We start from the raw sequence: 140,643 nt of genomic DNA on the forward strand, positions 1-140,643 counted from the left end.
GTCGCAAAATTTTCTGACGAGGGTTTTAGCAACGAAAACTTATCCGTCGTAAATCAGTCGTTAAAATCTTTTGCGACGGAAACTTGCCCATCTTCCTTCGCAGATGGCCTATTTTTTTGTGGTGTTATATATTTAATAGATGGATTCTATCATATTTTTTAATCAATGATAGACAAGATCTATGCAAGAAAAATCTATATAATATATACTTCATAGAAAGGAATTTTACATATTAATTAATATATGAAATACTAAATGTGATAATTAATTTATAAATATTCTATATTCACTTGATTATAAAGATAATATGAAGGCTTATTGACTAAAAAAAATCAAACTTTATTGCATTTTGATAATTTTATTAAATCTTTTTAATTTTGACATAATCGGATAAAATTTCTAAAGTCGTTAAAATTTTATTCAAGTTTCGTCAATTGAATCTTAAAATTCATTTTTCTACTTTTAATAGTTACTGTTAAAAATCAAACATTATCACATTTATCAAGTTTGTAACACCCCTATTTGTGCGCCTGATATATTTCACTATTCCGGTGACCGGTGTCGGTCCGGACAATTAAGAGGATTAGAACCACACTTAAGTCAACTAGATAAGCCCTGAAAACAAATAATTAGTAATTGTCAATTAGTTAAGTATAAATAAGAAAAACAGAACATAAGAAGCTAAACGAGCCGAGAGTCATAGCGATGGGTGACTTTATCGGGAAGGATTGCGAAGTCGATTTAAACTCAAATTTCGAACCGTAAAATGTGACATTGCGGTCCTTAGGACTATTGCGAACACAATGGAAAAGAGAAAATCACGAAAAAGAATTGTTAAACCAGTCAAATAATTAGGTCAGAGATCCAGAAGAAATATTGAATTATTTGCAAACCGGGTCGAACAGGCGAGGGGCAATTTGGTCAATTGACCCCGAGAGCTGACTCCTGACCTAACTGTCAAATAAAATCAGAGAAAAAAAATTTCAGAATCGGGAATTAAATTAAAGAACTAATAGAAAAGTAAAGGAAAAAGAAAAGAAAATAAATTAGGAGTATGACATCATGCATGACCTAATTACTTTAAATTTGTAAATTATGAAAATTAGAGATAATTGTGACATAAATAAAGTTAAAATTAAAAAGAAAAATAATTTTTTTATCCTCTCATCTTCTCCTTGCCGTCCCTCCCTTTCTCTCTCAATTCTCTCATTCCTTTCCACCATTAACACCCATCTCAAGCTTTCAAAAGCTTGATTTTATTTTATAAATTCCCTAACTCCTTTAAGTAAATCTTATTCTTGGATCTTGACAAGCATCTTGTGAACAAAAAGGAAGAGGAAAGTGGAGAATTGAAGAACTAATGAATTCACAAATTGAGGTAAGTGTAACTTCAAGCTTAGATTTTTATCAAATGGATGAATTTCAGTTTAAATGTGATGAAATTTCATTAGAAATGAAGAAAACTATGCTTGAATAATGGGAGTGAGAATTTGGCAGCCATGGGGTTAGGAGATGATGAAGTGTTTTAACTCAATTAATTATGTTAGGAAGCTTAATTGAGTGATGGAGTGATGTTAGTATGCTTAGAATTAATTAAATGTAACAATTAGTGTAGTTAGGGTTTTGGCACCTAGGGTTTGGAAGGCAAAAATGTGAAAATTTATTAAATGATGTGTTTGACCTTGTTGGAGTTGAGAAATGGTCATTTGTGACCAATTGATGTATGTTGGAAATGTTAGAATTAGGTTTAGATTCGGATTGGATGTGGGCAGTATGCCGGCAGAATGACCAAGGTCCCTTTTAGGGACTAAAATTGAAAATTTACAAGCCCAATTGGTGTGAGGCCAATTGGGAATGAAACTAGACACAAAATGATACATTTTTCATTTAGGAATCATGCCTAAAAAGTGAATAAACCTAGTGAACAAATTGACCAAATCTGGATTAGGTAATCTGACCTGTACAAAAATGACCAAATGAACAGCATTTGGCCATAACTTGGGCTAGGCAGGTCTAAATGACCTGAAATTTTACCAGTGGAAAGCTGAGATATAGACCTAAAACTTTTATGAAGAACACAAACCCAAATTATGCCCTTAACCAAGTCATTTAGTCACCCAAAATTGGTGACCTAAAACTATTAGAATCAGAAATTTGCCGAGAAATCTGGGTAAGTCCAATCCGGCAGTCATGATTCAAATGACTATAACTTAAACTAAAAAACTCCAAATGGAGTGATTCAAAAAGGAGAATAAAGTTAAGACAATAAGGAACAATTTCTATGAAGAAAACTTAGCCAAATTCTAACAGCAACATGATCAATGGAGCAGTGCAACATAAGACACCAAAAATAAAAATTTGTAAATTTGCCTAAAAGATTTAGGATTTGAGTAAACAACCAAAACCAAAAAATTTAGTAACCAAAATGTGGTATGTAGGTGAAGTTGGAATTCCCATACCTATTAAGCCTTAGAAAGTCAACAAATTGACTTGAATAGTATCGTGAATAGTAACCCCAAAATTCAAAATTTAAAGAACGCCAAGTTTAGCATATTAAAGCTAGGTATAAGTGAATTTGAATTTATTTTTGGATTTATAATGAGTTATGCTACTGAAACACTGTAAAACTGTGTCTTTCAGTGGAAAAGAATATCGAAAAAGAACCCGAGGGATTGAGTCAAGGCCAAGAGGCAACTAGCTTAAGATTTGTGCACAACATCAATATGCTTTAAAATTCATTTACAAAGTGCATGAAATGTGTATTATGCTTTTGCTTTAAATTGTTGAAATTTTATTTGTGTATGTTTGAAATGGCAATAAATGTTTAGTAAATTATTAAGATAAGTTTTGAAACCACAGTGTCATGAACATATATTTGAACACCTCACTAGCATGACCAGTGGGGGAAATCAGTTTCGAATTTTGATTCATTCTCTGGCTGAAGTGTTGAGGTGTGTGCCAGTAGAAGAAGAAAAAGAATGGCTTCCCATAAATTTGAGCTAGCTAGCCTTGTGATGTGACTTCTCCTTAGCCTCTGGCTATTGAGATTATATTTGTTTCGAATGGCATGATATAACTGTGTATTTTTATGAAATTTGTTTTGAGACTTTTGCAATGAAATTGTTTGGATTAAAATCTTATAAATCATATTTTGAATTTATATTTCATGGTCAATTTAATTTTTGAATAAATATGATTTAAATTCCGCATAAAGATTATTTTAGTATGTTGTGCACTACTGAGTCCTAGTACTCAGTGATAGCTGTTATTGCTGTCGCAGATATAGAGATTAGAGGAGCAGCAGAGTGAGCTGTTGAGGATTGAGCTACCTTCTTTGAAGTCTATCAAGTATATTTTATACCCTGAATGTAAAAACTATTTTGATGTATGTAAATGTATGTAACTGTATGGATATGTAAAATTGGTTATGAGCAGTTGTATAAAGTGGTATAAAGTTGTATAGAGTTGTATAAAGCTTGTAATAAATTTTGGTTTGAATTTCTCTTAATGTAAATTTTTGTAATAATGTGTATAAATTATTTTATCTTTAATGAAATATGAATGGAAGTATTTTGTTTTAATTTGAATGAAATTAATTGATAGTATTTTGATGATTGTTGAATTTTGAAAATTGAGAAATGATATTGAAATTGGTTGGGATGGTTGTGAAATTGATGAAGTTGTTGAGATAAATCTTTAGAAGTACTTTTTACAGGTATTTGAAGAACTGTTTTCTCAAAATACAGATGACAATCTGCCAAAATTTTTATAAAATTTACGGAAAAATAAAATGGGACAAAAATTTTTACTAGTTTTAAATCTTCGAATAAATGATTTTAATACCTATTAGAAAATGCTTACCACTTATAAAAGTAAGAAAATTGTTTTAAAATCTCTTGTAGGGTACTTAATGAGTTATCGGTAGGTGAAGTTTGGTAGTTCATTAGGTATTCTACGGGATCATGTTATGCCTTACAGAGGGGTAAGGTGTGACATGTTTTAGTGGTATTAGAGAATTTTTTTGAAGTATGTTTTACTTATGAATTTGTGTCTTTTCTTTACTAAGTACAACTACTCAATGTCCTTATTTGTTACATACAGCGCATTACATCATAAATATGAACTAACGGAGGGAAATCTCCTTATGTTATATGTTCAGAAGATACCCTAACTTCAGACTGAAATGGAAGAAGGGGATCACTTTGTTGAGTAATCTGTTGAAGTTGAGACACAAGGGGAAGCCCCAGCTCTACAAAATGTCAGTGGGTCAGTGGCACCAGCCCCACAAATGCTGCAATTTTCTGCACAGTTCATACAGTAGATGGCTACGATGTTCCAACAAATGGCTGGGGGTATACCTGCTCAAGCTCCACCCCAGACTTCTGTGGTGCAACCTTAAGCCCTAGTCGGACAGTATGACAAACTATTGAAGTATGGAGCTATGAAATTAAGGGTACAGTAGACCCCTTAGAGGCAGAGCAGTGGCTGGAAAGAATGGATAGAGTGTTCAAGAAGTTGCACTGCCAAGATAAACTAAAATTTGAATATTCTGTGTCACTACTGCAAGGGTATGCGTATGATTGGTGGAAAACCATTCCCCACAGCTTGACTGAACCACCAGTACTGACCTGGGATGACTTCATCAGAGAGTTCAGACAGAAGTACATCCCAGATGCATATGTGGATCAGAAGTTACAAGAGTTTTTGAGTTTGAAACAAGGCAACAGAACAGTGGCTGAATATGAGAGAGAGTTCTCCCGCTTAAGCCACTATGCTGGGAGTCTCCTTTCTACTAGCAAGAAAAGGTGTAAGAGATTTGAGACGGGTTTGAAGCCCAGCCTACGGATGCAAGTAGTGGGATTTAGGCACAGTAATTTTTCAGAACTCATTTCTCAAGCACTTGAGTTGGAAAGAATTGAATCAGAAGCGACCCCAGTAAAAAAAAAAATTAGAAAAAGCTGAGAAATAAGATAAAGATAAGGGGAAAAAGTCAGTAGAGCAAAGTCCTAGTGGTACCTCTGGAAAGAAGAAGAAATTTGGTGGACCTAGCAAAGGTCGAGGTGGAAGGTTTGGAAGGAACAGATTTTCTAGACAAAGACCCCTAAGTTCTGGTCAGCAGTCGAGCAGGGGTTCATAGCCTCCCCGCCCCTGTGAGACTTGTGGCAAGGTTCATGGGGGAGAGTGCTATTGGGCCACAGGAGCCTGTTTTAACTATAGAGGCAAGGGTCATGTTGCTAAAGACTGCACTAGTGCTCCTAGATTCGGTCCAGCTCCTACGACTGCAGAAGGATCTATTCAGAGTCCTGCTCCCAGAGGTTCACAACCGGATGGCAGAGGAAGAGGCAGAGGTAGAGGCACTACTTCTGGCAGTCAGGGTACTATTCGTCAGTCAGTGTAAGGAAGTGCTTCAGCCAGAGTTTATACGATGAGACAGCGAGAAGAGGCTGAGACTTCCGATGTGGTAGTCGGTACATTCTCTATCTCTAATCAAGAAGTATTTGTGTTGTTTGATCCGGGTTCAACCCACTCATATGTTAGTGTTAGCATAGTCAGTTCACTTGTTGTTCCATGTGTCAAAATGGATTTTGAAGTGCTAGTAACTAGTCCGTTAGAACAAGAGGTTCGGGTTAACAGAATCTATAGAGACTGTCATTTGGTGATCCAAGGACATGTTTTTCTGTAAGATTGATTGAAATGCCCTTCAGAGATTATGATATTATATTGGGCATGGATTGGTTAGCCAGGCATCACGCCATGATTGATCAGAGATCAAGATCACTTTTGGTCTCCCTCTGTACGGTGATGTGGTAATACATGGGGAGAGGCATTTACTGCCATCAAATATCATTTCGGCTGCACTAGCCAGAAGGATGATCAGAAAGGGGTGTGAAACATACTTGGCACATGTGATAGACACCCAAGTAGGGAGTCCAGCACTGAGGGACATCCCTACAGTATGTGACTTTCCAGATGTGTTTCCTGATGAATTGCCAAGATTACCTCCAGAAAGAGAAGTGCAGTTTGAGATTGATGTTATGCCTGGTGTGGACCCAATCTCCATAACACCATATAGAATGGCACCAACAGAACTAAAAGAGTTGAAAGTGCAGTTGCAAGAGCTGCTTGACAAGGGCTTTATCCACCCTAGTGTGTCACCTTGGGGAGCGCTAGTGTTGTTTGTAAAGAAGAAAGATGGCACTCTTCGGTTATGCATTGACTATCACCAATTAAATAAGGTGACAATAAAGAATAGATATCTATTGCCCCGCATTGATGACTTGTTTGATCAGTTGAGGGGTGCAGCTGTGTTCTCCAAAATTGACCTGAGATCAGGTTATTATCAGCTGAAAGTACAAGAGCAGAGTATTCCTAAAACTGCCTTTATAACCCGCTGCTATGACCATTATGAGTTCTTGGTCATGCCATTCAGGTTAACTAATACTCCGGCTGCTTTTATGGATCTTTAGATCATACCTCGATCAGTTTGTTATGGTATTCATAGATAATATATTGGTCTATTAGAGAAGTGCAGAAGAGCATGATAGACATCTGTGGATTGTAGTGCAGACTTTGAGGGATAAACAACTATACGCCAAATTGTCGAAGTATGAATTTTGGCTGAAAGAAATATCTTTCTTGGGGCATGTATTATCAGTAGAGGGCAACAAGGTAGATCCAGGTAAGATAGAAGCTGTCCTTAATTGGAGGCCATCCAGAAATATCACGGAGATTCGCAGTTTTCTGGGTTTAGTTGGATACTACCGTCGATTTATGAAGGGATTTTCCATGTTGGTATCTCCATTGACCAAGCTGCTTAGGACAGAGTGGACGGATAAATGCCAGTAGAGTTTTGATGAATTGAAGAGGTGTTTGACTAAGGCTTCAGTCCTGACTTTATTTACACCGGGTAAAGAATATACATTTTATAGTGATGCTTCTCACAGTGGGTTAGGCTGTTTATTGATGCAAGATTGAAATGTCATTGCCTATGCATCACGCCAGCTGAAAATCGCATGAGAGAAATTATCTGACACATGATTTGGAGTTTACAGCTATAGTGTTTGCTCTTAAGATTTGGAAATACTCTTTGTATGGGGAGAAGTGCTACATCTACACAGATCATAAGAGTTTGAAGTATTTGGGCATCCAGAAAGGGTTGAATTTGAGACAGAGGAGATTGTTAGAGTTGATAAAAGACTATGATTGTCTGATAGACTATCAGCCAGGAAAAGCTAATATTGTGGCTGACGCCTTAAGTCGTAAGACTATGGCAAGTCTACGGGTTACTCCTTTGTCTATGGTACATGAGTTGAGATCATTACATGCCAGCTTAGAAATTAATGATGAGGGGTAGACAGCAGTTGCATGGCATGTACAGCCAGTGTTGATTGATCAGATCAGAATGGCTACCCAGAATGATAAAACGTATCAGAAGCTGTTGGAAGAAGTTAGACATGACAAGAAACCAGAATTCTCAATAAGAGATGATGGTCTACTGCTACACCAGGGCAGAATGTGTGTTCCTAATAATGTTGATTTGAGGCAGATCATTTTGAAGAAAGCACATGAGTTTCCTTTTGCCATGCACCCTGGTGGCACAAAAATGTATAGAGGGCTAAAGGAGCATTACTGGTGGATGGGTATGAAAAGAGATGTGGCAGAATTGGTTTCCAAATGCCTAACTTGTCAGCAAGTGAAGGCAGAGCATCAAGTATCCGTTGGGTTGTTACATCCACTACCAGTACCAGAATGGAAATGGGAGAGAATAACTATGGATTTTGTGATGGGACTTTCAAGGACACAGAAGAGTCATGATGCAGTTTGGGTCATTGTTGACAAACTAACCAAGTTTGCTCATTTTCTGCCAGTTCGGATGGACTACAGTTTAGAAAGATTGGCCAAGTTGTACATTGATGAGATAGTAAGACTGCATGGAGTGCCAGTATCCATCGTATCTGACAGAGATCCTAGGTTCACTTCTAAATTCTGGGGTAGTCTTCAGAGAGCCCTAGGAACTAGATTGAACTTCAGTATTGCATTCCACCCACAGACCGATGGCCAGTCTAAGAGGGTAATTCAGATTTTGGAGGACATGCTACGGGCTTGTGTGATTGAGTTTGAGGGCAGTTGGGGCACACACTTGCCTTTGATTGAGTTTGCTTATAATAACAGCTATCAATCAAGCATTGGAATGCCTCCATATGAAGCTTTGTATGGTAGAAAATGTAGAACTCCCTTATGTTGGGATGAAATAGGTGAAAGGAAGATGATTGGGCCCGAAATTGTTCAGTAGACTGAGGAGAAGATCAGGGTGATCAGAGATGGACTTAAGACTGCATCAGACCGTCAGAAGTCCTATATTGATCTGAAGAGAAGGGATGTTGAGTATGCAGTGGGTGACAAAGTATTCCTCAAGATTTCCCCTTAGAAGAAAATTATGAGATTCGGTAGAAAGAGGAAACTGAGTCCTCGTTTTATTGGGCCATATGAGGTGCTGGAAAGAGTGGGTCCCTTGGCATATCGTTTGGCACTACCTCCAGAGTTGGAGAAGATACATAATGTCTTCCATGTGTCTATGTTGAGGAGGTATCGATCAGACCCATCTCATATACTACCAGTGGAAGAAATTGAAGTGGATCCAAACCTCACATACGAGGAAGAACCCATAGAGATTCTAGCTTATGAAGTGAAGCAGCTACGGAATAAGCAGATACTGTTAGTGAAAGTGCTGTGGAACCATAATTCGGGCCAAGAAGCTACTTGGAAACGAGAGGAGGACACGATGAGACAACACCCACAGCTGTTTAGAGACTGATGCCAGGTAAAATTTCGAGACGAAATTTATTTTAAGGGGAAGAGAATTGTAACACCCCTATTTGCATAGCCTAGTATATTTCACTATTCCGGTGATCGGTGTCGGTCAGGATAATAAAGAGGATTAGAACCACACTTAAGACAACTAGATAAGCCCTGAATACAAATAATTAGTAATTATCAATTAGTTAAGTATAAATAAGAAAAACAGAACATAAGAATTTAAACGAGCCGAGAGTCACAGTGATGGGTTACCTTCTCGGGAAGGATTGCGAAGTCGATTTAAACTCAAATTTCGAACCGTAAAATGTGACGCTGCGGTCCTTAGGACTATTGCGAACACAGTGGAAAAGAGAAAATCACGAAAAAGAATTGTTAAGTCAGTCAAACAATTAGGTTAGAGATCCGGAAGAAATATTGAATTATTTGCAAACCGGGTCTAACCGGCGAGGGGCAATTTGGTCAATTAACCCCGAGAGCTGACTACTGACCTAACTGTCAAATAAAATCAAAAAAAAGAAAATTTCGGAATCGGAAATTAAATTAAAGAACTAATAAAAAAGTAAAGGAAAAAGAAAAAAAAAATAAAATAGGAGTATGACATCATGCATGACCTAATTACTTTAAATTTGTAAATTATGAAAATTAGAGATAATTGTGACATAAATAAAGTTAAAATTAAAAAGAAAAATAAATTTTTTGTCCTCTCATCTTCTCCTTGTCGTCCCTCCCTTTCTCTCTCAATTCTCTCATTTCTTTCCACCATTAACACCCATCTCAAGCTTTCAAAAATAAATTCTCTAACTCCTTTAAGTAAATCTTATTCTTGAATCTTGACAAGCATCTAGTGAACAAAAAAGAAGAGGAAAGTGGAGAATTGAAGAACTAGTGAATTCACAAATTGAGGTAAGTGTAACTTCAAGCTTAGATTTTTATCAAATGCATGAATTTAAGTTTAAATGTGATGAAATTTCATTAGAAATAAAGAAAACTATGCTTGAATAATGGGAGTGAGAATTTGGCAGCCATGGGGTTAGGAGTTTTTGAAGTGTTTTAGCTCAATTAATTATGTTAGGAAGCTTAATTGAGTGATGGAGTGATGTTAGTATGCTTAGAATTAATTAAATGTAATAATTAGTATAGTTAGGATTTTGGCACCTAGGGTTTAGAAGACAAAAATATAAAAATTTGTTAAATGATGTGTTTGACCTTGTTGGAGTTGAGAAATGGTCATTTGTGACCAATTGATGTATGTTGGAAGTGTTAGAATTAGGTTTAGATTCGGATTGGATGTGGGCAGTATGCAAGCAGAATGACCAAGGTCCCTTTTAGGGACCAAAACTAAAAATTTACAAGCCCAATTGGTGTGAGGCCAATTGGGAATGAAACTAGACACAAAATGACACATTTTTCATTTAGGAATCATGCCCAAAAAGTGACTAAAACCTAGTGAACAAATTAATCAAATCCAGATTAACCTGTACAAAAATGACCATTCTGTTCATTTAGCCATAACTTAGGCTAGGCAGGTTTAAATAACTTGAAATTTTACCAGTGGAAAGCTGAGATATAGACCTAAAACTTTCATGAAGAACACAAACACAAATTATGCCCTTAACCAAGTCATTTAGTCACCCAAAGTTGGTGACCTAAAACTTAGAACCAGAAATTTGCCCAGAAATCTGGGTAAGTCCAATCCGGCAGCCATGATTCAAATGGCTATAACTTAAGCTACAAAACTCCAAATGAAGTGATTCAAATTGGAGAATAAAGTTAAGAGAATAAGAAACAATTTCTATGAAGAAAACTTAGCCAAATTCTAACAGCAACATGATCAATGGAGCAGTGCAACATAAGATACCAAAAATAAAAATTTGTAAATTTGTCTAAAAGACTTAGAATTTGAGTAAACAACTGAAACAAAAAAATTTAGTAACCAAAATGTGGTATGTGAGTGAAGTTGGAATTCCCATACCTATTAAGCCTTAGAAAGTCAACAAATTGACTTGAATAGTGTCGTGAATAGTAACCCCGAAATTCAAAATTTAAAGAATGCCAAGTTTAGCATATTAAAGCTAGGTATAAGTGAATTTGAATTTATTTTTGGATTTATAATGAGTTATGCTACTGAAACACTGTAAAACTGTGTGTTTCAGTGGAAAAGAATACCGAAAAAGAACCCGAGGGATTGAGTCAAGGCCAAGAGGCAACTAGCTTAAGATTTGTGCATAACATCAATATGCTTTAAAATTCATTTACAAAGTGCATGAAATGTGTATTATGCTTTTGCTTTGAATTGTTGAAAGTTTATTTGTATATGTTTGAAATGGCAATAAATGTTTAGTAAATTGTTAAAATAAGTTTTGAAATCACAGTGTCATGACCATATATTTGAACACGTCACTAGCATGACTAGTGGGGGAAATTAGTTTCGAATTTTGATTCATTCTCTGGCTGAAGTGTTGAGGTGTGTGCTAGTAGAAGAAGAAAAAGAATGGGTTCCCATATATTTGAGCTAGCTAGCCTTGTGATGTGACTTCTCCTTAGCCTCTGGCTATTGAGATTATATTTGTTTCGAATGGCATGATATAACTGTGTGTTTTTATGAAATTTGTTTTGAGACTTTTGCAATGAAATTATTTGGATTAAAATATTATAAATCATGTTTTGAATTTATATTTCATGTTCAGTTTAATTTTTGAATAAATATGATTTAAATTCCGCATAAAGATTATTTTAGTATGTTGTGCATCACTGAGTCCTAGTACTCAGCGATAGCTGTTATTGCTGTCGCAGATATAGAGATTAGAGGAGTAGCAGAGTGAGCTGCTGAGGATTGAGGAGCTACCTTCTCTGAAGTCTATCAGGTATATTTTATACCCTGAATGTAAAAACTATTTTGATGTATGTAAATGTATGTAACTGTATGGACATGTAAAATTGGTTATAAGCAGTTGTATAAAGTGGTACAAAGTTGTATAGAGTTGTATAAAGCTTGTAATAAATTTTAGTTTGAATTTCTCTTAATGTAAATTTTTGTAATGATGTATATAAATTATTTTATCTTTAATGAAATATGAATGGAAGTATTTTGTTTTAATTTGAATGAAATTAATTGGTAGTATTTTGATGATTATTGAATTTTGAAAATTGAGAAATGATATTGAAATTGTTTAGGATAGTTGTGAAATTGATGAAGTTGTTGAGATAAATTTTTGGAAGTGTTTTTTACAGGTATTTGAAGAACTATTTTCTCAAAATATAGATGGTACTCTGCTGAAATTTTTATAAAATTTATGGAAAAATAAAATGGGATAAAAATTTTTACTAGTTTTAAATCTTCGAATAAATGATTTTAATACCTATTAGAAAATGCTCACCACTTATAAAACTAAGAAAATTGTTTTAAAATCCCTTGTAAGTTACTTAATGAGTTATCGGTAGGTGAAGTTCGGTAATTCATTAGGTATTTTACGGGATCATATTATGCCTTACAAAGGAGTAAAGTGTGACAAGTCTTCTATAATTTCATTTAGTAATACAGAGTATGTGACTAAAAACATCTAATTTAATCAAATGATTAAAAATTTTGATGAACCATGAATGTCTAAATGAAGTTTGGAAATTTTTAATGGTATTAATAAATTTACCAAATGAAGTTGTTGAACAGGTGGGCTCTACAGGATTTTAAGAAGACTTCACCGGCGATGAATTGCTAAAAGCTTCCAATTAAGCAAAACTCGTGGACCTTTGAAGAACTCTTATCCCCAGCTAATCTTTCTAGTTTCACTGATCCCATGAGAAGAATCCAACTGGTTATGATTTGATTTCCATGTATTGAAAGGATCAATTTGTATTCACCACTCAAGCCTTGAACACTTGATTAATCAACATTGCCAAAAATGGTAACCAACAGAAATACACATGTTTATCATATGAAAATTGTCTTATTTTTTTTTACCTAACTTCAAAATCCATTTAAAATCTATTTAATTGGTTATTAAGTAAATAATCAAATATTTGTCTCCAATCTATATAATTAAAGATATAAACCTAATAATGACATCATTTTTTTCCTTTTAAAAAATTATAATTAATATTAAGTTAATAATCAAATGTTTATCTCGCAATATATATAATTAAAAAAAATAAATTTTAACCAATAAGTTTTAACTTAGAGATTTAAAAAATTATAATTAATATTAAGTTAATAATTGAATGTTTATCTCGCAATACATATAATTAAAAAAATAAAATTTAATCAATAAGTTTTAACTTAGAGATATACAAAAATGACAACTGATCAAATATTTTTGAATATCCAATTTGATTAAACTCCTAATAATATTATGCTTAATTCGAGATAATTTTTGTGAGTATTATATCTATTATTATCTCTAATGGTAGTGGAATCATTTCCAAAAATATGAGGTTTTAAATTTGAACTCTAGTAGAAGCCAATGTATATATATATATATATATATATATATATATAAAAGAAATTTATAAAAATTAAAAATAATACAGAAAAACACTTGAAGAATCTTGCCATGTAGACTCCTGAATGCATTAATCGTGTTAACAATCAAGCATATTAATGCAGGAATAAGGATGCACAATAATCAATTACAATGTTAAACTCAATCATGGATATTGGTTTTAGAGAGTAGATGAACATAAATAATTGAGAGAAAAAAAGGAGGGACCCAATCATTCCATAATCCTGCTTCTCCTTTACCTAAAATTAACCACGAAGCCACTTGTTCAATATCCCTTTTTTTATTTCTTTCTTTTTTTTCTTTTTCTTTTTCTTTTTTTCTTTCATTTATAGATTTGTGAGCTTGTGCATGGGTCTTCTATGTCTCCATACACTGCAGAAGATATATATATATATTTGAGAAAACTTTTGCGGTTATATCCATAAATGGTGTCCACTGTCCAGCACTACTTCTTGGTTAGTTCTTATTACTTCCCTCAACGTGAACCGTCTTTTGATCACAAGTATCGATAATGCATTGTTAGGTGCAAAATTTGTGGATGATGAGTAAGCACCTGCTTCAAGAAACCAAGAAAGAGTTCTCATATATATATATATATATATATATATATATATATATATATTATAGACTATTTTAAAATTGTGGCTAAGGTTCTATTTTTCAATTCCCTCAAGAAATAACCTAAATGTGCATTAAAAAAAGATATATATTTAAACAATTGTACTTAGTTGTATTGGCTTTTGCCTGTAACATGCACGATTAATGGATAAGAGCTAATGCTCATCTTGTCGTTTCGTGGATAGGCTCCATCATGTTTGTTTTTACTTGTAACCATTAATTATGTACACACTTTCCAAACTCATTGATACGGTTAATGGAGAATTTTCTTAGATTTGAAGACGGAGTGGATTCACTAGATTTATGGGGTTCAATCTCTATTTAATTATATCAATAAAAAATTAAAAAATATAAATATAATAATATTTATGAAATTCTATAAAAGATACACGATTCATAGCTACGCTAATATCTTTGCATCATCTGGGAGTGAATGACATTCTCTCTGATTATTGCAAGCTTTTAATGAAAATATTGGCAAGCTAAGACCAACAGGAAGCATGATGAACAAAAATTTTCGTCCCATTACACCCCCTCATGAACAACAACATAAAGATCAATTTTCAAATGCTTTGTTTAGATTGAGATTTCAAATCTTATTAATTATCTCTCTTATAGTAAACTGATATATAAATTTTATTGTAATTTTTTAAAAAATTTAATAATATATTTTAATTCTGAATTAGAGAAGTTTTCCCTCACTTAAATTTTTTTTAACAAAAAAAATCAAATTAAAAGGAAAATAGGAAAAAAAAAGTTCATATTAAGATATTTACTTGTTATTTCATTCAAGTAAATAAAAATCAGTTTTGTTATATATATTCAATAACCAAAAGTGACAAGGACGGCTCTTTAAAAGAAATCCATTCAAGATGTGCACGTATGCATATTTAAACTCTTGATATTTTAAGCATTTTAATTTTTAATTTAAAAAAAGAAACTTATTTTTTTAGAAAAGGTATATGTACTATGCATGCCTCCTTTTCTCAGAAAAATCTAAAGCATCTTCGTCATTATGCTGCTCTCGAATTTTCATGCACTGCTTATATTCTTGGTATCCATCTCTCCTTTAAGCTTCTTAACTAGAGATCCTATTGGAAGTACGAGATTCATCAAAACATTAACTAGGACAACTTGAAAAGGTAAGCACGGCTGAATGGCTGATTGAATAAATGTATAAGAAAATATTTATTATTTTCATACTCTTATTTTATTTAATTTTTTCTATTATAAATTTAATATATAAAATATATAACAAAATTTACTCATATTTACGTCTTAAATTTATAATTAATCAAATTTAATCAAGAATTTTCTGCTTTATCCACGCTTAACGTTATTGTTTTTATTTGAGAAAAACTTCTGTACTTTAATCCATAAATGGTGTCCAGCATTTCTTGCTTAGTCGTGGCGTATGAATAATATATATATTCATCGAGACCCGAGAGATTTCTTTTAATCTCAATCACTAATCATGCGGGGTTAGGCGCAAAATCTCTGTGGATGATGAGTAAGAACCCCTATAATAATATCATTAAACTAATTATACGAATGCTTAAACACAGACAATTTTAAAATGGTGGATAAAGTTCGGATTTTTCGTCAGTTCGCTTTAGAAATCTTTTGTTTGTTAAATATGAAGTTGCTTCATAATTTTCTCAGTTCTGAAATCCGAACTATGCTTACCCATTTTTTTAATTACTGAAGTACAAAGAGAAGATCGATCTTGCATTACAAGGATCCTGAAAGAGCTTCACATTAGAAATTAAATAAGAACATTACAAAAAGGAATTTTAGATAGCCAATCTGCTGAATCGTTGTCAGTTCTATACTAATTAATCCACTTTACATCAGATTCTACAAATAAGCTGATGATCAGGCTTTTCTTTTCTTAGTTTATATATATATAGCTTCTGAGAGGAAAATTACTGCACTGCATGTAATTTCAGAATCTGAACAACATATATGCTTGCCTTTATAAATGAATTTTCATGGCCTCTGATGCAATCAGGTTCTATGTATCTTTTCTTTTACACAGATATATTACACTTTGATGTGCCCTAAATCCTTGGCTATGGTGAGTAAGCCTAATAATATTCATGGGAATTAATGATGAATCAGGTTCTATGTATATTTAATTAATTTCTTCTAATTATATTCTTTGATATATTTACTTTAAGTGCTTGTGTTATGTGAGCCTAATATTCTTAGTTAGGTGCTTTATTTCAACCTCTCTTATTCCATGTTATATAAATCACGAAGCAGATTCAGTTTCTTGGTACAGCATATGCAATGTTAAAATCCCATATTAGAGGAAAAGAACCTAATAAAAGTCAGAAGTTTGCTTGGATTCCAATGCAGAAAGAGAAAGGTTTCTTTTAAAATAAATCATTTACAACTACAGAAGTTAATTAAAATTTCATGTAATTATATTTAATTATTATTTATTTTAAAATATTTTTTTATTTTAAATATAAAAATTGATTAAAATAGATTAATTAAATTAATTTCTTATAAAATTTTAATTATTAAATTTAATTATTTGTCTTAGTTATAATTAATAAATAAAATTATAAATTAGTTTTTAAATTATTAAATTAAACGATCCTTTTAAATAAAATTTTTTAATATATTATGCATGGGAAAGAAAAACTTTAAGTGACTTTTGTTAAAGCATATTATTAAAAGGCGTTCTCACATTATGTTCAACAACAAATATAGCAGGTTTTTGTTTGACACATCTTGAGTTGCGTAATAGCTTTAACCCTTTTTATCATCAAATCAAGTTCTCCACAAAACCAAAAGAATAAAATTTTAATTATCTTCTTTTGGTTTCCTTTAATTCAAAGCTGATAAACACAATGATTGCCCATAAATATATACGTATCATAAAATGTCCATTGATGACCTTCAAAAGCTATTTTCAATTCCTTTATATCCTTGGAGTTTTAATTACTCAAAAAATATATATATATTTTTTTTCATATTTTTTAGGTGAGAAACAAAAGATTATATATTTTTTTAATTATTTGAATTTATTTATCAGGTAAAATAAATCCATTTGGTTTAACATTTAAATATTTAGAAGACAATTTTCAAACCATGAAAATTGATAAATAATACATTAAGGTCTTTATAGACTCAATTTTGTTAAATTTAGAAGGCGTGCTGAGTAAATTACGTATTAATTTACTTTATTCTGAGCTTATATAAATGATTAGATTAACTCTTTAAAAAAAAGTTTGTTGATAAGATAAAATAATGTTATTATTATTATTATTATTATTATTATTATTATTATTATGCTTTATTTTTTTTTTTAAAATTTTTACAATAAATGAATTTTATAATTAATATGAGATTATAATCTACGCATTGTGCTGCCAAGATTCCATCTTTGCCTTTCCGGCTCCACTAATCCTTGCTAATGGAAAATTTTCAAAGAAACGAAACCGACCCATTCAGTCTTGCATGTCTTCTTCGTCATGACTGTTACCTTTTTCTTTTCCATCAATTTCTCATAACATCCAAACACCTCATACTAATTAAAATAATAACTCCCAATCCCAAAACCCTTAATTATATCTATTTTTTTTTTTTTTTTTTTTTTTTTTTTTTTTTTTTTTATGAGTTGGATGTGGGAGAATTGTACAAGCTTAGACCTAAAAACACATGAAATTAAAGTAGGCCCAAGTCATCAAAAACATGGTAAAAGCATGATGCCCATACAATTTTGCTTTGCATAAGACAAGTCCCAAGGCGCATAACCAAAAAACCCTAGCCATGTAGAATGAAAAAGGAGAATCATCCCCACAGCAGCACCATTGGTTGCTATCTTCAACCACCTCAGCGTTCTACTATTTGGAAGAAGAAGGCTTCCATTGATGTAAACAAACCCATTTAGGCAACAAAAACCCCAAGCTATTCAATGAACCTTATCTTTAAGAATAGTAAAGAGGACCCCAAGAACCTTCAAAATTAGTACCATTTCATTGACCAGTGGAGAAGACTAAGATCGACGATATAACCCCACAGATGCCCTTCCTAAAGCTACCATGAGCACCTTCCTGCTACAAGGAAACCTAGAAAAAAGCAATTGCATGCAATAACCCAAAGTAGACCAAGCTCTTGCATGCAATATTACAACAAGGTAGATCGAAAGAATCCCTCTCCAAAATGTCACTGTATTTTACTGCAAAACTTGCTCATTTTATTTATTCACAATTCCACCTAGAGGTGGAGAGGAAAAACCCATTACTAAGACATGGGTTAGAGATGCCTAAATGGGGTACAGGAGGTTGCAAAACGATAAGGGGAGATTGAACCTTAGAAAAAGAGACAACGAAACTATAGAGAAAGTTCTCTCTCAAAGGAAAAATTTTATTTCTATTTGAATTCAATAATTATATTTAGATTTACTTCTTTAAAACCATTATTCTTGGATGACATATGAGAAAGAGTGAATTTTGCCATCTCATCCCTGTCTCATTGATATATAATAAATAGATTTTATTGTCAATTATGGTAGATATATTATAGTTAATAAAATTAAATAATAAAATATATTTTTAAAATAAAATAATATTTTTATATTCAAATAATTTAAAATTACAATACAAAAATAAATTTTTATATTAATATAAAAGTCGATGTAAAAAATCGAGACGAAAAGGCAGGGATTCCTGTCAAATTTAGAGCAAGGACCGATTTTTCATACGGATGCAGTTCTGTAATCTCTATTTCTAAGGCCTATGATTTTCCAGGATTTGCACTTTACAATAAAAAGTAAGCACCGCATAATTCTTTGAGAGAGAGAGAGAAAAAAAAAAAAAAAGGCACTGCAGAATTGAACAGAATGGAATTTATACTTTATTAAGCCAAAGTTAAAGGATTCAGGAATTACTGTCTGATATTATTATCGTTGTTATTTTTTTATCTGAAAAATGAGTTCATTAAGGGATTAAGCAGACTGGATAGTTCACGTTAGGGTTTAATGTCTGTTTGGCATTGAGATAAAAAAAATTGAAACTGTTTTTAAGAAAATAAATATTAATTTATTGTGTGTTTTACACTAAATTCAGAGGCTAAAAACTGCAGCTCCAATTATAACGTTAAATATATACTTCGATGTCATTAAAAAAATAATTTAAAAATTTATTTTGTTATTTTAATATTTTTAGAATTAAAATTTTTTAAATTTAATTTTAAATTAATTTTTTAATATTTTTTAAGTAATATATTTAAAAAAATATATTTTTTCATTAGTAATTCTAACAGTAATTACAAACAAATTCTTAAGAAATTTATGCCCTGTGATCCCATAAAGGAAAGTGGGCAAATTAAACAATCACAAGTGACCCTCAAAATGCATCCACCTTTGGTACCTGGGTTCAGTCACAGTACCATATTGTCTTTGCTTCATATGTGTCCAAACTTTGTATTACTTCTACAACATTCTACAATGTAAAAGATGATGCTTTTGGAAATTTATAGAATGAAAAAGAGAAGGCTAAGGTGGGTTGTGGGGACTCTGTCTCTCTTTCTCTCTCACTTTTCTTTACTGCCACAGGAAAAAGAAAAACAAACCATATCTATCTGTGTATCTGCATATCCTATTTCTCTGCATCTTTTCAGGGTCTACTTGCCAAAAAAAATCTCCCTTCTTTTTCTGTGTCAACTTTAGCTTACTTTTTCAACCTATGCAACCATATCAAAAAAATCAACAACATCAACGCAAAACCCAACCCCAAATCCATAAGCAAATTTCTATTGGAGCCAAGAATTTTGTGCAGTTCCAACAATTCAAGCTTTCGAGCAGAGAATTGGAAAAAAAAAAATTACACATGCTCAGCCTCGCTCTTCTGCTGCATTCACTATGCAATTGTTCTGTAACATTTTGTTGCCGTCTTTCGGCATGCAACGTTTTACTTGGCAAGTCGGCCTGGCCATATATACATTTAGGATCCTTAAACGCTTTAAATGATCAATGGACTTTTGCGGACGAAACCCAATTCAACATTTGACGGGTCGAAATCCCAAAAACATCCTAGTAGCCTGGCCATGTTACTGCCATTAGGCTGGACCGGTATAAACAGTAACACTATCCCAGCCCGGCCCATTGAAACATCTATATTCTATAGTATAGGCCCAATAATTTTATCTCAAAAAATGCGTGGCTTGATATGCACGCAGGGCTAACGTGCGCCTGTATGTACGCTAATTTTAATTCCACTCAAAGCTCCCTGTTAAGAACAGAAGGTTTATAGATCGATACAAACCCTCAGTCATCTTCTTCGTCTTCTACTTCTTCACTTCCAAAATGTTCAAAAAGTAAGTCATCTCTGAACAATTTAGACATTTGATTTAGGGATTTTGCTTTCGATTTTGTGTTGCTGGGCATGCTTTTAACTATATAGTGCCTGTTAGGTTTTCGTATGAAGATGTATCCTCACAGAACCAAGTTAAGGCGTCTGTGCAGCGAAAAATTCGACAGAGTATTGCAGATGAGGTTAGGATTTCTTACTCTAATTTCTTTCTTCTCTTACGTACATTTGAATTGATGCAAAAATTTTCACTTCTAGTGCAGTACCCAGGACTTGAACCTGTTTTGGAAGATTTGCTTCCAAAGAAGTCCCCTTTAATTGTCGCCAAATGGTTTGATTAATTCTCTGTCTCTCTCTATCTTTCTCATTTTTTTTGTAATTGATTTGTTAGTCTCCTGCTTTTTTATTCATTATTTCGGTTCTTTGCAGTCAGAATCATCTGAATCTGGTGATGGTGAACAATGTCCCCCTGTTTTTTAATGTCCGTGATGGGCCTTACATGCCTACCCTACGACTTCTTCATCAATGTAATGCGCTTCTTTGCCAAAATGATTACTTTATCTCATGTATTTAGATAACAGTTCCGGTTGGATGACAAGGAGAAACCATTATGCAATTGTCCTGTAGTATATGGTCTTATATTATGTTCTGGCATTGGGAAGAAAAAAAATTTTCTTAGTAGTCATGGTGATGTATGCTTTCTCAATTAGGCTTCCACGTATCACCGTTTCTCAGTAGTCATGGATTTTATTTAATGCATTTAACTACCATTTTTTACTTGGAGCCTTCTGCATCAGTAGGAATTTGGTGCTATGAACTTCTACGCTATTGTCTAGGATGAGCAACGTAGAAGAGTAAACTTATGGTGGCGACTTATTCTTGAGGAGTTGAAGTTATACATTTCTTCTTGATTTGAGTGTCAGACTACAACATTTGTCTCTGGACTTAGGGCATATGGGATGTTTAAGATACAAAGCCCTTAAAAGTTCATCACTTTTTGTTCATCAATTTATTATTGTTTAACGTAAAGATCTCTTTAATATTGTTCTCTTTTTTTTTTTTTTTTGGTAGTTATACTCTTTAATGTAAATTTTTGCCCCCACGATATCTATTGTTATAAATTAATAGTTTTGCAGATCCAAACATAATGAAAAAGTTACAAGTAGACAGGGGTGCAATAAAATTTGTCCTTGCTGGTGCAAACATAATGTGTCCTGGACTTACATCTCCAGGTGGTGCTTTGAATGAAGAAGTGGAAGCAGAAACTCCTGTGGTATGAATTGTATTCTGTTTTGCTTCGAATATTTCTTGATTGTTAAATTGTTTTCATATTTTAAGGGGGTTTCATTTTTCCTTTTGATATGCTGCCTGAGTAGTTAATGCTGTTCTCTCTTTTTTTTAACCATAAATATTTATATTTATTTCTGATTTGTAGTTTTGAACACTCTCAGGCTATAATGGCTGAAGGAAAACAGCATGCTCTTGCGATTGGCTTTACAAAAATGTCAGCAAAAGACATGTAAGTTATTGTCTAACATATTGTATCATGATATTTTAAATTAAACGTGGTGCCAAACTTTTGGATGTACTTAACTGTGGAAAAGCTGTTTTTCCACTTACCCCGAGAAGAGTGTTGAAACAATTCACGAGCATGACATAATTGTGAAGCAAAGACCTAAAATTATGAATGGGTGGGGATTATTGTCTTTCTAGTCCTTCCTATCCTATATAATTCCGAATGCCATTCAGTATTGAACTGCAATTTTCTAATATATTTCTTCTTGTCACTAGACATGGCCAATGACATTTGGCTTTAAGCACATTCTCCTCTCACACTTGCCTTCATTATTGGGCTAAATATATGGTTAAAAGTTTCTACTATGATGGTAAAATTGAATTCAAAATGTATTTAGCCAGTATATATCAAATATGCTATCACGTGCCATTCAGTCTTGAAGTACTAATATAATATTTCAGGTTGTTGCAAGGCAGTAGAAATGCCATTTGGTTTTAAGGCCATTGTCCTCTTACACTTGCCTTGTTCACTTGCTAACTATATGGCTAAATGGTTCTGTGAAGTCAGCAAAAACAGATAACTGTAAGAGTGGCATTTCACCAAAATGTCTCTCTAATGCCCTTTAAACCTTGTTGAACATTACTTATTGTAAGTAAAATCCAACTGGCGACCATGTTGATCATGCTGTGAACAATTGCAATGCAGTTGGTCACCATTGCATTGCATATGATGTGAACATTAGGAGGGGAATGTTATGAAGCAGGTTTTTAATTCCAGAGAAGAGCAGAAATTAGAGAGAGATAGAGAAAGAAAGGGGAAGGAAAATAGGAGAAGAAGGTAGAAATAGAGAAATAGAACTTAGAGAGAAGAGAATCGAGAGAATTAGAGAGAAGAATTGACTGTAATATTGATATTTCTTGGATAGTCCTCTGTTACAACTCTTTAGTTATTTATACAACATCTCTTCTACTAACTATTCTAGCCAAATATTACAGTTACTTCAACAACTATAACAACAACTATAACAGCTATCACTCATCTCAACTACATCTTCTTATTCTACTCTCTTCACCATATAATTACAGCCCCTTAATCTCCTTATTAGTATTCATAACAGAGAAGATTTGTTTTGAGCATTATGGTCTTTATATGTCAGAACTGCACATTGAGGTTCTTGTTGCTGATGTTTGCAAAATAGACAAGTAGCAATGAGTTTTCTCTCTCATCCCTCTCCTCAACCCCCACCCCTCTTCCTCCTTTTTCTTTTTATGTATTGATTGGCAAAGCAATGAATTAGAATATTTTTTTGTTTACAGAAAGGCAATCAACAAAGGAATTGGGGTAGACAACATGCATTATCTGAATGATGGTCTGTGGAAGGTAGTTCCTTGTGAAATCTTGTGCTTCTAGTTCATCCATGAGCCTTAAAATGTTACCAACTTCCATTTTTATGTTATTCAATTCAATAGTGATAGTTGCTACTAAGATAGGCATTCTTTTATGGAACATTTTATCCTTCAGAATTTAAATTAGTAAAATAGTTTGGCATGAGGAAGCACATTAAATGCCTGTATCCTGTAGTACTTGTTATGCTTGTATTGATGTGTTCCAGATTTTCATGTCACACTTTAGTTCTTTTTCTGATGTAGCTGCGCTTTATATGTTTACTTTTGATTTGACACGATGTGACTGGTAATAGTGGGAAATATGAATTATTAATTAACTAGCTGCATCTTGCAGATGGAGCGTCTAGATTGAAGATTTGCCAAGAGCAACTGCAGTAACATCTAAATTCAAGACAAAGAAAGTTAAGTTTATTGGCATCATGCTTGCACTGCAGCTGTGTCTTGTAGATGTTGCAAAAAGGAGTTGTGTAAATTTTTGTTCGGTTATCTTTATTTGTTTCCCTATAAACATTACAGATATTGTTTTTACCTCAAAGATTTTTCCCTTAATCAGGTTATTATGCCTTTTCCTGTACTTCAGTTTAACTCCCCTTCCAGTGGGTGTTCTGAAATCCAGGATGTTTGCCCAGTTAACTTACTTATGTGATTGGTTTCGATTGATGAGGAGATTGTTTTGATTTAACATTATTTGAAGTAGTGATTATTCTTCGTGCTGCCAAAGCAAAGAGGCTTTTTTTTTTTTTTTTTTTTTTTTTTCAACTGAAATTTTAACTAAAAGTTAAAGCTAATTGGGAGGGGCAATTATTTTTTTGGGCCCTTGTTAGAGATGGCTCTAATAATTTCCTTCCAGAATTTAAGGGGATGGTTTTGTGTTGGCTTCCAAGTTTAGTTGGCCCTAAGTGTATCTCATTCACACATATTATAAAATCCTGAATGATTGATCTATGTCTCGGTTATGAGAAATTATATAGTTTATTTGTGATGGTAAACCAATCATAAAAGGATAAAGAGATGACAAATCAATCATGAAAGGTAGTTATATTTTAAAAATAAAAATTGTTTTTAGGACATAAATAAAATTAAATTTAATAAAATTAAAAATAATTTAATTATTACTCTATAATTTTTTGTCATTTCATGTATGCTTCTAATACATGGAATAGCCTATACATAATATAATTTCTCCAATCCTGACAAGCATGGTTAAGAGGCGGCTGCACCATACAAGAAGAAGGTAAGGCCTATCTGTTTAATAATAAGATCCATCCTTTCAATTGGTGGCTAAAGTTTGGGTTGGAAGCCCATGTTCGGCCCCCAATCAGCCCAAAGATCCAATTGGAATTTCTGGAGGACTCTAACACCGCATTCACAATTCCACCTATAAAAGCCCCTCAAAACCCTAGGCTCATTTTTGTTCCTTCTCCAAACCTCACAGCAGCAGCGACGTGCAGAGCTCTCTTAAAGCAGCAATGGTCCCTCTTCTCCTCTATGCCAACCTATGTATATTATTTGTTGCTTTCTCGGGCTCTGCCTTGTAATTTGATGTGAATTGTTGTTCTCATTTCTCAGGGGATCGATCTGAAAGCAGGAGGTAAGAGCAAGAAGACCAAGCGGACAGCCCCCAAATCCGATGATATCTACCTCAAGCTTCTCGTCAAGGTACACATTTTGAGTCTCCGTATATGTGAATGGCCATTTTATGCTTTCTATGATTGATTGATTGCACGTTTGTTGATCAGCTCTACCGCTTTCTAGTAAGGAGAACCGGAAGTAAGTTCAACGCAGTGATCTTGAAGAGGCTGTTCATGAGCAAGGTGAACAAGCCTCCTCTTTCTCTGTCTAGGCTCATCACCTTCATGAAAGGAAAGGTTAGCTTCTCTTCTTTGTGCAATCTTAATCTATCCATCCATGTACGGTTCACTTTTAGATCTGATCTTGTTTAAATGTTAGACTTATTTGTGTGGTTTTCTTTTTCTAATATACAGGAGAATAAGATTGCAGTGGTTGTGGGGACAGTGACTGATGATATCAGGGTTTATGATGTTCCAGCATTGAAGGTTACTGCATTGAGGTTCACAGAGACAGCAAGAGCCAGGATTGAGAAGGCTGGGGGAGAGTGTCTGACATTTGACCAGCTTGCTTTGAGAGCTCCTTTGGGACAGAACACGGTATATACTCCTTTTCCTTGTTTTTATATGTTTTTGGAAACGTAAGTATTCGATAAATTGTTAGATTTAGTTTTGTTTGTTGGGTTTGATTAAGATCTTTGAATGCTATTTGAATTTTTGTTGTTGTTTTTGGCATTGCCTTGAAACACCCATATTACATTACCTCTCTATAATGTTCTTTGAAAAAAAAAAAAAACTGAAAATTGGGTGTTAATCTAGATGGAAGACTATTGAGCAATGATGAACCTACAGACCTGTAATGATTTGCGGTGATGATCGCAAATTTTTATGAACATCTAAGGGACTGAGTTCTCAATATTACTTCTACGGTCAATGTTCATGTGTGTTACTGTATTGGTAATGTGAGTTTTGATCTGGTGTCAAGTTGATCATGTTGTATGATACTGTTATACATGATTGTTAGTAATTTTTGCTTCCTGACTGGGAATCTGTTAACAGTTTTTTTCAATTTTTCTTCTTGTGACCTATGATGATTTATGAGTGATACAGGTTGGATAATTACTGTTCATTCTCAAGTCCTGAAATTGAAGTTTCCTTGAAATTTGTATTGGTTATTGAGCATCCTATAATAAATTGTGGATTGCAAATTCTCTCATTTGTTTACTGAATAAATAATAGGAAGTTCTGCATGACAATGAATTTTGCTTTTATTTTTCTATTTATCATCATCCTTTGTTGTGAATAATTACAGCATCTTGTGGCAACTATTGTGTCTACTTGTGTACTCGTGCTGAATGAATTATGAGTTTCTTTTTATTGTTTGATAGCTTAGTGTTTCTATATCTTATTATTTTTACGTAGGTTCTCCTAAGAGGTCCAAAGAATGCTCGTGAAGCTGTGAAACATTTTGGCCCAGCTCCTGGTGTGCCACACAGCCATACCAAACCATATGTGAGATCAAAGGGAAGGAAGTTTGAGAGAGCTAGAGGAAGGAGGAACAGCAGGGGATTTAGGGTCTGAGTTGTTTTTACTTATATATTGTGAGGCAGTTGTTTTAAATCTGACTATTGTGTCCCAAATTTTGCTGGACTTTAGGTGCCTTTGGAACTTGTTTATGTTATTTCCCCTTGGGTTAGCAATTACCAGCATGAATTGTTTTACATTTGGCAATCATACTTCATTTTGACACCCTGGTATGCTATGTGTTTTTAGATCTACACTTTTCTGACTTTTTTAAAGTGTGATGGGTAGCTGTTTTCTATGGAATTCAGTCATAAGATCTGTTGAAAATTCTTGCTTTGTTTAACACCTGGAATCAATAGACTTGTATCTCTGCTAAGTTGTGAGATTTAGTTTGTATTTTGGCATTAGTAGTGAATCTCTGCTCAGTTTTGAGAACGTGTTGCTTAACAAAGATTTTTCATCGGGATTCTCAGCAGCTGTCGATAATGAATTTGTTTCTTAGCCAATCGCCTATTTTGTAGAGTGCTATATCTATTGCCTTAGTCTGTGGAAATCCGAGCCTTAAAAGAAATGGTGAATTAGGGTTTCTTTGGTGAATCGATAAATTATGGCAAAATTTCGCCTAAAGCATACATCATATACTCTATGGTGATCGGAAAAATGGGGCCAAGTTGCTGAAGATGGTGGATATGTTGGAGTAACAAGGTGGAAAATAGATGGTAAATTTCACTGGAACTTTCACTGTCACCTCAGTCCATGAGGCTGTGAGTTCCCGGTTCCTGCAATAGCCAGATTGTAACTTTTAACACAAGGTTAATGGAGACATGATTTTTGTAGGTAACAGGATCTCGGGTAGAACATACAATTCCAAAGCTCTGTAGCAGTTCAACCCTCTAGTGAAGCCTTTCTAATTAAAATTTTCCACAGTAAGCAAGGTAGCCGGATTCTCTTGAGAGATTTCAATTGCATTTTCTTTAGGCAAATAATAGGCAACTGGTATTTGAATTTTCCAGAGTTTCTTCAGCAGCTCTGCAGTAGCAACACTTGCTATTTCAGCTTCAATTTCCCCTGGTTCCTGCTGCCAAATTAATTGTTAACTTTTGCAATAGTTGAACACAAAACATTTATTACAACTTCATCTTCAACACACCAAATGCATTAAAAGAATTTCTGAAGTAGCAAACAAAGTTCACTTCTTGGTTAAGTGCTAAAATCTTGTCAAGTTGGGTAATGTAGGAATCATCTGCAAAAGTTCGATTTGGACCTATAAACAGTTGATGGATTACAATTTAACTAGAGCGATTCCAGTCTGGCTCTGGAACCAACTCACCGTGGCCATGTCTACACTGACCATCCAACAGCGGCACTCCACTCATCTGCCACAAGGAACACTTGCGCTACTCCAAGATCAATAAGAGCTACAAGGTGGAGACAGTTATAGCTAATGCTTTAAGCTGAAGCATCACTGTCACTATAGCCCCTAAGATTGGGCAACAGTCCAGGCGAGCTTAAATAAAGAATCTGATGGTGCCAGGAAGAGTTCTGGGAATCGATGGAGCAATGGTATCAGTGGACCTTCCCCTTTCTCAGCTAGGTGCATGTTTTTGTCATTCACATTCACCATTCTATGCAATATACCTTCCATTTCTCTAGCTTCTTGAGAAATAAAAACAAATTAATATATTTTTTAATATTCTTATTTTATTTACTTATAATGCTTCTTCTTGGTCATGATTGCACTTAAACAAGCATTGCAGTTAAATTGTTAGGCTAAATGTTGGGAATTGTTAGAGGTTGCACTTGGAGCCGTCCTTTGCCAACTTTAAAAAATCATGTTTTCCACACAGACCGTTTAAGCAAGTTCGATTCGATGGTCAAGCTTTTCTCTCGTGGATGAGAGGTTAACAAATAACAATATAATCCATTTCTTTTTAACACCAAAACCTAAGACCACAAACCATCTTAAACTTCTGATAACCACTATTTCTTTCTCAATCTTCTTTTTGTTAAACCTTGTTCTTGCATATCCTATTCACCAAGCCTCAGATTTGGTGGCCAGAACTTGTGATCAAACCTTGTACAAAGAACTATGCAATTCTGCTCTAGGATAAGCCCCTGAAACTGATGTACACGATGTGCAGAGCCTAGCCAAATTTGCATTAAAGACGACATGATTAAATGGAGGTGAAATATACAATCGCATTTCCCAATTGTTTACTACAAAATCAGATGAATTCATCCAGCAATGCCTCTCAGATTGCTCTGAGATCTACCAAGATGCAATTGACCAGCTCGAGGACTCCATTGTAGGTTTGGATTCTAAAGCTTTCAACGATGTTAATACATGGGTCACTGCTGCCATGACAGATGTAGAGTCATGTGAAGATGGATTCAAGGCAAAGCCAGAGATTGCACCTCCATTAACGGATATGAACAAAAGGTTTAGCCAGCTTTGCAGTGTGTCTTTAGCAATAACCAATCTCTTGGCTAAAAATTAGCCCCTTATCTATGTATATTACCCTGCCTGCCCTCTTATCTAATCTATGTATATCAAGACCTTTATGTAAGAGGAGGATGGCATCTATGAGAGAAAATGAAATTGCAATTTCTTTACTCTTAGTTTGGATGGAAAGAAATTTAATAGTATTCTTTTCTACCTCTTGACCAGGATCTAAGGCAAGTTCTTGCAAATCTTATTTTATGAAAAGAGTTATCAATGATTATCCTCTCTTTCTTCCTGAAGAAATGCATGCCTAGCAAATTTTTTGAAGTACTTTTGCAGAAATTCTGTGAATTTCATTTTGTTTTGGCCCCTCTGCAAATTGCCCAATTTCCAGTTTATTATTGAGGTCACCACTCAATTGATATTAATCGAAAAGATTTCATATGCTACCACTTGCACATCTAATAAAGATTTATCCCTCAAGAAATTGTATAATTTAATGCTTAAATACTCAATAATCTCTATTTGACATATTAAAACAATACTACTATAATTTTTTTTATTATTATTTTTAAAAATTTTTGCTGCTCGGGTCCATATACATAACCCTTTCATTTTGTAAGTTAAAAAAATGGCATGCACTAATTTTTATTTATATTCAATTTAATTTAACAATATATAATATTTAAAATTAATAAAATTAATTCAATTATTATATTACAATTTTTTTTTATCTCTAATTTTAAAGAGATTTTTTTTCAATTAAAAAAAAATTCTAGCCGATTCAGCACGGAACCGAAACCGGCTAGAGCCACTTCGCAGTGGAACCAGCTGAAATCGCCCAAGACTAATCCCGTTCTGATTCCATCCCTTAATATTCAACCCTAAACCACCGACCTAGATCAGTGGCCAGCTCTATTTCTAGCTCAAGCAAAACTACAGAGGCAATAGCCGTGCATGCCAGTGCCAAATCAAGGTCACAACTCGCACTGTTGCCACACAAATTTGGGTCTCAAACAAGGGCGCAAAATCACAAACACAGAATATTCAAGCAAAATGTGAAAACAAGGAAATTAAAATTTTCATATAAAAAACATGTGTGCATGCCAAGACTCACAATTGACACTTCAAACTCGAATAATCAAAGTCATGTAATTTATCGGAGAGTAATGTTTAAATAAGCATCAAATTGATACAATGTCATACCAATAGTGAGTCTTGCTAATTCTCACATGTCACAACGGCTCACGACTCTAATTTAACAGTGTTTATATTTTTCATGATAAATAGGACTCCATACAGGATAAACTTGTGATATGAATCTTCTAGAAAATCTTCTCTCACAACACACATTGGATCTTTTAGCTAAGAAGCACAAGATGATTCTGATGATTCACACAGTTGATCTTAGAATCTTGTTGTAGAGCTCCCCTAAATCAATCAAAACTAGCATTCAAGAATTTCAGCAATTCATTCCTTTTACTTTCTGCCTCCTTGTCCTCCTTTGATTTTTCAAGTTTCAATAAGATCTACAAAGTAAAAAAAAACATTGATAATGAACTGCTGGCTACAAGTACCTAAACCGTTTATGAAGATAAGTCTAAGTTCTACGCAGCGCATAAAAGAACAAACTCACCTTTTTTCCTGAAACTGCGCTGCGACGCACACCATCGTCCTTGTCACGCCCTAAAAACTGTAAAAAGCAAATAATAAACGTTATTCAAATGTAAAAATATAAAAGTAGAAAGTGCAGATGAAAATTACAGACTAGATATACCTTAGAAAGCTGTACAGGGCTACTACTTCTCTCATCCTGCTGCTTCTATATATGGCTCCCATTGCCAGGACAAACCCGAGCCAGAAACAAAATCCAGGCAAGTCAACCAAGCAACCACCCAGACATCATGTCACAGACCCCAGCTCCAATTTTCGAAGAGCCAACCATAAGATAGGCAGATTGTATTATAAGTACCTCAGATATTAATAAATCGTTTATGCATTTATTTTCAAACCATTTAAAATCAAATCTAGACTACAAAATGCCTGAGTAACTCAAAATATTCACTACTTTCAAGTACATGTAAAATAAAAGCAATTTGTGAACATAAAGTTACCATTCAATAGTTGAGAGGAAATAAAATGAAGTCAGATGGTCTGAGTGTTGTAAAAATACAGAAAAATGACACCAGGAGATACTGAGGACATTTTAATCAAACAATCATGTGCAAACAAGGCTATATGGAAAAACAGTGGCCTACCTCCTTAACTTTGTGCTTCTGACGTTTATGGCGATGACTCTTACTTCGGTCCTTTTCCTTGGTCTAGAAAGCAAATGAACAATGACATGAGACCAATAAGCAAGCAGAGAAGAGATTAAAACCCTACAATTAAACAACCACCTTCTTATGTCTGTCCTTTTTCTTGTGCCTCCTTGAATGATTTGATGTTTCATGCTCACAGTCAGATGAACTGTCACTCCTACAAACAAAATGTTAAGAAGGAAGTCATCACCAATTTCAAATTAGAATTAAGTGGGGAAAAGACATCCTTAAAAACTGTTGATGCTTATAATAATTTTGCATCTTCATGACATTTCCTACCAAGCCTCTACACCACATTCCATTACGAGAACACAGCACATGTCAGTAAATGCATAATATGCACATAAAACTAAACTTTGGCAAAAATTTTGATGACATTTTTCTGCCTCATAAATTTTGAAAAATCCTAGCTACAGGAAGCACCATTCTATGTTTACTCCAGAAGTATGTTCAGACAAGAATGAGGCCAGTTTACGCTGTTACACTCAAAGACTAAATAAAAAGGGTATTATTCCTACGGTATGCAGTAATTAAAGGGAAAATATATGGCTGTGAAAAATATAGTATTTAGTTGAAAAATCCAAGAAAATAGACAAATACATCATAAAAATGAAAACTCGGAGAAAGGGGTTGGCAGAGAGAATTAGCTTCAACTAAAAATTTGTAAAATTTCTTTAAAAATCCAACCCAAGGGATCATTTAACTCAAAGAAACACAATTATTATCTCAAAAAATTGCATAAATTTGTAGCTAATAAAAAAAAATAGAATTAACCAGAGGATGCCGAAATTATATCAAGAAGAAAATTTGGTATTGCAAAAATCGATAACTCCCGTGAAACATAAAATATCTAAATGGTAAGAATATGCAAAAAGAAAAAATAAGAGTGCTAATAGATTTAGGGTTTGCCAAGAGGAACCTTGAGTAGTAAGAATCAGAGGAGGAATCATAAGAATCCGAGGAGTGGTGGCGTTTACGGCGCCGTTTGGAGTTGGACTTACTACTCTTCTTCCGGATCTTAAGAGCCTCTTTATTTCTGTCCCTGTCTCGGCGGTTGCGGTGACGGCGACGGTACGGAGACGAGGATGAGTCCGACGATGAGGCCGAATCGGATGTGTGGGAGGAAATAGAAGACGATGAGACGGCCATTAATCAGAGAAGGAGAGAGAAGGACGACGAAAGGGTTTTGCTTAAGATTTGTGAGATTTGACAAACCAAATAATCTCGGTCTCCTCCCCTTTTCTTTTTCTTTTCCTTAAATTATTTTTATTATTTAAAATAAATTTATTAAAATTTATCTTTTAATTAAAATATATTTTTAATTAAAAAAAAAAGAGGTGTTTAGAAAACTAAATTATCGAAGAGATCCGAATTTGTTGAGTTTAAATATTTAAACTCAAAATCGTGGCTCAAGGACTCGTTTGCCGTTGACAAACAAGTCGTGTTTATGAAGTGTAACATTAAATCGCGACTGTGAACCGCGACTTGTGAGCTCAAATTCTTTTAAATAATTTATTTTTTATAATATAATTTCAATAAAATATTATATCATAAAATTCATTTTTTTTTTTATTTTTATAAAAAGTCCTATTTTCTATTTAATTGATAAATATTATTTTTTAGAAATATTATTTTTTAGAAATATTTGATGAATATTTTCATGAATAATATAATAATATTTAGTCAAATATATTATTTAACCATTCACTTTTATTTACCTCAACAATGGGAGGAGAACACTCAGCTGATATCAGTGACCGTACTAAAGACATTTTTTCCTTCTCAGTGATGCACAATGAGACATGATCTACATTATGTTCTTATTAGTCATTTCCAGTAACCAGCAAGGGCGAGGCATGCACTGATCAACTCTTTTTGATCCTGGCTTTATTTTCTTACCAATGATGTTTAATTTGGTGAAGTTTTTTTTGACAAAAAGAGAAGAAGAAAGAGAACTAAAGTGGTTACTATAATTTATTTAATTTTATAATTATATAAATTTTAATAATAACATTTTATATCTTGATTGCCCAATTGAACGTGTGTATTTAGTTTTTTTGCTAACTAGGATTTTAGAAGTTTGATAATTATAATTTTATAAATTTCAGATGTAACCAAAATCGATCAAAAGATGATTTCGGCCATAATATTTTAGAGCACAAACATGCATTTTATTGACGGATAAAATCATATGTAAACAATTAGGAATTCTTTTAAAGAAAGAAAGGCTCTATGATACATAATTCTAAAAAGAATTAATTAACAGATCTGATGAAAATGCTGTTCGCTAAGAGAAAAACTGGAGGAAAGAGTAATTTTATGTTTTTTTTTTTTCTCTGGATATTACAATGATGGTAAAAGCTAGTTGTGGGCGAAGATAATCAATCGGTATAGTACATATTAAAAAAAAAAAAAAAGGAGAAATGGAGAATTCTTCTTTCAAGGTCTTGTCAAGTAGGGCGCATAAGGTACTCCTGTGGGCTTGATCCAGGTATCACCTCGGAGGAACCTCCCTGGTGTGAAATCTATGGCGTGTTGACGGGTAATGGTCTTGATTCCATTCCATGTCACACGAGCTTTCTTGTCAGAACCAGGGCCATAGTTGTTGAATTCTGTGTACCAACAAGTCTTGAGTCCAAAATTTCCAAACCATGGCAACCATCCTTCTGCTTCGATCAAATCATCAATGAAGGATTCCATGATGATGGTTCTCGAAAACTCCTTCCATGGACGGCCAAGATATGACTTGAACTGCTTCCTTACAGGGAGCATTTCAGGATGAGCAGTGATAGTACTGTTTTGGATGATAATACCAGATGGTTGTCGCCTTTGCTTCCTTCCTTGAGCAGTCACGATGCACTGCTGGTTTTCCAAGGGCTTGCGGACCAAGAATTTGCAGTTCTGGAAAACCACGGGGGCATCACCAAAGACGAAATCAATGGTGCCTGAGATGGAGCAGTCGCGATAGAACTGGCGCTTGGCGTGTGTGTAAAGCGTATCTTGGTATCCATCCATTGAGCAGTTGTAAAAGATAGCAAAATCAGCAGAAACCCTCAATGCCACAGCCTGATGTTTAATGGCACCAGCGCTGTTCTCAAAGCCAATATTCCTGGCCACAAAGTTGTCTCCAAGAACAACTGCATCAAAAATGTCAGAATTTATCAATTCTTTGTAATTGCAGGAGAAATTTTATTTAAGAAGTTGGAAAAAAAAAACAATGATAATAAAAATGAAGCCTACGTACCAACTGTTGCGGTGTGGTAGGTGTTGATTCCATCGATGAAGTTCTTATTCCCAGTGATGCGAGTCTTATCAGGGCCATCTCCCATAACCATCAAATTGTCCAGAGTCTTATTGAACTCAACGTACTCGTTGTAAATTCCCTGCTTGATGTACAGTACAAAGGTCTCGTTTGTCTCCCTCTTGGGGATACTTCGCAATGCGGCGCGGATAGTTTTGAAATCTCCACTTCCGTCCTTAGCAACAACAAGATCGGGTTTAATCTTGGAAGCAGGCACGCTAAGGAGTCTGCGAGTTCCAGGTTCGACCCAGCTAGGGAATTCAGCGAATTGATCACCATTGCCTACAACAAGAATTTCATCCTCCAGAAGGCGGCGGCTGATGCCTGGAATTTGCAGCTCTGTGAGCACACTAGAGAATCCATCAATAATGTCAAGACCATTGCTGCTCATCTCCATTGCAGTGTTTAATGCCTTCTTCATTCTCTCTCCTGCATCGGATGTTGAATTTTCGAAACCATCCAGGCAAGTCTCTTGGTAAGTTATGGAAGCGCTAAGCCAAGTCCTCAAATCTGCCATTAGCTCATCCAACTGGCTGATATCGAAGTCGGCAACTTTCTCAAAAGAGGACTGGAGCTCACTAATAGACATGTTCATGAGTTCTTTGCAGCTACTAAGAGCACCCTGGGCTCTGGGATCCTTTTCGAGTTCTTGCAAGGTAACAGATTTCTTGGCAGCTTCATTAATCTCTTTCTGTGCAACTTTAAATGCGATCTTGATGAGTTCTTTGGGATCTGTAGTGTTTCCTGCCGATTTTTCTAGGCTTTTCTCACATGTTTGTTTGTAGTTTGCAGGTTGGCAAAGAGCTTTGATGGCTTTCATGGAGGCAGATATCTCACTGCTACTTTTATGGCTTTTGCCATTGATGTCTTCTTCGTTGTGGCTGTCATTGTTGAAGTTGACGCCAACGGTGACAGCAATCACCATAGCTACCAGGAGGAAAGAAGAGACGCCAATAATGGCTAATCTCCTTTTGCTACCTGAATCGTCTCCTGACATCTTCAGTCGAAGCAGCTCTTCAATATATCAAACAAAGGAAGGGAAAAAGAAAAATGGGATTAAATTCAAAAAGCATAAAATTAATTAAACACCACTTTTCTTTCCCCCTATGTTTCTTTAATGTTCTTGAAAAATTTTGTTTTTTTTTTTTTTAATTGTCTCTATTCTCCCTAGAACGCAAGAGGCTGCTGCGGTTCAAGGGAGAGGATCCGATGAAGAGCCAGTTTGCGTCCCACTTGGGAAATATAAGCCTGAAACACCTCCCTGAGTTGTGAGTCATGAGACATGGATAGTTTTTATAATAAGAATTCAACAGATGAATAGTTTCTAAACTTAGTTAAATTCGGTTAGCAAATAAATATGAGGTATTGAGCGAGGAGAGGAGAAGACAGAACAGGACAGGTAAAGCCATTGTTGTCATTGCTTTCCTGGAATGAAGCTACCACCTTATGTTTTCAGGATATCTTTCATTTTTTTTAACTGCTACTAATTTAAGGCCATTGAAGGGAAACCAATAATCTACTAATTTTGCACATTACATATTGTCTCTAAATTAATTATTTTAGGCAAAAATTTTATGGGAACCTTTTCTTTTTATAATTTTGCCACTGAATAATATTATAACAACTTTGAAAATTTTGGCATAGTCAAAAAGAAGGAGAAGATGATGATCATCAGTTTGGAAGAATAAAAAGACACTACTATCTGAACTGATGATGAAGGTCCCCAATAAAATGTCCATAATATATTTGATAATAAAATTCATTTTTATCTTTTCTTAGCTCCCTTAAATATAAAAACAGTGGATGTGGGTTTGAATGTGTGCATAAGCTAATATAATTAATTAATTCCATAATATATTCTTTTTATGAAATTAATTATTAAAAAAATCAGAAAATTTTTATAGGCACTTAGTGTACCAAATTAATAGAAAGTCAATAAACTATAAATTTAAGTAGGTCCAACCATAATTTTATATAATATAACATAAATAAATTGATTGAGTGTATATATGTGGATATAGTAAGACTCATTTCTCATGTTTCTCTCATGACAACGGATAAGCAATTGATCAATATTTAAAAAACAAAACATAACATAACATAAGAACCAGTAAAATTGTCAATCATTTTGGAAGTCAAGTAATTCACAGCAAACCACCAAAATAAGGCACACCGGTCGCCGGCAACCAGAAATCTCCCAGTGTGAAGTTGGATACAGTGAAGTTCGCCGCATCGGTAGCATTAATCAAATGATAACCAGGCCATGTAACCCTATTAGTAGGATCTGATCCTGGACCAGTGTTATCAAATTCTGCATAATAAAGTGTAGCAAGTGCAAAATCTCCTGACCATGGAGCCCAACCAGAAGGATCAATTAGACTATCTATGAAAGATTGCATCACAACTGTTCTTGAATACTCCTTCCATGGCCTCCCTAAGTAAGACTTTGTAGTGCCATTGCTTGAGGCCAAGTCCTCAGCTGCCAATATACTACAATTTTGTATTGAAGTGCCCGTGTTTTGGTTAGGGTCAGTTCTGCCATGTGCAGTTACGGTGTTGAACTGGCCATTCAAGGGTAGTCTTGTATAAATCTTGCAGTTCTGGAAAACAACAACGGCGTTACCGAATATGTAATCTATGGTGCCATATATTTCACAGTTCCTGTAGAATTGCCTGAGAGAATGAGTATATAAGGTGTCTTGGTACCCTTCAAAGCTGCAGTTATAGAATGCAGATAAATCAGCTCCATTTCTAACTGCCACCGCTTGCTGCTTAATTGCTCCTGCTGTGTTCTGAAATGTTATGTTCACTGCAACAAAACCTTGCCCAACTGCAGCTGCACCAGAAAATTTTCAGGGCCCACAACATGTTAAAAGAAGGAAAAACAGGAGAAAATAGGAAATACCAAATTCACTGGCATGTATATATGGTAGTAATAATAAATATCAAATTTTTTTTATCTGTTTATTGAACTTTTGTTTTCAATATGAGAAGGGAAATGTCATGGTTCGAATCCTGGTTCTGCAGTATTATACAGGATAAGAATTCGATTACTAGGCTATTCTCTTAACAGCAGAGGAAAAAAAAAAGGAGATTAATTTATAGCAAGATCATGCGACTCTAAACTTAAGATTGTTTTAATGTTAGGACATAGTCATGTTCTTATTAGTTAGGGTTATTCCATGTCAGCATTTAACATAAAATAATAACCTAATGGTAGTTATACATTTGTATAAATATAGTTATATATATTTTTGGTTGTCATTCCAATTAGGAAATCTTACATAGAATAACATGTAGATTTATTAATTTTTTATTTTTAATATTTAAATTGTTAATATATTTATATTTATAATTATTATTAATCAATTTTAATATAATAAATATAAATTTAATATTATATAAATTATTAAAAGATATATCTCAAAAATGCATTAAAAATATATAAAATGTTAAAAAATAATTATTAATATAAACTTACATTAATATCCCAAATAATTAAAAAAATATAAATAAAAAGTAACATAAAACATAAAAAATATACTTCCATCTAAAAAATTGCAATCAATTTATTTTAAATATAATATTATCAATTAATATATTTTATTATTTTATAATTTATAATATTAAAAGTTGATTGTTATTTTTGATAAATTAAAAAAATAATATAATAAACTTTTAAATAATGAATTTGATTATGAAAGTTTTGAGATTTTCCAATCCATCGTTAAAGGAAATAATAATTTATTTATGAAAATTTAGGTAACGCTGGTAATGATAAAAGTAATAAAGATATTTTTAGAAAATTAAATAAAAAGGAGATTAATTAATTAATATAAAAGACGATAATTATTATAATCATAAATAATAATCATTTTTACATGCTAAGTAACAATTGCCGACACTAATAAAAAATCTATACACATGTTAATATCAAAGAAAAATTGTCACTTTATGCATATAAAAAAAATAAATATATTATATATGGATTCTATTTAGGTAGACTCAGTGTAAATCAAAGATATAAGATATATAATAAAACTCATTTATTAAATCCATAGGTTTCATGGACTAAATCTAAATCTAAACAAGAATTTCAATATATAGATTACTCAAGAGGCATGTCACACGATGAATATGAAGTTTTAGCTTACCAAACGTGGCAGAGTTAAATGTAGTCCACCCATCAACGACACTCCGGTTTCCAGCGATGATGGTCTGGTTAATACCATCACCGATCATCATCAAGTATTTCTTGTACTTTGGAATGGAAACATACTCGTTATAAACCCCTGCAACCACGTAAATCACAAAATATCCGTCGCTGCTAGCTGTGTTATTAGGTGCAGCATTCACAGCGTCGGTAATAGTAGCAAAATCCCCAGTTCCATATGGATTCACGACCGCCATTTTTCTCACTGAAACACCATCTGTAAATGCTTGAAGGAGTTTTCTTCCAATTATAGACTTGTGCGTCTGTAAAGGCAAGCTTTTTCTTGCACCAACCTCCATATTGGGGAATGTGTCGTTTCTTTCTGTTAGCAATCTACCTTCCTTTGTGTTAGGAGCCCAAGCATGTAGAAAAAGAGCGAGGGAGACACTACAATACTGGGTTCCATTAGAAAGAGGTGCAGATAGGCTATTCAAGATATTTGAAGCTGATGCTGAGGATTGAAGGCCTTCCAGGCAAGTTTCTAGGTTGGTCAAAGTGGCACTAAACAACGTTAGTAGATCAAAGGTAATCGAGCCTGGAAGATTGTTATCATTAGAAATATTTGTAGTTTCGAATGCATATGACAAGAAGTCTATGTTTAGCTGAGCTAAAAACAGGCAATCTTCAAGGGCGAGAACGGTGGATTCATAGGATGTAGAGGGTAGGTTCAAGTAATGTAGGACGAGTGAAAGAAAGCTTCTTGCATTCGTCAAGGAATTGGAAATAGAAATCTTGGCATAGTCGTGGATGGTTCCACGCTTGTTATATGGCAAAGAGGATTTGCAAAAGGATGGATGAGGAGTGGAGTTACAAAGAGTTTCTGGAGTATTGAAGATTGGTATAGAGTCTGCAAGGGAAAGGGAGAAGAAAAGCATGAGAAAAAGGGAAATGGTGCTTAGAGAAGAAAACTTAGAAGCCATGGTAATGGGAGTAGCTAATGAGAATGATTTGGATAATGAGAATTGTGGATTATTTAGGTTTGTATTTATAGATATGAACCGCGTTTGATCTTGATATACCTTCACCAGTAAGCTGTGTCTTCTTTCTTTTTGGTGCACCAATATGTGAGGAAGGAATAAAAAACTATGGATATGGAAGATTATATAATATTTCTTGTGCACATAAAAGTAGTATTCCCTCTCTCGTAGAAAAGTAGATTCTTCTTGTAATGTATAGAGTAGGTCCTATATGATTGTAAGAGATAACGCATGTGCACCGGGTGCACCGAATAATCTTTCGATATGGATATATAATTCTAAGCTATTATTGGTTAGGTTGCAGGTATAATTAATATTATAAAGAATATTAAAAACCTACCATCACTATCTATTAAATAAATAGGTTTATCTACCTCTTCTAATATTATTCACAGAGACTATCTCATATTTTGTAGTCCATTAATTGTAAAAGGCCAATAATTATGTATATATTAAGGAAAAAAAAAGGTTAATTTCAGTACCCCAACAAAAATAAGTCGATCTCATCAGAGAGATATATATACATCATTGTTTATTATATTTTGCTTTCAAATTAAACCCACCACAGTTGCTTAATCATCTAATAATCGAATGTATATATCATATATAAAATTAAAAATTCAAAACCTGATGACTCAAAAATTTTAAGGCAGCTTGCTGAGCTAATATATTTGATTTCATAATAATTAATTAGTATTTATCTATATATTTACACTGCCATTTAAAATAAATAGATATTATAAAAATATCAAAATGCATGTATAGGAAAAATAAAATAGATAATTTATTCAATTTAATGATATATACAAGTGTTGGGAAGGTTTTTGCTTAAAATGAAGGAATTGTAAACCATATTATAATAATAATAGTAGTAAAAAAAGAACGTGAGTAGCATTAAGAGCATATTGAATAATTATTATGTACATAATAGCAACGTGCAGACATTACTTGTCTTCCAAATCTCAATAGCTTGGAGACTTGGACAGTATTCTGTTATTTGACCTTGCAATTTGTATATATTCAACAACCCAAACAAGGTGGCTTTAAGTTCAAACCTGGAGAAAGTTTTGCAACTTGAAAAGTAAACAGCCTTCGTGGGGTCGAAGCAATCGAAGATTCTTGCGTTTTTGGTTTTTTTTTTTTTTTTTCTGTGTAAAATTTCCATGAAAGTAAAAACTTCATTTGTGTGTTTTCTTGAAGCACTATTTCCAACAAACGAAGTTAGCTCAACTGTGGAGTAACCCGCTCACGGTTTTGGTTTGGAATCCCCGGTTTTGAGTTGGTTATTTTTTAAATTTTAAATTGAATTATATGAAGTCAGGTCAAGCCAGTTTTAATTGCAGTTTGATTAATCCATTGGTTAGTTTTTTTAAATCGGATATTGAATCTCAAAGTTTAATTGAATTCAATTCGAGACTTAAAAAAGGGATTGAATATGGTTTTTAGAGTTATAATTATGTCTAAAACTTTTAATTTTGTGTGAAATATTCATATTTATCATAATATTAGTCAAAGATGAAATTAAATTTAAAAAATTAATAAAAATTACAATATAACACCTCAAGCTTTCAATTAATTAAAATTCGAGAGCTTTACTCACTTCAATTATATAGCCAATGTATTGACCCATTTAAATGATAATATAAAATAATAATGACATATTAATGTAATTATTGATGATAATTAATAATAGATAAAATATATTTTTTAAAATATAAAGTTTAACTAATCAATTATTTTATTAATAATATATATATATATATATATATATAGAGAGAGAGAGAGAGAGAGAGAGAGAGAGAGATTTTTTTTCCTTTTCCAGTAATGTATTTCCAGCGCGTTTATAGATAAATTGAATATTAGCAAACAATCAACATTGTGAGCTACTCATATAATCGAGTCGCAATTAGAGTCTAGGCTGATAATAACATAATAGAATGCCTACACTATGAATGACAATGATTGTGAGGGACAAATTAAAAATATGAAAATTATTTGTTATATATATATATATATATATATGAGAGTAGGTTTTCATGTATATATGAATAGATTTCAGCAATTTATAATTATCTTGTAGGTTTTTTTTAAATAATAATTATATTTATATATATATATATATATGTATAACTACTATTGGATTATCATTTCATGTCAATGTTAATTTTTTTTTTTTTTTGGCAAGAGATAGATACACACATGTTTCAGTGACGAAAATGAACGCTTGTTAAAACCATGACAATTTTAATAAGGTCTTTATTCCCATATAAGCCATATGAGAATTTAGGAGAATTTCAGAACTTTTATTGAATTCTTGAAAAGAGAAGGATTGTAATTTGTTTGTATCAGCTCAGGTATATATATATAAGTGAAAGAAAGTTACTGCTATACTGAGCTGGAGAACTAACTCTACAACTAATCAAAACAATTAATTAACTAACTATTCTCAGCCACATGTTGTGAACTGATTAAGTACTTCAGCTAACTAATTTTCCCTCCAATTTTGGCTTTAGCTTCTTCAACGGATTTGCTCTTTGCTGAGGCGTCTAATTCAACTTGATCATCTAATACCTCCTCGCAAGCTGAGGAATAGATATTGATCATTCTCAGCTTGTACATAATTGCATGAAATGGAACAGACGCTAAAGGCTTGGTACACATAACTGCAAGCTAATCAGTTGAAGAAATAGGCATTAATTTGATGAGCCCTTGATGAAGCTTCTCCCAAACTACATGGCAATTAATTTCAATGTGTTTCGTGCGCTCATGGAATGTTGGATTAGCTACTATTTACAAGGCAGATTTATTGTCACAAAATAATAAAGCTGGAGCTGAATGATTAACGTGCATATCTTTGAGCAGATAATGAAGCCATTGTATTTCACAAGTGGTAGCAGCTAAGGCACGATATTCAGCTTCTGAAGATGATCGAGACACGGTTGATTGCTTTTTTAGCCTTCCAACAGATAAGTGCCAATCCATAAAAGATGCAAAAACTAGTGACAGATTTTCTAGAATTAACGCAGCTAGCCCAATCAGAGTCACTGAATGCTTTGAGTTGCTAATCAGATTTAGAAGGGAAAAAAATTCATGCACCAGGTGAAGCTTTGATATACTGCAATATGCGATGAGCTACTTAAAGATGAAGTTAGGTAGGTTGAGCAACAAATTGACTCAACTACTATACAACGAAAGCTATGTCTGGCCGTGTAGAAGTCAAATACAACAATCGTCCTATCAACCTTCGATACATTTGGATATCTGCTAGCGGCTCTCCTTCAGTGCTACTTAATTTGAGGTTCGAATCCATAGGTGTAGTAGCTGGTTTGCTATCAAGAAAGCCAGCATCTGAAAGTATGTCAAGAGCATATTTGCGTTGGCTCAAAGAAATACCACTAGATTTTCTTACTACTTCAAGACCAAGGAAAAATTTTAGATTTCCAAGGTCTTTGATTTTAAATTGATCATCAAGAAACTGTTTTACTAGCTGAATTTCATCCATGCTAGTTCTTGCAAGGATTACATCATCAACGTATACTAACATGATGGTTAGTGACTCAGATGTATGCTTCACAAACAAAGAGTAATCAGCCTGAGATTGAACATATTGAAGGCTGAGTAAAGCAGTTGACAGTTTAGAAAACCATTGGTGACTAGCCTGCTTAAGCCCATAAAGAGATTTTTGCAAGCGACAAACTTTGTTAAGACCAGCATTGAATCCAAGAGGAAGTGGCATATAAACCTCCTCATGAAGCTCTCCATGTAGAAAGGCATTATTAACATTTAATTGATGTAAATGCCATCCATTAGCAGCTGCTAGAGCAAGAAGAAGTCTCATAGTAGTAATCTTAGCAACAGGGGAAAATGTATCAAAGTAATCCAAACCTTCTGTTTGTGTGTAGCCCTTAGCCACTAGGCAGGCTTTATACCTCTCAACAGTGCCATCAGCCTTGTATTTAACTCTAAAAAACCATTTGCATCTGATAGCACTCTTTCCTAGAGGGAGATCAGTGATTGTCCATGTTTTATTAAGTTCAAGAGCTTCAATCTCATTCTGCATTGCCTTTTTCCAACTGTCATGCTTAATGTCTTCAGCATAGTTTTTAGGTTCCGAATGAGTAGAAATGGACATAGTATAATGAAATTGTGATGGAGAGAGATAAGTGTATGAAAGCACAGAAGATATAGGATATAGTGTACCTTGAAAGATGGAGGGATTGGTACCAGCTGAAGTAGATGCCAATTGACAGTGATAGTCTTTAAGATATGAAGGTGGCCTGCTGATTCTTGTTGAATGTCGAATAGGGATTTGAGAAGGAGTAGGAGAAGAATTATTAGGTGTTAAAGGAGAGAAAACAGGAAGAGATAGATCAAAAAAGGAAGAGTTAGGTATAGTGTTATCTTGTGGTAGAGAAGGTTAAAAAGATGAATCATAAGTGAAAGGAAAGATGTCTTCGTTAAATGTGACATGTCTTGAGATGAAAATATCTCTAGCTGAAGGTCTCAAAGAAGAAACCCTTTTGTACTAGGTTTATACCCAAGGAAAATACATTTCTTGGCTCAAGGAGAAAATTTAGAGCGTTGCACACTACTAGTAGAGGCAAAACATAGGGAGCCAAATACTTTAAGATTTGTAAAATCAGGTAGTTTATTGTACAGTAGTTTAAAGGGAGTTTTGTTGTGTAATAAAGGAGAAGGCAACCTATTTATCAAGTACACAGCATGCACTACTGTAAAAGACCAGTATGGGAGTTTGGCTTGAAAGAACAGAGATCGAGCAACATTGAGTATGTACTGGTGCTTGCGTTCCACTATGGCATTTTGTTGTGGAGTTTCTACACATGATGTTTGGTGTATGATGTCTTTGGAAGCATAGAAATCGTGCATTTTAAACTCAACGCCATTATCACTTCTTATAAGTTTAACCTTGACGGCAAATTGATTCTCAATCATTAGAATAAAAGATTGCAAAGAAGCTCTTGTTTAAGATTTGGATTGCATTAAAAACACCCATGTGTGTCTGGTACAATCATTAACAACCGTAAGAAAGTATCTATGATTATTAACAGAAGGTACAATAAAGGGACCCCATATGTCAACATGAATGAGATCAAAAAATTTATTAGAATGAGAAGTACTCTTGGGAAATGAGAGCTTTTTGTGTTTAGCAAAGTGACAGACTTCACAAGCACTATTATTATTGAAGCTAAAATTAGGAATGTAAGACTTAAGAAGTTGGATTCTTAAATCAGAGGGATGCCCAGAATGATAGTGCCAAAGATCAAGAGAGAGGTTGTGACACTCTTTACCCGTCTACAGTATAGTCGAGCAAGATATGCCACACAGTATACCGGAACACCATATTTTATCTCAATTATTTTTATCCTTCCTTAATTTATTTTTTTATGATGATGAAATGCAATTTGGGAGATTTGAGTCATTTAAGTCATTTATTGAAATTATAAATTCATTTGAGGTTCCAAAAATTTTATAGAAAATCCGGCAGAGTATCGGCTAAAAATGGAGAAAACAATTCTTCAGAACCTATGAAAAACACTTCCTATAAATTTTCAATCATTCTCAAACTCTAATAACCATCAACATGGTCTCAACAATTCTCAACATTCACAACCATCTAAAGTTTTCAACATGAATCCACAATTTCATTCAAATTCAAAATTAAATTTAATTTCATGAAGATATTCTCAAATTATTTTAAATAACGAAATTTTACAAAATATGTGCATCAACATATGATTACATAAATTTATTATTTACATGAGTTCATAATGTACAAACCACAAACTACTACTACCCATTACAAAATACAAAAATAAAATTTCAAAAGGAACCTAAAGGTCCTACCACTGATGCACTGCAAATAAGAGGTGACTCTGACTCTATGCAGATCTGTGACCTCACCCAGTCTGTGGTTTGCTAGGCTCTCTATCTGTCTCTCCAGAACCTACGCGTGGCAAAAAGCGACGTGCTAGCAATAATGCTTAGTGATGCTAATAATAAAATAAAAAGAACGAAAATAAATATGCAGTGTGTATATTGATGTCTCATGCAAATAAATTTTTTGTAATTATTTGTAGTCTATTTATTTGGCACTTGTTATATCAATGATTTTATTAAATTTATCAACTTCCATTTTTGATTGCCCAAGTAACCTATACTAGATGACTGGATTGGATGAACGGGTAAACTGGCACTGGATACCAAGTACCTCGGGCCGTCACATCATCGGTCACGTATGTATCTCCCGGTGTGCAACAGAACAGCTGATAAGCTGTAATAAACATTAGACACAAGACCAAGTATCATCATAATATCAGAATGGCTAAAAGCCATACAATTACAGAATGACATAATGCCATGTGCAGTACTGCTAACTGAACCCTATTGGCATGCCAACCTATCCAAACCAATCTTACTAGGTGTACTAGGGCACATTACAAAATTATTAATTGAATTTTCATGTTTAACATGTAAGTTTACTATTCATTTTACTATTTAGGCCAAATTATTGACTTTCCAATGCATAATAGCTATGTGAGTCATAATCACATAAATTTACCATATTTTGGTTCCCAAAAGTATTGGCATTAGTTGTCAATCCTTACTTCTAACCAATGGAGAATAAATCAGAAATTTCAGTTTTGGATGCCAAAGTTCACTATTTCATTAAGCCATTCTACAGTGAGAATTTGGCCAAATGTTCTTCATCAAAGTTGTTCCTTATTGTATCTAGTTATATTTCTTTTTTTGAATCACTCCATTTGGAGTTTTTTAGCTCAAGTTATAGGCTAAAAATCATAACTAGCCAGATTGCAATTTTTCCATAATTTTTAGGCAAAATCAATTCTGCAGTTTTTGTATACTGACTGCAGGTTAGTTTTTGGACATGTTATGGTTAAAATTTTGATTTGTTTTCTTCATAAAAGTTGTAGGGCTATGTCTCAGCTTTCTACTGGTAAAACTTCAGGTCAATTAGACCTTTCTACACTGAATTATGACTAAATGAATGAATACTGTTCATTTGGTTATTTTTCAGGGACTGCATATTGGTCACCCGGATTAGGTCAATTTTTAGAGCCACTTGGGTTAGTTTTCTGCGCAGGGTTCCTTTACTAAAATTGTAGCATTATGTATCTAGTTTCACCTCCAACTGGCCTTGCACCAATTGGAGCTACACAAGTTTAGTTAAGGCTCTCCAGACACATTGGACTCTAAGAGTCCAGACTGCAGCACACAAGGCAACCTACCATTTCCAATGTTTAATGACTCAATTCACTTCATATTCAGTTTAAAGCTTACCAAATGGTCACTATTTGACCATTAAAATGTTCCCACACCATTATAAGAGCAAAACCTCAATTTGCTCAAAACCCTTACTTATCAATTTCTCTATTCTTCCATTAACTTATAATTTAATGTACTAAATGTTAAGTTCATATCAAGGGCAGCTTATATACTCATTTAATAAAAAAAAAATCATCAAGACCCATAAGTCCATGGCTGCTGAAATATTTTAAAATTCAACCATGCAAAATTTATTTAAATTAGCTAAATTTCACTCTCAATTCATGTTCTCCATGATGTATACACAAAATAATTAAGATTAATTGACACTAACCTTGATTTAGCTAATTTCCAAAACTTAAGAACTCCTCTTTTTCTCTTTCTTTTTACTGCCCAAGACTTGCTCTAGGTGAAAGGATAAATATTTGTGAAGGAAAGCTAGGATTTTAGGGTGATTTGGGTGGTAAACTCAAGCTTGATCAAAGCACCCATGGAGGTTTTCCTTCCTCTCTCACTTTCTCTCTCTTTGGTGCGGCTGTTTTAGATGAAGATGGGGCTGCTGACTTTTTTTTTTATCTCATTTTTTTGTTTCATTTTTATCCCTTTAGTTAATTTATTAAATTGTGATTGGGTGGAGATTTTAGTTACATCATGCTTATGTCATAAATATGACTTTTATTTCATTTTTCTTTTCTTTTCTTTTCTTTTCTTTTCTTTTTTACTCATTTTTAATTAATTTTTTAGTAATATTTATTCATATTTTAGATCATAATAATTATTTACTTAACTAGACAAGTCGGCCAAAAATCATCTCTGAAGACGAAATGACCAAAATGCCCTCCGTTTGGCTTATTGAGCCAAAATCGTCTGTATCGATCTAAAAATTTTTCTAAGCATTTTCTTGGTATTTTGATACCATAGAAATCTCAATGACTCTTCTCTGGAGTCCCAAAAATTATTTTATGAATTTTCTCCAGGGTTTTGGGCTCCTTGTTGGGAGGACCGCAACTTCCCATTGGGTTACCCATCGTTAGGGCACCGGCTCATTTAACGTTGTATTTTATTTTCAAAATCTTTTCTAAATTTTTCTTATTAATATTTGAGTTAATTATGGTTCCTCACTTTAGTTTAAATATTTTTCCAAACATTCTAGCTGTCCGAACCGACACCGGTCACTATGTAGAAGTGAGGGTGTTACAGAGGTAGAAGTGGTGTTTAGAGTTTTGGAAGAAGATTTTGATGAAGCAGGTACTGTCATGGCATAGAGACCTTGAAATTTGTTAGCTGTGCCAATCGTCCTCCATGTGGGAAGTTCCTGAATGAGACAAAAATTTTTGTGAAAAATAAGACAGCAATGAATATTTGAAGCGAGTTTGATGACAGATAAAAGATTGAAAGAAAATTCAGGTATGTAAAGAACATAATGAAGGATTAGAGTGGATGATAGAGGAACAATACTAGAAATTTTAGCAAGAATTTTGGAACCATTAGGCAAAGTAACCGAAATTGGTGTAATACTTTTATAGGAGCTAAAAGAATTAAGAGGATGAGTTTTGTGATCTGTAGCACCTGTGTCAATGATCCACAGGTTTAAAGAGAAAGTAAGACATGACAAAGAAGTGTGAATACCTGATGGTGATGAGAAGGAAGATACAAGATTAGAAGTAGATACATGTTGGTTAATGGAATGAGACTTTAGATCCAATTGTGCCAATTGAAACGATGCTAATAACCCCTTAATCTGATCTTGTGATAAAGCAATGCTGGAATTTTCATAATTCTTTTGGATTAAACCTGGATCTTCTTGACCTGTGCATGTACCAGACTGAGGTTGAGAGGAAATTAGGTCAGATTGATACTACTGTTGTGATTCATCTGCCATTATATTGTTGGCAGAAGCATTGTAGCCACGCCTGTAACTAGGAGGGAACCCATGCTTCTTCTAACACATCTCTACACAGTAGGTGCAAAATCTAGTGTCAACAGTAACTGAATTATAAGCATTTCATGCACCAAGCTTTTGATAATAAGGAGGCCTATTACCCATCGGTCCATTAACGGCCTTGCTAAGCCTATTACCCATCGGTCCATTAACGGCCTTGCTAAGCCTATTACCCATCGGTCCATTAACGGCCTTGCTAACAAAAACTTTAGACTCCATCGCATTAATAGTGAAAGGATTAACAGAATTGACTGGATTTAACTGCCTTTCTTATTGTATAACAAGAGAAAAAACTTTATTAATGGATGGAATGGCTCGATCATCATTATCTATGATCTGACAGCAGAGTATTGATCATTTAACCCTTTTAGAAATCTAATCACATAAACAGCCTCTAGATATCCCTTCATCTTTGTAATAGCATCACAAGTACACGGATTCGGGCAAATGCAAACTGGTAAAGGCCTGAAATTAAGTAACTCATCCCAAAGGATTTTTAGCTCATTAAAGTAATCTGTAACAGACCAATCCCCTTGCTCCAAAGAAAAAATTTCTTCCTGTAAATATGATATTCTAAACATATCTCCTTTAGAAAATCGATATTTCAAGTCATTCCAAACATTAACAGCTTTGTCAATCCAAAGAATACTCTGAATAATTGAAGAAGAAAGTGAATGAACATTCCAAGAAAGTACCATTGTGTTGCATCTCTCCCATGCAGAATACAAAGGATCTGTTTTTGTAGGAACTGTCAAAGAGACATCAACGAACTTGAGTTTATTCTTTGACATCAATGCCATCTTCATAGATCTGGACCAAGTGTGATAGTTTGATCTTGTAAGAACTTGAGAGACCAACACCAAGTCTGGATTTTAATTAGGATGCAAATAGTAGTGGTTAGAAGGATCTTGCAAAGTATTCATAGAAGAATTTGCCATGAAAAAAAAAATTCTTTGTTGAAGTGAAAGAAAGAAAAATAATTGTTTTTCAGGAAACAAAGAAAGAAGAAAGCTCTGATACCATATGAGAATTTGGGAAAAAGTTTCAGAACTTTTATTGAATTCTTGAAAAGAGAAGGATTACAACTTGTTTGTATCAGCTCAGGTACATATATGTAAGTGAGAGAAAGTTACTGCTATGCTGAGCTGGAGAACTAACTCTACAACTAATCAAAACAATTAATTAACTAACTATTCTCAGCCACCTGTTGTGAACTTGATTAATTACTTCAGCTAACTAATTTTCCCTCCAATTTTCGCTTTACCTTATTCAATAGATTTGCTCTCTGCTGAGGCGTCTAATTCAACTTGATCATCTAAGAAGCTACACACGCACATTGTCAACAACTGATATGAAATTCTAAAGGATCCAAATGCTAATATAGAATAACCGCTTTATTGTATAATATCTCATTTCATTATGGGTTTTTTAATTTCACAACGTAGAGTTGTGCTAAGGCTGTTTAAAGTTTAAACCCAATCACAGCCACATAAAAGCAAAAGGAAAAAAAAAAAAAAAGAAAGAAAAAGCTTGGAAGCAATGTTATTCCCAAAGATTGAACAACTACAGAAAAATTACAACTGATGAAGGAAAAGAATAACAAGGTTAATTATGTCAAAATAATTGCTAACCAAACAAATAATCAAGACAGTGTTCACATCAAACCACCAGTGTAAGGCACTCCGGTTGCCGGCAACCAAAAGTCTCCTTGTGTGAAATTGGACACAGTGAAGTTAGCGGCATCGGTTGCATTTATCAAATGATAGCCCGGCCATGTAACCCTGTTACTAGTTTTTGATCCTGCACCAGTGTTATTGAATTCTGCATAATACAATGTAGCAAGTGCAAAATCTCCATTCCAAGGAGCCCAACCAGCAGGATCAATTAGGCTAGCAATATAAGATTGCATGAAAATAGTTCTTGAATACTCCTTCCATGGTCTGCCCAGATAAGTTTGGACAGTGATATTACTAGAGGCTAAGTCTTTAGCTGCTTTTATACTGCAATTTTGTATTGAAGTGCCCGTGTTTTGATTAGGGTCAGTTCTACCTTGTGCAGTTATGGTATTGAACTGGCCAACCAGTGGAAGTCTTGAAGCAATTTTGCAGTTCTGGAAAACAGCTGCGGCATTGCCAAATATGTAATCTATGGTGCCATATATTTCACAATCTCTGTAAAATTGCCTTAGAGAGTGAGCATATAAGGTGTCTTGATACCCTTCAAAACTGCAGCTATAAAATGCAGACATGTCTGCTCCATTTCTAACAGCTACTGCTTGTTGCTTAATGGCTCCAGCTGTATTGCGAAAGGTAATGTTCACGGCAACAAATCCTCGGCCAACAACAGCTACAAAAGAAATTAATGCTTATGAATTGGAGGAGAAATGGAAAAAAAGGCCCAAATAAGACATCGTCAAACATATATAATTAGTGTCAAATTTATAATCTAAAGGACTTACCAAATGTTGCTGAACTAAATGTAGTCCACCCATCAACTACGCTGCGATTACCAGTAATCACAGTGTTGCCAATGCCATCTCCAATCATCATTATATTCTGCTTGTTCTTTGGAATGGAAACATACTCGTGGTAGAGTCCCTTCATCACATAAATCACAAAATACCCACTGCCAATGGCAGTATTGTTTGGTGCTGCAGCAACTGCATCATTAATGGTTGTGAAATTCCCAGTTCCTTTCTTGTTTACAACCACTATTTGGCTGACTATAACACTAGCATTCACAGTTGTTTGAAGAAGCTTTCTTTTGTTCAATGACTCGTAAATTTGTTGATCCTGGTTTGACATCTTCAAAGGCAGACCACCACTGATGCCATTTCTCAAGTGAGAAAATATGTGCTTTCTTTCTGATAGAAGTCTTCCTTTCTTTTTGGCAGGAACCCAACCATGAGTGAAAAATGCGAGAGAGACACTACATTGTTTGGTTCCATTAGAGAGAGGAGCCAGAAGGGTATTCATAATTCTTGAGGCTGGTGTTGAAACTAAAAGTCCATCTAAACAAGTCTGTAAGTTAGTCAAAGCGGCACTAAGCAGAGTTTGCAAATCACTGGCTTCCAAGCTTGGAATACTATCGGTACAATTGATGGATTTTAAAGTGTATGACAAATAGTCAATGTTTAGTTGAGTTAGGAACTGGCAATCTTCAACAGCACGAATAGTAGTGGATGGAAAAAGAGTTGAGGGGAGCCTTAGCAAATATTGGACTAAGGACAGAACTTCTCTAGCATGTGACAATGTCTGGGAAATGGCAATCCTGCCATAGTCGTGTATATTAGCAGGCTTGTTAAAGGGTATGGAGGATCTACAAAAGTATGGATAAGGTGTGGAGTTGCAAAATGACGCTGGTGTGCCAGAGACTGAGTTGAAGAAGCTTGCGAAAGATGGAGAGAAGAGCATGAAAAGGAGAGAAATGGTGAGTAGAGTAGACAGATTGGAAGCCATGGTAATTAATTAGCGTAATGCAACTGGGTTTGTAGAGATTAAGCTAATAAGCTACCTATATATAGCAAAAAAATATATTAGAATTAATGCTCGAAAGCGCGTTGATTTTGTAATACACATGCATCGTAAGGGAGGAAACAGTTGCCTACTTAATATATATGCAATAGGAAGATGGATATTATCATATATTAATTACTGATGGAAGCTTAATTACACATATTTTAGGTGCTAGTAGCTGTATCCTCAAGGATTCTTATACCAAAGTATCCCTTAGTCTTGTTACACTATTATTTTAGATGTGCTGATGGGGTTTGTCAATACTCAATCAAGATTAAGTAATGCTTTACTTCAATTTGCAAAAGGTTATGTTGAATAAGGGATGCAGATCGAGCTTAGCTATCAAAGTCAAAATGGCATGTGATTTGGAGAAATTTTTGGTTCTAAACCGAGGAAGGTTTGTAAAGAAATGTCAAATGAAAATCTAGAGTTGCCATTCAAGATTTTCATAAATATATGGCAACAAGCATAGCAGAAATGGCTATGAAGCTGCAGGGCTAGCCAGGTGGTATGTGCATCTGTCAAATTATTAGCAAAATTCCAAGTTCCTTCCTTCTCCTTTGTAAAATAAATAAATAATTCTTAAACATAAATTATTGTCTTGTATGAGAGCGGATATGAGGACGCTCACATGTATTGATATTCATAGTCTGACTTGTATTGATTTTAAGGTTATAATCATGAGAGACAATGGAGAAATCTAAGTTACACTTCTCAACCGACAATATAATTTTCATATTTGCATGTCCTAACCTGTGTTGTCTAATTGCGAGAGAAATTTTAATAATAACAAAATTTGTGGGTGAATATATATCAGATAAAGCATGAGGTGGAATTCCAAAAAATTCCTCAATAAAATCCATGTGCACTGTATATTTTTTATATGTATCTCGTGTGACCCACTGAGTACAAAATCCAAAAGACCAAGTAAAGAAATTGTAAATAATAAATTCGTAAAGCTTATTATTAATTGTAATGTTGATGTGCAGAAAATAAAGAAAGATTTGATAGAAACAAAGTTAAACTTGTACCGAAAACTCACGGGACTGCAACCTTCACATTTGGTGAAGGTGAAGACTGATAACTTTGTCAAAACTGAAAAATTGGTCAAAATGGGAATTTTAAAGTGTGGAATATGAATTTAAAGTTTTTTTTTTTTTACCAGTTAAATTTCTAATTCGGAGAATGAAAAATTAGAGTTAAAATAAATGCGTTAATGCCCATTGGGTCAACCGGGGATGAAATGGTTGAGGATCTCTCAAGGGTTTATTTGATTCTGCTGTTTAATGCTTGCTTCTGCTTTGTGTGTATAGTTTGCGTTTCTATTTGGCTGGGTTTCTTGTTTATTATGTTTTGTGGGCGTGTACGGTTTGGTCCTGAGTGAAGAAGTTTGGCTTTGGCTGCATTTGTGTTTGGAAAATCGGAGGCGAATTCTGTTTTTCTGCTCATTGATGGCTGGAAGGGTATAGAGCGAGTGGAATGCTTATGAATCGAAGTTATCGTCGTTCTCTATACTCCAACGGAGCGGATTGCTTCTTCTTGATTCTGACGACCTCTGGTTTCTCACCTCTTTGTTCTAAAGCCATGGATCTCTGTTCTTGTTGGTTTTTGGATTCTTTCCTAGCTCCTCATCGTGGATGGTCTCTATGGGTCTCTCTATCCAGTTACAGTTTATTTGGCCATGTCCTCTTCTCGTCGTTCAGCAGTTCCAGTGATAGTGGCTGTGGAGGCGATGACGATGCTAAATCTCAGTCCTAGATAGATTTGAGCTTGGGCCTGTAGAAGCTGGGTTTAGAATCTCTTTATTAGATTTTTGGGTGGGCTTTTTATGGGTTGAGTTTCAGTTTGGAAGGCCTGTTATATCAAGCTTGTTATTTCAGTCATTTGTATTTAGGCCTTAGCCTATGTTTTGTTTCAGTGCTAATGAATACAATATCTTTCAATTTTTTTTTTAAAAAAAAAATCTTTTTAGAATTCCACTATTGTTTTCAATAAGCAGATTTCATTACACTAGACACAAGAGATATCTTACCAAAGTTCAAACAAATATCAACTAGCTCTCTTTGTTATATTACAGTAAAATTATACATATGAATCAAGGCCCAAATTGCATCCTCCAGTTGCTGGGTTTGGCTTATAACACTATACAATTAGTACATATAATTAATTGCTCAAACCAGCCGTGAACTTTACGCCGGTTGATGGAAGCCACGACATACCGTCGATGAATTCACCTGCAGTAAAGAACTTGGCCGTGGCAGCATCGCGGATAATGTGGTATCCCGGCCATTTGATCCGGCCTGATAGGGATGCCCCAGGCCCATAGTTCCTATATTCACCGTACCACAATGTGCTCAAGGCAAAGTTACCATACCATTCAAGCCACCCTCTAGGCTGAACCAACCCACCCACATACGTATTCATGAAAACTGTCCTAGAAAATTGCTTCCAGGGCCTTCCTAAATAGGTAGGTTGTGTGGCAAAAATGTAGCTATCTTGGATTGAAAATCCAGTGCTTTGATGTGGGTTTTTCCTGCCTTGGGCTGTTATTGTGACCTTTTGCAAGGGCAGTGGGACTCTTGTGTATATCTTGCATTTTTGGAACACTGCTGCACCATTGCCAAATATGTAATCTATGGTTCCATAAATATCACATTCACGGTAGAATTGGCGTAGAGAGTGAGCGTAGAGGGTGTCTTGGTAGCCTTCCATGCTGCACCGGTAGAAGGCTGATTGGTCGGAATCGACCCGGAGAGCCACTGCTTGATGGTTCTTTGGTCCGGCCGTATTACGAAATGTCATATCTCTTGCTATGAATCCTTTTCCAGAGACAGCTACAAGCACCCAAAAAATTATGAGACTCAAAAGATTAAACAAAAATGTCATGTTTGCTTGAATTTCATAAAAGTAACATTCTAGCATGTAATTTTTCAAGTACTCACCCACAGTGGCCGTTCTAAATGTAGTCCATCCTTGCATGAAATTGCGATTACCCGTCACCACAGTTTTCCCAATACCGTCCCCTACGAGCATAATATTGGTTTTCTTCTTCTTCATGTCAATGTTCTCTCTGTAAACTCCCTGCTTCACATATATGATGTACCTCCTGTTGCTGTAACTTGGAGCTTCATTAAGTGCCTCTGTAATGGTACGGTAATGGCCACTCCCGTCCAAGGACACAATGGCATCTACATGCACACCAAGAGAACTGAACTTTAGGAGCTCTTGATCACCTTCTGTCATCCACTCAGGGAACTCTGGACTCGAATTTGTGGTCGTACCATTTCGTGATGGTTTAAAGGGCATGCTGTGGAGTTGGGTATATAGAGCTAATACATTGCCAATTAGCTGCGTCACTTGCTTCAGGCTTCCTTTCACGAAGTTCTCCAGATGTCGGTCTGTGCCTTCAAAGCCTTCAAGGCATGTGTCTTGGTTACTCAGTGCAGCACTGAGCCATGCTTTTAGATTCCCTTCATAGCGAACATTCTTGTCGCCTGCTCGAATTTTCCCCATCTCTGCCAACGACCAAGCCAGCTCGGAGACTGAGAAATCGAGAAGTTCTTTGCAATCTTCAATGGCTACTTGTTCGCGGTAGCTGATAGACAAAGAATTGAATTTTGTGATCATATCAATGGCTAACCTTGCTTCATTGACGGAATTCTGAAGGGCAGCACTCAGAACTGAAGCTGCATTAGAGGAACCTGTTTTTTGGAGCTCAGATTGCATGTTCCACAGGCATGAATCCTGGTTTTCGACACCGGTGCAAGTTTGCATGATCAAATCTTGTGTGTTGAATGTTTGTTGGGTTGACGGTGATGGGTTTACATTGGAAAAGGCTTGCAGAGAAGAAGGCAGGAGCATTAAAATAAACAGAAAATTAGCAAAGGACATTTTGGCAATGATGGGGCAGAGAAAGGAAATGTTTTATGATCTTTAAAAAAGAAGAAGAAAAATTTTATATTTATATACAAGGAATGTAGGAATTGTTTGCTTACAAAGGAATGGCTTTTTCTTTTGAGTTAGAATCATACATTGCCTCGTGCATTTTCCTTTGACAAAGTTAAAGTTATTCTTTCTTCCGAGGGCAAGGCGTCTGATATTCTGTATTATTTCTTTCGGCTTGTTGTAAAGTCAGATTCCTTACTATTTGCACCCAAGGGTTAAAATCTGCTGGGTTTGAGCTGGAAAATTAGGCCTACATGTTGATTTAAGAACAGTAAAATGTCCCTTTCCCCTGTCCCCTCTCCCTGTTTTCTTCACTGAAAATATGAATTGGAGGGAGCCATTGATTACAAGACAGCTATTAAAAAAAATTTTCATTAGTTGAAGTTTAAAAGTAGTAAAAATTTAAGTCATTTTTTTAAAAAATATTTTAATATATAAAATTCATTGAATTGAAAAAAAAAAAAAGAAATTTTCTAATCTGGTTATTGTCAATAATGAAGTTTTTGTTTTATAATTAAATGAATTTTCATTATTGTTGAATTTAAGTTGACTTTATTTTATGAAAAAATAAATTTCAATTCTTACATTAATATTATATTAATAAAATATCAGACTTTTATCTTATAATAAAATTATAATAACCATAAATTATTCATCCATTTTAATAATATTTTTTTGCTCTTTTTAATAATGTCAGGCCTTTTACAGATAGGTTAATTAATTTACTTTTTTTAATTAATATTTTTATTATCTTTTAAATAATTTAACTTTAATTATAATTTAAATTTGAAATTATAAAATTTTGGAAATTATTTCAATATAATTAAGATAAATCTCATAATTTTTTATTTTTAATTATTTAAATATTTTATTATTAAAATCTTATTCAATATTTACATAAAAAAATTCATATTATTTAAATATTTTTAAATAATTAACATATAATTAAATTATCAAGTGAATGTAAAAGATATATTTTATTTTTTTCATAAATAAATACTTTAATAATATAAATTTAGAAAATATAATTTCTTAATTCAAAGTAAATTAAAAATAATTTATATTATTATCTTTAAAAAATATATATAAATTAAAATATTACAGAATTATTCACATATATCAAAGAAAATATAGTATTACACAAACAATCTTACTTACCAATCGAAACACAATTTCAGTTACTATTTCAATAATACTACTGTAATTTTTTTTTTTTTTTCATTCGTTCAATTGATTGATCCTCCCAATTTTTTACATATCTGGCCCAAGCCCAAAATTTCCAAGGGACGGCCTTAAGAGGTCAGCAGTTGTACTATTTTTTTATAAGAAATGAAAACACAGTACAATTACCAAAATATTGGAAATTCGAAAACAATTGACCATAACCAAGTGGTTGAGGCCTACGTGGGACGTGCAGAGTCTTCTGATTCCCACGTTGGTTATGAATGTGTGTCTGTGAGTTTATAGGCATGTGCTAAAGTTCCACCCAGTCAACAATTGCCTGGATGTGAATGTTGCTTCAGTAACTCTTATACTTCATTTTGTATGTTTACTTTATGACAAAAAAAAATGACAATTTTACACTAAAAATGGCAAAAATGATCAATTTCAGCCATATTTTTAACTACGAAGTAATGAGGAAATGAGATTTTACAGGCATGCCTGACATCTTGATCATACCTACTATACCAATAATAGGGTGGGAGAAAACTCTTCTATCAAATTGAACTTGTCAGTCATGCACAAAATGATAATTTAATTTCCAAGTTCATTTCAGATTTTTTGGCCAACCTTATTCTTTAGGCAATTAACCAAACTTAAGGATATATTATACTTAATTAAAATACAAACAAATAGTTCATCAGGCATACAATTCTGCTAGCAGTTGTCAGAAGGGATGGATGAAGGGAGTAGAAGAGAAGAACTCGATGAACACTTTATTGGATTTTAAAATAAGTCCAAGGATGTGGGTGTTTATCAGTACAAATGGTTCTAATCCCATCTGATGGTGCAACCCCTGGCATGCAGAATCTCAAGTATTTCCTCCGTTAAAATGAACCTGAGAGCAGTATTCAACTTAACCTTTTTGATCCGGACACAGCAAGCCCTAAGCGCAAGCTCAAACCCTATCACAGTTACATTTTTGAGGAGCACCAGTTTTGCATCTTGCAAGCGCGTCAGATTTCCCATCACCATGCATAATGCCATGTCCGATATATTGCAGTAGCTCAAATTTATCTGCCACCATCAAAGAGTTTCAATGTTTCCACATGAATTTAATTACCCTAACCCTGAAATCAAGCAACTCCTACCAACACATAGCTATAGAAAATCACACTAAGAGCTCCATTTTTTCATAGGATTTTCAAATTCACCATTTCTCTTTACATGGTCAATAGGAACTCTGATGTTCACTCAATTTGAATGAGAAACTACTAAATACTCCCCACTAAGGAACCATGAATCAAATAAACCATAAATTACTCAAAATATATGGTAAGGTGTTGCCACTGTAAATCCAGAAGAGGGAACCATAGTTGTGGGTCCATCAGAAATGAAAATAGATTTCTATATATATATATGTGTGTGTGTGTGTGTGAATTAGGATAGTATGAGACTCAATTTGATCAAATATGGAGAAGGGGACTCTTGGTGAATGGTGACTTCCTAGTCTGTTATGAGGAACAGATACAGTAATTTAAGATTGAAATATAGCTAACATGTATGCTACCAGTGATGGAAACATATCTCCCTTTCTTTTGGGTTTTGGGGGGTAAGTGCTAACAGATGGACATTGCATGCTAGATCCAGGGTCATTCATTCTTTGTATCATAAACTACTTCACATTCACCTTCATCCATTTGAACATCCAATCCTGCTGCTTTCGTTCTTATCTAAGTGTGTCCCATTTTGAGTATCAACATGGACAAGAAGGGTGTTGAATTTGGTCATTGTGACAGGGATGAAGACCTCAATGATCTGACTATGATTTTGAGCTCACTGACTCAGTACTAAACCTAGCCCATTGAATTCCAGCAGCATCAAAAGCTTTGGCTGTGGGATGGGAGTTAAAGTTTCTCCAAGTAATATTCTTATTTCGTGTTAAACCATAGATATGTAATTAGATTTTGAAGTTTTATTCTCATTGCTAAAGTTTAGCACATTACTAAAATTTTAGCAGAAAAAAATAAATCAATTAACTGGATTCAATACCTGACGCAGGTTCAGTGAGTAATAGGCAAGTGCTGAGAATCCCATATCATCAATATTCCAACAATGTTTCAAGTCCAAATCTGCTATTGTCCTACACTTGGCTGCAAATGCCGTCAAACCTACACTTGTGATTTTGCCAAGTCCTCTCAATTCCAGATCAGAGAGCTCCTCCAGATACCCTAGTAATTTCATCCCTCTATCAGTAATATTACTGCAGTATGACAAGTTAAGCTTTTTCAACTTCTTGCAACCACTTGATAAAGCAGCTAAACCATCATCTCCTATACCGATACAGCTGAATCCACAAAAGAAAGACGAACTCATGTTTCTACCAGCTAAAAACATTTGAAAACAATACCAACTTGATTATAGGGCTTTAAATTACCGGTATAGATCCAGTTCATGAAGCTTTGAACAATTAGAAGCAATATAGAATAGTCCTTTGTCTGATATGTTTGCACAAACTCCTAATTTCAAGCATAGAAGTCTTGAACATCTAGAGAGGTATTCAAGCCCTGCAAGAGAAGAGCATCTACATTCAATTCAATTTGTCAGAAACAGCTAAAAAACCCCATTTTGTGAATGTCTTGAAAGCTTACCTTTGTCATTTATGCCACCACAATCAGTAAGATCAAGCTCCTCAAGCAGTAAGCAATGTGATCCAAGCTGTTCAACACCCTCCTCAGTGATCATATTGCAAGACTCTAACTTCAGGCACACAAGGTTCCTACAAGAGTCTGCTATAGCAGAAATTGCAGCATCAGTTATAGAATGACAACATGCTAAATTGAGACTCTTTAAATTGACACAGCCCGAGACAAGCTGAATAATGCCCATATTGGTCACCCCCATGCATTTGGTCAATCCAATTTCAGCCAAAGACCTAAAATAGCTACTCATGGTCGTGAAATTAGTGTCTGAAACAAGAGCACCATTAATTATAATCGTGCTCAGATTCTTCAAGTCCTTCATGCAGTGGAGAAGGGCTGGGGAAAGTTCCTACAGGCAAGAAAATAACAAAACTTGGTTCAAATAAAAAAAAAGATAGATATATCCAAAAATCCACCAGATTGCAATGATTTACTTACTGAAAAGCAGTAAGCAGCGTTTATCTGCCTAAGTCCACTATGTACTCTAATTATGGAAATGAAGCTGGACGAACTCAAACAATTACACCTTGACACATCAATTGCCTGCAGGAAAAGCACGCATATCTCACACAATTTGAGTTGATCACCTATATACACTAAGATGATTCCAGTGTCACCCCAATACATGCAAAATATCATACCTGTAGTGAAGGACAAGCATTTTCAAGAAATTGTAATGCCACATCATCCACCAAGGGGCAGGCCACCATAGCCAAAACCTCCAGCTTTGGCAAAGAGGCAATAGAACGGAGCGATTCACTTGTCACCTAAAGTCATTCCAAACATCGACATATCACATATATACAATCAATTAGGTTGGCTAGGGAACTTCAGGAGGAAAGAAAAGTGTCCAAATCCAGCAGTTTTGCTTCCCAACATGGATAAAATAAAGTTGGCCACAAACCTTTAGATAAGACACATCAAGATACTTCAAGTCGAGGCACTTCTTGCACAAAAGACCAACACCCAGATCAGATATTTCCATGCACCACTTCAAGCTTAGCCTCTTCAATTTCCCACAACCCACAGCAATCTTCGCTAACCCAACATCACTCACTCCCAAGCACTTGTCCATCGTCAGCTCCCTCAACCCTCCAGCACACGATATGGCCGCCGCCTCCCTGTCTCCGAAACTGCAACAATACGACACGTCGACCCGCTCCAGAAACGGGCACGCCCGAACCAGCATCTCCAGCCCCGAGAATTTCAGTCCGGTGGCCCTACTCAAGTTCAAAGATTTCAGCTTCCGAGACCATGCCTCAGGCTCACAACTCAGCAGAAGAGAAATCATCCCGTCGTCAATACTTGAACACACGGAGAGGTCCAGGGTATCAATGTTACTGTGCTTGCGAAGAAGAGCCGCTAGGAACTCGACGCGGAGGACACGGAGAGTTTTACGAGTTAGGATATCGACTCGGAGAAATTCTTTGCAAACGAGTCGCCACCTTTTGCGATCTGACTCGTCACTGAGTTTGTCATTGACCCGAACGAGTAAATCCTCCGTTAAGACCGAGAGTATAGATTCAGACGACATTCGGTGCTTCATTTTTCGTTTTCTTTTTTTTTTTTTCTAATTCTCAAATACAAAGGTTGTTTTTTGTCTTTTTTTTTTTTCTTGTTCAGGTAGGGACAAACAAGAAGAGGAGGCGGACGTGGAGGAGGGGGTGATGGATGCGCTTTGACAGAGTCCGAAACAGGCCGAGACGGATATTATGGATCCGATTCATTGTTTGGGAAACAGGTTTACCAGATAAGGAAATCTGAACTTGTTGGGTGATGCAGTTGCAGAAATGTTTATGTTAAAAGAGGAAGGAAGTGAGAGAAAAGCACGGGGAGGAACAGTCAAACTGGTGTAGAGGCATTATATGATACATGCATGACCACAAGAGGATAAATTTTCAATTGACCTTTATATCACATGGCAAAATACTACTGGCTGAGGGGGTAGTTAGAATTACTGATGTACCACAGATAACGGAACAAGGAATAGGGGTATTTTGGGAACTGAGGCAAATATATACAATGATTAAGAAAGATGGTCATTGCCATAGGATGGGATGGTGATGAGAACACGTGGTGCGTGTAGAAGGGGGTAAGTGTTTGATGTGAAAAGTAGAAGAGCAGAGGATAAAAAGCTGAGAAAGAGGGTGTACGCCTGTACCGCACCTCCTACGAAAGCCGTAAGGTTACTCTTGGTGTACGGTGAGCTTTGTGGGACCCAAGGGACGTGCAAGACCGTACCTATCTCCGTTTAACGTTGACGTGGGAATGAAGGGGCTGATTGGGCAGCGGACCCACAACAGTGACCTTTTGAGTCTCGCCCGTGGTTTTGGTCCGGTCGGACCGATTAGATAAGGAATAGAACTTGACGATAAGTTCGATCCAATTTTTCAAATCAAATGGATCAAACCAGCTAACTAATCCACCGATTAAATTCGAATTTCAAACACTAATCTCGTCAATCTTGATTCTTGACTTGCATTGGTTTCGGATTGAAATTAATAGTTTGGTTCAAAGTTTAAGAAGATGAAAATTAGATCATATGGTCTTTCAGTTTTGTTTCAATTTTGATTTTAAGTAATTTTAGTAGTTATTTTTTAAAAACAAAGAACAAATTTTAAATTTGATTTGATTTAAATTAATTTTAATTAATTTAATTTTAATCAATTTTGATTACAATTTAAACCAATTTCAAATTCATTCTAATTCCACATCAAACCGATTTAATCTCTTTCCCTCATTAAAGTGTGGAGAGGCAAAAAGCTAACTTTTTTCGGGGGAAAAGTCAAACGCATTATTGAAACCATATCTGCTTGACATAGCATTTGAAATCCACCACTTTTCAACTTGCATCCCTTTTCTAATCGTGCACTTCATGGAACCGAACCACATTCGACGTTTTTTAGAACTATCAAATCTCATGACATGATGGAATGTGAATTTAGTTGGAGAATCCTTTACTAAGAAGCCAACCAATGGTGATCTCATTCTTCAATTTATTTCCCAGTTGGCCCACCATTTAACAGGATTGGACCATGACTTTCCAATTTAAACTAACACATTGATGCTAGATGAGGCCCATTTACTTTGTAAAATCTTGAGAAAGCCCAACTCAGAAAATGCCATGTATACTGTTTTGGGAGATTCTTGGTAGAAGTTATGAAACTAGATCCATGCAAGAACATGTGTCCACACGCCCAACAGTATCCAATCTTTTTGTATTAGCATGAAATTCTGTGGACATTCTGCATTTCTGTATTTGGAAAACTGATAGAGAATAATTGTGTTAATTAACTGTGTCATGTGATAATCCCTGGCTTATACAACTTATCACCACCTTCTACTGGAGAATAATTAGTAGTGGGTTGCCTTGTTACATTAGGCCCTCTATCTGATGTAATCACAGCTTTGGGATTCCAATACCAGGGCTGAAGATAAGGTGAAGAAATTGATGATGAACATGAAGAAGGATGAAGTATCACAGAACCCCAATCTCTAGTTCCAAGTTTTGCTTCTTTTATTCTTCTTCTTATCAGCAAGCTTCCCACATCCTCCTTTCTCATTTCTGATACACTTCTTAGGATTGAAATGCATATCAGAATTGCCAAAACTGCATCCTCTTCAGGCAATATTTCAACTATCAGTAGCTTCCAATTGAGAAGAGCTGTTGCTCTTCTAGTTGGGTTATCTTCTGTGAACCGAACAAGCGTCACAAAGCCTTCCTCTTCATCATTACTTATTTCCTTGTCTTCTGATCTAGTTTTCCTAACTTGATATTGCAATTTCCTCCCTTTAAACAATTTCATCTGCAAATTAATTTGGCTGCTTTGTTATGGGAATTCATTTTGTTAAAAATGTCCAAGTAATTTATCCAAGTTCTGAAAACAGAGAGAAATATGACTTACCGTCGAATCTGGAGTTGTTTGATTCAGTAAACAAAACCTCAGGTCACACAATGATGTTGATGGTGATTGCCAACTTACTAAAAATTCTTCTCCTGTAGAGAAACACCAAGATGCTTGACAGTTTTTAGGAGGCTCTTTCGGTGTCGCAGTTGCTACTACTTTCTCTGTACTAGATGGCAACAACACCACCAAATCAACTTCTCAAAGAAATCGAGGATCCAGAAGAAATAACTATGACCATGAATAGCATGACTATTATAAACAGCATACCAGGTGCTCTACCAATCGAACCAGCCACATATGACCAAGAACCTTCCCGTACCTCTATGATCCTATCTTCCCATTTCACAGCTGATGGGGTTTCACCTCCTCTCCTCCAAAACCCTCCTCCCACTCTACAATTCAATCCCAATTTTATTTTATCAATTAACCAATAAGAATTATTTGATGATCTAATCATTCAAAAGCACAGAAAATATGTCATTCAAAATTATTGGAGTTTACCTTATTCGAACTACAAAGCACTCTCTCCCTGCATGATCAAGAACAGTACGAGATAGCCACCGACCATCTTGAGGCTTGTAATGATTCATTCTTAGAATCACATCCGATATCATAGCACCTGAATCATCTGTGACTCTGTCTGGAACACATTTCAATAAGTATGGTGCTTGAACTGGCGGGGTTATTGAAGCAACAACCCTCATCTGTTTATTAAGTTCTCTTTCCACAGTATGAGAATGTGCTCTTAGTAAATCATTCCAAAGAAATGTAGCAGTGTCTTCTGATTTGTTTGTATTGAAGCACCCACCACCATGTTTTTGAAGCTCTAGTATTAATCCTCTTGTGCCAAACTCACAATAGAGTTGAGAAGCCTTTTTCCATGAATCCAAGGAGAAACTGGAAATGGGTTTATCAATCTTCAGCTCCCTGTGGCATCTTAACATTCGCAGACGCAGAAAGTTGTGCTTTTTATCATCTGGCACTGCCTTCACAGCTGTTCTAGATTTGAGCCAAACAAAAATAAATACCTGAATGTAAATTCACAGCTTGTGTAAAAATTCATTGGAAGGATATGCAAATTTTTTGACAAAGAAGAAAAAATTAGCCGGCTTTTTTATAGTGGACTAAATCTAGGAAAAAAAATCCATATTGAATGGGGAGATACATTAATGCGTCACTCTATATTTTGACTTATTATAGAGAGAGAGATGGGGAGAATAGCAAACTTGCCTGCAGTAGAAACCTTGGTAGCAAGGACTTGTATTTGGTATTGACATCTGTATCAGAGACCTCCCAGTAAACTGGCGGCTGAACTGGGGCAAGCCCATGAAAATCTATGGTCCCACCAGCTTTTTCATAAGGTTGATCAAATGCTTTTTCCCATACCTCCTTTGTCTCTTGCACCTCTTTTTCTTGCACAGTCTCCCACATTCCCACAATCTTCCCCAGTATCTCAACCTCCATCTCCTTCATATCCTCAGCATAAACAGTTGGATAACTCTGATATATTTTCCATCACAAGCGAAAAGGATAACACGTAAGAGGAGACAAAAGAAAGACAAGAACTTGATCAACACAAAAGAACAAACAGAAAAAAGAAAAAAAAAAACAAATCGACGGAGATGCAAAGTTGGAGAAAGTGATAAGAGGTGAGAATTAATGGTGAAGAAATTGAACCCACTTGGTGTGTCATCCACATTAACAAGATATCCAAAGTAGGCACTATACGAAAACACCCATCTGTGAATCTCTGCAACACATACAAGAATCCCTTGTACCTTTGTCTGGCCGCTATCAAGTACACCAGTTCACTCATGTATGGCCATGAAAACTTACTATACAGAAATCTCTGTTTCTTAACTGCATTGAATAGATCTTCGTTTTTAACAACCGAGTCTGATTGTAAACCCGAATCAATTTCATTCTCGAAACACTCAGTTGGATATCGACGCATCCAAAGCTCCTTGCATCTCATTAATGCGTAATCTTCATTTTCCTGATCAAAAATGGCTGGCTTGCCTATGAGTTTTGAGAACCTTGCCTCACAGTATTGCCTGTAACTGACCTGTAGTCAACTTCTACTTATTATTAATTATATATTAATATACTCTATCAAAGAAGTTCAATTTTTCTCCATCCTGTTTGATTCTTGAGAAATCCTTAGCTGCTTCTGATCATACAGTAATTTAGAGAAAAAAAAAAGGAAAGGAAAAAAAAATCTTATTTTTTTCTCTGTCTATACTTTTTTTTTTTACTTGAAACTTCATATTCATTCTTTCCTAAATTCCATTGTCATAATCAATCAGGAATGTTCAGTTAAAGAAATTCAAGCGTGGCCTACCGGATTCAAGGTGTGACAGAACCAAACCCACTCAATATCAAAAGGAGGAAGCACCATAGGAGGCGTTGACCCCACCATCAGATCAGAAATCATCGGCATCCAGAGCTCATCATACCTGCAAGAAAAGAACCTTAAACATCCACCGCCAAATCAGAATACTTTCACAATGAACCTCCCTACCCAGAAGCTGACCTTCGTATAGCTTCAACAACAGTTGCTGTGTCATGCAGCCATTGGGACTCACTCACTGCTCTCAAGAAGCCAATATTGCGTCTAGCAGCCGATACAAGATCGAAAGAGAGACGCACCGTGTCGATCGCCGATATTTCGCTGAGAGTTCTAGCGGAAATGTTGGTGGCTATATCGGCGCCGTTTCGAGTCACGGACATGGTTAGCTGTCTAGTCAACTAAATGATGGTAACATAAGAGAATATTTATACGAGGGAGACTGAAGACAGTCAAGTTAGGATCATTAAACCACGTGGCAAGTTGAATTAGGCAATTCAGGTGGATCTGTCTAGCAACAGAAGCCGTTGGATTATTCCATGCCTTTAATTATTACCTTAGCTAGAATGCATAAATACATTAAATAGATAAGTCATTGTCCGGCTGACTCATAAACCGTGGCCCACATGTGAAGTGGACATGCATGATTCATCCTTTTTTTTCAGCTATGTATTGTATTAGGTGATTGATTGAATCACCCACCATTTGCTACACGTAGATACGCACAATGTGAACCTTGGGTAAGCTTGGCAAGGATCACATGGCTATTCTAATAACGAAGAGTGAAGACGACAAATTTTCCCATTCATGTTGTTGTCATATTAAGGTGTGATTCCTTTTGATTTTAGATTAGCTGAAAAGATACAAAATGCCAAAGCAGTCACACTCAGATATCCGGCGAGGATAATAATAATAATTCATTAAATATAAGACTATTAGTTAAGTTTTATTATATAATATTTCTGAAAAGGAGGATAATTAGATTAAACATAAAATGTTTTTCTCTTATGAATCGAAATTTTTCCTGAACCCTATCAAATCCGCCTATAAGTAATTAAATTTTCATGACTTCACTTTAATCTTAATATTTTGCGAGACAAGAAAGAGGAAAAAGCTTCCCCCAATTATCGTAATGATAATATATTATTATTTTTTATTAAAAATAATTTATTTTTATATATTTATATATTTAAATATTATAATTTTAAAAATAAGATTATATTTGAAATTTATATATTAATTTATAATTTACTTTTTCATAAATAAATTTATATTATATAATAATAAATTAAAATAAAAAAAATTATGTGAAAATTCATCTCATCTCACTCCCTAATAAGAAAGTTCTCAACTCGACTTTAAGGTCGGTTTAAATGAGGGTAAAAGAGAAAAAATAAAGGTAAAAATAGATAAATGAGTTACCTATCTCTATTTTAAGAGGAGTGAATTAATGAAGGATAAAATTACCCTTCCTTACGCCTTAAATTTCAATTTTTTTTTACAACTTAAGTCAGAAAAATTGTACAATAAAATCGATGTATGTACAATAATTTCATTATAACCGTCATTGATTGCAGTGAATACCACTATAATCAATAATTATGATTAAATCGTTATATTTATAATAATTACACTAAATAAAAATTTTCAAATTAGAGAGCAAGAAGGAAAAGATGAAAAGAGAGAAGTACAAATTATAATTATTTTTATTTCTACACACTTAAATTTATCATTCCTTTCCCTCTTTCTAAATATAAAGTGTAATCATCCTAATTATTCCCCCTCTGTCTTTCTTACCCTTTTATTACTGACCTTTCCTATTCTCTCTCAAACAGCCTCCTAAAATCGAAATATCCATTTTATATATAAATACATAATGGAGTGTTCTAATCAATGTTTCTCTCTCCTGGTGTCATCTTGGTGGCTCTTAGGGCTTCATGGTTCCAAACTTCAGGGTGCAAATCGACCTTTCAATATGAAGTTGTTTGCTTCATGCTCTCATTGCTCTTTGTTTATGCGTTACTAAGTTTTTGCTTTTTGTTCTCCTATATCATGTCCACTTAAAGTTGGACTCCAAAGAGTCTTTTGGATCTTTTTAACCTTTTTTCAACAACGAATGAAAGATTATCCAGTTAAAAAAAAAGTAAAATGACCTAAACATTGCTAACGATTTCTCTTATAGCTACTACATTAAGGTTCGTCAAAATTATACTCCAGAATCCAAAAAGGGGCAGAATATGGCCAATTAAGCCTTCAAAGTCATTAAATAAAATGGGATCAAGCAAAATGAACAATGAAACTTTGTTCCCTCAGAAAGTAGAGAAGAATTTCAGTCATGTAATGATCAGCATTAGCATGGTTCAAGAAGAAGCAATGCATCATGGGGAACCTTTCTTCAACACCCCCTTAAACTTGATCTTAGTTTAATAATTAAATTAACATATAATACACAAAGGCCAACAACATCCTCCAAAGAGTGATTATACATATTTTCAATTATGAATTCCTCAGAATACATAGCTTGATCTATCATCCTAGGGAATGTACAACTTCATTACTGCTAAATCGACTTTGGTTTGTTATGTTCAAAATAGACCAAAAATCTGTCAATGTAGGATCTATAATGCAACAATCAACACAGTTGGGAATTACCTCTTATTTATATGAATCTTTGTACACCCAGATGCTAATACGCAGCCAAAAATATATTTCATCCATCACCATTTCTGAAATTAGTACAGTTTCTCAATTCAGAAGCAAAGAAACTTACCCATCACCAAATCTATTCAAATTCAATCTAAGTGTCTGAAAATATCAACAAAGAATAAACCAACAATCATAACACGGGCTCAGATAAATGTTGGATAGATTCAATTCCCAGACCTTGAAAAAGGTCTCATAATGAGCTGGGATTAAAACATTTATCATCCTAGCCAAAAGAAGAAGAAAAGGATTCAATAACAGAACATTTTTATTCAAATCGAAAGCAAAAGAATTGAATTGAAAGCAGTAAGTGAGCTAGATATATAAAGAGCTGTAGCAGGAAGAGCGTGCAAGTAGACGAAGAAGGAGAAACAGGGGACAGGGTTTATGAAGAGGCAAATTGTAGCTAGGGTTAGGGCTTAATAGTACCGTATTTTCAACTATACCCCTAAAATTTCCCTTTAATTATAAATCTACCACTCAGGAGTTGGGCCTAATCTCAATCCCCTCAACAATGAGGCCACCTTTCAAGTGCTCACCAGTCACCTCCTTTAAGCCCATCTCCACCTCAGTGTTTGCTCCTCCCTGATTATAAAAACTACCCAATTCAATCTCTGTCCACCCATCTTCACGGTCACAAGGTGCACTACTGTAGCTCGTGCTTCCATCTCTTCCTTGGGTTCTTGATCTTGGCGCTGTCATCCGGTTCAAAAAGCAAACACTCTCTACAGCTTGTTTGCTCTTGTCTTGGCGGCGTAAATAGACTTTGCCTTGCGTTTTGAAGTTGCCAACTTGAACTGATACCTCTGATGGTAAAGTGTCTAGTCCATGAGCCCTATCAGCAAATTTGAAAATGAGATAGACTCCATAATCAGTTCTTGGAGATAGCATCTGGGTATTGAACTTGCCATTGATTTGGAGCCAACAAATGGTTCTGAGTTCAACAACTTCTCGGAATCTGAGAAACAAAAAAAACAAGAAATTAAATAGAAAACATTGTGGGATTTTTCATGTTTTGGGAGTATGACTATCAGCATATAAGACAACCTTGATTGCTGGTGAGGTTTCCAGGACCAGTAGAGAGGATTGGTAGCCCAAGAAATTGAAAGCTCCCTTGAACTCAACACGTAGCTTTTCTTCCCTGTTGATTTCTCTAAGGAGATTATCTGTCAACAAATGAGAAAATTTCAGTTGGATGGTAGGAATGTGGACCCAAATTTTCAATTCATATTTGATCCACTACCTGTATATCCACTAGCAGGCTTAACAACTGCCTCAAAATTCATTCACTTGTCTATGTATTTTCATTATTTTTTTATATAATTGAGCTAAGGAACTTGTATATAATCAACTAATCAACCAACTTTGGGAAGTGAAATATAACTAATTATAATTAATGTGATAAAACAAGGTAACTAATCTTAACTCAATATGCCATTGCCTTTCTTCCATCATCAATTAAATGGGGGTTACATAACCTGAGGAACAACTCCTTTTTGGATGAACAAGTCATTGGGGATACTATTCTGGAGAGAATCTCTGGATAATCAGATGGCAGAAACTTCTCCCACACTGTATCCAAATCAGCTAAAGACCTGACCACTGAAGAGACAACTGAGGTACAACAAGCATCCCTAGGAGATGTGAATGATAGAATGTGCGCAAAACAATCTTCAGGTAAGAGATCCAAGTTCATTTTCAATCTCTTCTTCTTTTTGGGCTTTCTTGTTGCACAAGGCTAAGAAACTTTTATATATATATATATATATATAGTTAGTTAGTTAGTATTGTGATGGCTGTGTGGCCAGCACATGACATCTCCTCATAATGACGACATTCTATTTTTCTAATTTGTCCTTGTGACGACATGAAGTGAACACATGAGCACATTGAAGACTTAATTTATAAATTTTATCAATTTTGATAAAATTTAATTTAATTATAATAAATTTTATAAAATTAATTATTAAGAATTTTAAATGAATTTTTATTTAAGTCAAATATTAAGACTATATTTGATTTAATTCTATGATAAAATTTATTAATTTGAATTCATTTACAAATGAATTCCATGAATGAATTTCTTTATTTGGTATATTTTATATTAAATATGAAATTCATTTTAAATAAAATAAATTTTATGTCTGAAATAAATAAAAAAATATATAATAAGAGAATAATTTTATTACTTAAAATGTATATGATTTTAAATTTAAAATTTATTTATAAATTCTATCAATTTTAATAAAATTTAGTTTAATTATAATAAATTTCATGAAATTAATTATTAAGAATTCCAAATGAATTTTCACTTAAACCAAATTCTAAAATTTTAAATTTATAAATAAATTTCATAAAATTTTATAATTTTCATTTATTCCAAATACTATTTAAAATTTTAAACTTATAAATGAATTCCACAAAATTACCAAACACTACCTAAGTTAATATTTAGGCCTAACTTCAATGCCTTCAATAATAAGTCCTCCTTTCAGATGATGACCCTTAATTTCCTCCAACCTCATCTTCACTTCCTCATCATCATTTTCACCATTGAAGAATTCTCCTAACTCAATCTCCATCCATCCATCATCTCTTTCACTTGGGATTTTTCCGTCCCCTTCCGTCACCCTTGACTGCAGCATCTGCATACGATTGGCAAAGAACAAGCGGTCCAGTTGCTGTTTCTTGCTATCTTCACCGCGGCGTAAATATGCAGTGTTCTTAGACAAGTGATTCCCAACATCAACTGATACCTCAGATGGTATTAAATCAAGCCCATAGGCGCGATCAGTGATTTTCAGTACCAGATATGCTCCATACACAGTGTTTGGTGATAGCATTTGAGTCTTAATCTTCCCTTGTATTTCCAGCCAACAAATGGTTCTAAGACTAGCCACTTCAGAGAACCTGCAAGATAGATGAGAGATTGAGGATTTAAAGCCTAAACCAAACAATCCGTAATTATTAAGAAGAAGAAGTTAATTTAAAGGAATTAACCTTGATTCAGGTAGAGACACCCAGTTCCAATACATTGGTTCTTTGCTCCATGTTATGGAAAGATCTCTTGCTGATAGTATGTAGGATTTCTTGCCAGATGATTTCTCTAACTTGAAGCTCTGCATCATAGTTTACAGAGTACAATTAATTTACTAAGCATCAGTGGACATATAATCTTTAGACAAATTTTATTGAAATTCTACCTTTCTACCACCATCTATGATAATGGGGTCACAAAGACGAACAAAAAGCTCTTTCTTTGAAGAAAATTTCAGAGGAACTACGGACCTTGGGACGATGTTACTATAATCAGACGGCAAAAAACTTTCCCAGACGATATCAGAGTCTGCAGCTGATTGAAATGAGGTGGAAACTGAGGATGATCTGCATACATCTAGTGGAGATGTGAAGGAAAGAATTGTAGAAACACAGTCTTCTGGCAACCTGTTAAACTGTAATTGACTTTCCATTTCTATTAACCAAAATATTGAATAGAGATAAGAATTGCTAATAACAATGCCAATGTCTCTGTCTGATGCCTGTTTCTCGAATTCTCGTGATGTACGTATTTGAGAACTGAGGGTATCTGTTTACTTATATAAAGAAGTCGCGAGTCTTTAAATTGTCGAGCCGCGCACGGCGTTAAAAGACGTTTTTTCTGAAAAAAAAAACGTGGATCAGCCATTAAAGAAGATGTATATATTGACCAAGAAAGGATTGGCGTTATATGCTTATCTTTTCCAATGGCAGCCGCCCCCCTTGGCCTTCAGCATTCATGTAAGGACCCATATATCATAAATTGCATCATGCAAATCCAAGCATCTGAAGTGATATCTATTACGGATCCATGAAGCAGAGCTTTTAATACGAATTCAATTGATGAATAGGAAATTGACAGCCAACGCGGATTGTTAATGGGTCATAGCAAGTAATGTGTTAGATTTTTATATGTATGTATGGTGTTGGGCTTGGAAAAATTGACCTGACAAAGTCCAGTCAACTGTCAATGGCTATGCTACAGTAACTCAGATCAGGGTCATCCAAGCCGCATCCACTTGCAGAGAAGAGGAAAAAAAAATCGTGCTTAATTTGAGATGGTCCTCGTGAAAAAGAAAGATTTGGTCCTAAAAATTATTAAAAAAAAATTAAATATATTTATGCTATATCAAAGTATCTATTTAAATATTTTTTTTAATTTAATATTATTTACATGTATACTCTAATCCTTGGAGCGCTTGAACGACCGTCAAATAGTCTTCTTCCATTATAATATTGAACGACCGTCAAATAGTCTCTTTCCATTATAATATTGGCTAACAAAATCGCTATGATAATAAGTAGTATATCCGTAAAAATTATTTTATTATAATTTAAATTTAATTAATATTATTAAAATTTAAATTCGTCAAAATTTAATTAAAATTTATAATTAATTATTTAAATATATTTCAAATTCGATTATTATTATTCGAAAAAAATCTTTAACATGTTAATTTTATATATTTTAATTAATATTTTACATAAAAAATTATTTTGATTAATAATTTATATTTTAAAAATTTAATAATTTTATAAAATATTTAAATTTCATTTTACATATAAAAATTTATAAATATTATTATAAAAAATATATATTTTATATTTAATTAAATATTTATATAAACGTATTCGAGCAATGGATACCCAACATATATAACTCAATTCTGATTCAAATCCGTCACGAGTATTATTTTTCAAACCCGAACCCATCTCAAACCCAATTATCTAATACTCAAACCCGTCTTATTAAGATTCAGTCGAATCGAGTATCCACAAAAATCTGACCTATTACCTTCCCTACTCATGACAAGCCAGAGTTTCAAGGACGAGTAGATAGCAGTGGCAATTTGGATTGGCTGGAAGTGTACATGTTGAGACGAATACAACATGAACAAGATTAAGGATTGGCATGGACACCATTCAACTAATGAATCGCGTTAAAAATCTAAATTTGAACATGACCTTTTTATTTAAAAGCATATTTACATGCATAATAATGGGTTAATATGGGTCAATTGAGACACTGCAAAAAATTATATATATTGTCGTAAGGATTTTACGATCGCTGGATGATTCTCACCGAAGTGGAAATAGTGAAGAGTCGCCACTCTAATTTTGAGAAAAATTAAAGAAAACCATTTGTAGAAATAAAATTTATGAAAACCATTTCTAAAACAGAGATTCTAGGTTCGGGGTCCATGTACGGATGGGGAAGGTGTTAGGCACCTCATCTCGTCCCTCAACGAGGATAAGCAGATTTAACGATGTGCACTTTATAATTTTAAGATCGATGATTTTAGGGTTAGAATCATGATGTCGGTCCCTATTATCGAGGGTAAGCAGATTTAACGATGTGGTCTTTATAATTTTAAGATGGATGATTTTAGGGTTAGAATCATAATGTCGGTCCCTGTTATTAATGAAAGGAACGTTCGATATTCCACTATTTTGGGTTGCCCAAAAACACAAGTGGGATGACCCCGAAGTGAATTGATGTTGTATTTATTTTATTTGTAATGTATTTATTAAGTTCCTCCCTCTTCGAATTAGGACTCTAATTCCGAAGCGATATTATTTGGTCCCTAAAGATTCATAATGAGTGAGGAGGACTCTTGGCTCACACATTATGTACCTTATCATTGGTGTTCAAATAACTGAGAGTGTGGTGTGTGTAATGGATATACAAGAACTGATATGAGTATGAATTTTCATCCCTCTTAATTAGGACTTTAATTCAAAAGGGATTGGTTAATTGAAACCTAGAGAGTTTCCTTCTTTAATGAGGACTCTCAGTTAATAGAGAGCAATCTCATCATTGGCAATAATTATCCATAAAATCTTTACTTATATCGTTTCCTATTAAATTGTTTAATATTTTTATTAATGATATTTTATTTAACTAAGCTGAACTGAAGAGAGGGCTCCCTTTTAATAATATAAGTATGAGAACCTCGAGAAGGACTCTCCACTAGGTCTCAATATAAGATTCAAAGTTCTTGAAGAGACCCCCCCCCCCCCCCCACGAACCATTTATTAGAACATATGATAAATAAAAATTGCTGGGGCTGACGAGGAAAGGACTCTCTCCCAATCTCCCCAATTTTATACAAAAATGATTTTATTAGAATTCTAGATTGCTGGGTTTAAGGAAATGACTCTTCCAATCCCTCTACTTTGACATCAAAGAATTTTTTTAAAAAAACACAGGAAACTTCAGGAAAGAACTCTCTCCCGATATCCCTCATTTAAACACTTGGCAAAATATAAAACAATAGGAATTGTAGGAAATGACTCTCTCTCGATCTCCCCTAACTTGGCACCGAATAATTTTTGCAAGATAAAAACTATTAGAACCCAGGGAAAAGACTCTCTTCTGATCCCTTGACTTCATACAACTAATTTGAGAACTGTAGGGATCTCAGGAAAAGACTCTCTCCCAATCCCTCTATTTAGAAAAGTGAATTTTGAATGTCGTATATTTCGAGCTGAACTCCTTCTAGATCTCCTTCTAAGGGAGCCGCAATAGTGTATCGCGTGTGTAATTTTCTTGATCTCTTTACTATCCAAACTCTTTTGATTTCCAATCTCAAAACTTATGATTCGAGCTTACATCCGCTTCTAAAATCGTAATTTATGAATTCGTTTCAATTTTCGATCTCGTAGCTTATTTGCACGAGCTTGTATCGATTTTTGGCCTCCCACTAATTACCCGAACCCTTTCACATCTGTCCGAACTACCTCTACTTACCCTAATTATTTTCCCCTTTAACCAAATCGGGACTCTCAATGTCAACACTCCCACCTGTACTTCTTACAATACTTATGAAATCTCAGTAACTTTTATATCATCCAAACTTTATTCAAGTACAAAAAAGATAAAAATAAGGATGAAAACAAAAATTCTTTGAGATGACGCAGACATCACAATAGAAAGCTAACGGTGATATTTGTGAAACAAATTAAACTAATGCTATCCTATCATGAAGGTTCAGTATGACATGGTATCCTAAAAGTTCTTACATCATGAACATAGCTTATTTATATTTGGAGAATGAAGGGTTAGAATGCTTACCAGTGGAGAGCTGAAGTGATGAGAGAGTCAATACTAATGCTCCGCAAAGCTGGAACTACTAGAACTGGCTTGAGCTACTGGAGATGATGAGAATAAGGTCTTGACGATGATCTTATATTGGACCTGTCACACCCTACCCCTCTGTAAGGCATAACATAATCCCGTAGTATACCTAATGAATTACCAACTTCGTCTACTGATAACCCATTAAATATACTACAAGGGATTTTAAAAAAACTTTTCTTACTTCTTTTACAGTGGTGAGCACTATTTACAGGTGTTAAAAACCTTTTTGATCTGAAGTGATAGAACTAACACATTTGAATTATTTGGAATTTCTGTAAAAATTTTGGCAAAATGCCATCTGTATTTTGGATAAAACAGTTCTGTAAAACTCAGAAAAGCACTTCAATTATTTTCCAAATCTCAACTCCAACATTTTTCTCAATACAACATATTTCTCAACTCAAATCCACAGTAATTTTTCAAAAGCTGAGATATAGGAAATATAATACAATTTTTACAAGTTAAAATAACTCATAATTATTTTACAACCTCAAGTTACAATTTGAATTTACAACTGCTCAAACCAAAACGATATGTACATACAGTGGTCATACATTACAGTACAAAATGCAAAAAGCGGTATACTTGTTATACTCGAAAAATCTCTCGCTGGAGGTACTAGCAGCCTAGTTTGCTGTCCTGTCTGTCTGTCTACCTGCGACAGCAATAAAAAGCTATAGCTGAGACAATGTCTCGGTGGTGCACAACATTAACCAAATACAACTTTAAATCACAATTCATAAACCATATAAATAGTGGATACATAAAACTATAGTTAAATTCAAGACAATGAATGTCATAAGGAATTTAAACTCCAATTCACAATTTATCAAAATTCATAATAACACAATTTAGTCAAATAATTTAAGAATACCGTATTGCCAATTCATACACAATTTGATCAAAATACTTAATAACACAGTGTTGCCGATCAATATCACAATTTAAGCCAGGACACAATTTTTCCACACATGCCGTGTTGTACACCACGACAAGACACACTCACCCCAATAATCGAAATCAATGAGGGAGGAAGCTAGCTGAATAATGAGTACTCATCCATACTCACCTCAGATTGGGAAGTCAAAGAGGTAGGAACATAATCATACTCACCCCAGACTGATAAGTCAAAGAGGGAGGAATAATCACACTCACCCCATTAATGGAGGAGGAACATAGTAACAGTGTCATGCCAATTGTGAATCAAAACAATTCCAAACATTTTATTCAAATGATCCGAAGAATCCAATAAATTTCCAAAGTTATAATTTCATTCACAAAATGGCAACACAATTCGTAATTCACTTCAATTTCCATAAAAAACATTTACAGTGCTTTTCAACCAATAAGTATCCATCAAATACCATTCAAACAGTTTCTCACAGTTTCAAATCATTTATAATGCTTTTCAAGCAATAAATATCCATTCAAGTACATTTCTACAATTTAAAACAATAACATACAAGTAGTCATAATTTATTTCAATTGAAAATAATTCAAAAGAAATAAATATTATGCACAAACACAATTTAAAACAATAACATACAATTTATCATATGAAATATTATTCAGAACAAAATCAGTTGAAAACTAGTTGTGCACAAACACAATTTAAAACAATAATGTACAATAGTCATAATTCATTTCAATTGAAAAATTCAAAAGAAATAGCTGTTGTGCACAAACCTCTAATATTTGTCTCCTGGTCTGGACTCAGTGTTTCCTTCCCTTTTCCTGAGTCTTTGGTAACTGAGAAACACAATTTGAAGTGTTTCAGTGCTAAATTAATTTGTCTCTAACGATAATGTTCGATAAGTAATTCACTGAAAGCTATTATTTGCTTAATCACCTAATATACCGACCCTCGATGCATTCTAGGTAAATTAGATTTTAGTGTCATTAATATGTCACATTCGATAGGGTTTTAGGTTGGTACATTTTACTAAACTCATTTCCTCGTTTAGTGCATTTTAATGCAACTCGCTGGATTCCGGGATACTAGTTTGACCTAGCCGGACGACCTAGTTCCCTCGGTTTTCGGGTTTCGGTCAAAACTAAAAACTTGTAGATCTATGTCTTATGGACCGCGGTACAAAATTTCAGGTCATTCCGAGTTAATTAGACCGAGTTATGGTCATTATACTATTGCTGGTCAAATGGTATCAAATTAGGTCAATTTTTGGTCAATTTGGTCAACTCTGGTTCGGCCAGTTTTTGGACCCGAACTTGTGCAAGTTGTTTGACTTGCTTATGGTCATTTCTGGGTTTTGGTGTCTTCATAAGACTTGTAGGTATGGGTCTTAACTATTCATGGTTAAAATTTCAGGTCAATTGGACCTGTTTTGAGTGAGTTATGGCCTAAACACTCACTGCTGCCCAATTGGTCATTTTTCAGGTCCTAATTGTACCTAATCCGAATTGGTCATTTTCTTGGGTCACCTTGCAAGCAGAATTTTGGTATGCTTTCTCAATGAAAGTTGACACATTTTGTGCCTAGTTCCACCTCCAATTGGTCTCATACCAATTGAGGTTACACATTTAAAGTTATAGGCTAAAATGTACACTGCCCTTAGTTACCTTGCTTAACACACATCAATTACACACTTACATTACTACATGTCCACTTCCCCTTACCATTTCTGTTTTGGTTCATTACCAAAACCATATTCCACTTCACTTAAATGTCACTTTGGGCAGATTGCAATTATCCTCAATACACCAATTAAAACTCACATTTACAAGTTCTAAGTACAATCACATATACACCTCAACATTACAAATTTTTACATATACTTACAAAATCAATCTATACACATCTCCATCAATTCTCAAGGTCAATATTCTGCCAATACTTTCATGAACATATACATTTATTCAAGAATCTCAAGGCTGCATAAACTTCCTCAACACCAAAGTATTCCACAATTCATCAATTTCCATCCAAATGCAAAAATCACCATATATATATGGAATAATTTACTAGGATATTACATCACCATAACCAACATAATTCTCATCAAATATATGTACAAATACTTCATCAATACATGACTACATGGCTGCCCAAAAATGGATATCTCAATAACTCTTCAAACTTAAAAATTTCCTTCACAAAACCAACACCCATAACATGTACACAAAGTTTAACAAAGAAATCTTCAAAAATGTAAACTTACCTTATGGTTAGAACTTGCCAAACCTTGATTAAACTTCTTAAATTTGGTATCAAGCTCTTCCTTATGATGTGTAGACAAACTTTCATGAAGGAACCTAAGTGATTGAAGGTGAAATGGAAGGGTGGATCAAGCTTGAATGAAAAACGTTAATGGAGGTTTTCTTCTTCTTCAATTCGGCAATGTTGAGAGAATTGGAGAAGATGAAGAATTCAGCTGCATTATGGACTTACACCTGCCCCACTTCATGTTTAGTTTATTCATTAGTGGACCACTTACTTAAGAAAAATGATTTAATAAGATTTAAGTGCTAATTACACAATTTTCACTCCACTTTTGGCTATTTATATTAGGTACCCCCAAATTAATTTTTCATTTTATTTTCTAAGTGTAATATTATTTATTTTTAATGGAAATTTAGGTCAAAAGACACTTCGGGATGTCAAATGACCATAATGCCCCTGTTCGGGTTGCATTCCCGATTTTTCTGAACAATCGGTTTTGTCCGCTTTTTCGATTTCTCACTTTTTTTGTACTAAGTATTTAATTTTTCTTTGATATTTCTAATGATATTTATACTTCAATAAATATTTATTAGAGTCCTAAAATATTTTCCGTGGTTCCCCGCAGTGCTAGTCAATCAGTACACGCCGTGGCTTCCTGCAAGGCCACCCATCGCTAGGGTTTTCTAAGCTTAACTTGGTTACATTTCTTTGCTATTATTTTTCCTTTGTTTTTCTTGTATTTTCTTTTCTTGTATTTCATTATTTTATGTCTCCTCACACATATCGAAGTGTAGTTCTAGGTATCCTAGCTGTCCGGACAGCACTGGTAACCGGAACAGTAGAACGCACTACCGAACTTAGGGGTGTTACAGGACCTTCAAGTTGGCATGTGAGTACTGAATGTATGAGATTGCTATATTTGTAGCTTTGATGATAAGATCCTTTAGAAAACTTATTTTTAAAGTCTCTAGAAAACTTAAGGGCTCCCCTAAAATGAAAGCAACAGCAATATTTAAATTCAGAGTTTTCTCTTGGCACTGTGATCTCCCTCTACAGTATTGCATGCAGATATTTATAGGGAATGGGTACTCAAAATAGAGGGTCATGATTTCATCGGGAAGAGATAGAGGGTCCGGATTTAAAAGGACAGGATCCGAAGTCTTAGAATTAAAGAGAATCAAAGTTGAAGGTCATGATTTAGTTCAGAATTTATGTCCCTTCATTCTTTCATCCAATAGTTAGGAGTCCTGCCTTACAGAATTGATCCAAGGGTTGAGAATGAAAAGTGCTGAATCTGTTATTTACTTTTGATATGAGGGTCTCAAATCCATCCTTACAAGTATGATCAATAGTGTAAACTGAGATGTATTAGGCTGCTTTAACCATTTGAGATCCGACGGCGAGGAGTGTGTCCTTACAAATGAGATGGGTGGTGGGGATTAGACCGTATCCCGAAAGCTTTAACTAACTCAGATATGACGGCAGGGAATGGGCTAAGGGTCATGATCAACAGTGATTTGATTCCTAAGCCTCCCTATCTCTATAGGTTTACTCTTCGATCCACCCAATCTCTCATTATATTTCTGAGATTCCTCATTCCGATCTCTCTTTTTATTTCTGATCTCCTCTCGCTTCTGATCTCTTTTCATCTCTTCTTTGTATCAGACCCGTATCGACAAACTCTTAATAATAAAGCATTAAATTTTTTAATTACTGATGAGCTGCTTCGAGTTCTGTATGCAATAAATGCCATGGCCCTATATATATGAGGCGGAATTTCATCCTTTTCACCCTTACACTTCCTTCTCTAGTGAATTTCTAATGTTCTCCCTTTCAGTTCCTTACTTTTTCAGGGAAAATTCTTATCATGACAACCACCTTGATCTTTTCCCAATCATCTTCCTTGCCCATCGCCTGAAAATGGATGGTGCTGGCGACCAGAGAATTATGAGGGCATCATCTGATAACGACGAGAGAACTGGGCTAATTTATCAATCAGGGTCCAAAATGACTACCGCGCCGATCTCCAATTGGTTTACCAGTATGCTCTATGGACCGATCTCGGACAAGGAAACCACTAATTTAAATCTTGATGTCAGTGATCGCCTCTTGAAGTTCATTTGGCTCCTAACCATGTCAGGGGTCCCGATTGTGGCTTAGTTCTGGTCGATGACATCGACGATGACACCGAGCTTTCCATAGTCTTTACCATAGTTGACGAGAGCTACCCTCCCGATCTCCACATATCTCTTAAATGGCTTCTTGAGATCGGGAGTAATTCGAACTATGAGAGTAAGATAGGTAGAATGTAGTGTAGGGACATTTATAATTACTGATCTTTAGAAATCACCAAATGATATAATCTGATCCTTTGGAAATGAAATAAAGTCTTATTTATTCAAAATTGATTAAGTTTATTCCTTTTTATTATTGCATTGATTATTTTTCCTGATCTCTGATAACTGTGTCTGATCTGATCCCTCATCGAATCCTCATTCTACCAATCCCTTTGGCTCAAAACCTTATTCTATCTGATATATGGTCAATCCCCATCAGCCAATCTTACTTGTCCGATCTCCTTGCCATGCTTATGGAATTTTCCTTTGTTGCGTCATTGAAATGATCAGATCCCGCTAACTGATGCGTCACCTAGGACCTCATGAGCATTTAATGCTCAGACAAGTATAAATAGGAAGGGGGGGGGGGGGGTTAGCTATTCACATACTTATGTTGTTTTCTGATTCTCTGAACAACATCAACGCTCTCTTTAGTTCTTGTATTTTTTGGCAATGACTTATACTTTGGTAAGTGTTTTGATCTTTTTCCGGTCAGATTTATCTTTGTTGTTTGAAAATGAGCAGCGCCGAAGTTCAGAGAGTTGTAAGCCCTCCTTCCGTCCACATTTCATGGACATTAGACAAAGGCGATGCAGCCCAGCTAAGTGGGCTGCCTGTACTTACCACAGCCATTATTTCGGTATCTGGTCAATTAGCTAAATCAAAACAGGCTCGAACTTCTGCCCTAAGAAAAGAAAATTTATTTGTGGATGAACTACCATCAGTTTTGGAGGAAGTCGATCTCCAATTGATTAGCCAAGAATACAACCTCTGAATCGACTCTTACGAGCTGATAAAATGCCATGCAAGTCTGTGAGCTAATCACTTCTTTGATAAGACCGATCAAATTATGGTGTATGAAGAACAATTAAAAGCCGAGCTCCAGTTTCTCTTGGATGAATTTTATAAAGCTATTCTAAAGTTTCACCACGTCTGTATAGCCCAAGTGCATCCGAACTCCTAGTGAACTATGATGGCCTTTAGAGGTCTTTGCCGAGCCAAGGGACTTAATCCTATGACGAAGATTTTTGCTGAATTACATAGGCTTACTCGACGAAAGAAAGACGAATATTAGTTTTTCTAAGTCAAACCGAACTACGGGCTCTTCATCAATCTCCTTTCCTCGCTAAGGAACTGAAAAGATCGATTCTTCACACTTAAGAATAAGGATCCAAACGGTTTCGAGAGTGTTCCACGTAGCTAGAATTATTTGATCCCCAAAGTGCCAAAGAAGCTCAATTTAAACAAAGATGAGGATGCCATGGTGGAAGAATTGAAGAATCAAGCGACCATTCATAAATACTCATATTCAGATGTGGTTATGGCCGAGCTGAAATGGTGGATGATGTGATTGATCGCCCACGAGGACTACGAGCTGTAACTCTCTGATTTGGGTTTCGGGATGGGTAAAACCCGAATCGTTAATTTCTTAGTCCCTATCGATCTCACTAATCTCATTTTTCTTAGCACGCGGTCAGAGAGAAGGTTTATCTTATGAAGAGGGAGATGTCGAGGATGCATCAAGACATGGCGTCAATGCAAAACCAACTCCCTGCCGTGAATGTCCGGATCGTCGAGTTGGAAGAACAAACGAAGCCTTACAAAGAGAAGGCAGCTCGACTAGAAAAGGAGCTTGACGATGTCTCGGTTAAGTTCTCCGAAGAGATTCAAGCGAAGGATGAGGAGGCTCTAACGAAAGAAGCTAGGGCTTATGTGAAAGCTCATAGTGATCTCTTTGCCGAGCTTATCAAATGTTATCCTGATGAGGACTTCACCTGGCTCGAGGAACTTGCTCTGGGTGCTGAAGCTGAGAGTGAGGGCGAACAAGAGAGAGAGGAGGGAATAAATGTTGAAGATGTAACTGAAGAGCAGGCTAGGGAAGATCCTCCTGCCGAATGACTTGTGTTTTTTATTTCCTGGGATGGATTTTAAAGTTCTTTTTTTTTTGTTTGTGATTAAATCTTGGTAAGATCGGAAAATATTAAATTAAGTATGGATGAGTATTGAATCAACTCCCACTTGATCGGATAAGCTCGGACACAGAACTTAAGATCGGTTATTAATTGTGAAACAATTTTTTAAAGAGATAGGATAAATTTAATCGCGAGTGCGAGATCGGAAAGCCTTGTGACCGAGAACCGATTAAAACTTGGACGCATATATAAAAATTATTTGAGAACAGGTCTTAGCCTGAATTTGATGAGTTCGGGACTGCTTATTAAAAATCGGTTAAATCATTAACTTGGTTAAACACTTGAACAATTCGGGCGAGGTAATTGATCACAAGACATCCCAGAATTTGGAATCTTGAATGTGACGAGATCAGAAAACAAAATACAAAATCAGATGGTCTGAAAATTAATCAAAACGAGTCGGAGAGATTGGAAAACACTTGGTTTAGCGCACTTTGGAGTTTATTATTTATCTGAGAGGTTACTAGCTCAAAGAAAATGACCTGGGGTCGGATAAGTAGTTGAGATCGGTCAAACACCTACTAGGGAGATCGACATAATTGCAATTATTCGAACTATGATTTTGAATATTGACCAAAATATAGTGTCTATATATATATATATATATTCTAACCAAAAATTATAAATTACCCTACTTAAAAATTAATAATAAAATATTCATTCAATTTCTTTCTTTAAAAAAATAATTATATAAAATTGAAATACCATCAAATAAAATAAAGACAAAGGTTTTTTTCATATATTTACTTAAAATTTTAAGTCAACTAAATTTTTTTTAAAAAAACCTTCTTAATATTATATTTTAAAGAAATCTTAACTATTTTGTTCAATGCTACTTTTAGTCTATTTTTCTTTTTTATATTTACAAGAATTATATCTTTTTTCCTCTCGTAAGGTCTTTTTTAATTGCATGATAGAAGACTTCCCTTCAGTAGGTAAAGTGGTCTTCCTAAAGAGGAAGATCTCCATTCATTAAATAAAGAGGTCTTCCCTCTCGATATGGGGGTCATCTCCATTAGAGCATTCACTTGTATCTAATTTTCTCTAATTATGTTAATAAAATAAATTAGATCTAATTTCACTGTCCAACATTATATTAATAACATAAATTAAAATCTAACTTCTAAGATTACCAAGCCACATAAGATTTTTCACCATATCCCCAGAAGTGACGACTAACAGAAGATTGTGTTAAATTTGAACTGTATTGGGCCCAACCCAGCCTCATCTAACCCAACCATTTCCTTTCCAAGCTCATGAAAGCCCAATCCAAGTGCAAGTCCTGAAGTCCTAACCACAGACTGACGGTTTACCTCTTGGCGCCTTCTCTATCTGCAACCTTTGCCTAAAATACCAACCCACGAAGCCCTACTGCTTCAATTCTCAAATTTGCACGTTTCAATTCCTTCTTCTTTCATTTCAATGGCGCTAACTCAAAATCCCAAACCCACCACAATCCTCATATCCTCCGTCTCTAATCACTTTTACCCCGCCACTTCACTTACACTTCCAAATCCACTCAGAACCAAGACCAACTCGCAGTTCTTTGGCGCCATTCCTTCAAGCATTCACAATCTTCAGCAGCCATTACCAATCTTCTCTAGAAGATTGTTTCTCCCTGCAGTGTCTGGCATCTGGGATGCCGTAACAGGTGGCAACAATGCCCGTGAAGCCGTTGTGGCGATCAGACGCGGAATGTTACTCTTTAGACAGGTACAATTTGATTGATTTGGCAACATACATCTCTCACTTCTATTGTATACTTTTCTTCATGGTTTGTTTTGTTTAATAATATGATGTTTTGTTGTTGCTAAGGGTGATGTTTTGGGGTCTTTGGCGGAATTCGATAAGGCAATAGAGTTGGATCCTCGTCAAAAGGCTTGTAGGTTTCTGAATTCTAAGTTTTAGATGACCTTTTTTGTGGTTTGTTAAGAATTTTGATTCTCAGTATAACAATGACACTGTTTGGTGTTCTGGTGTTTAGATCTTTGGCAAAGGGGGCTCTCTCTTTACTATCTAGATAGGTGCTCATTCTTGATCTTGCTTATTTTTCTTTGATGTCATGTTATTTGGTTGCTGAGAAAATTAGGGAGAGCAAAAATCGTTGAATTACTCATAATTTGTAAATTTTCTTTTTGGGAGAGCCTGGTGCAACTAGCTGGGGCTATTTGAGTTGAAAAATGTGTGATACTTTTTTTCTATATCTTCAATTTTCTCTGCAACCAAATTGTTTATTTCTTCGAGAATATTGAGAGAACGTATTGGGGATTTCCCTATCAATAGATTTGAAGAAGGGGCAGAGCAGTTTCGATTCGATGTTGCCCAAAATCCAAACGACACAGAGGAGTCAATATGGTGCTTTCTTTGTGAAGCTCAGTTGTATGGAGTTGATGATGCAAGGAAGCAATTTCTTGAGGTATGTCGATCAAGAACTAACCATAGATTTCATTGTAGAACCTTGCTAAATGGAATATTTTGAAGACTTGTCTTACCATAGCATCTACTGATGGAAGCATCCTTATACGTGACTTTCAGTATATATGCCAAATTCTAACTAGCTCATGCATACTGCACACATAAACTTGCTATCTTATATCATAAAACAAAGATTGACCTTGGCATTTCTGGCTGGGTTCATACAGCGTTCATCTACTATCATGTTTACAAGAGAAGAGTTCAATGCAAATACAATCCATTCAATTGTTTGCTAGCTGAATGCAGGTTGGCAGAGATCCACGACCTGTCATGCGGGAGGCTTATAACATGTTTAAAGATGGTGGTGATCCAGAAAAGGTTGAAACAGTTATCCAACTTCAAATGTTTATTTTTTGTATCAGTCATGAAGTTTCTAATGCCACCCCTAATAATTCTCATGTACGTGTAGATGCTCTAGTCCATTAAATATTTCCATATGGGCAACATTGCATTTCCAAACAAATTTTAATAGTTTTTTTTTTTTTTTAATATCTTTCAAGGATATTCTGTGCATTAGAAAAATCAAAATATATTCTTGATGAGGAAAGAAATACCAAATTTAATAGATTCCTTATTGGTTACTTTCTGACGCACTTTATTGTCTGCATCTGTCTGCTTGCATTTTTCCAAAGAGCTGCATCTGGCTGATTCAAGTGATTTTTCTGTCTAGCTTATCACGGCATTTTCAAATGGCCCAGATAATGAATATTTCTATGCTTCTTTATATGCTGGGCTATATCATGAATCCCAGGTTTGTTCTTAACCTCTAATTATTGCTTTTATTTCTTTTTTTCTTTCTTTTCTTTTGGGTCTATTTTAATCATGACAAAAAAAGTATTTGTGGTCATGTTAATAGACATCGAGAAGTGTTTTTATGATTATGGAAGGCACTAGGCTCTTGTTGCGGTTTCAGTTACAGAAACACAGAAAATTACCACCAGTTGCCTTCTTTTTTTTATTATTATTATTTTACAGTCAGCAAATAGTTATTTATGGCCATATAGCCTTTCTTTAAATTGACAAACTAAAAATAGAAGAAATATTATGCTAAGTTGCATCAATTAGTTTAGGAAATCCCCATTTTTGTTGCCTGTAAGAAAGAAAGAATACAAACCACCTTTGATGAAGTACCTTCTCGTGGTAAGGTCTCCCAAGGGAAAAGGGATAGTCCAACTAAATATATATCATATAAAAGAGTCTTTACTGATAGTCCATCTTACAGTCCAAGACTTCTTGTTCTTGGTTTTGTTTCTCGAGAAAGGATAATATATTTGGTAAACAAATGAAGAAAAAGAGGTAAAGGAAAAGGAAAAGAAATGGAAGGCAAAATTCCTTGTAATTTTTGAAGCAAGCCTCTTTCCTTTCATAATAGATCATATAGAAGAGTCTTTACTGATGTCATATTTAGAATCGTGTCTTGAATTTTATGAGATCATTTACATCTGTTGTTCCATTTTTTAAATGAAAGTTCTTTCTCCATCTTGACTTCATTTGATTTTGTGAGTAATTTATAATGAAGTCTGAAATGTATAGTGCACCATATTATTGATGAAGTCTGTATTTGACAGAAAGTAGAACAAAGTAATTGTGATAGGTGTGTAGGATATATGTTGCTCTGGAGGTGCATGAAAGATTGCATGCTAATGTTAGATTTTGTGTAATCATTGCATGGAAATGTGAGGTCCATTTTCACTTTTGTAGAATAAACCAGATGCAGCCAAATTTGATATAGTTGCTGCATGTATGTCTCCTTATGGACAAAGGTGGGAATTCGGAATCTGTCTGCATTTAGTAGTCCTACAATCATATAACATTATAAACCTAGTATTGCTCATTCCAGGTCTGATGATTATATGGCGGCTCTTTGCAAAGTTCACTGTCTATGTCGAAACTGGAGTGTCAACTGATATTTCGCTCCAACTTGGAAACTACAGTTCTTGATAGTTCTTCTTATTCTGATTTTGATGTTCTTCGGAATGTTAAGAAATCATTTTAAGGCATTACTGAGGTTAGTTGAGTGAGGTAGAATGCAAATTATATGAATAATCTTATTGCATATTTATTCTTGTATAAGATTGCCTTACCTTTGTGGCTTTGATTTTGTAATACCAAAGAAGACATGAATACGTGACTAGTTATATCGACTGATCTGTACTGGCAGCTTCCATTATAATTAATACGTATAATCTATCATCATGACCCTGGAGAATTTGTTTTTTCATCATGTGTATATGAATCAAAGATTGGGAAGTACTTTATTGCTAAAGATACAGCATGGCAAACTTTATCTACCCCAAATGCCACTGCTGCCCCGGCTATAGATTGAAAGAGAATACACATGGATTTGGAAACCAAATGTGAATTGTAAGAACTTTATTGGCCAGAACCATGACTCAATAAAGTTTTTTTAACAGAATGTGTCAAGAGTCCTCAACTAAAGATTATAAAGATGGGCTTATAAAGGTGAAGGGCTAGCTAATTAGTTTTTGTAGAAGATTGCTGAGCTGGATTAAAATAAGTGGTTTGTCATATAAGTTGTTCCACAACTGTTGTAACTTATTTTTTCTCTTTTCTCTTTTCCTTTCACATGCGCAGCATGTGTGCTAGACTTGTATATAAAGACACAGACTTTGTATTCTGTTTTCAGATGAGAATATAGCAGTTACCATTTTTCTCAATTCTTTCTAAGCAAGTTTGTTCATGGTATCAGAGCCTGTTCAATTCTAGGGTTTGTTTCTTTGAGCAAATCTAAAGAAGCTGGAAGATTGAGTTGAGGAAATGGATGAAGAAGTTGTTAATCGAGATCGAAATTCTGCGACGGTAGAATGCGAAGCTACTCGGAATCAGGGTAGCGGAGATCTAATGAGTTTGCTAGGGTCCGACCATCCAGGTATGATTCTAGTTTCGGTACCTTTGATAGGGAGTAATTTTCGATCTTGGTGTCATGCTATGAAAATAGCATTGGGAGCCAAACAGAAGTTAGGGTTTGTGGATGGTTCTATTCTGGAACTAGAAGAGGGATCTGAGGGTCATGAGAAGTGGAAACGATGTGACTACATGATTACATCCTGGATCTTGAACTCTATGTCTAAGGAGTTGGTAGAGGCATTCATATACACTGCTTCAGCTAGGGAATTGAGGAATGAAATAGCTGAGAGGTATGGAGAGAATAATGGACCTTTGATTTACCAGATTCAAAGGAAAATAAGTTCAATTAGTCAAGGAAATGGATCAGTGGCTGAATATTTTACAAGATTAAAAAGCTTTGGGATGAGCTTGCGTCGATTGAGTGCTTGACTGCATGTAGTTGTGGTGCTGCAAAAGAACTTGCGGATATAATTGATAGGAACAAATTGATGCAGTTTCTCATGGGACTTGATGAGAGTTTTGAACAGGCAAGGAATCTGATTTTCTTGATAGATCCTCTTCCATCAATAAGCAAGGCTTACTCGACAGTTATAAAGTTTGAAACTCACAAACAAATTGCATCTAATTTTTCTGAATTAACTGGTGAGGTGGCTTTGTTTTCTAAGGGGCAAGGTATTAAGAAAGAACAGAAGAAATATGATCCTAAGAAGGGACATTGCAATTACTGCAATATGGATGGGCATATAAGGGAGAATTGTTTCAAATTGGTTGGATATCCAGATTGGTGGAAGTCTAGGAATAAGAATCAACCTAGACAATATAAATCTGCTGCAGCACAAGTAGTTAAGGCAGATCAGTTGTTTACAAATATGAATGTAGTGGATACGCCACTAGAGGCTTGTGAAGATAATCACAGTATTGAAGATCTAAGTGTGAGATTGGGGTCAATTCAACAAGAATTACAAAGGTTGATAAAGGGAAAGGCATTTGTGGCAGCTAATGTGATGGGACCTGTCAATCAGAAATTATTCAGCCAACACTACTCTTCATAGTATCACATCTTTTGCTGGTAACTTTAGTCTTATTAATGCATGTTGTGTAAGTGAATTAGATGTATGTTCATGGATCATAGACACAGGTGCCACTGATCATATGTCACCTGTCCAAAACCTTTTTAATTCCTTTCAAACCTTACCTAACCCTATCACAGTTCATTTACTTGATGGTACTAAAAATCAAGTTTCACAAGTAGGTACCATAATGTTGAGCTCTAACATTTGCCTTCATGATATTTTTTTATTTGCCAAAATTCAAGTACAATTTACTATCAGTCAGTAAATTGTTAAAAACAACTAGAATCACACTTATTTTTTATCCCTCTTGTTGTCTCTTTCAGGACCTTCAGACTGAGAAAGTGATAGCGGTGGCACATAAAGTTGTAGGGCTCTATAAGCTAGATAAATCTTGTTTTTTGGCTTCTAGTATAAACGATTGTTTGTTGAGTCTGCAAAACAATTTCTTGATTTCTTCACCTGTAAATACTATGATCTCTAATTCAAGAATCAATAAAGAGAATTACATTTGTTCTAGTTCTAATGTTGTTTCCAAAGTTGATATCTATACTTTACATGCTAGATTAGGGCATGTGTCAGTCAAGAAAATGAATCACATTTTAGGAATTGAAGGGTGTATTTCAGGAGACAAATCTTTTGATTGTTTTGTGTGTCCTTTGGCAAAACAAAGTAGATTGCCTTTTCCTTTTAGAGAGACACAAGCACAACATGAGTTTGAGTTAGTTCATATAGATATTTGGGGACCTTAAAAAGTTACTTCAGTCACTGGGGCCAAATATTTTCTTACCATAGTTGATGATAAGACTAGGGCTACTTGGACTTACATGTTACATAGCAAGTCTCAAAGTGTTGCTACTATATCTAAATTTCTTCAATTGGTTAACACTCAGTTTGATGCTATGGTCAAGATTATTAGGACTGATAATGGTGTTGAGTTTGTAAATAGTAATTTTGCTCAACTGGTGTCTGATAGAGATATAATTCATCAAAGAACATGTCCCTATACCCCACAACAGAATGGGATTGTTGAAAGAAAACATAGGCATCTTCTAGATATTGCCAGAGCTTTAAGGATACAAGCACAGTTACCTAAAGAGTTTTGGTCAGAATGTGTCTTAACAGCCACATATATCATCAATAGGTTGCTTATGCAAAAATTTAATTGGCTCACACCATATGAGTTACTTTACCATAAATTACCAGATTATAGTCATATGAGAGTGTTTGGTTGTTTGTGTTATGCTGTCAATCTCAATCCTTACAAGGATAAGTTTGATGATAGGGCAATTCAATCTGTTTTCATTGGTTATTCAGGAGTGAATAAAGGGTATAAGTTGTATAGTTTGAAGGATAAGAAAATATGTGTAAGTAGAGATGTTAAATTTTTTGAAAATCATTTTCCCTTTTATTCTGTTTTTTCTTCTACTCCTGTTATTTTTTTTTTATTCTGTTGTTCTTCCTAAACCAATTGATAATGTTGCAAATGAGCCTTTATCAACTGTCACAGATATTACTATCAATGATAATGATTCTCATCATTCCCCACCTAATTCTTTACCTTCTTTATCTTCTCTACCTCTTTCTAATGACTCATCTTCTCTTTCTTTGCCTTCACCTCATCCTCCTTTAAGAAGATCAACTAGAACAGAATGATTGATCCAAATCTAAGTTCATCTTACATATCATGAACTCTTGCCTCGGCCCACTAATTCGTCTTCTCCCATGCAATTCAATTCAATTCAATAATAGATTGTAGGTTCGTTTAAGTTTCTTGATTTAGAATAGAGCATCAAATTTCAGAATTATACCTTTTCTTCTGAATCTACAAGATACTAGTTTAAAATCCCTTTAATGGTTAAGTAAGAGAGGAGATAAAGTTGCACAGCATGAAGTCTGTCGGGTACAAGTTATGTGAATGTGAAACTCCAATGTATACAGCTGTAAAGTATATCTGATTCAATAGCAAAAATATAAATTATTTGACCTCAGAATATTCTTTATGTATTTAGTTGATGCCTTTCTGTCATCAAATTTATGGTTGCAAGTGGCAATCCTTGAATATCCTTTTTGTATCATGAACCTCATTCCTCAATACAGACAAACACTATTATTGACTCCATTGCCAGAACGTCTTTATATCATTCATTGTGGTTCAGTGTAGACTTGGCTATCAGTCCGGGCCAGTTCTGTTTCATGGAGGGAGGGGTGGGACCGGACTGCCTAGGGCCGGTTCCTAATTGTTCTTGTACTTGCAATTCCCATCCTGCCTGGCGGCCTTTTCACACTTTCACTTCCAACCAGTTATGTGTTTGGGTTGTGGGACTGGCGGGTCGGTTCAGTCTGGCTCCAAACCAGCCAAATATTAAAAAAAAAAAAAAAAAAACAGTGATTAAAATTTTTATTTTTGGTCCAAATTTATTATGCATTTTTTTAAATTATTATACATGCATGATTTAATTATAATGAGTGAAAAAAATTACATAAATTTACAAATAAGAAAATACATTAATTTTTTTTAATTACAATGAGTAAAAAAATGCATGTAATTGATTTAATTACAAAAAAAATTTTAAAATAATTACATGTATCTTGATTTGTGAAGCAGTCATTGTTGCTTTCAATTGTATTTATTTATTGGCAATGTTTAGTTTTTGTCCAATTGTCGAAGCACACTTGTACTTCTAATGATTAGGTGTTTCTACTTAGATGGGTGTTCATCTAGTATTTTTTTTCTTGCATTACATCAAATCATCAACTGAATGTAGTGTGACCTGCGCTTGAGCGCTCTTCAGTAGGGTGAGCAATCGGTTCAAAATCGAATCGAATTGAATCGACTCGAATTAAATTATAAAAATTAAACCGTTAATTTTAGAAATTGAATTGAATTGAAATTGATGAAAATCAAATCGAATCAAATCGTTTTATTTGGGTTTGGTTCGGTTTAAATCGATCGGTTTGATTTTTTATTAATTTTTTAATTTAGATTTGATTTTCAAGTTATTTGATCTAATTTTAACTTTAATTTGAACCTAATAACCATTAATCAATGAAATTAAACAATTAATATATGTAAAATTAAATATAATTCATAAATTTTTTATAAAATAAATTAATTCAAAAATCAATTCGATTCGATTTGACTATATAAATCACTATTCGGTTCGGTTCGGTTTAATCTATTTTTTCTCTTCAAAATCGAACCGAACCGAAATAACCGAAATTTTTATAAATTAAAACCGAATCGAACCGATTAAATTTTAAAACTAAATCGATTAAACCGAATTGACTCAGTTCAGTTCGATTTTTCAGTTTAAACCGAATTCTGCTCAGCCTTACTCTTCAGACGCTTACTCATTCTTGTAGATATTGAGTAAATTTTTACAATAATTCAGATTCTACTATAGATTCTCAAATTAAAATTGGAACAGCCTATTTCAAAAGCTTAGCTTACACATATTTTAATATAAATATTTAATTTAATAATTATTAAATTTATTATTTGAGTCTATATTAAATATATTTTTTTAATTTTCTTTTTCTTAAAATATTACATTCTTTTCTTTAAGATTTAATGTGTTTCATAAAATTTTTAAAAATTATTTGATAAAATGCATACTCAAATCTTTATATCGTTAAAAATGAATTAAATGGATATTAATATTTTAATTTCACAAAATTATATTTTTTTTGAGCAGGTATACTTAATTTTCAAGTAAAATTACTTTGTTCTTTTTTTTTAAAAATTTTTAAAGAACCAAAAGAAGAGAAACTAAAATACTAAGTTGCCCTACATTCTTTTAAAATTTAATAATTATCTAATTATTACCCATAAATATAATAAATAATGGCTAATATTCTTCTTCCTTTCACTTCGTATATTTTTATTATTCACTTTTTTTTTAGATATTTTCTAGTATTTTGTTTACTTTTATATTTATCTATTTACTGTTTATATTTACTACTAACTTACTTTTAATCACTGTCTTTTTCTGATAAGCAAAATGAGTACAGGACTCAAAGTCTGACAAAATTTCCTTCTTTGGGTGGAATGGAATATAATATAGAATCATCAAACCACCAGATGCCAACGACGCAGTCAGAGCGTGGCCATGTGGGTATTGTTTTGAAAGATATCGATAAATGGGTCCTTTTTAGCATATTCTTACTCCGCAGCACAAAATATAAAGGATATTCTGATATGTGATTCTCCCATTATTATAGGTGCCGTATGTTATTACTCAATTTTGCGTTCAACTCGAACTACATTACCATATTACCCTCATCTTTATTAGCCCCCAGCCCAAGACAGTGTAGGGTTATTTCAGTCATTTTGCCTCTTCAATTTTAATCAACCTTACTTTGCAATTAAAATATTGATTTTGTACATTTAACTTTATTTTCTGGCTAAGATTAAAGAAATAATAATAAAGTGACTTTAAGGGAACAAAAATGAGAAAAAGTTACTTTCAGAGCTTCCCGTCACAACAGGAATCACGAAATCTCCACGTTACTCGATCCATTAAGTGCCACGTCAGTAAAACGCTAAAATCTGGTATCGGAAGTGCCACGTGTTGTGCCGGCAGCAAGTTTCAGGAAGATTTCCATGTTACTTTGTGGTCATCGAATTACACAGTGCCACCTTTCTTCTCTTTCCCGGTACACACGCCTCAAAAAACCGGTATTTTACTACGAAAACAAAACCATAGCTCCTCCCTTGCAAGTCTTTCTTTTCTTCGCGTAGCAACCAGCACCACCATCATCTGTTTCTCTTTCTCTTTATAAGGACATGCCAACGACGGTTTCCGGTGACTATCTCGACGCAGGAAGACTTTTTGGATGTCAGCGACGGAGCCACTCATGGCAGGCGCCATCAGTTCTGATGCTGCATTGCTGCAGCAATCTTTTTCCTTCCGGCAGTTTCCTGAACTAGGTTGGATTTTCGATGAATTGCCGAAAGCGACGATTGTATCTGTTTCGAGACCTGATACCGGCGATATTAGCCCCATGCTCCTCTCTTACACCATTGAATTGCAGTACAAGCAGGTACTACCCCTCTATCTTTCTCTCCCTCATTACCCTATTGCTGTTATCCATATTGATTTAATTACCCGATTAATTTATGCGGTTACTGCATTTGGAAACAAGAAATTTCTGTTTACATTTGGTCTCTATGAATGTGTTAACAGTTCAAGTGGCGGCTACTGAAGAAAGCATCTCAAGTTCTCTATTTACATTTTGCTTTGAAGAGACGTGCATTTATTGAGGAATTTCATGACAAACAAGGGCAGGTTTGCCATCATGCAATTACTTAAACATCTTCACTAGAAATTCCGGTATCTGTATTGGTTGGAGGAGCATGATAATTTTCTAGGTCTGTTTACATTGATTTTTGTTTATTTTCGTCATTGAAAGGTTAAGGAATGGCTCCACAGCTTAGGAATAGTAGATCATCATGTAGCAGTTGTGCAGGATGCTGATGAACCTGATGATGGTGCAGTTCCTTTGCATCAAGAAGAAAGTGTTAGAAACAGGTTGTTGCTCTTGACTTACATATAATCTCATGAGATTCGGATTCTTCCAAAAAAAGAACCCACACCTATTATACAATTGTAATTGTAGTTTTCAAGAAATGGTTTGTTATGCAGAAATGTCCCCTCCATTGCTGCTTTGCCAATCCTCCGTCCAGCATTAGGAGGGCAGCAGGCCATTTCAGACAGAGCAAAGGTGGCAATGCAGAATTATCTGAATCATTTCCTAGGAAACATGGATATTGTAAACTCTCGAGAGGTAAGCAGGGAAATTTTAACTTATGATATGCTTTTCTCAATTGAGAAAGTTTTTAGAATTTACATCCTTTCATATGTGTTTTCCTCCTTTTTACCATACGTGATTAGTTAGTCATCTTCACTAGACTAGACGAGACCAAAACAAATTTTAATCCAAGAATTAATCTGTAAATGTTTGCTACTTTGGCATGTTTTCTTACTGTTCCCCTATTCATACGTATACTTTTTGACAACATGGATTTTGAATGTAGGTCTGCAAATTTCTGGAGGTCTCTAAGCTCTCTTTTTCACGGGAATATGGTCCAAAGTTAAAAGAAGGTTATGTGATGGCTAAGCATCTATCAAACATCTCCTGTACTGATGCTAATATTAGATGCTGTCCATGCAGTTTGTTTGATTGTTGTAATAACAATTGGCGAAAGGTAACCTGGATCTTTTTTTTTTTTTTTTTCTCTTAATATATAAGATCTAGTGACCTAAAACAATTCACGTTTTATAGCAATAACACTATGTCTATGTGCAACATATATATTGCTTCATTTTAGCTACCTTTTGACTTTAGTCTATGTTGTTGTTCCATTTCATCTTTGTGCAGGTGTGGGCTGTTTTGAAACCTGGGTTCTTGGCCTTGTTGGAAGATCCTTTCGACACCAAATTATTAGATATTATTGTTTTTGATGTTCTACCAACCTCAAATGGGAATGGTGGGTCTCTAGTATATTTAGCAAACAAGGCAAAGGAACACAATCCTTTGCGTTATTCATTTAAGGTGAGCTGCTTTATCCCTCTCTCGCTATTTTTTTTTTAACTCTATGATCGCAAGTAGTATATTTTATGGCTCAAGTTCTGAAATGCTTTTAATTGTTATTGAATTAACAAACAACTCATGAAATGTGAAAAGATTTCTTCTGGAAGTCGGAGCATAAAATTAAGAACTACAAGTAGTGGCAAAGTTAAGCAGTGGGTTACTGCAATCAATGATGCTGGTTTAAGGCCTCTAGAGGGTTGGTGTCATCCTCACCGCTTTAGTTCATTTGCTCCTCCAAGGGGTTTAACTGATGATGGGAGTCAAGCACAATGGTTTGTAGATGGGCAAGTAGCTTTTGAATCAATTGCTTTTGCAATAGAGAATGCAAAGTCAGAGGTTCACTTCTTGTGCTAAAAAAATTAATTTGACATATGTGAACGAGCATTCATTCTAATACCCAGTGATCAAAACTTATTTGCAGATATTTATTACTGGCTGGTGGCTTTGCCCTGAACTTTATCTTAGACGCCCTTTCCAAAGTAATTCCATCTCTCGGCTTGATTCTTTGCTAGAAGCTAAAGCTAAGCAAGGCGTTCAGGTGCATATGCAAATTACCTTGTCATTCTTTGATCTAATATGGGGTGTTATGACATTGTCTAAACATCTACCAAGGACCTACAGCTTCTATCTCATAGTTCTGACTGCATGACAAGCAGAGCCAACAGCAAGACATCTCTTTTTCACATACAATATTGTTTTTCTGATTACCATGTGTTTGCTTGCATATTCTAGTGATGAAATTTTGTCATTTTTAACTTCTGTCTTATGTGTCCATGCAGATTTATATTCTTCTCTATAAGGAAGTTGCTATTGCTTTGAAAATTAACAGTTCGTACAGCAAGAAAAGGCTCCTTAACATTCATGAGAATGTGAGGGTACTGCGCTACCCTAACCATTTTTCATCTGGTGTCTATCTATGGTATGCAGTCTGTTGATTAATTATGGTCACCTTTGTCATGTGCATCATGATTGAATATGGAGTTATGGAAAAAATTGAAATTAGAAATTTTATTTCTGCATTTATATCAGATACTTTGTTTGATATGATTTATTGTGTTCGATGCTCATTGATTAGTTGATTAATTTAGTGCTGTTACATATGTGCAGGTCACACCACGAAAAACTTTTAATTGTTGACTACCAGGTTTGCTTTATTGGAGGATTAGATTTATGCTTTGGTCGTTATGATACTATGGAACACAGAGTTGGTGATTGTCCTCCTCATATATGGCCTGGAAAGGACTATTACAATCCAAGGTGGTTTTATTTCCTTCAGGAAATAATTTGGAATGTGTATCTTCTGAATTGCAAACTCAACTCAAATCAGTCTCATTCATAAACCAATTGGGAAAATAATTTGGAATGTGTATCTTCTGAATTGCAAACTCAACTCAAATCAGTCTCATTCATAAACCAATTGGGGTTTTTCTTTAGATCTGTGCAGATGTTAAATTTTTCTGGTCAATGAGAGAGAATTAGGTAAAGATTAGCTTCTTATGTGATGAATCTATAGACTATAGTAAAATTAAGGATGCACACAATTAGTCCATTTTCATTATGCTGATAAATAAAATCTGTCTGCATCTTATTTGTTCTTCTGAAAATTTTCAAGATGACTTTTTAACAAACATCTGAACTAATACTGCTTGAACATTGTTTGGGCAGAGAATCTGAACCAAATTCTTGGGAGGACACAATGAAAGATGAATTGCATCGTGAAAAATATCCACGCATGCCATGGCATGACATCCATTGTGCCCTTTGGGGACCAGCTTGCCGTGATATCGCTAGACACTTTGTTCAGCGCTGGAACCATGCGAAGGTTTATCTCCTATAACCTTTCTCTTGTGCTATAGTTTTATTTTCCCTCAAATAATTTAGTTTTTCTGAAATGGTTAACTTTTCTTAGAGAAGCAAAGCTCCAAATAAGCAAACAATTCCATTATTGATGCCTCACCACCACATGGTCCTTCCTCACTACATGGGAAAAAGTAGAGAGATAGACATTGAAAACAAGAAAGCAGAAAAATATGAGAAAGATATTGCAAGACAGGATTCCTTCTCACTATCCCCATTGCAAGATGTCCCATTGCTTTTGCCTCAGGAAGCTGATGGACTAGTTCTGTATAGTGTAGACCAAAAGTTAACAACTGAATACAAGAATGAGAATCTTCCTGATCAACCAACTGGATTTTGTGGAAGTTTCTCATTCTCCTTCCAGAAGTCCAAAGTTGAATCTTTAGTTCCGGATACACCTGTGGAGAATTGTGTCAATGAACTAGACTCTATGCATCTTCAAAGTAATACTCATATGTCAGATGAATGGTCAGGAACATCAGAGGAAGATGATCATGATGTTTCTGCTGGTGAATATGGACAAGTTGGGCCACGTACTGCATGTCATTGTCAGGTTAGATACATTTTAAATCTTTGAAGACTATTTTAAGAATTTATAAGATTTGTGCATTTTAGTAATGTGGTCAAGAATTACATTTGTAGACAGCCTTGGCCCTACATGTCTCCTTATTCATTTTCCTTTTCAGGTTTACTACTTGTGATAGACTAACTTCTATTTCCATCAGTAAATACCAAGTTTAACAAGTGTCACACTCTAAACCTTGAATTTTTTACCAAATCTTAAATGACGATGAGTAAGACGTATGACCATGTTGTATCAAAAAATAAAACAAAAATGGTTGAGAACAATTATTCAGAATGATAAGGCTCACAAAACTTCAGTCACATGGGCTAATTTAGATTATGTAAAAGGAAACTTGTAGGACAGAGACTCAATGATCGTCTCTTCTGTATATTGCAGAAGGAAAATTTTTCTCATGGGGGAAGAGTGGCATGGCAATACATGCATATTTTTATTATTATTCTCCTTTTCCCCTCATGCATCTAATTTTAATTTTTGCATGTTAACGTATCATGTCTGCCCATCACGAGGATATATGTGATGTGTAGGTCATCAGAAGTGTCTGTCAATGGTCTGCTGGAGCCAGCCAAACTGAAGAAAGCATCCACTATGCTTATTGTTCTCTTATTGAGAAGGCACAACATTTTATCTACATAGAGGTATCTCAACTTTATAACATTGAGTTTAGCCTTTATCTGATGTAGTTGTTCATCAAACTTGTATTTTCTTATGAATGAATTGATGATAAACTGGCTTGTTTAGCAAACTTATCCTTAAAAAGCCTTGAATCAGAAAACTTCTTATTAGTTATCATGATACCTGCCACCTGTATGCAAATGCAAATTCATTAAATTATCTGGCACGTAAATTCATTCTGTCAAATGACATCTTGACCAATTACTTGACTTTCATCTATTGGGATGCAAATATGAAGGTAATATTGCTATTCTCTTTCCAGAATCAGTTTTTCATATCAGGCCTTTTTGGAGATGAGATTATACAGAACCGAATCCTGGATGCATTGTACAAGCGTATTTTGCAAGCACATAAAGAACAGAAGTGTTTTCGTGTCATCATTGTCATACCACTCTTACCAGGCTTCCAGGTGAAACTCTTGATCTCTTTTGTTAGGTGCTAATTTCCTTACTTAGACTTTCTCTTGTATTGTAATATTTCATTGACAGGGAGGTATAGATGATGGTGGGGCAGCAACAGTTAGAGCCATAATGCATTGGCAGTATCGGACCATTTCCAGAGAAAAAACTTCAATATTGTATAATCTCAATCAGTTGCTTATCCCTAAAACACATGATTACATTTCATTTTATGGACTGAGGACATATGGTAGACTTTTCGACGGCGGTCCTATTGCCACAAGCCAGGTACTATCTCATATTACATTTCTTTATACTGTTTCTTAATCTTATATTACACAAAATGGTTTCATTCTAGGTGTAATCCACAGGAATTGCTACACAACTATACAGGGCACCTGACCATTGAGAGTCACACCAATGCACATTTGGTAGAACTTAATAAAATGTAATGTAATCAAGTGTTCTATTGAAATTGAAATTTTAATAGAATATTTGATTACATCACATTTCATTACATCCTACCAAAAGTAACCAAGTGTTTTGCTTCAATGAATATCTAGTATCTTTCTTATTTTTCATGCAGGTGTATGTGCATAGCAAAGTTATGATAGTAGATGATCGTGTTGCCTTGATTGGATCGTCTAATATTAATGACAGAAGTTTGCTTGGATCAAGAGACTCAGAGGTATTACCTGTACATTGTTGTGTTCTTTGTGTTCCACTTTCTATCTAATGAATTCATTTTTAGGACATGAATGTCAGTTCAAAATCAAAATGTATATTGATGTTATGATTTCCTCAAACTTTGAATATTGCCGTTTCAGATTGGGGTGGTCATTGAAGATAAGGAGTTTGTTGATTCATCCATGAATGGAGAGCCTTGGAAAGCTGGAAAATTTACACATAGCTTGCGGTGCTCACTGTGGTCAGAGCATCTTGGTCTTGATGCAGGAGAGGTTAGTGTAAGGATGATCTACATGAACATAAATCCACTCCCTTATTTACACAAAGTTTCACATCCAAGAATCTACTTTCAGGGCTTGTTTTTAAGTAGGAACTGGTGAAACTTTTTTTCCCCATTATTTCTATCCATTTGTGCTTAGCTCTCGGATATTTTTAACCAGCAAATTCTACTATCCATTTCTCCTTCCTTCAGATCTTTAAAATCAGTGATCCTGTAGCAGAGACAACTTATATAGATTTATGGTTGACAACTGCAAAGGTGAGAATTTTCTCATGTCTTGATTTTACTGCTGTGGCACTTAACTAAAGTGATATCTATCTGACAGGAAAATACAAGGATCTACCAGGATGTCTTTGGTTGTCTGCCAAATGATCTCATACACTCAAGGTACATTCATATAATTTTCTGGTCTTCTTTCACCTCAAATCTCAATGTGATGTTCTCTCACATGCATAGCTAATAGCTCATATTATTTTTGAAAACAGAGCTGCTCTAAGACAAAGCGTGAACCATTGGAAGGAGAAACTCGGTCACACAACCATTGATTTAGGAATAGCTCCTGAGAAGCTAGAATTTCATGAAAATGGAGAGACAAAGGTGATAGACACAATGGAAAGGCTAAAATCAATAAAGGGACACCTTGTATCCTTCCCCTTGGAGTTCATGCGTCAAGAAGATCTGAGACCAGTATTCAACGAGAGTGAGTTTTATGCATCTCCTCACGTATTTCATTAGCTTGGAATCGTAAAGAGGCTGGAAATGGGTAGAGAGAGCGACAAAACAAATGGGAAAAAAAGTTACTAACAGATACTAACACGTTAACGATTTCTAAAAATGTGTTGGGTTAGATGATCTTACGGCCACATTGGCTTTGATGTATTCTCTGTACAAGAAAAGAATTGTTTGTAGAAGAAAAATAAAAAGTGTACAGCAATGTTAACATTCTTTTACTCTATATTCAAGGTAGTGGTGAAGTTGTTTCAAAGAAAAACAATATTAAATTATTTCAATCTCCCTTGATTTCCATCCTATTTCTGGAGTTTTCAAATCCTTAAATTTAGTGGTGTTTTCATTTGGATTTTTCATGATATTAATAAAAGACCAAGAAGTTAATTACAAACTCAGAATGAAGAATCTGCAACAATCTCCTTTAAGAACAAAAAGAACCTCAAATTAGGTATTTTCATTTCTCTTGCAAGAAAAGATTAATTATGTACTCCAAAAAACACATGAACATGGTCACACACCCATGAACAATTTGAACCAGGGATCATTAATTACCTCAAAAAAAAAAAATCCAAGCTTCAAAGATTGCTGTTTTGCTTAAAAATTTAGAACAATTTAGCTGTGTGCTCACGTTATGTTGTAGGTTGAGAAATTTTGGCAGCATGCTCCAACACTTCAAGAATCTCTGCTCTGCTCCTTACAATCCTATGAAAAACCTCTCTAATCTGCGTCTGCAAAGGCACCAAACCTTCTTCCATTTTCCCGCAAATCTCTGCGAGCTCCGCCACCTGCGATGCCACCTCCTCCATCTTCTCTGTGTCCCCAGGAAACTGAAATCCATCAGCAAATTCAATCAAACTCAATGCCAACTTCTCCATCTTCTGCATCTCCTCCAGCAACCCAACCGAACCTTTTTTCTCTTTCTTCTTCCATTCCTCCCCAATCTTCTCTTGAAGCCCAATCATGCTGTGTGCCCACGTCAATTGCCTCGGAATCTGAAAGTGTGTTGCCAATCCACTCCTCTCTTGACAAGGCATAGCAGCCACCAGAGCCCACATCACAAACACCATAACAGAGCTCATTATATAAACAGGCAATGCAAGTCCTGTGGGCTCTCCACCTCGAGGCGCCACGAGATTGGAAGACATGGCCTGAATCTGCTTGGAGGCAGACCAATTTTTAGCGACAATCATTGAAAGAGACCGGAAATTGCCTACAGCTCTTTCCTTGTTAGCGGAATTAGTATTCCCTCTCCTCCCAAAAGACCTTGTTCTCTCCGCACCCTTAAAATCTCTGTTCTCCTTATCGTCAATCGTCATCGCAGTTAACAAGGAATTCAATGCCTTTCTTGCTCGCTTTACTTGCCCGTCATCCATCGGCTTCTGCTCCAAAGCAGAGACTGCAATTTCAGCGAACTTCTGACACTGACGCACAGAATCAACCCCACTGGACACGGCATTACATATATCCAGAGCTTTAACAGCTCTGTCCATCAGCTCAGGAATCAATCGATCTAACGGTGGCTTGCAGATTTGAGAATGTTCGCGACACATTATAAGAACAGCCTTGAATTCAGCCTCGCAGCACAAGAAAACATCCACAAGTTTCCTCAGCCAGGAAATAGACAGCAGAGGTTCAGTAGAAGCGACCTCCTCCGGCGGAGACAACAAATCAGCGAAGCGATCAGCCACATGCTTTTGAAAAAGCTCGAGATCCTCCAGCTCTTGGTCATTGTTACCGTCCACGGAGATAACCTGGTTCCGGCGGATGCTGATTCGGCCAAGAAAGGACGCCTGTTGGTCTGTTGCAGGCATTTTTCCCAAAGTGCGTGAACCCAAGAAACGACGAAAGAGAGAAAAGAAGATAGATAAAGAAGAGAAGAACAAGAATAAGAGACAGAAAATTTGAGTTCCAAAAAATATGGAAACGGTTGGCGTGGTTTATGGCTTGTCTAAGACGAGACCGGTTCTCCCATTATTGTGGAATGGACAGGTCCTTCAACTCCTAAAATTTAGTGGCCTCTATTTTTGGCCTTTTGACAAAGAAGGTATAATTAAAAATACAATAATATAAAAAAAGTGTGAATTTAAAAGTAATTATAAAAAAAAAATGAATTATGATGAGTTTGATGAGGTAAGTGTGGTAAGTTAATTATAATAGTGTTATTAAATTTTAATACTATTTAAAATAGCTTTTATATTAAAAATTTGAAAGAAGAGCGGGAGGCTATTCAAAATAGCGATTAACTTTTCTTAAAGTAATAAAAAATTAATTAAAAAATAGTTTAAAGGTTGGAATGTGGAGAGTACTTATAGTACATTTTATTTTTTTTTTTAATTTTAATAATTTTTTTTTATATTTTAAATAAAAAATAAATATTATTTTAATAAATAAAATTATAATATTATATATTAGAATATTTTTATTATAAATATTATTTTTTAATTTAAAATTAAATTAAAATTTAATAAAATAAAAAATTAAAATTAAAAAATAAATAATTAAAAAAATTTAAGAAAAATTGGACGTATTATAATTAGCATTCAACTTTTCTTTAAATTTTTAATTATTTTATTTTATATTTTAAATAAATTAAAATATTATTTTAATAAATAAAATTATAATAATTAAAAATATTATATATTATAATATTTTTAATTATTTTATTTTATATTTTATAATAAAATAAAAAAAATATTAAAAAATTATAATAAAAATATAAAATAAAATAATTAAAAAAAAATTAGACTATAAGTTGCGTCTAATTTTTTTAAATCTTTTTAATTATTTATTTTTTTAATTTTAATTTTTTTATTTTATTAAATTTTAATTTAATTTTAAATTAAAAAGATAATATTTATAATAAAAATATTATAATATATAATATTAAATATTATGATTTTATTTATTAAAATAATATTTTTAATTTATTTAAAATATAAAATAAAATAATTAAAAATATTATAATATTAATTATTATAATTTTATTTATTAAAATAATATTTTTAATTTATTTAAAATATAAAATAAAATAATTAAAAATTTAAAAAAAGTTAGACGCTATTTATATAACGTCTAACTTTTCTTAAATTTTTTTAATTATTTATTTTTTAATTTTTTATTTTATTAAATTTTAATTTTATTTTAAATTAAAAAATAATATTTATAATAAAAATATTATAATATATAATATTACATATTATAATTTTATTTATTAAAATAATATTTATATTTTATTTAAAATATAAAATAAAATTATTAAAAATTAAAAAAAAAAGATTGTACGCTAGTATCCTTTAAACTTTTTTTTAATTAATTTTTATTATTTCAAGGAAAGCTGGGCGCTATTTTGATTAGCGTCCAGCTCTCCTTTCAACTTTTTGATGCGGACACTATTTTGAATAGCATCCGGATCTTAAAAACGCTATTATAGTTAGCGTCCCGTACTCACCTCGTCTGCATAATTCACCCATTTTTTATAATTATCTTCAAATTCATCTTTTTTTTGTATTATTGTATTTTTTATTACACCTTTTTTTTTTTTTGTCAAAAGCCCTCTATTTATATATATATATATGTGTGTCTCTGTGGCTTCTATTTGATATATATATTTGCTTCATTATGTATTATTGAATTAAAATTAAAATTTATTGCACAAGATTTTTTTTTTTTATTTTCCACTCATAAAATATATTTGATAACAATATTCATTTTGAAATTTTAATTATATGTTTTGCAATATTCATTTTATTAAAAAAAATCTATACATAAAAAATTGTTAATTTATGAGCGATGAGTTTTATTTATATTTTTTTACTAGTAATTAAGAAATAAATAAAATAAGATTACTATGAAAAAAATAAATTAATTTGTTTTTATTTCTCAAGAAGCCAGAGAAACACTAGCTAAACTAAAGAGAAGAGAAATGGTATCTAAATGAGTGAAATGTGGTAGAAGCATTACCAATGGAAATACTAAAGCCCGAGCACTTTTGAGACTTATACAACTACTTTTAGATGGGCAGAAAGGTATTACGACTACTTTTGGATGGATATACAGGCATTACGACCACTTTGATACAAGGTGGTTGTGGGATAACATGAATGGACTTCCAAAGTAGGCTTTTCTTTAGTGCTTTGATGGAAGAATTAGGGGTAGGATTAGGATTTTTTTTCTAAGTTGAATTTCCTGATATGGAGGGTCTTATTTATAGAACGAATAACCTATCCAACCTACTCCTTTGGGATTGCAGACTGACCAAGCTTTTTATTCAAGACATCCAGTGAAAGTAGGTCAGAAGGAGTGCAAGCTACTTCGAAGTGAGGTAACATCTCTTAGTCACACTTTCTTGGGCATGTGAATGATGGCTAATAAACATTATCACTTCGTTATGAGGGTACCCTCAGAAGGTAAATGAAACTTGATAATTAGATTGTTTAAGGAAATAATTAATGTAAATCTCCTGACTTTCAATGGAGTGAATTTGGTAACTGTTATTGAAGGTCAATGTCGGATGTATGATCCCCTTTCTCTTTATTCAAGGCATGACTTAAGTCAAATTAGTCGTATGAGGAGGTGAGTATTTCATATTTCGGTAAGAAAGGAGATATGACCCTTTCTACACGTATACCTGTCTCTTACCCAAGAACTTGGCTAATTATATTGTATCAGATGCTCTTATCTAAGGACGCAGCTAATTATATTGTATCAGATGGTATATTGCACAGAATGGTGAAGGCGAAGGACAAAAACATGCACATAGCTGAGAAAGGGGAAGTTCCACTGATCCTATTTCTCCATGGATTCCCAGAACTCTTCCTGGCACCATCAGATTCTTTCTAATTCAATGTAATAAGAAATTAACAATTTCTGATCACTATTTTGGAGTACTAACATGGGAAATTTCCTGAGTGTGAGGAGAGGATTGGAGGAAAAGACAAATGGCCGATATATCATCCATTGCAATTCCCTTCCTCTTGCGTTTCCATGCATGTGCTGCTGATTCAACCAGACGTTTAGCTGCCTTTGCCCTGTCAGCTGTTGAAGATACAATTTGCACTGCTTCTTGATTAGAGATGACATCCCATACCTATATCACAAAACTAATTTTAAGTTCCAATCTTTTTTCTCATTGAGTAAACTTTCTAAAACTCATTTCAGAAATAATAATGGCTGATTTTGTCGGAAATTATAAGTATAATGGATTATACATACCCCATCAGTTGCCAACACAACAAATTGGTCTTTGCTGGTTATATGCCTTTGGGTCACTTCAGGCACAGAAATAAGTCCAAAATCCTTTATGCAGTAATCCCCAAAGGCTCTAGACATTGCTAGTCCTGGTGATTCCTCATCTGGCAGCCAAATTCTGTGCACCCTTGGCTCATCTTCCAAACAGAACACTCGTCCCTTGCATTGAAGTATTCGTTCACACTCCTCTGCAAAAAAGAAAATATTAAAATTACTGTAAGATGGGACAAGTCTTTTCACATTTCTTGCTTTTAGAGAGAGAGGAAGAAGGGAAGGAACTAACCAGGCAAATTGGGCTTGAAGTCAACAGTAAGCTGAACTGGTACCAAGTCTCCATCATCTGAGGTGGCAGCCAATACAGCACGAGAGTCACCAACATTTGCTACAAAAATGAATTCTCCCTACACAAAATAGAAACTAGGATGTTATTACCATGGATCCATGTCAACAATGACCTAACTTTACCAAAGATCATAATACAAGAGAATATCATGTCACAGTTTGCAGACCTACTACAATAATTAATTGATTATCCATGTTATTATCTTCACAATAGCATCCTAAAACTAATCTTTAAATAAATGAAATTTTCTTATCCTATAATTGTTTCTTTCATATTCATAAAATATATTTTAATCCATGAACAGATAGCTTCATAGCAAATTGAAAAAGTAAAAGCATTGCACATTCAAAGATCAGCTAGAATTTAGCAATTTCTCTTACCTGTCTGACAATTGTCGAGGCTGTTGTTCCACTATGGAATGTATCAATCTTACGGTGCTGCTCTAGCTCCTGGTCAACAGCAGCACAAGTCTTTATATAGGAATGCTTCCACATATTAAATCTTTGATGCTTTTTATCTGATTCCAAGTCAATATCTGGATCAAGTGAAGTTTGAGCAAGAGTCTCCTGCCAATGACACAGTAAAGATGACGGCATCCATTCTCGGACTTTCTTTGCGACGAAATGGCCCCAGGGACCATGGCCATCAAAAATCCCACAAAACATCATGTCTTCTTGGCATCCAAATTCCTACTTCCATAGAAACAGTAACAACATTATTCACTAAAAAGATGTATTTAAATCACATTCAGGACACAAGAAAACATACAAGTATCTAAAAGAATTAGAAAACATGTAACCTGAATTACATATTGGTGTAATAGAATCTATTTCTTGGCAGTTAGAATCAGAGAAATATGATTTGCTATTGTTGTACTCTTACCTCCCACACAATGAAGCTATCCTGGTTCACTCCTTTCTCACCTCTCTTCGAGAAAACTGATGCAAAATTCTTTGAACCATCAACACTTACAAAGCCAGAAGATCGCAATATCAAGTCGTTCTTCTTTGCTTCTTTTGCCATTGCTTCTGCAGCTTCCCTTCCATCACCATTCCCAATACTCTTCCCTTTTCTTATTGAAAATGACCTTGCTAACCCATTGAACATGGAGGATAGATGCCCCATTGCTACGCTTAAAGTTCAATGTCCAATGGACACCAGAATGCTGTAGTGTCCTACCTTTTTGCAGATTCAAAAACCTAAAAATTTAAAGAAAAAATAATAAGCACATAAGCATGGTACAAGAATGACTAGAAAAGGAAAAAAAAATGCTAAAATATTCTCAATAGAAGTAGCCAAGTTGCAGTTTTTTTACTCAAAAATATTTTGCTAAGAACCAGAACGGTGGTTAAAGTACATTGAATATATACAGTGGAGGGAAATAAAAGATGTGATCTGACTCAGAAAGCCAAGAATCTTACAATTTAATAACAGTGAAAACCAAAAACTGTAAAACTGGAAGACATCACAGAGAATATTCAATCTGACATGGAATTCCAATATTGTCTCCAGAATATTGCAGGAAAGCCAAGAGCAAAAGAACAATAAACCAAATATAAAGAACCCCCTCCCTATGGCTATAGGTTTTAGACTTTTCTGGCAGGCAGCTCCGTTACTGTTTTTGTTTTGGTTTCTAATAAAATGTGGCCGGAAGGGTAAAATTTGAATTGCATCAATAAACCATTGCCAGCCAAGCCATAGGAAAGATTTAAAAAAGTACCGACTGAAACATACCTAATACTACTAAATGCCTGGGTTTTGTTTGAGATTGTCAATCTACAGCAAGCAAAAGCTAAAAGGGAAAGGTATTCAGCTTTTTTTTTCCCCCAACAATATGTATCAACCAAACAGAGGTTGACCCTTTTGTTCTTTTGCCAAGAAAATCAAGATTAGGAAAAAAGAAAAGACAGGGTAAGAGAATCATCTTCAATCATGTATTTTTCCGGTAAATCTTTAAAATAAATAATAAACCAGAATTCAGCTGAGTAATAAATGAGTATATCTAGCTTAATTATTCAAAAAAGAGAAAGTCATTATCCTGCTATATTTTCACTTGAAATTCATCCACACATTTTCTCAGGAAGGAAACCAAACTCCTATTCTCTGGCCTCTGTCCTTTCAGCTGAGAAATGTATTACTGAAACAGTATAATTAAAAGGTATGACTTCTATAATTCTCTTAATATATTGTTTGAAGATCATAGCTAAAAAATGGCATATGCTCAACACAGAAGGCAAACATAATTCGACATGATTGAAGCTTATTACTCAAAATTCTTTCTTTCCAATATTTTCCCAGAAACCAAACAAACCCAGATGAAATCTTGACCGAAATTTAGGGGGGAAAAAAACAAAAGAAAAACAACTTTTAAGCTGCTTATCTTTCAGCCTTTCACAAACTAAAGAAATGAATTTTTTTTTTTTCTTAAAAAAAATCTCTATTTTTTTTTTCTTCATTCTCTCAGAAAACTAAACAGACATTAATCCATAACTAAAATGAAAACAAGTGAAGAAGGATAAAAGACCTTGAGGCAAAAGAAAAACAGATAAAAATCAGAGAGCAGGAATCTGACGAATTTGCTGGAAAGATGACGCCATCTGCCGGAACATAAGAGAAGAAATCTGAGAAGAGGAGCTGAGAATTCGAGAAAAAGAATAAGGAGATAAATCACAGTCCATAATGAGAGAGAAGTAGAGAAGTTTCTCTCTTCCTGTTTTGTTGGGTTGTGATTTTTCTCTTTTTACTCTCTGTATTTGGAGAAGATAACAAAGGAAAAAAAAAAAAAAAAAAAAAAAGCCACTAACTATTTCACCTCCATATGCTTCCTTTTTAACTATAAATTGTTATTTATTAAATACATGTCCATATTTTATCTATTAAATATATATTTATATTTTAAATTTATTATAAATTAAATCCAAATAAAAATTTTTCGTGAGGTCAACTTCCATTGTAGTATGAAATTAGCAGCTTGACCATTTCCGATTCTCTTGGGATACGAAGGCTTCAGGCGAAACAGAAGCCATTACCTCTATTTGAGTACTATTTAATGAAGTATAATTAACATATACCTAAGTATATTCTAAAATCAACCATTATATATATATATATATATATATATATATATATATATATATATATATAGTTTGGGAGATAATGATATTTTGGATTGTTAATTTGTGTAACAAGAATTTTTAACCTAACACATGGCCACATTATCAGCCAATGGCTTCCTTTTTGGACCCAACACTCATCTACTTTTGAATTCTTTAAACAATCATCACTAATTTGTTTTTATGTGGCAAATAATTATTATTAAAAACTAAAAGAATTGAGATGGTTATATCATTTGTAATTATTTTAATGGTTATAATCATTTTTCAGAAGAAAATTATTAAAAAAAAATTATTGCATCAGTAATATGTTTATTGAAATATACATGATTATTATGAATTTGTAGTAATTAAAATTATATTTGTATTGTTAATATTATTTTTTTAATGGAAAATGCAATTTTTTTTTTATAATTTTTATAGCAATTTTTGTATTTTTATTTATTAAAAATCAATGAAAAGGTTATATATTTAAAATATAATTATCTTATAATTAATATGTCGGTCCAAAAACACGCAAATTATTATTAAGTGGTTTAACAACCAGAAGGGCTAATATTCTCATGTGACCAATTAATGTTACCGACCGTGAGCCTACAAAAGCTTTTATCATGATTGGGCCCACCGTAACATGGGTCCCGACTCCTAACTCAGTAAGTGTTGGCCAATGAATCCTACCCAAGTCAATCCCCTCATCAAGTTGTAGGTGGGCGTGGGACCACCTGATCCTGACCACTCTATGACATTTCCCCATTCATCTCATGATTTTGTCGAAAGGGAAAATTTTACGGTATTTTTCATGGTTATTTACTTAGATGCATTTGACGAATGAAAAAATAATAGTTTTTCGTTTATAAGAAAGTGAATTTCTTTTATAATATTAAAAATGAATATTATAGAATTATAAGAAATAATATATATATATTTTTTGAATATATTTAATAATTTTTTATTTTTCACGTTATAAGGAGATATAGTTTATGAAGTATTTTTTAATATTATTAAATAAATTATTATTAAAAATATTATTTTAAATATATTAAATTCAATGTATTTTAATTATAAATATTATTTTTTAAATAATATTAAAAAATATTTTATAAAAAAAAAACTTCTTCCCACATTTTAAAGGAGCACCAAACAGATTTAATTTATCCTTGATGGTATTTTATTTAGTTTATAAAAATCATCTAGCGTTTATAAGTTCATTTAAACTTATAAGTATTTGAAATTGTTAAAGTGTTTATAAATAATTGATAATTAATTAATATTTAGTAAAAAATAGATTATAAGTATGTTTATTATTAAAATAATTAAAAAATATTAAATAAAATTTATTATAAAATTTTAAAAATTAAATAAAAATAATATAATAAAATTAGTCAAATTAACTTAAAAATACAGATTTTATAATCACCAAAATGAAAATTTAAATTTTACAATTTAAATTTTTTAATTTATAAATTTAAAAATTATTATAAATAAATATGTATAATTTCTTAGTTCAATGAATAAGAATCTATTCAATAATACTAGTTATAATTATTTTAGTAGCTATTATTAATTATTAGCTATTAAATATTAATTATTAATAATTAGTTATAAAATTATTTAATAAAAATAATTATTAAATATAAAAATAATAATATTATTTGTTTTAATTTTATTAAAATATTAAATATTATTTTAAAAATTAAAAAATAATAATATATTATAATTTACTTTTATAATCTTTACATAATAATGCAAAATTAAAAATAAAAAAAAGAAAAAAGAAAAAGGCAATGTCTAGGTGCCCGCTCCCTTAAAAGTAGTGGATGAACAGGGGTAAAAGCATGATAGTGAAGGCGCGTACTTTGGTGGGGGGCGGATATCCTGATCTACGCATGTTGCAATTAATGTGCTTGTCTTCATTGCAAGAGGATTTTTTTTTTTAAGACACCTGCTGCCTTTGGGCATATTGCCTTTACGTTTCATGATACCGTGTTTTTAATTTTGTTTTTATTTTTTTTATATTTAAAAATAGATAAAAATAACAATCTTTAAATTTATTTTTTATTTATTAATTATAAAATTTATCATTTTTTTAATAAAATTATAAATATAAAAAAATGAGATTAACATATTATATAACTCATTAGTAAATTTTATATTATACAATTTTTTAATATAATAAATTAATAACTAAAGATAATATTCACATAAAAAAAAAAAAAACCCTAAGCTAATAATTGGGCCGTGGTTTGTGGTTACAACTTATGCGTCGGTGCAAAGAAGGCAAGAAGTGATTGCCTTGGGCCCGCAGATCATCAGGTAGGGACCGCTGGCCTAAACTTTCGCAAATGAAAAGGTGCCACGTAGCAGGGACAATCACATGTGGGACGGTGCACGGGATAACGACGTCTAAACTTTGGAAGAACGCGTCAACGCTGGGATCTTTATTTTTTTCTCTTGGTAGGTGTGGACTGAGAAAGTCCTATGACTTTTAATCCATTATTTTCTCATCATTATGCACCTAAATTTCATTTTTATATTATTGTAATACCATCATGGGAAATCTATTTAGGGCTTGAATTTTGATTACATTAGATTATTTATAGTTTTTTGTTGTGTTGTGACGTAATTGCAGGTTGCCTGAAGCAAATTGCAAATTAAGCCAATTTATGCTGAAGAAGAAGAGGAGGGGTACGATACAGCGAACAGTCTACTGAATCAAACTATTTACCTCATTATCAAGTTCTAAAAGGAATACACTAATGAACTGCTTGACAGAACTGACCTGAAAGCTAAGGTCCCTCAAGTGATGGGTGTCAATTTCAGTGTGTCATTTTCGTCACCAACTACAGCTATGGCTGTCTTCAGACCTGGCCATGGGCCGGTTTGGCCTGTGAGTGAGACTCTCCTAGATCAAACTCAAGACCAGATCAGGTCAACGATTTCAAGCTATGAACAAGTCCAGAACTGAAGTTAAGGGGCTGTTTACGGTTCCTTCACGCTGAACTTGAACAGAAATAGACCAGATCAAATCGGCCCAATTAAAAACTTCTTTTTTTAATTTTATAAAGTTTATATTTGTCTTTTTTTTTTAAATTTTTTTATATTAGAAACTAAGTAAATGTGCCTAAAAATTTATTATAGTTTGATAATCAAGGTTCGAACAAGCACCGAACCAAAACCATTTCAAACCAAGAAAATCTGAGCCGATGAACGGTTAAGGGCCGCCAAATTGCTGATTCCGAACCGAAACTAGACATTGGCCTGTTCAAGCTGTCTTCACATTATGCTATATAGGTCTTCTTCTTCTACTACCACTTCTTTCCCAACTCACAAACAGTATATTAACACCTTACTTTCTAGCAGTGTACAGTACCATTTCAATGTCTATGACTTATAAACATTACAGAAAATCCAACAAGAACGACAAAAAATCCAAAATGGGTGCAATATTTTAGTCCTAATAGAAATAAAGGCCTAAAGAACAATCCCAGCCAATGGTGCTATGCAGTTAAATAACAAGTGAACACAAGCGATGGCAATGTGGAGGGCTAGTAAACTTACTCACCCCAGCATTTCTTTGGATTATCCATTTGGCTAAGTCTTCTTAGCCACTTTTAATCATATATTTCATTTGATATATGCTTTGAGTGATAGTGATGTAAACTTTTACGACAGGTTCGTTCTTTATGAGCTAAAATCAAAATGAAAAACCTCTTCTCTTCTTTGTAAAAGAGGAATAAAGTAGCAAGAACAGAATTAACTGTTGGCATCTCCTTAGATTGGAATTTACTTTATCAACAACATGGTATTGGAGTTAATTTTAATTTCGATGTTGGGTTATCTGCAGATTTTCAATCTTGAAATTTCAAATTCTAAATGTCTAGTTCTAGACATAAGGGTGTATATCAAGTCTCATATCAGCCAAATATTAAGCAAAAGTACTTCATATGTGGTTTTGTAATTCTCCTTCGCAAGAGATGCAATTAGGTTTGGTTAATTTTATCAAACATGGTATCAAAGCTCACGTTAATCTTGATTTTAAATTGCACACACACAAATATTTAGTTTTACAAATTTCATACTCCAAATATCTTTTTGGAATGAAATTAAATTTACGAATTGCATCTTTGCCCAATTTTATAAATGGATTATGATGTGTATCTAGACAAATTATGCCATTTGTAGATCATGCACAGTCTTGATGATGTGCAAGTAATACATATATATATATTACTTCAAATTGATTTTGAGTGTGTAAAATCTCTTTGAATGCTTAAGAATTTTGGCAAATGTAATAAAATATAATTAATTATGTAATAGAATCAATGTTGTATTATAAAGTAATTATCATTACATTATTATGTTTATTTGCAAAATAAAAATAAAAATAATGCAATATAATGATAATTTACGTTTTAATATTTAATTTAGTTATGATATTAATAACAAGTGGTAATGATTGCACTAATTATTGATCGAGTGTTAATAATAGTCAAGAGGTGTTGATGGTGGTGGCAATGACAAAGATGGTCATGTGATGATGGCAAGATGAGAGTAGTGATGATGGTAGTTGTCAGGTGATAGTAACGATGGCAATGGCTAAATGAAAGTAACGGTGGTCACTCAGCAGTGACGATGGCAAAAATTCAAATTAGGAGGGTACATTCTTTTTTATTAACTAGAAAGTCCAATTAAAGTATATAATTTATAAAAATAATATATATAAAATAAATAAAAGTTGATAATAAAATTTGTTTAGATAATATTGACTTTTTAAAAATTAATTGAAATTGTTTTTAATTTGAAAATATAATATATGTTTAATATTATAAATTTTTGAACTTAAAATTAAAAAAAAACTTATTCAATTTATTTTTTGAGTATGATGAAATTCAGCAAAGGGAGATTCCACCAATGGTAATGAATTATGAATAGAAAGACACTAATGTTTTTCAAATTAATGAAAAAAAAGATAAAATATTCGATAATATTGTCTAATAATTTAAATTTCAAAGCATAGAAGTTGGTGTTTGTGGATTTGTTGGAAAAGTAAAATAATAAAATATAATTAATGGATAAGATGATATCAAAAAGCAATGATGTTTGGGGATTTTTTTACTAAAAATATCTGTGTCCCCTTATTGATATCATTCTTTCAATAAGATAGCAAAAGATTTAGAGTTTTCTTTTTCTAATTACTAATAAACTACTAAAAGTTTTTAAAATATTGGGTCACTACTCCATTGAAATTTGGTGAATAATAGTAAAAAATATTAATTTTATTAAAATTATTACACTCCTAAAAACTTTTAAAATTTCAAGGGGTCTAATGCCTACCAAAATTTAGTGGGTAATAATAAAAAAAAATTTTTGTGAAATTATTATTACACCCTTCAAAATTTTTAAAATTTCAATCCATGAGTGGTTACATTTGTGGTGATCAAGCGGTAATGATGGTGATGGTGACAACGTGGATTAGTAGTGATAGTACATAACCGTAGTGACGAAATAATGATAATTATGATAGTGTTGACAATAAATGAAAAAAAAAATTAAAATAAATAATTATGATTCAATTATTTTTTATGCAATTACGTATATTTTTTGAATATACACTAATTATTTTGAACATACAATTTTATGTGATAGAATGCAATCTCTAATTATTTTGAATATAATTTCATACAGTTTGAGTTAATATGATTAAAAAAAAATAAAATTCCCACAGAATCACATTGGTAATCATCTAGTTTACATACACTAAGCCAAGAAAATCATTTATTTCATTATCTATTTATAAGCAGTTGTTGAAAGAATGCAAATGAAAGTGAAATGATTGGTTGAGTGTATGTTTTATAGTGTGAGGTTAAATTTTAAAATTTATTTTGTAATTTTTTTTAAATAAAAAATAAAACATTATATAAAGAACTCGAAAGTTCAAACGAATGTATTGGAAAGATTTATTGGTCAGAATTTAATATGAAATTAATATATTAAGTTTTTAATTCTTTGAATTTTATTAATAAAATTATAATTAAAAAAATAGTGTAAAGATGAAATGCACTCTCCTTGTATATATATATTTTAAATATATTTTTAACATTAATTTTAATTTTAAATTAAGTTGTTATTAATTAGAGTAGCGCTTATCTGTTTTTTTTTTTTAATCACTTTTAATAAACTCACATATATTTTTTAATAATACATTTATTTTTATTTTCTTATTTCTTTAATTTTGTGGATTTTTTTTCCTTTGTGTGAAGTTAATTTTTTTATTGTCTTCTTCTTCTTTGTTAGTATTGTTAATTACATGAAGATGTCTATTAATCAATTATTGCTGATCACTTTTGTTGAATAATTGTAATATCTCAAAAGATTTCAATAATCATGATGAAAAGTTATTCTAAAAAATATATTGAGATATTAAAATAATTTAAAATTTATGTAAAATGAATTTTATATAATATTTGAAGAGGTTTGTTGTATTTTATAAGATTATTTTATTAATTTTTAATATTATATAGTTAATTCATTGATTGAGTATTTAAAATAAGCTTAATTTCACCCATTGTATCTTAATTTTAAAGATTATTTTATTATTATCCCTTAATTTTACATTTTATCATAAAAATACTTAAAATTGAATTTAATACCATCTAAAATATTTCTAACCATATTTTATTAAGTACTCTATTGATTTGAACATGTTTAGATGTATCAGACATGATAAAAAATAATTTCACCAACTGTCTTTCAATTTTAAAGACTGTTTCATTATTACCTCTTAACTTCAATTTATATCACAAAAGTACTTAAACTTCAATTTATACCACCCAAAATATCTCTAAACAAATTCCATTGAGTACTTCTTCCAAAAATTGATATGAACATACCTAAATGCATTATACACTATAAAAATTTAATTTAGGGTCTAATATGTCCAAAGACAAAGAAAAAAATTAAATAAAATGAAAGAGCTATCAGTAATATCTTAACCACAATTAGAGAGATTGTCCTTTTTACATGGTAGATAGAGAAATATCTTTTATTGTATCTAATAGAGAAATATCTTTCATTGTATCTAATTTATTTAAGCATGTTTAGATCAATTTCTTATTGGAGTGCCTAACATAATCTAACCAATGGGACTTTAGATGGTATTAAATTGAAGTTTAAGTATTTTTGTTATATAAATTGATGTTAAGCGATAGTGATGAAATAATCTCAAAATTAAGGGACGGTGGATGAATTAAGCCCACTTTCATGCTAATTCTTTTACCCCTTATTTGGAAAATTGTAATATCCACCATTTTTCGACGTCAGAATTTCTATCACAGATGAACTATTCTGGCGAACTCAAAGATTTCGCAAAAGAAGAGCATGGTGGTAGAAAATGTATATGTGTGTTTAAAGTGTTCAAATGCATTTAAAAATAGAAATGTTTTAAAGATTTTATTTTCTAAAAGTTTTTAAGTGTGTATTTTAGCAGAAGGAACTTCGGCTATTGAAGGATGAACTTTCGGCAGCCGAAATCCCTTTTCCGGTTCAAATATCCTTCTTGGACAGAATGGACTTTGGCAGCCAAAACTAAGATTTTCGGTAGCTAAAAGTCTCTCGACCTTGAGGGTACAAAAGGGTCCAAAACTCATTTTGCTACCAAAAGCACTTGAGTTTTTCTCTTATTCTCTCTCTTAACTGCTAGAGCTTATAAGGAGGTCTCTGAGGGGTTTTCCTTGACTTTTTTTTTAAGGATTTGAAGGTGGATTCTTCCATTTAGAAACTTAGGGGCGCGGATTCAAACTTTGGGTTTTTGGTTCTCTCACTTTCAAGTTTTAAGAAAAGAGGTAACTTTCTTTTCTTCTTTATGTAATAGGTAGATCCAAGCATGTTGATGATAAATTAGATTTTTATAACTTCATTTCATGTAAAGTTGATTTTAATATGAGTTTTGATGAAGTTTATGCATGTTAGAGTTAATGTTTTGTGATTTTTGTTGAAATTGCATATTTTTATTGTTAATTTTGTCATATTTAAGTGCTATGAGCCTTAAATGGCTAGTTTCCTTTGATGGATTGAGCAAAATCCATGTTTATATTACGTTGGACTTGGAAAAAACCTATTATTTGAATTTTTAGTTAATGTATGTGAAAATTAAGCATGATTTTAAATTGTTTTAGACCCTAAAGATGTGTATATATGTTGGGTTTAAGTTTGGAACTTTTGAGTGACTTTGGGGCTTTAGGGAGTTTGAATCTACGGGTTTTTGATATAAAAATTCTGGAAATTTGCAGGTTCGACTGTCGAAAATCATAGCTTCGGCAGCTGAAGCATGCAGTTTCTCAAAAAATCTGAAAATTTTCCAAGTTCGATAATCGAAGACTCAGATTTTAGCAGCCACAATGGCTACTGTCCAAAATGGGCACTTGATGTTCCAAGGTTCGACAACTGAAGTCCAAGACTCTGGCAGCCGAACTTATTTTTGCCCACTTTATTTTTTTTTTATTCCAATATTCCAAAACCTAATTTCATGGTTCCTAAGGGTATAAAATAAGATGTTTTGTCACGACCCAACTTATGGGCCGGACCGACACTAGGACCTGGGCCAGCCTAAAGCCCCCGAGGCCCGTAGTAAGCCTAACTATTCCTTAACCCAACTCTAAGGCCCATTTCGGCCCAATTTCAAGAATTTAACTAGATAGAGTCCGGCCATAAAATGAACCTTTCAACGGGGAGTTTTTAACTCACCGGACCTATAAACAATATATATCAATTGGGGAGCTCAGCTCACCCTCCACATACTCATAACAACATAAAATAAATGGGAGCTCAGCTCCCTCATCCAGCCCAACACACATGCATAAAATAATAAGTTTACAAGTCCAAATTGATAATTTATATTACAGACCCAAATCAAATAAATACTTCTAGCACATGCAGAAATTCTAAGAGTTAACAGGTTTATACAAACATTAATAAACGACCTGCGAGGGAGAAAAGCAGGTTAACCTCATAAATATCCTTCTGTGGCCTGGAAAAATATTAAACAGGAGTGAGCGTTCTACTCAGAGAGTAAAATATCAATTTTAACTATAATCTCTATAACTATCTAAAGCTAATGCAGCCTGTAGAGTAAAATGCAACATCAGCAATATTTTCACATCATAACAGCAAAAAGGTAATTTGGAGCACTCACACACCCAGTAATATCAATCATAATATATGGGAGCTGATCCCCTATATAGCTCTCTTAAATCCAACCTGTGCCAGCGAAGAACTCAAGCTGGACTTTCGCTTAATAAACCAAATCGGGGCCCCAGCGAAAAACTCAAGCCATGACTACCCCGAAGGACTGGGTCCCAGTGAAAATCTCAAGCCGTGACTACCCATCCTATCCATAGCCAACACCACATCACACGCACGTCAACGCACGCACACTGCTCCAAATTACCACAACAACATCCATGGCACTTTAACAGTTGTGAATGCAACATAAAACGTGCCTCGAGTTTAACTACATAGATATATACATATAAGTGATGCATGGGCATGCTTGAACATATAATAATAGTGAAATTACAATTAAAATTAATATTTTACTCACAGACTTGACAATGGATCCGAGGAGGTCAAGCGGAGGAAGAAGGTCATCGCTTATCTGACAATTTTATTACAATCATTTAGTAAATTTGACTCAATACAAATTAAAAAAAGACCAAATACGTCCTAAGTCATGTCGAAAATCCGGCAGAGTCTCCCCTATATCTAGGACCTACCCAACCTGCAAAAGGGCTCAAAACGCACTTCTATATTTGCAATTCATACACTCACAACTCAATCACATCACACAGCCCCTCCTAGGCCCATCCAAACAATCCTCAATCACAATATGTAAATTTACAATTTAGTCCTTATAATTGATCATTTTTACAAAAACTGCCCAAATAAGCTCTAAAAATTCTAAAACTTTGCCCCGCTGTTCTTAGCAATATTACTAGCCTATTGCAAAAAGAATTATAATTTTCTGAGCTGCCACGAATATTTTATGGATTTTTAATCCCATTTAAGTACTAGAAAATTACGAAAAAGTAAGGTTCGGGTTTACCTATGCTGATTCTGACTTCGGGAACGCGCTCGGGACATCTGAAAATATTGGGGTAGCTAAAATCTCGATCCAATTCGGAGACTTTTTCGGTAGTCGATCTGTCTGGCCGACCAAAAATTCACAGACCCGGACAACTGTTGAATTTCTGCGAATTGAAGATACCTACACGAAGCCCACAACACGGGGGTTAGTACATAAATTTTACGAAATTTTCTAAGCTCATTTAATGCTCGGAAAAACACTACGAAATTCCGTGCGACCCACCGAAAAATGGTGTCGGAAAATTTTGAAATTTATATTCCCACGAAGCTCTCAACGAGGGAAGCGCTCTGGTACTCTCGGTTTTCTCATGGAGTTTACGGTTTATGAGAAATCTAGCCCAAAAGTCAAAATGGGCTAAAACTTCCCGGACAAAAATTTGACAAACCGCTCAATAAATTTTTGTGTTCTTGGTGTCTATGGAAAGCTCTTGAGGTGTAGATGGTGTTTGACATAAGAACCGGCCCAAATGGTGGTCGGATCGACCGGATTTCGGCCGGGAAGACGAAGCGGCGCGCTGCGCATCGCGTCACTTCGCGCGACGTTTCCTGGCGTTCCAGGTGGCGGCCAGCTAGTTGGGGTGGCTGGGGAGGCGCGCCGGCGAGGTGGGGAGGCTGAGGAGGCAGCTGGCCGGTAAGGGGAGGTGAGAGGAGAGAAAAAAACGGGAGAGAGAGAGAGACGAAGGAGAACGCGCGCAGGAAGAGGAGAAGAAGAAAAAAAAGGAGCCGGCCCGATTCGGTCGTTTAGATCCGGTTCGATTCGATTCGGCCGGTTCGATTCGGCCGGTTCGATTCAGGATATAAAATTTTGAATTTTTTACTCTGCCTTGGGACCGAAAATAAGGCCCAAAAATTCTGAAAAAAAATTTTAGAAAACTCAGAAAAATTCGTAGACTCCAAATATATTTTTAGTTTTGCCACGTGGTCTTTAAATTAAATTTTAAAAATCATCAAAGTTTTTATTTTCGGAAAATCGAACCCAATTTCTAAAATCCGAAAAATTTCAATAATTTCCTAAAATTCAATAAAATAAAATACCAATAATTACCCCAAAATAATAAATTTAAAAAAAATTAGGGGTGTTACATTCTTCCCCCCTTACAGAAAATTCGTCTTCAAATTTTTACACAAGGCAGAATAAAGTACAGGATTACACATTGAATAGATAAGGGTACTTGCTACGCATGTCCTGTTCTGACTCCCAGATGCACTCTTCCACTGACTGGCTCCTCCACAAAACCTTAACCATAGGGATTTGTTTTGATCTTAGCTGCCTCACTTGGTAGTCCATTATAGCTACAGGTTGCTCCTCAAACGTTAAGTTTTCTTTTACCTCTATTACATCCAGCTGTAGTGTAACACCCTCTCTGTAGCAACTCCGTACATTCTACTGTTCCAGTGACCAGTGTTGGTCCGGACAGCTAGAACGTCCGGAAAAATATTTAAACTAAAGTGAGAAACCATAATTAACTCAAATATTAATAAGAAAAATTTAGGAAAAAAATTTTAGAAATAAAATACAATCAAGTTAAATGAGCCGGTGCCCTAGCAATGGGTAACTTAGTGGGAAGTTGCGGTTCTCGCAACTAGGAGCCCTAGACCCGGAGAAAAATTCATAAAATAATTTTTGGGACTCCAGAGAAGGGTCATTGAGGTTCCTATGGCATTAGAATGCCAAGAAAATATTTAGAAAAAATTTTCAATAAGTACAGACAATTTTGGCTCAATAAGCCAAACGGAGGGCATTTTGGTCATTTCGTCTTCAGAGATGATTTTTGGTCGACTTGTCCAGTTAAGTAAATAATTATTATAACATAAAATATGAATAAATATTGCTAAAAATTGAATTGAAAATGAGTAGAAAAGAAAAAAGAAAAGAAAATAGAATAAATGAGAATTTTAACATCATTATGATGTCATTAAAACCCCAATGACCAATCATATTGTGACACATGTCCTTAACCCATTTAAAATCAATAAAATGGGCAAAAAATGAAAGAAAAATCGAGCTTTCTTCTTCTTCCCATTTCCAGCTGTGAACCTTTTCTTCTTCCATTAAAATTCCTTTCATTTTCTCTCTTCCAAACCTTGAATTCTCACCACTAAACCTTAAGTTCTCTTCATTAAAAATTATCCTTACCTCTTAGGAAGGTGTTTGGCAGTCAAGAAAACTAAAGAAAGTGAGGGAAAAATCTAAGTTGGGTCAAGAGAAAATTCTGCCACTAAGGTTAGTGCTATATCTCTCCATTTTTTTCCTTTAAATTTGAAGTTAGGTATATGGATTTAGTTAGAAATTCATGAAATTAAAAGAACATATCCATGTATGGACCACTTAAAATTTGTTGGCAGCCTTAGTGATGGAAGTGTTGATGAGTTTTGAATGAATTTAAGTTGTATATGGGTGGTCTTGAACATGAGTATGAGACATAAATATCATTAAATATGTTGAATTGATGTATGTGCATTAATGGATATTTGAAAATTAGGGTTTTGAGCTATATTAGGGTTTGGCCATATTGATGGTAAATGGAAGTTTTAATGGTCAATTAGTAACCATTTGGTTATGGGTAAACAAGAAATAAAGTGTGTTTAGTGATGGGATTTGGGTTTAGTGTGACTGCCCTAGGTGACCTGCAGAATTGGACATGAGTCCAGCAGGTTTGGGCAGCCATAACTTGAATTGTAGAGGATCAATTGGTGTTTGGCCAATTGAAAATGAAACTAAACACATAATGGCACAACTTTGGTGAAGAAACCATGCCCATAAGACCAAACCAAGTGGACCAAAAGCTTGCCCCAATCCGGGTGACCTGCAGTCTATTTCTGCAGAATGACTAAATGAGTAGTGTTTGGTCATTTGGGCATAACTCAGTGTAGAATGGTCCAATTGACCTGAAATTTTACCCACAACAAGCTGAGATATAGACCAACAACTTTCATGAAGAAACATAACCCAAATTATGACCAGAACCTATCCAACAAGTGAGTTGAAGTCACTGTTCACTGCACAGTAGATATGGTCAGTCCAGAAAAATTTCAATCCGTCCAGTTGTGGTTTTTGGACCATAACTTGAGTTACAAAACTCCAAATAGAGTGATTCAAAAAAATAAATTCAACTAGACAAAATAAGGAACAACTTTCATGTTGATTATTTTGCCAAATTCCCACTGTAAAATTGACCAATGGAACAGTAAAGACAATGAGTAAAAACTGAAAATTCTGCCCAACTAACATTAAGCTTAGAAATGGTATTGGCAACCAATACCAACAAATTTTGAATGCAAAATGTGGTATGTTGATGATATTAAAACCAATGTACCTATTGCCTATGCAAAAGTTAACATTTTTGTTGACCAATGAATGGAATAGTAACACTAAAACTTTAATTCCAAAAATTGTGAAATTTAAAAGTGTGAAATGCCCTAGTATACCTAACAAGATTGGTTTGGATAGCTTGGCATACCAATAGGGTTCAGTTAGCAGTACTGCACATGGCATTATGCCATTCTGTAATTTCATGGCTTTTAGCCATTCTGACATTGTGTTGAGACTTGGCCTTGTGCCTAATGTTATTACAGCTTATTAGCTGTTCTGTTGCACACCGGGAGATACATATGTGACCGATGGTGTGATGGCCCGAGGTACTTGATACCCAAAGTGCGGTTACCCGTTTATCCAGTCTAGTCGTCCAGTATAGGTTACTTGGGCAACCAAAAATGAAAGTGGATAAATTTAATGAAATAATGAATATAACAAGTACAAAATAAGTAAGTCTACAAATACTCAACGAAAATTTATTTGCAATGAGACATCAATACATTCACTGCATATTTACTTTCTGCTATTTCTTTTTATTTTATTATTGGCACCACTAAGTGTAACACCCCAATTTGTATAGCCTGGTATATTTCACTGTTCCGGTGACCGGAGTCGGTCCAGACAATTAAAGGGATTAGAACCATATTTAAGGCAACTAGAGAAACCATAAACACAAATAATTAGTAATGTTCAATTAGTTAAGTATAAATAAGAAAAACAGAACATAAGAAGTTAAACGAGCCGAGAGTCACAGCGATGGTTGACCTCCTCGGGAACGACTGCGAAGTCGTTTTAAACTCAAATTTCGAACTGTAAAATGTGATGCCGCGGTCCTTAGGACCCTTATGAACACAGTGGAAAAGAGAAAATCACGAAAAAGAACTGTTAAGTCAGTCAAATAATTAGGTCAGGGAGCTAGAAGAAATATGGAATTATTTGCAAACCTGGATGAATCGGCGAGGGGCAATTTGGTCAATTGACCCCGAGAGCTGACTCCTGACCTAACTGTCAAATAAAATCGGAGAAAAGAAAATTTCGGAATCGAGAATTAAATTAAAGAACTAATAGAAAAAAAAAAGAAAAAAAAGAGAGGAAAATCAAAAAGTAAAAAGGTGATGACATCATGCATGACCTCATGCATGATGCCATAACTAAATTAATTAAATATTTATTAAATTAGATTTTGTGGTCTTCCATAAGCAAAATTGATAAAAGAAAACAAAAGAAAAAAAAAATAGAAAAATCTCTTCTTCTTCTCCTTGGTGCCGCCTCACTCTCTCCTTCATTTCACCATTGCTAATCCTCCATTAAAGCTTGCACTTAAGCTTTAATTCCTCCACTCAACCTTAATAAATCCCCTAAAAACTTCACTAGAGCTTGTTATTGCAACTTGAGAAGAAGATTACAAGAAGAAAAAAGAGTTAAAGATAGGGTTTTGAAGATCTAAGAAAGGTTAGTGTGCTAACTTACAATTTATTTCTTTAAATGCATCATTAGTTGTTGAAATGAGCTTAGAATTAATTAAATGAAATGAAAATATGGGGGAAGGACCACTATTGAATTTTTGGCCAGCTTGAAGGGGACCATGATTTGCATGAATTTAATGGGTTTGAATGAATTTATGGACCTCCCTTAGTTGGATGATTATGGTTGAGAACTTTGAAATTTGCTAATGGTAATTAAGTAGTGAGATTAGGGTTTGAAACTTAAGGTTTGAACAAAAAATATGAGAAATGAGTAAATGATATCTTTGACCAATTGTGAACTGAAAAATGGTCAATTGTGACCAAATAAGTTGTGTTTGAATTATTGGAAGTGAAGCCAAATTCGGAGGTTGTATGGTCATGCTGCTGGCAGCATGACCAAGTCAACTTTGAAGGACCAAAACTGAAATTTTACAAGTCCAATTGATATGGTACCAATTGGGGATGAAAATAGACATAAAATGACACAATTTTCATTTAGGAACCATGCCCAAAAAGTGACCAAAACCTAGTGAACAAATTGACCAAAGTTAAGTAAGAGCAGTCTGCCACTGTACAAACTGACCAAATGAACAGTGTTTGTTCATTTGGTCATAACTCAAGCTAGGCAAGTCAAATTGACCTGAAATTTTACCAGTAATTAGATGAGATATAGGCCTAAAATTTTCATGAAGAACACAAGTCCAAATTCTTCCAGCAACCAAGCCATTTGGCCACCCCAAGTTGGTGACCCAAAACTGCCAGCACCAAACTTTGCCCAGAAAATCTGGGTTATTTTCCATCCGGCAGCCCTGATTCAAAGGGCCATAACTTGAGCTACAAAACTCCAATTGGGGTGATTCAAAAAGGAGAATAAACTTAAGACATTAAGAAACATTTTCTATGAAGGAAGTTTTACCAAATTCCAACAGTAGATTGACTAATGGAACAGTGCAACTTGGAGTACCAAAACTGAAAATTTGGCAATTTAGCCAAAAGGATTTAAGCTTTGAGAAAATGACCAAAACCAACAAATTTAATAACCAAAATGTGGTATGTGGGTGAAGTTGGAGTCCCATACCTATTAAGCCTTAAAAAGTCAACAATTTGACTTGAATAGTGTAGTGAATAGTAACCCGAAACACAAAAACTTCGAGAACGTCGAAATTAGCACATTAAAGCTAGGTAAAAATTGAGTGAAATTTATTTTTGGATTTATGCTAAGTTATGGTACTGAAACACTGTGAAACTGTATGTTTCAGCTGAAAAAGACTTGGAAATTCGAAGAGACTGAATCAAGGCTTAAAGGCGACTCAAGTCAGGTCTGTGCACAATAATTCTTGTTTAAATATTTTATTCTCAAAAGTTTGACTTCTGTGATTAATTATGTACTGTGTTGCCATTTTATAATCGCAAATATGACTTTGGAAATTGATTAGATTTTTCATAAATTATTTGATTAAATTGTTTTGAATTGATTTTGTGTTCACACTTAGCATGACAGTATCACATTATTCCTCCTCCATTTATGGGGTTGAGATCGTTTATTTTCCTCCCTCTCTGGCTTGCCAGTTGAGGTTGAGATCGGATGAGTACTCATTAGCTAGCTAGCCACCTCCCTCATTGATTTCGATTAATGGGGTTGTAGATTGCTTTGTCGTGGTGTACAACACGGCATTGATCGGAAATTTTGTGTCATGGCTTAAGTTGTGTATGATTTTGGCAACACTGTGTTTATTAAATTGTTTGACTAAATTGTGTTATTATGAGCTCTGATAGTTTGCGAAATGTGATTGAGAAATATTTAAACTGTGTTTTGATAATGAATGATTTATGTATTACATTTTAAATTTTTATTGTGCACCACTGAGTATTTTATACTCAGCGATAGCTTATTTTGCTATCGCAGATAAGAGTAAGGAGAAAGCAGCAGAGTGAGCTGCTATCGAATTGTGGACCCCACTGATCTTTTTGTACGGGTATTATTTTATACCCTTGTAGTTAATTTTGATGTAAATATAGTAATGTTGTGTGTATCAATATAAGTTGAGCAGTTGTAAATAAATTGTAATAATATTATTTTGGATTTTCTTCTGTAAATTTAATATTGTACATGTGAATTTCATACTTTATGACTTGTGAATGAAATATTAAATATTTGAGATAATGAATTTTGATTTGGATTGTGGAATTACTTTGAAGTGTTTTGAATTGAGTTGATTTGAGGTTTATTGAAGGTTGGGAGTTGTGAAAAAATTTTTAGAAGTGTTTTTCGCAGGTATTTGAAGAACTGTTTTCTCTAATTACAAACGGAACTCTGTCAAAATTTTTATAAAATTTGCGGCAAAATTAAAATGGACAAAAATTTTTACTAGTATTTGAACTTTGAATAAATGGTTTTTAATTTCTACCAAACTACCAAAATGCTCACCACTTCCAAAATGTACGAAAATTATTTTAAAATCCTTTGTAGGGTACTTAATGAGTTATCAGTAGGTGAAGTTTGGTAGTTTATTAAGTATTCTACGGGATCATGTTATGCCTTACGGAGGGGTAAGGTGTGACACTAAGCATTATTGCTTAGCGCGTTGCTTTTGCCACACGTAGGTTCTGGAGATACTGACCGAGAGCCCAGTAAACCACAGACTGGGTGAGACCTCCTGCAGCTCTGCATAGTGTCCGTGTCACCTCACCATCTTCAGTGCATTGGTAGGACACTAGGTTTCATTTTGGTATTTTGTAACTAACTTTTATTTTCTCTTGTGTAATTGAGACTTATGTAATGTATTTTGATGTTAATGTAAATAAATGGAAATTGTGTTTATGAATGAAAAATTAAGTATTTATTTATTGCTTATGTATGAATACCATGAGAAATGAATGATTGAGAAATGGAAATGTTGTTGAAAAATATTGAGATTTTGATGATTATTGGAGTTTGAGAATGATTGGAAATGATTAGTGGAAGTGTTTTTCACAGGTTTCGAAGAACTGTTTTCTTCATTTTTAGCCGGTACTCTGCCGAATTTTCTATAAAATTTTCAGAATCTCAAATAAATTATAATTTCAATAAATAACTTAAATGAATTATATTTCACAAATTATATTCAAAACTATGATAAAAATAAATTAAGGAAGAATAAAAATGGTTGAGATAAAATAGAGTGTTCCGGTATACTGTGTGACATATTTTACTCGGATATACTGTAGACGGGTAAGGGGTGTCACATGTAGTATATGAGAAGGATCAGGAATGTATTTCTTAAGCATAGAGATGTGAAACACAGGATGAACATGAGAAAGGATGGGTGGTAGCTCCAACTGGTAGGCAACTGCTCCAACTCTATCAGTAACCTCAAAAGGTCCAATATACCGAGGTGCCAACTTGCCCTTCTTTCCAAATCTCATGACTCCCTTCATTGGAGAAACCTTCAGGAATACATAGTTGCCTACTGCAAACTCCACATCCCTCCGTCTGGGGTCTGCATAACTCTTCTGCCTACTGAAAGCTGTTTTCAATCGTTCCCTGATTAAAGGAACTATCTCTGAAGTGTACTGCACTAGGTTTACATCATGCACCTTCGCTTCTCCCATTTCCATCCAATATAGAGGAGACCAACACTTCCTGCCATATAGTGCCTCATAGGGTGCCACTCCTATACTAGAATGATAACTGTTGTTATAGGTAAACTCCACCAAAGGTAGCTGATCATCCCATTGACTTCCAAAATCCAAAACACTCATGCGAAGCATGTCTTCTAGTGTTTGGATTGTCCTTTCGGACTGTCCGTCTGTCTGAGGATGAAAAGCAGTACTAAAGTTCAACTGTGTGCCAAGTGCCTCCTGCAACTTCCTCCAAAACCGAGAAGTGAACTGGGACCCTCTGTCAGATATTATGGAAGCAGGAACTCCATGTAATCTGACTATTTCTCGAATGTAAAGCCGGGCGTACTGTGCAACAGAATATGTAGTCTTTACAGGTAAGAAATGAGTTGATTTAGTTAGGCAGTCTACAATTACCCATATCGAATCATATCCTCGCGTGGTACGAGGCAACCTAGTCACGAAATCCATAGTAATCATTTTCCACTTCCATTCTGGGATAGGGAGCTCTTATAGCTTCCCTGACGATCTCTGGTGTTCATACTTCACCTTCTGACAAGTCAAGCACTTGGACACAAAATCTGCTATGTCTTTCTTTATGCCATTCCACCAATAGCTATCTTTCACATCTTGGTGGAACTTGGGTGGACACTGTACAGTGTATAGTGTGCCTCTCGCATGATTTCATTTCTGAGATTGTCCACATCGGGCACACATATCCTAGAACCTTGCATAAGGGTGCTGTTATTGGCAAATCCAAACTCACCACCCTCACCCTGCTGTACTCTTTCTATGATCTTCATCAAATTTTGGTCTCTGTGCTGGGAAACTCTAACTCTGTCTTGCAAGTCTGGCCTCACTGGAAAATGAGCCAATAATACCCCCTCATCTGAAAGATCTAAGATTAAACCTTGATCCATCAACTCATGTACTTCCTGAATCAATGGTCTCTTCTCTACTGAAATATGCGCCAAACTGCCAGAATATTTTCTGCTCAAAGCATCTGCTACTACATTGGCCTTCCCAGGGTGGTACTGGATGGTGCAATCATAGTCCTTCAGAAGCTCCATCCATCTCCTCTGTCTCAAGTTTAAATCCCTCCGTTGGAAGATGTACTTCAAACTCTTATGGTTGGTGTATATCTCGCACACTTCACCATACAGGTAGTGTCTCCAGATTTTTAGTGTAAAGACTATAGCCGCCATTTCCAAATCATGGGTGGGGTAGTTCTGCTCATGCCTCTTCAGCTGCCTTGAAGCATAAGCGACTACTTTTCCATTCTGCATCAAAACACACCCTAAGCCAACTTTGGAGGTGTCACAATACATGGTATATCCTTCACCACTCATCGGTAGTGTTAACACTGGGGCGGTGGTTAGACACTCCTTAAGCTTCTGGAAACTCTCCTCATAGTCATCTGTCCAAATGAATGAAACATTCTTCTTAGTTAACTTAGTTAAGGGAGCCACTATCCTGGAAAAATCCTGCACAAAACACCTATAGTAACCAGCTAGACCCAGAAAACTTCGCACCTCAATGACTATTGTAGGCTTAAGCCAATCAGTTACAGCTTTAATTTTCTTGGGATCCACTTGAATGCCTTCACTAGAAATCACGTGTCCCAAGAATGAGATGCTTTCTAGCCAAAATTCACATTTTGAAATTTTGGCATACAACTGGTGCTCCCTCAAAGTCTGCAACACCATCCTCAAGTGCCACACGTGTTCTTCCTCGGTCCGAGAGTATACCAAAATGTCATCTATGAATACGATGACAAAACGGTCCAAGAATGGCCTGAACACCCTGTTCATTAAGTCCATGAAGGCTGCTGGTGCATTAGTGAGTCCAAAAGACATCACTAAGAACTCATAATGACCATATCTTGTCCTGAATGCCGTTTTGGACACATCCTCATTCCTGATTCTCAACTGATGGTAGCCTGATCGCAGGTCTATCTTGGAAAAGAATCTAGCCCCTTGGAGCTGATCAAACAGATCATCGATCCAAGGAAGTGGATACTTGTTCTTCACAGTCACCTTGTTCAGTTGTTTATAGTCAATACACAACCTCATGGACCCATCTTTCTTTCTCACAAATAGAACAGGAGCACCCTAGGTGAAGTGCTCGGACGTATAAAACCCTTGTCCAAAAGCTCCTGTAGTTGCTCCTTTAGCTCTTTCAATTCTGCTGGCGCCATCCTGTAAGGCGGCATTAATATGGGGTTTGTACCTGGAACAACATCAATGCAGAACTCTATTTCGCTTCCTGGTAGCAACCTTGGAGGCTCCTCAGGGAAGACATCCATGAATTCTCTGACAACAGGAATATTTTCCATATTGACACTTTCTATAGATGTATTTCTCACCAATGCCAAATACCCTTGACATCCACGCCTCAACATTTTTCTAGCACTAATTGCTGACACCAAATTATATGGAGCCACGCTCCTGTCACCATCAAAGCTAAACTCTTCCACACCAGGTATGTGGAAATACACCTTTTTGTTCCTGCAGTCTAAAGTTGCATAATGAGTTGTCAACCAATCCATTCCCAGAATTACATCGAAATCCATTACTAGTAGAGGAACCAAGTCTGCTGGAAGGATCTTTCCATCCACTACTACTGGGCTACCCGGAAAAACCATATCTACATCTATGTTGTCACTAAGCGGGGTAGCTATAGACAAAGCACATTCTAAAGTTGTAGGATTTCTACCCAATCTCATGGCAAACACAGGGGAGACAAATGAGTGCGTAGCACCCGGATCTATCAAAACACGAGCCTCATAGGAACAGACTATAAGAATACCTGCCACAACTGCATTGGAAGCCTGAGCATCCTGGTGGGTCAGGGTGAAAACCCGAGCTTAACCCCTACCCTGGGTGGCAGAACCCTGATACTGACTTCTACCTCCTGATCTACCTCCAAATCCACGTCCCCCTTGTCCTTGGCCCTGTTGGCCACTGAACTGACTGCCTGCCATGCTAGAAGCACTAGGATACAACTGATGAGGAACATTTGCAACAGAACCCTGTGAACCCATCTGTGGCTCACTGAACACGGGGCATTCCCTAGCAAAGTGACCTTGTTGGCCACATCTGAAGTATACTCTTGAACCCATCATACAAGGTCCTGAATGTCCTCTCCCACACTGTGCGCAAGGTGCCAAGGAGGATCCTGAACCAGACCCAGAACTGCTGTACCCCGAACTGTGACCACTGCTGGATCCGTACCCTGGTCTGAACCCTCGAGGTTTGTGTCTAAAACCACTCTTCTTGTTCCTACTTCTTCCTCTGTAATTACTCTGGCCACCACTATCCGGAGCACCCCTGAAGAACCCTCTGCTCTGTTTTTCTTTACTCTTTCGCTGTCATCCACAGCATAGCTAATCTTAATCTGTCTGGCTCGATCAACCACCACATAAAAAGACTGATCAGACATCATGGCTAGGTTTGCATACCTCCTGTCAAGCCCCTTTAGGAACCTCTTCACCTTCATAGTTTCTGTAGCTACTGCTGTAGGGGCATACCTGCTCAATTCCAGAAATTCTATAGCATATTCATCTACAGACCTGCCATTCTGTCTTAAGGCCTCAAAGACCCACTGCTTTTGATCTCTGAAACTTTCTAGTACAAACCAATTGATAAACAGTTCCACAAACTGAGTCCATGACAAACCCTTCATCCGAGGTGATATGTAGTTATTCGTCAATTGTCTAGGCATAGGTCCCATGACATGCTGCATACACTCTATGAGTCTTCTATCAGTCAACTGCAATTCTGTTTCTGCCTGTCTACAGGAATCCAAAAACCGATATGTATCGTCTGACATATCATAAGTACCAGGCACTAACTTCTTAAAATTGATTATTTGTTTATAAGGTTCCTCTCTCGGTGCGGTGGACTACTGCTGCTGGGGAGGGTGGACCATATACTGTGCCATCATATCGATGGTTCTCTGCAACCCAGCTAGAGTAACTGCCATTGGGTCCATGGGACCCTGTGCCATAAAAGACTGATCCTGAACTGGTGGCAGCTACTCTTCTACTTGAGCAGCTCTAGGCCTCCTACCCTGCCTCCTGGGGGCAGGCACCTCATCCTGTGCTGACACCTCGTCAGGCACATCTGATTCTGGTGTAGTGGCAGCTCTCCTGCTTCTACGCATTTCCTAAAATTCAGCAGCATTAGCCCACAACATTCAAAACAGCATGTTACACAGCTCTATAGACTCATATTACACACAATTATATGAAGCAGAAACTAGAAGCAAAGATGACAATGCAAGACGAATGTGGACCCTATTTTCCGCACGTGACTCCTATTAGACTCTTCCCAACACTTTAGACAAATTTTTCCTATGAATCTGGAGCCTAAGCTCTGATACCACATTTGTCACGACCCAACCTATGGGCCAAACCGGCACTAGGACCTGAGCCAGCCTAAAGCCCCCGAGGCCCGCAATAAGCCTAACTATTCCTTAACCCAACTCTAAGGCCCATTTGGGCCCAATTTCAAGAATTCAACCGGATAGAGTCTGTAACATCCTCACTTTAGCTAGTCCGTACAGTCTACTGTTCCGGTGACCAGTGTCGGTCCGGACAGTTAGAACGTCCGGAAAAAATATTTGAACTAAAGTGAGGAACCATAATTAACTCAAATATTAATAAGAAAAATTTAGGAAAAATTTTAGAAATAAAATACAACCAAGTTAAATGAGCTGGTGCCCTAACGATGGGTAACCTAGTGAGAAGTTGCGGTTCTTGCAACTAGGAGCCCTAGACCTGGGAGAAAAATTATAAAATAATTTTTGGGACTCCAAAGAAGGGTCATTGAGGTTCTTATGGCATTAGAATGCCAAGGAAATGCTTAAAAATTTTTCAATCGGTACAGACAATTTTAGCCGGTTAAGCCAAACGGAGGGCATTTTGATCATTTCGTCTTCAGAGATGATTTTTGGCCGACTTGTCTAGTTAAGAAAATAATTATTATGATCTAAAATATGAATAAATATTGCTAAAAAATTAAATTGAAAATGAGTAGAGAAGAGAAGAAAAGAAAATGAAAGAAAATGCTAATTATGACATCATATGATGTCATTTAAATTTCCTCCACCAATCACAATTTGTTAAACTCATTAAAAGAGATAAAAGAGACCAAAAAAAATTGAAAAACCAATATGCATCTTCAACCTTTGGGCAGCAAAAAACGTTGAGAGAGAGAGAGACAAGAGGTTCCACCATTTTCAAGCTTAAAAGCTTGAATTTCCTCTCCATTTGTTCACCAAAATTGCCAAGTCCCTTCACAAAAATTTGATCTTTCACCTAGAAAAAGCTATTGACATCCAAAGAAGAAGAGATTAGGGAGGTTTAATCAAGGTTAAGAGAAGCTCAAAAAGGTTAGTGCACTAAACAATTTCTTTTCTTTCTTTAATCTTGTAAGCATGCTAAATCAAGTAGAAATTGTGTGAAATTAAAAGAAAAACTTGAGTAAATGAAATCTCTAAATTTGGCAGCCATGAGAAAGTTTAAAGATTGTTGGTTTTTGATGAAATTAAGTGGCTTAATTATGTTATTGATGAGTATAGATGATGGATAAAGTGATTTGGTATGAGTTTGGTGTGTGTATGCCATGAATTGGAAATTGGAGTTAGGGTTTGAGCATGAAATTGAGACTTTGATCATGTGATGATGAAAATAGGTTTTAATGGTCAATTAGTGACCATTTAGTTCTGTTTAAATAAAAAATGAAGTGTGTTGAGTAGTGAAATTTGGGTTTGGTGTGGCTGCCCATGGTGACCTGCAGAATTGGACATGAGTCCAGTAGGTTTGGGCAGCAATAACTTGAATTATAGAGGTCGAATTGGTGCAAGGCCAATTGGATATGAAACTAGACACATAAAGGCACAACTTTGGTTAAGAAACCATGCCCATAAAACCAAACCAAGTGGACCAAAAGTTTTCCCTAATCCGGGTGACCTGCAGTCTGCCTGGGCAAAATGACTAAATGAACAGTGTTTGGTCATTTCGCCATAACTCAGTGTAGGAAGGTCCAATTGACCTGAAATTTTACCAACAACAAGCTGAGATATAGAACAACAACTTTCATGAAGAAACCTAACCCAAATTATGACCAGAACCTATTCAAAAGGTGAGTTGCAGTCACTATTTATTGTACTATAGATATGGTCAGTCTAGAAATTCTGGACAAAATTTCAATCCGGCCAGTTGTGGTTTTTGGACCATAACTTGAGCTACAAAACTCTAAATGGAGTGATTATTCAAAAAAGGAAATTCAACTAGACAAAATAAAGAACAACTTTCATGTTGATTATTTTGCTAAATTCCCACTACAAAAATGACCAATGGAACAGTAAAGATAAAACATGAAAACTGAAAATTTTGCTCAATTAACATTAAGCTTAGAAATGGTATTGGCAACTAATACCAACAAATTTTGAATGCAAAATGTGATATGTTGGGAGTATTAAAACCAATGTACCTATTGTCTATGCAAAAGTCAACATTTTAGTTGACTAATGAAATAAATAGTAACATTCAAACTTGAAATTCAAAAATTGTGAAACTTAAAAGTGTAAAATGTCCTAGTAGGCCTAATGTGATTGGTTTGGATAGGTTAGCATGCCAATAGGGTTTTGATAGCAGTACTGCGTATGATGTATGGCTTCATTGCCATTCTGTGATGTGATAGCCTATGGCTATACTGATTATGATGTTTTATTTGGCTTTATGCCTTATTGCTTTTATGGCTTATTAGCCATTCTGTTTGCACACTTGGAGACACATTGTGGCCGATAGTGTGACGGCTCGAGGTACCTGGTACCTAGTACTAGTTTACCCGTTTATCTAGTCCGGTCAACTTGTATAGGTTACTTGGGCATGGAAAAGCATATCTGTAATTGAACTAATTATTAAGGAAAATACAGAAATTAAATATCAAGAATGATTACAATAAAATACAAAGAAGCTCAAAATCATCAAGGAAACAATTAATAAAATGCATGAAGGAGTTAATATTATATTTTACTTTATTTTATTTTATATTGTCACCATTAAGCAGAATTGCTTAGCGCGTCGCTTTTGCCACGCGCAGGTACTGGAGACCTAGCTGGGGAGCCTAGCAGACACCAGACAGGATGAGCCTTCAGAGTTGCATCCGGAGTCTAGAGTCACCTCACATCTGCACTGCATATGGTAGGACATTAGGATTTTGGGTAGCATTTTATATTTTGCATTTTGTATTAGCTTTGGGTTATAATTATAAACTCTTGTAATTATGTAATGATGTAAATATATGAAATTTCATATTATTGAAATTTTCTGCATAATCTATATTTGATAAATGAAATGTTGAGAAATATTTATGAATGTGCTTCCAGCAATGAAGTGAAAAGAAAAAGTTCTGAAAATAATGTTGTGATTTGACATTGAGATTTTATAGATTGACTTGAATGTGTATAATGGAGTTTGGATTTGGAAATTATTAATTTACAGCCGGCACTCTGCCGGATTTTCTATAAAATTTGTGAAAAAATTCAGATTTATCAAAAATTGAAAATAAATGAATTAAAAGGGATAAATTGTAATTAGAAAAATAAATTGGTGCGCCGGCACACTGAGTGGCATAACTTGCTCGGCTATACTGTAGACGGGTAAGGGATGTCACATTTAGTGGTATTAGAGCATCGGTTTAGGCATTTCTAGGCCTAGATAGAGTGCATACCATTGCATTACATTTGTAAGTGTTGAGGTGACACTGATATAGATCTGTTTGTTTTCTTGTTTTGAATAAGATATGGATCCTGCTTCTCAAAGAGTAGTTGATGAAGAGGTGGAGAGTCATGCTCCACCAAAAGCTGAATCTGGGGGCAGGGGAGAATCTGCTCCACCAGCAGCTGAGGCACCTGCCCAACCTCAGTTTGCGCTATGGAAATTCCACCACCACAACCACAGCCACAACCTCCACCAGTACCACAGAAGTCCCATCTGGAGAAACTGTGAAAACATGGGGCTGTGGACTTTTTTGGAAAGAGGGAGGATGATCCAATGACTGCAGAAAATTGGTTGGATAGAACCATCAGAGTGCTGAAACAGCTAAATTGCACCCCCGAGCAGAACCTGGAGGGTGTTGTGTCCCTACTTCAGGATGATGCATATCAGCGGTGGGACACAGTAACCAGTGAGGTGCAACCAGAACGGATCACCTAGGAATTCTTCCTTACAGAGTTCAGGAAGAAATATGTTAGCAAAGTGTATTTGGAAGAGCGAAGAAGAGAATTTATCAGTCTGAGACAGAGGCAATTTTTGGTGGTAGAATATGAGTGTGAGTTTGTCAGACTGAGTAGATATGGGAGGGAGATAGTCCCTACAGAGGCAGAGAGGTGCAGAAGGTTTGAAGAAGGACTCAATGACAACATCAAAGTCATGATCACAGCATTGGAGATCACGGATTTTGCTAAGCTAGTAGATGCTACATCAAAAGTGGAAAGGGTCCGAATAAATGAACAAAATAGGAAAGATAGGCAGCGTAAGAGGGAATTTGGACCAGTGCAGTCAAGTATACGGACTGATAGTAAGAAGTTTAAGGGTTCTAGTTTACATGATCAGACACAGGGCCACAAAGGCCAGATTGGAATATCTATAGCTAGCTCCCCGGGCATAATAATAAGGGGATCAGCCCCAGTGCCTGAATGTATGCATTGTGGTAGGAGACACAGAGGGGAGTGTCGACTGTTAACTAGAGAGTGTTTCAAGTGTGGGGCTACGGATCATTTCATAAGAGATTGCCCTCATAGGAGTGGTTCAATAGCTCCAGTACAAGTTGATAGACCTTCCCCTACAGTTCAAAGGGGTAAAAGATCGGGTAGAGCAAAAACGGCTGATGTTTCACAAAAGATTGTTTTTGAGACAGTAGAAAGGCCCGAAGTCAGGGTGGCACCACAAGTATATGCTATGGAAGCTCAGGAAGAGCCAAACCCAGACACTGATGAGGCGATACAAGGAAGTGAAGAAACAAGGAGGTAGCAACTCCACGATTACTTAAGTCAGGTAAATTTTGAGGACGAAATTTTTATTAGAGGGGAAGAGTTGTAACATCCTCACTTTAGCTAGTCCGTACAGTCTACTGTTCCGGTGACCAGTGTCGATCCGGACAGCTAGAACGTCTGGAAAAAATATTTGAACTAAAGTGAGGAACCATAATTAACTCAAATATTAAAAAGAAAAATTTAGGAAAAATTTTAGAAATAAAATACAACCAAGTTAAATGAGCTGGTGCCCTAACGATGGGTAACCTAGTGAGAAGTTGCGGTTCTTGCAACTAGGAGCCCTAGACCTGGGAGAAAAATTATAAAATAATTTTTGGGACTCCAAAGAAGGGTCATTGAGGTTCTTATGGCATTAGAATGCCAAGGAAATGCTTAAAAAAAGTTTTCAATCGGTACAGACAATTTTAGCCGGTTAAGCCAAACGGAGGGCATTTTGATCATTTCGTCTTCAGAGATGATTTTTGGCCGACTTGTCCAGTTAAGAAAATAATTATTATGATCTAAAATATGAATAAATATTGCTAAAAAATTAAATTGGAAATGAGTAGAGAAGAGAAGAAAAGAAAATGAAAGAAAATGCTAATTATGACATCATATGATTATATTTAAATTTCCTCCACCAATCACAATTTGTTAAACTCATTAAAAGAAATAAAAGAGACCAAAAAAAAAATTGAAAAACCAATATGCATCTTCAACCTTTGGGCAGCCAAAAATGTTGAGAGAGAGAGAGACAAGAGGTTCCACCATTTTCAAGCTTAAAAGCTTGAATTTTCTCTCCATTTATTCACCAAAATTGCCAAGTCCCTTCACAAAAATTTGATTTTTCACCTAGAAAAAGCTATTGGCAGCCAAAGAAGAAGAGATTAGAGAGGTTTAATCAAGGTTAAGTGAAACTCAAGAAGGTTAGTGCACTAAACAATTTCTTTTCTTTCTTTAATCTTGTAAGCATGCTAAATCAAGTAGAAATTATGTGAAATTAAAAGAAAAACTTGAGTAAATGAAATCTCTAAATTTGGCAGCCATGAGAAAGTTTAAGGATTGTTGGTTTTTGATGAAATTAAGTGGCTTAATTATGTTATTGATGAGTATAGATGATGGATAAAGTGATTTGGCATGAGTTTGGTGTGTGTATGCCATGAATTGGAAATTGGAGTTAGGGTTTGAGCATGAAATTGAGACTTTGATCATGTGATGATGAAAATAGGTTTTAATGGTCAATTAGTGACCATTTAGTTCTGTTTAAATAAAATATGAAGTGTGTTGAGTAGTGGAATTTGGGTTTGGTGTGGCTGCCCATGGTGACCTGTAGAATTGGATATGAGTCCAGCAGGTTTGGGTAGCAATAACTTGAATTATAGAGGTCGAATTGGTGCAAGGACAATTGGACATGAAACTAGACACATAAAGGCACAACTTTGGTGAAGAAACCATGCCCATAAAACCAAACCAAGTGGACCAAAAGTTTGCCCTAATTCGGGTGACCTGCAGTCTGCCTGAGCAAAATGACTAAATGAACAGTATTTGGTCATTTCGCCATAACTCAGTGTAAGAAGGTCCAATTGACCTGAAATTTTACCAACAACAAGCTGAGATATAGACCAACAACTTTTATGAAGAAACCTAACCCAAATTATGACCAGAACCTATTCAAAAGGTGAGTTGCAGTCACTATTCATTGCACTGTAGATATGGTCAGTCCAGAAATTCTGTACAAAATTTTAATCCGGCTAGTTGTAGTTTTTAGACCATAACTTGAGCTACAAAACTCCAAATGGAGTGATTCCAAAAAGAAAATTCAAATAGACAAAATAAGGAACAACTTTCATGTTGATCATTTTGCCAAATTCCCACTGCAAAAATGACCAATGGAACAGTAAAGATAAAGCATGAAAACTAAAAATTTTGCTCAATTAACATTAAGCTTAGAAATGGTGTTGGCAACTAATACCAATAAATTTTGAATGCAAAATGTGGTATGTTGGGAGTATTAAAACCAATGTACCTATTGTCTATGCAAAGTCAACATTTTAGTTGACTAATGAAATGAATACTAACATTCAAACTTGAAATTCAAAAATTGTAAAACTTAAAAGTGCAAAATGCCCTAGTAGGCCTAATGTGATTGGTTTGGATAGGTTGGCATGCCAATAGGGTTTTGATAGCAGTACTGCGTATGATGTATGGCTTCATTGCCATTCTGTGATGTGATAGCCTATGGCTATACTAATTATGATGTTTTATTTGGCTTTATGCCTTATTGCTTTTATGACTTACTAGCCATTCTGTTTGCACACCTGTAGACACATTGTGGCCGATGGTGTGACGGCCCGAGGTACCTGGTACCCAGTACTAGTTTACCCGTTTATCCAGTCCGGTCAACTTGTATAGGTTACTTAGGCATGAAAAAGTATAACTGTA

The 140,643-nt window shown here is 34.5% G+C and overlaps 16 protein-coding genes, 3 non-coding genes and 1 pseudogene across 31 annotated transcripts; 7 read left to right on the plus strand and 13 right to left on the minus strand.

The window, feature by feature from the left end:
- The first annotated feature begins 20,109 nt into the window (after window positions 1-20,109).
- Window positions 20,110-23,836, plus strand: LOC110665167 (uncharacterized). Of its 2 annotated transcripts, XM_021825182.2 has the most exons (8): window positions 20,110-20,261; window positions 20,358-20,439; window positions 20,518-20,585; window positions 20,684-20,781; window positions 21,391-21,527; window positions 21,706-21,773; window positions 23,087-23,150; window positions 23,511-23,836. In XM_021825182.2, the coding sequence occupies exons 1-8, from the start codon at window positions 20,251-20,253 to the stop codon at window positions 23,526-23,528; spliced, it is 546 nt and encodes a 181-aa protein (XP_021680874.2). In that variant the 5' UTR covers window positions 20,110-20,250; the 3' UTR covers window positions 23,529-23,836. The 2 variants fall into 2 exon arrangements, with proteins under 2 accessions (XP_021680874.2, XP_058002853.1); XM_058146870.1 differs by lacking the exon at window positions 23,087-23,150.
- A 648-nt stretch (window positions 23,837-24,484) lies between these two features.
- LOC110666149 (60S ribosomal protein L18-2) lies at window positions 24,485-26,644 on the plus strand. Its single transcript, XM_021826544.2, has 5 exons — window positions 24,485-24,648; window positions 24,746-24,835; window positions 24,916-25,044; window positions 25,162-25,344; window positions 26,167-26,644. Exons 1-5 carry the CDS (start codon window positions 24,646-24,648, stop codon window positions 26,323-26,325), a joined length of 564 nt encoding a protein of 187 aa, XP_021682236.1. The 5' UTR covers window positions 24,485-24,645; the 3' UTR covers window positions 26,326-26,644.
- Window positions 25,575-25,658, plus strand: LOC131180480 (small nucleolar RNA SNORD25). Its single transcript, XR_009149248.1, has one exon. It is a non-coding gene; the product is annotated as a small nucleolar RNA SNORD25 (small nucleolar RNA).
- Window positions 26,645-28,124: 1,480 nt separating the features above from the next.
- On the plus strand, window positions 28,125-28,769 carry LOC110666148 (putative invertase inhibitor; annotated as a pseudogene).
- A 1,077-nt stretch (window positions 28,770-29,846) lies between these two features.
- Window positions 29,847-32,277, minus strand: LOC110665170 (uncharacterized). The gene is made up of 6 exons (XM_021825183.2): window positions 31,952-32,277; window positions 31,111-31,189; window positions 30,970-31,032; window positions 30,489-30,533; window positions 30,348-30,404; window positions 29,847-30,240 (listed from the first exon to the last, which is right to left on the minus strand). The coding sequence occupies exons 1-6, from the start codon at window positions 32,179-32,181 to the stop codon at window positions 30,148-30,150; spliced, it is 567 nt and encodes a 188-aa protein (XP_021680875.2). The 5' UTR covers window positions 32,182-32,277; the 3' UTR covers window positions 29,847-30,147.
- Window positions 32,278-33,332: 1,055 nt separating this feature from the next.
- LOC110665179 (probable pectinesterase/pectinesterase inhibitor 21) lies at window positions 33,333-35,581 on the minus strand. Its single transcript, XM_021825193.2, has 2 exons — window positions 34,277-35,581; window positions 33,333-34,169 (listed from the first exon to the last, which is right to left on the minus strand). The coding sequence occupies exons 1-2, from the start codon at window positions 35,328-35,330 to the stop codon at window positions 33,472-33,474; spliced, it is 1,752 nt and encodes a 583-aa protein (XP_021680885.2). The 5' UTR covers window positions 35,331-35,581; the 3' UTR covers window positions 33,333-33,471.
- Window positions 35,582-36,352: 771 nt separating this feature from the next.
- LOC110666204 (pectinesterase-like) lies at window positions 36,353-39,475 on the minus strand. The gene is made up of 2 exons (XM_021826618.2): window positions 38,488-39,475; window positions 36,353-37,169 (listed from the first exon to the last, which is right to left on the minus strand). Exons 1-2 carry the CDS (start codon window positions 39,464-39,466, stop codon window positions 36,478-36,480), a joined length of 1,671 nt encoding a protein of 556 aa, XP_021682310.2. The 5' UTR covers window positions 39,467-39,475; the 3' UTR covers window positions 36,353-36,477.
- A 10,813-nt stretch (window positions 39,476-50,288) lies between these two features.
- LOC110666145 (pectinesterase-like) lies at window positions 50,289-52,278 on the minus strand. Its single transcript, XM_021826537.2, has 2 exons — window positions 51,229-52,278; window positions 50,289-51,116 (listed from the first exon to the last, which is right to left on the minus strand). Exons 1-2 carry the CDS (start codon window positions 52,226-52,228, stop codon window positions 50,425-50,427), a joined length of 1,692 nt encoding a protein of 563 aa, XP_021682229.2. The 5' UTR covers window positions 52,229-52,278; the 3' UTR covers window positions 50,289-50,424.
- Window positions 52,279-54,270: 1,992 nt separating this feature from the next.
- Window positions 54,271-56,231, minus strand: LOC110666146 (putative pectinesterase/pectinesterase inhibitor 22). Its single transcript, XM_021826541.2, has 2 exons — window positions 55,228-56,231; window positions 54,271-55,119 (listed from the first exon to the last, which is right to left on the minus strand). The coding sequence occupies exons 1-2, from the start codon at window positions 56,174-56,176 to the stop codon at window positions 54,449-54,451; spliced, it is 1,620 nt and encodes a 539-aa protein (XP_021682233.2). The 5' UTR covers window positions 56,177-56,231; the 3' UTR covers window positions 54,271-54,448.
- A 1,806-nt stretch (window positions 56,232-58,037) lies between these two features.
- Window positions 58,038-61,903, minus strand: LOC110666144 (F-box/LRR-repeat protein 3). The gene is made up of 7 exons (XM_021826536.2): window positions 60,998-61,903; window positions 60,735-60,860; window positions 60,532-60,636; window positions 60,043-60,442; window positions 59,829-59,958; window positions 59,444-59,738; window positions 58,038-58,468 (listed from the first exon to the last, which is right to left on the minus strand). Exons 1-7 carry the CDS (start codon window positions 61,637-61,639, stop codon window positions 58,223-58,225), a joined length of 1,944 nt encoding a protein of 647 aa, XP_021682228.2. The 5' UTR covers window positions 61,640-61,903; the 3' UTR covers window positions 58,038-58,222.
- Window positions 61,904-63,281: 1,378 nt separating this feature from the next.
- LOC110666141 (glycine-rich domain-containing protein 1) lies at window positions 63,282-66,877 on the minus strand. 2 transcript variants are annotated; one of them, XM_058146872.1, is made up of 8 exons: window positions 66,535-66,877; window positions 66,343-66,457; window positions 65,683-66,066; window positions 65,232-65,501; window positions 64,503-65,029; window positions 64,269-64,393; window positions 63,999-64,162; window positions 63,282-63,899 (listed from the first exon to the last, which is right to left on the minus strand). In XM_058146872.1, exons 1-8 carry the CDS (start codon window positions 66,729-66,731, stop codon window positions 63,393-63,395), a joined length of 2,289 nt encoding a protein of 762 aa, XP_058002855.1. In that variant the 5' UTR covers window positions 66,732-66,877; the 3' UTR covers window positions 63,282-63,392. The 2 variants fall into 2 exon arrangements, with proteins under 2 accessions (XP_058002855.1, XP_058002854.1); XM_058146871.1 differs by having other exon boundaries at window positions 64,503-64,995; window positions 65,228-65,501.
- A 1,773-nt stretch (window positions 66,878-68,650) lies between these two features.
- Window positions 68,651-68,737, minus strand: LOC131180521 (small nucleolar RNA snoR53Y). The gene has a single exon (XR_009149288.1). It is a non-coding gene; the product is annotated as a small nucleolar RNA snoR53Y (small nucleolar RNA).
- Window positions 68,738-68,972: 235 nt separating this feature from the next.
- Window positions 68,973-70,799, minus strand: LOC110666143 (F-box protein PP2-B15-like). Its single transcript, XM_058146873.1, has 3 exons — window positions 70,493-70,799; window positions 70,099-70,217; window positions 68,973-70,009 (listed from the first exon to the last, which is right to left on the minus strand). The coding sequence occupies exons 1-3, from the start codon at window positions 70,745-70,747 to the stop codon at window positions 69,532-69,534; spliced, it is 852 nt and encodes a 283-aa protein (XP_058002856.1). The 5' UTR covers window positions 70,748-70,799; the 3' UTR covers window positions 68,973-69,531.
- On the minus strand, window positions 69,190-69,287 carry LOC131180517 (small nucleolar RNA snoR69Y). The gene has a single exon (XR_009149284.1). It is a non-coding gene; the product is annotated as a small nucleolar RNA snoR69Y (small nucleolar RNA).
- A 611-nt stretch (window positions 70,800-71,410) lies between the features above and the next one.
- Window positions 71,411-72,803, minus strand: LOC110666203 (F-box protein PP2-B15). Its single transcript, XM_021826617.2, has 3 exons — window positions 72,255-72,803; window positions 72,052-72,170; window positions 71,411-71,961 (listed from the first exon to the last, which is right to left on the minus strand). Exons 1-3 carry the CDS (start codon window positions 72,519-72,521, stop codon window positions 71,496-71,498), a joined length of 852 nt encoding a protein of 283 aa, XP_021682309.2. The 5' UTR covers window positions 72,522-72,803; the 3' UTR covers window positions 71,411-71,495.
- A 12,208-nt stretch (window positions 72,804-85,011) lies between these two features.
- LOC110666140 (uncharacterized) lies at window positions 85,012-90,647 on the plus strand. 10 transcript variants are annotated; one of them, XR_002497109.2, is made up of 9 exons: window positions 85,022-85,428; window positions 85,531-85,597; window positions 85,700-85,739; window positions 85,999-86,131; window positions 86,437-86,508; window positions 86,861-86,941; window positions 87,892-87,953; window positions 88,031-88,198; window positions 90,455-90,647. XR_002497109.2 is itself a non-coding variant. In XM_021826529.2 (8 exons), exons 1-8 carry the CDS (start codon window positions 85,138-85,140, stop codon window positions 88,095-88,097), a joined length of 813 nt encoding a protein of 270 aa, XP_021682221.2. In that variant the 5' UTR covers window positions 85,012-85,137; the 3' UTR covers window positions 88,098-88,399. The 10 variants fall into 10 exon arrangements, 7 of the variants coding, with proteins under 7 accessions (XP_021682221.2, XP_058002857.1, XP_058002859.1 ...); XR_009148814.1 differs by lacking the exon at window positions 90,455-90,647 and adding an exon at window positions 88,901-89,023; XR_009148816.1 differs by lacking the exon at window positions 90,455-90,647 and adding an exon at window positions 88,605-88,868.
- LOC131180063 (uncharacterized) lies at window positions 88,969-91,784 on the plus strand. Its single transcript, XM_058147665.1, has 5 exons — window positions 88,969-89,348; window positions 89,498-90,071; window positions 90,455-90,592; window positions 91,022-91,495; window positions 91,620-91,784. The coding sequence occupies exons 1-5, from the start codon at window positions 88,969-88,971 to the stop codon at window positions 91,782-91,784; spliced, it is 1,731 nt and encodes a 576-aa protein (XP_058003648.1).
- A 3,016-nt stretch (window positions 91,785-94,800) lies between these two features.
- Window positions 94,801-102,215, plus strand: LOC110666138 (phospholipase D zeta 1). 2 transcript variants are annotated; one of them, XM_021826526.2, is made up of 20 exons: window positions 94,802-95,174; window positions 95,318-95,419; window positions 95,544-95,662; window positions 95,777-95,918; window positions 96,169-96,339; window positions 96,513-96,686; window positions 96,819-97,061; window positions 97,147-97,263; window positions 97,505-97,644; window positions 97,833-97,982; window positions 98,391-98,547; window positions 98,635-99,135; window positions 99,693-99,803; window positions 100,103-100,249; window positions 100,329-100,526; window positions 100,825-100,926; window positions 101,066-101,197; window positions 101,398-101,463; window positions 101,531-101,592; window positions 101,691-102,215. In XM_021826526.2, the coding sequence occupies exons 1-20, from the start codon at window positions 94,968-94,970 to the stop codon at window positions 101,938-101,940; spliced, it is 3,291 nt and encodes a 1,096-aa protein (XP_021682218.2). In that variant the 5' UTR covers window positions 94,802-94,967; the 3' UTR covers window positions 101,941-102,215. The 2 variants fall into 2 exon arrangements, with proteins under 2 accessions (XP_021682219.2, XP_021682218.2); XM_021826527.2 differs by lacking the exon at window positions 101,398-101,463 and having other exon boundaries at window positions 94,801-95,174.
- A 242-nt stretch (window positions 102,216-102,457) lies between these two features.
- Window positions 102,458-103,868, minus strand: LOC110666139 (protein ROH1-like). The gene has a single exon (XM_021826528.2). It carries the CDS (start codon window positions 103,743-103,745, stop codon window positions 102,564-102,566), a length of 1,182 nt encoding a protein of 393 aa, XP_021682220.2. The 5' UTR covers window positions 103,746-103,868; the 3' UTR covers window positions 102,458-102,563.
- Window positions 103,869-106,628: 2,760 nt separating this feature from the next.
- On the minus strand, window positions 106,629-110,319 carry LOC110666137 (probable protein phosphatase 2C 34). The gene is made up of 6 exons (XM_021826525.2): window positions 110,049-110,319; window positions 108,407-108,723; window positions 107,905-108,213; window positions 107,465-107,582; window positions 107,146-107,369; window positions 106,629-107,020 (listed from the first exon to the last, which is right to left on the minus strand). The coding sequence occupies exons 2-6, from the start codon at window positions 108,647-108,649 to the stop codon at window positions 106,808-106,810; spliced, it is 1,107 nt and encodes a 368-aa protein (XP_021682217.2). The 5' UTR covers window positions 108,650-108,723; window positions 110,049-110,319; the 3' UTR covers window positions 106,629-106,807.
- Window positions 110,320-140,643: the final 30,324 nt, after the last annotated feature.

This window comes from Hevea brasiliensis, chromosome 5 (genome assembly GCF_030052815.1).
Source record: "Hevea brasiliensis isolate MT/VB/25A 57/8 chromosome 5, ASM3005281v1, whole genome shotgun sequence".
Lineage (NCBI taxonomy): Eukaryota > Viridiplantae > Streptophyta > Magnoliopsida > Malpighiales > Euphorbiaceae > Hevea > Hevea brasiliensis.

Excerpts from the sequence above, each read along its gene's own strand:
- LOC110666143 (XM_058146873.1), bottom strand. The coding sequence starts at position 70,747 with ATGAACTTGGATCTCTTACCTGAAGATTGTTTTGCGCACATTCTATCA. Across the intron at positions 70,218-70,492 it reads TAATTGATGATGGAAGAAAG|ATAATCTCCTTAGAGAAATC; the intron begins GCAATGGCATAT and ends ATTTGTTGACAG. Across the intron at positions 70,010-70,098 it reads AAACCTCACCAGCAATCAAG|ATTCCGAGAAGTTGTTGAAC; the intron begins GTTGTCTTATAT and ends TTTGTTTCTCAG.
- LOC110666144 (XM_021826536.2), bottom strand. The coding sequence starts at position 61,639 with ATGAAGCACCGAATGTCGTCTGAATCTATACTCTCGGTCTTAACGGAG. Across the intron at positions 60,637-60,734 it reads ATGCTTGTCCTTCACTACAG|GCAATTGATGTGTCAAGGTG; the intron begins GTATGATATTTT and ends CTTTTCCTGCAG. Across the intron at positions 58,469-59,443 it reads ACTCACTGAACCTGCGTCAG|ATAAATTTGAGCTACTGCAA; the intron begins GTATTGAATCCA and ends TGATGGTGGCAG.
- LOC131180063 (XM_058147665.1), top strand. The coding sequence starts at position 88,969 with ATGGATGAAGAAGTTGTTAATCGAGATCGAAATTCTGCGACGGTAGAA. Across the intron at positions 89,349-89,497 it reads AGGAATGAAATAGCTGAGAG|TTGTGGTGCTGCAAAAGAAC; the intron begins GTATGGAGAGAA and ends GACTGCATGTAG. Across the intron at positions 90,072-90,454 it reads CAGCTAATGTGATGGGACCT|GACCTTCAGACTGAGAAAGT; the intron begins GTCAATCAGAAA and ends TGTCTCTTTCAG.
- LOC110665170 (XM_021825183.2), bottom strand. The coding sequence starts at position 32,181 with ATGGCCGTCTCATCGTCTTCTATTTCCTCCCACACATCCGATTCGGCC. Across the intron at positions 31,190-31,951 it reads TCTGATTCTTACTACTCAAG|GAGTGACAGTTCATCTGACT; the intron begins GTTCCTCTTGGC and ends TTTTGTTTGTAG. Across the intron at positions 30,241-30,347 it reads GCGCAGTTTCAGGAAAAAAG|ATCTTATTGAAACTTGAAAA; the intron begins GTGAGTTTGTTC and ends TTTACTTTGTAG.
- LOC110666141 (XM_058146872.1), bottom strand. The coding sequence starts at position 66,731 with ATGTCCGTGACTCGAAACGGCGCCGATATAGCCACCAACATTTCCGCT. Across the intron at positions 65,502-65,682 it reads TAATGTGGATGACACACCAA|AGTTATCCAACTGTTTATGC; the intron begins GTGGGTTCAATT and ends AAAATATATCAG. Across the intron at positions 64,163-64,268 it reads TTCGATTGGTAGAGCACCTG|AGAAAGTAGTAGCAACTGCG; the intron begins GTATGCTGTTTA and ends CATCTAGTACAG.
- LOC110666140 (XM_021826529.2), top strand. The coding sequence starts at position 85,138 with ATGGCGCTAACTCAAAATCCCAAACCCACCACAATCCTCATATCCTCC. Across the intron at positions 85,598-85,699 it reads GGATCCTCGTCAAAAGGCTT|ATCTTTGGCAAAGGGGGCTC; the intron begins GTAGGTTTCTGA and ends TCTGGTGTTTAG. Across the intron at positions 86,509-86,860 it reads ATGGTGGTGATCCAGAAAAG|CTTATCACGGCATTTTCAAA; the intron begins GTTGAAACAGTT and ends TTTTCTGTCTAG.
- LOC110666146 (XM_021826541.2), bottom strand. The coding sequence starts at position 56,176 with ATGTCCTTTGCTAATTTTCTGTTTATTTTAATGCTCCTGCCTTCTTCT. Across the intron at positions 55,120-55,227 it reads ATTTAGAACGGCCACTGTGG|CTGTCTCTGGAAAAGGATTC; the intron begins GTGAGTACTTGA and ends GGGTGCTTGTAG.
- LOC110666137 (XM_021826525.2), bottom strand. The coding sequence starts at position 108,649 with ATGGGGCATCTATCCTCCATGTTCAATGGGTTAGCAAGGTCATTTTCA. Across the intron at positions 107,583-107,904 it reads CCTCGACAATTGTCAGACAG|GGAGAATTCATTTTTGTAGC; the intron begins GTAAGAGAAATT and ends TATTTTGTGTAG. Across the intron at positions 107,021-107,145 it reads TTGTGTTGGCAACTGATGGG|GTATGGGATGTCATCTCTAA; the intron begins GTATGTATAATC and ends TTTGTGATATAG.
- LOC110665167 (XM_021825182.2), top strand. Across the intron at positions 20,440-20,517 it reads GACAGAGTATTGCAGATGAG|TACCCAGGACTTGAACCTGT; the intron begins GTTAGGATTTCT and ends CTTCTAGTGCAG. Across the intron at positions 21,528-21,705 it reads TGGAAGCAGAAACTCCTGTG|GCTATAATGGCTGAAGGAAA; the intron begins GTATGAATTGTA and ends GAACACTCTCAG.
- LOC110665179 (XM_021825193.2), bottom strand. The coding sequence starts at position 35,330 with ATGTCAGGAGACGATTCAGGTAGCAAAAGGAGATTAGCCATTATTGGC. Across the intron at positions 34,170-34,276 it reads CTACCACACCGCAACAGTTG|TTGTTCTTGGAGACAACTTT; the intron begins GTACGTAGGCTT and ends TTTTTGATGCAG.
- LOC110666203 (XM_021826617.2), bottom strand. The coding sequence starts at position 72,521 with ATGGAAAGTCAATTACAGTTTAACAGGTTGCCAGAAGACTGTGTTTCT. Across the intron at positions 72,171-72,254 it reads TCATAGATGGTGGTAGAAAG|AGCTTCAAGTTAGAGAAATC; the intron begins GTAGAATTTCAA and ends ACTATGATGCAG. Across the intron at positions 71,962-72,051 it reads GTGTCTCTACCTGAATCAAG|GTTCTCTGAAGTGGCTAGTC; the intron begins GTTAATTCCTTT and ends TCTATCTTGCAG.
- LOC110666149 (XM_021826544.2), top strand. Across the intron at positions 25,045-25,161 it reads TCACCTTCATGAAAGGAAAG|GAGAATAAGATTGCAGTGGT; the intron begins GTTAGCTTCTCT and ends TCTAATATACAG. Across the intron at positions 25,345-26,166 it reads CTCCTTTGGGACAGAACACG|GTTCTCCTAAGAGGTCCAAA; the intron begins GTATATACTCCT and ends ATTTTTACGTAG.
- LOC110666139 (XM_021826528.2), bottom strand. The coding sequence starts at position 103,745 with ATGCCTGCAACAGACCAACAGGCGTCCTTTCTTGGCCGAATCAGCATC.
- LOC110666204 (XM_021826618.2), bottom strand. The coding sequence starts at position 39,466 with ATGGCTTCTAAGTTTTCTTCTCTAAGCACCATTTCCCTTTTTCTCATG. Across the intron at positions 37,170-38,487 it reads ATTTAACTCTGCCACGTTTG|CTGCAGTTGGGCAAGGTTTT; the intron begins GTAAGCTAAAAC and ends TTTCTGGTGCAG.
- LOC110666138 (XM_021826526.2), top strand. The coding sequence starts at position 94,968 with ATGTCAGCGACGGAGCCACTCATGGCAGGCGCCATCAGTTCTGATGCT. Across the intron at positions 95,175-95,317 it reads TTGAATTGCAGTACAAGCAG|TTCAAGTGGCGGCTACTGAA; the intron begins GTACTACCCCTC and ends ATGTGTTAACAG. Across the intron at positions 101,593-101,690 it reads AATGATCTCATACACTCAAG|AGCTGCTCTAAGACAAAGCG; the intron begins GTACATTCATAT and ends TTTTGAAAACAG.
- LOC110666145 (XM_021826537.2), bottom strand. The coding sequence starts at position 52,228 with ATGGCTTCCAATCTGTCTACTCTACTCACCATTTCTCTCCTTTTCATG. Across the intron at positions 51,117-51,228 it reads ATTTAGTTCAGCAACATTTG|CTGTTGTTGGCCGAGGATTT; the intron begins GTAAGTCCTTTA and ends TTTCTTTTGTAG.